At 40.3% G+C, this 130,569-nt stretch overlaps 12 protein-coding genes across 17 annotated transcripts; 7 read left to right on the top strand and 5 right to left on the bottom strand.

The window, feature by feature from the left end:
* Positions 1 to 28,662: 28,662 nt before the first annotated feature.
* On the top strand, positions 28,663 to 30,479 carry LOC116266640 (probable WRKY transcription factor 65). Its single transcript, XM_031647941.2, has 3 exons — positions 28,663 to 29,041; positions 29,144 to 29,290; positions 29,702 to 30,479. The coding sequence occupies exons 1-3, from the start codon at positions 28,911 to 28,913 to the stop codon at positions 30,234 to 30,236; spliced, it is 813 nt and encodes a 270-aa protein (XP_031503801.1). The 5' UTR covers positions 28,663 to 28,910; the 3' UTR covers positions 30,237 to 30,479.
* A 6,043-nt stretch (positions 30,480 to 36,522) lies between these two features.
* Positions 36,523 to 41,683, bottom strand: LOC116266890 (ras-related protein RABA1d). Its single transcript, XM_031648347.2, has 2 exons — positions 41,289 to 41,683; positions 36,523 to 37,110 (listed from the first exon to the last, which is right to left on the bottom strand). Exons 1-2 carry the CDS (start codon positions 41,507 to 41,509, stop codon positions 36,669 to 36,671), a joined length of 663 nt encoding a protein of 220 aa, XP_031504207.1. The 5' UTR covers positions 41,510 to 41,683; the 3' UTR covers positions 36,523 to 36,668.
* Positions 41,684 to 48,931: 7,248 nt separating this feature from the next.
* On the bottom strand, positions 48,932 to 51,798 carry LOC116266529 (putative pentatricopeptide repeat-containing protein At1g53330). The gene has a single exon (XM_031647761.2). It carries the CDS (start codon positions 51,636 to 51,638, stop codon positions 50,202 to 50,204), a length of 1,437 nt encoding a protein of 478 aa, XP_031503621.1. The 5' UTR covers positions 51,639 to 51,798; the 3' UTR covers positions 48,932 to 50,201.
* A 577-nt stretch (positions 51,799 to 52,375) lies between these two features.
* On the top strand, positions 52,376 to 62,209 carry LOC116267313 (protein HIGH CHLOROPHYLL FLUORESCENCE PHENOTYPE 173, chloroplastic). Of its 2 annotated transcripts, none has more exons than XM_031648993.2 (16): positions 52,376 to 52,534; positions 53,591 to 53,827; positions 53,920 to 54,081; positions 54,184 to 54,234; positions 58,620 to 58,754; positions 58,944 to 58,967; positions 59,111 to 59,222; positions 59,516 to 59,641; positions 59,767 to 59,816; positions 60,088 to 60,246; positions 60,322 to 60,417; positions 60,507 to 60,622; positions 60,742 to 60,865; positions 61,151 to 61,264; positions 61,489 to 61,569; positions 61,829 to 62,209. In XM_031648993.2, exons 1-16 carry the CDS (start codon positions 52,508 to 52,510, stop codon positions 61,970 to 61,972), a joined length of 1,758 nt encoding a protein of 585 aa, XP_031504853.1. In that variant the 5' UTR covers positions 52,376 to 52,507; the 3' UTR covers positions 61,973 to 62,209. The 2 variants fall into 2 exon arrangements, with proteins under 2 accessions (XP_031504853.1, XP_031504854.1); XM_031648994.2 differs by lacking the exon at positions 52,376 to 52,534 and adding an exon at positions 53,419 to 53,487.
* Positions 62,210 to 63,637: 1,428 nt separating this feature from the next.
* LOC116266745 (probable sugar phosphate/phosphate translocator At1g06470) lies at positions 63,638 to 77,678 on the bottom strand. Of its 3 annotated transcripts, none has more exons than XR_007575148.1 (13): positions 76,392 to 77,678; positions 76,128 to 76,297; positions 74,686 to 74,771; positions 74,538 to 74,587; positions 73,548 to 73,615; positions 72,653 to 72,753; positions 68,211 to 68,223; positions 67,901 to 68,085; positions 67,617 to 67,703; positions 67,060 to 67,154; positions 66,609 to 66,746; positions 66,153 to 66,224; positions 63,638 to 64,181 (listed from the first exon to the last, which is right to left on the bottom strand). XR_007575148.1 is itself a non-coding variant. In XM_031648062.2 (12 exons), the coding sequence occupies exons 1-11, from the start codon at positions 77,006 to 77,008 to the stop codon at positions 66,635 to 66,637; spliced, it is 1,584 nt and encodes a 527-aa protein (XP_031503922.1). In that variant the 5' UTR covers positions 77,009 to 77,677; the 3' UTR covers positions 63,638 to 64,181; positions 66,609 to 66,634. The 3 variants fall into 3 exon arrangements, 1 of the variants encoding a protein (XP_031503922.1); XR_004175416.2 differs by lacking the exon at positions 66,153 to 66,224 and adding an exon at positions 64,426 to 64,800; XM_031648062.2 differs by lacking the exon at positions 66,153 to 66,224 and having other exon boundaries at positions 76,392 to 77,677.
* A 3,995-nt stretch (positions 77,679 to 81,673) lies between these two features.
* Positions 81,674 to 82,914, top strand: LOC116267061 (agamous-like MADS-box protein AGL61). Its single transcript, XM_031648614.1, has 2 exons — positions 81,674 to 81,925; positions 82,675 to 82,914. Exons 1-2 carry the CDS (start codon positions 81,674 to 81,676, stop codon positions 82,912 to 82,914), a joined length of 492 nt encoding a protein of 163 aa, XP_031504474.1.
* Positions 82,915 to 87,120: 4,206 nt separating this feature from the next.
* LOC116267056 (agamous-like MADS-box protein AGL29) lies at positions 87,121 to 87,444 on the top strand. The gene has a single exon (XM_031648605.1). It carries the CDS (start codon positions 87,121 to 87,123, stop codon positions 87,442 to 87,444), a length of 324 nt encoding a protein of 107 aa, XP_031504465.1.
* Positions 87,445 to 90,151: 2,707 nt separating this feature from the next.
* Positions 90,152 to 90,565, top strand: LOC116267055 (agamous-like MADS-box protein AGL29). Its single transcript, XM_031648604.1, has one exon. It carries the CDS (start codon positions 90,152 to 90,154, stop codon positions 90,563 to 90,565), a length of 414 nt encoding a protein of 137 aa, XP_031504464.1.
* Positions 90,566 to 95,251: 4,686 nt separating this feature from the next.
* On the bottom strand, positions 95,252 to 96,894 carry LOC116267053 (MADS-box protein SOC1-like). Its single transcript, XM_031648602.1, has 2 exons — positions 96,643 to 96,894; positions 95,252 to 95,488 (listed from the first exon to the last, which is right to left on the bottom strand). Exons 1-2 carry the CDS (start codon positions 96,892 to 96,894, stop codon positions 95,252 to 95,254), a joined length of 489 nt encoding a protein of 162 aa, XP_031504462.1.
* A 7,480-nt stretch (positions 96,895 to 104,374) lies between these two features.
* Positions 104,375 to 111,347, top strand: LOC116266637 (uncharacterized). The gene is made up of 9 exons (XM_031647937.2): positions 104,375 to 104,538; positions 105,345 to 105,400; positions 105,495 to 105,619; positions 106,914 to 107,070; positions 107,263 to 107,657; positions 108,334 to 108,801; positions 109,008 to 109,128; positions 109,798 to 109,961; positions 110,120 to 111,347. Exons 1-8 carry the CDS (start codon positions 104,470 to 104,472, stop codon positions 109,943 to 109,945), a joined length of 1,539 nt encoding a protein of 512 aa, XP_031503797.1. The 5' UTR covers positions 104,375 to 104,469; the 3' UTR covers positions 109,946 to 109,961; positions 110,120 to 111,347.
* Positions 111,348 to 112,204: 857 nt separating this feature from the next.
* LOC116267221 (protein sym-1) lies at positions 112,205 to 116,896 on the top strand. Of its 3 annotated transcripts, XM_050081286.1 has the most exons (6): positions 112,205 to 112,603; positions 113,200 to 113,355; positions 113,605 to 113,737; positions 113,814 to 113,853; positions 114,963 to 115,030; positions 116,338 to 116,896. In XM_050081286.1, the coding sequence occupies exons 1-6, from the start codon at positions 112,337 to 112,339 to the stop codon at positions 116,361 to 116,363; spliced, it is 690 nt and encodes a 229-aa protein (XP_049937243.1). In that variant the 5' UTR covers positions 112,205 to 112,336; the 3' UTR covers positions 116,364 to 116,896. The 3 variants fall into 3 exon arrangements, with proteins under 3 accessions (XP_049937243.1, XP_049937244.1, XP_031504693.1); XM_050081287.1 differs by lacking the exons at positions 114,963 to 115,030; positions 116,338 to 116,896 and adding an exon at positions 114,829 to 114,923 and having other exon boundaries at positions 112,208 to 112,603; XM_031648833.2 differs by lacking the exon at positions 114,963 to 115,030 and having other exon boundaries at positions 112,211 to 112,603.
* A 1,308-nt stretch (positions 116,897 to 118,204) lies between these two features.
* Positions 118,205 to 120,744, bottom strand: LOC116267114 (U-box domain-containing protein 17-like). Its single transcript, XM_031648688.2, has one exon. It carries the CDS (start codon positions 120,407 to 120,409, stop codon positions 118,436 to 118,438), a length of 1,974 nt encoding a protein of 657 aa, XP_031504548.1. The 5' UTR covers positions 120,410 to 120,744; the 3' UTR covers positions 118,205 to 118,435.
* Between the last annotated feature and the right edge of the window lie 9,825 nt (positions 120,745 to 130,569).

Below are 130,569 nucleotides of genomic sequence, written 5' to 3'. Positions count from 1 at the left end.
AACAAGACGTTCTTGAGAACTTAGTCTGAAACGCGATTCCCTTTCTGTGCGCAAGAATCACCGGGCAATTCTCCTTTGGCAGTCGGCCCTCCGGTCAAGCATGACTCATGTCAATTGTCTGAAACTGCTCATCAGTCATGGACAATGAGGGTTGTGACTGCCAAGAAAGAATTGCCCTGCAATTCTTGTCAAGCACAACCCATCACTTCATTTCTTTCGCCATGTCTGCACCTTCTCCCTCACAAACAGTCGGTAAGTCTCTGCAACTCTTTATACAGGCAGCTAGGGTTGCAGGTTCACTTTGTTGTTTGGCGGCGGCCCCAATGGGATAGAAGGCATATTCTGCAGTACAATTCCTGACTGCTGTCTTACACCATTAATTTGTTTTTTGCTCGCTTTTGCCTTTATTCCTCAGTCTCATAACCTCCTTTCATTTTTACCTTCTTTGTGTTCCTTCTGTCACAACCAAACCCCTTTTTGACCAGCTACTTTATCTAATATCATCAAAGATATGCATTTTTATGAGAGATTTCGTGGGAGTTTGGAGATTGGTGAACTTTTATTTTGCCTAACTTGTATAGACTTGGAAATTGCGTAACGTTTTCTTGTTTGCTCTTAATTTATTAAAATCACAGTGCCATATTCTACACGCCAAATTCGTTTATCAGCTGCATTAGTCATCATCAAAATAATATTGTAAAGCTTGTTCTGTTCAGGCCTTTGACTGCCAGCTTTCGGTAGTGTATATTTCAATCTCGGTCGAGCGTTATGAAAAGCTTCAGTTCTTTATACACGGTTGAATGCATATATACATTCATGTAAAACTGATGAGCTCATCATAGAGTGCAACTCTCTCTCTCTCTCTCTCTCTATATATATATATATATCATGAAAGGAACACCTTTTAATATTTCGTCTTCATACGGCTCCAAGCTTAACACACATTTCTCAGCCGGCCGTCTGCTGCTCATACGGGAACCATACTAACAGGAGTAGGACTACCAACTAGGGATGCCTCTATGGGGAGCCAAGGAACTATTCTCAGGATCTTCCTTCTAGAAATTTTATCTCGTTTCTTTCATGAAATTTCTGCTTAATTCGGGGTCAGAAATATTTTGCTTAATCTCCAGGCATAAACGTGAATACAGGCATAACTAACCAGTCTGAACAATCGAGAGGCCTGAAACGAATATGGCGAGAACCTTTTCTCTCTCAGGCAAGAAGTTGGCTTACCTGAAATATATTTACAATAAGAAATTGTGTAAGGATACGCGAATTAAATCTCTTGCATAATCAGTACAGAGCCTCGCCTCCTGAAATATATCATACTTTTTTTTAGGCCACATGGCATTTCAAATATAATGTGGATCAAGAGAAATTGATCGCAACACTAGATCTTTTATTACAAGAACAGCAACAAAAATAATAGTAATAACATAAAAGTAGTTCGACGTAGAAGTTAGAACCGCCCGGGCCACTTGATGGATCTGCAGTATAAAGTGCATGTGATGTGGACGCCTGATCATAAGCCATGATAGATTCATTCAGACCTCAGAGTAAGTTGTAGACAGAAGCCAACGACCCCCACGAACCTCCCTGCCCCAAAAAAGAAGAAAGCAAGGAGTGGGGATTGTACCCTAGCATATGCTGCTGTACTCCCTCCCAAAAGCATATCCACATATTAATATATACCTCTCCCGTTATAATATATATATATATTATGCCTCCATGCAACAGTTCAACCAAATTCAGCAGAAAGGATTCAGGTGAGGGGGCATGAGAAGGGCTCTCTTAGCCTCATACGCATTTGATTGCCCGAGAAATCTTAATTATTCAAACTGGGCCTTCCATCTCTGTAATTTAATCTCTAACAGGCTTTCACGTGAGTAGTTCCTAGCAAAAGAGAAGACCATATCAGAAAATTTGAAAACATTAGTTCTGCGAACAGAGTAAAAAGTTTGGCTCTTTAGTCAAGCTTCTTCCAAAGGAGAATCCCTACAAAATGAAAGCAGAATAATGAGCAAAAGAAGTTTCACTCTCTGTGGTCAAACCTGCATGTGACTCCAGAAAAGAACAGTAAGAAGCTTTCAAGCTATTAGTGAATTAAATGTCGCCAGCAGATTAAGCTTGGTCATCAATTTCTCTATCTTGATGATGAAAAAGAAGATCATTCCAAATTGGAAATTTGAGTTCTGCCAAAAGCGGAATTAATTTTTGCAATCGGTATCGTTCATCCTCTCATTCCAAATCTCACTTGGATTAAAACAAATGGCAGCGATGCATTTAAGCTGTCAAGCACAAGTGTTGCTTTTCCACGACGTTCAGTAAGCAATCTTCCACGATAACGGCAAGATCATGCTTCTGTTCCCAGACATTGGAGGATAATATAGAAAAGTAACAAAAGACAATATCAGAAAATTCGGAGAATTCTGTCCTCTAGTGCCGTGGAATCGTGAAAGAAAAAGTGTGGATCGAATTTTCTCATTCTTTTTTCCTTCTCTTCCAAAATTATAAGAATAGGATTGTACATGATAAATATATCATTAAGTGCATGCTAAGATCTGCTTCTGTTCTTGCACACAATTTAAGTTACTCATTAGGAGGGAGAACATGTTCATGGCAGGAGGAATCATTCAGAAACCAGCCTCTCACTGAAAGCATCTATGAACATAAAAGGGGAAAACCAGAGCCTTCTGCAAGTGTATTTCATTAAGGCAAAAAAATAATTAAAAGGTTATTATTGACGAATTTCTATGACGTAAGCTGTCTAGAGCACAAACTACTGACATAAGCGAAAGAGCTTCTGAAAATCATGGCAACTACCTGACTTCATGCGCGTCCTTTTTGTATTTTATGCCTTTTATTATTAAAGCATGTAGATCTACTATACTATTTTTTGTAATTTTTGCTCTTTTAGGCACCCATATATTCTATAAGTAACTTTTTTATCATTTAAATGACAAGTAATTCTCTCTGGGGCTGTTTGGTATAAATTTAAGGCAAAAGTTGTGCAAGTATGGACAAAGTTTTGCCTAACCTTGTTTTCTAGATAAGAAAAAACTTTTGCATACAGCAAAACTTGTGCGAGTAGATTTTAAGCGTCCTACAACCTTTTTATTCTTCTTTCTAGGAAAAATCTTTTAGGGCCGTTTACGAATGGAAGCAGTTTTCTTTTTCCAAAGGTCGGGTCCGATTCATAGAATAGCATGTTACAAAGTTCCATGAATCTACCTACTTTTTGAGGTAGATTCATAAAACAGTAATAAAATGTTAGTGTTGCCAAACGTCCCCTTTGTTTCATTTAAGAACAGTACTATGGTAATTATTTTATAATAAGACTCTTGGTGGAAATCAAGAACTCAGAAAAAAGGCAAACCAGTTGAGAACAAAGCACAACTTTGGAGAGGCAAGAACTCATCCTTTGTATTGTTGTTGTAATATAATATTACATGCACACTCGACTTGAAACGGCTGCGTTACAATCTTCTTCTACGCACTTCTACAGCTCAATTACAACCGTCTTCACCTATACAGAATGACACACTTCTGACCGACTAACCCTCGCTCTGTTATTGCTCTGTTTCTGCTCATATCAGCACCTGTGCCCGTAAGATCTGTTGAATTTGTGTCTGCAAACAAACTAATTAAGTTGTCACAATGTAAACATTTTCCATCATAAACAAATAAGGCCACGTCCTCGGCTTACATCTTATCTTCAATCCAGAAGAAGGCTGGAGCAATTTTACGTAGTCTCCATGTCAACCTTCAAACTTCAAAGAAACTTTTTTTTATATATATCTTTATTGCTAGCTGCTTCTCTCTCTCTCTCTCTCTCCCTCTCTCTCCCTCTCTCTCTCTCTCTCTCTCTCTCTCTCTCATTGTGGCATGTCATTTGGGTTGAGGGTTTCCGTTCTTGAGGCTAATGTTGTTGGGTCTTAGCCCCCCTTTTCTCTCTCTCTCACTCTCTCTCTCTCCACGCAGTCGCTCTTAATTAGACTTCACCCTTTCAACGAGTACTATAATTTCTAAGAAGAAACGGATGTTCCTGCAGTGAAAAGCTACCTGCCATGCAGAGAGGCGTGCGCGCATATGACGGTCGACAGTATCTTTTCAATTCCTGTATAATGAAAGCGACAGTGAGAAAACACACACATACAAGTGCATGCAAGCACCCGCGCATTCACGTATGCGGTTATATATATATATATATATATATACACACAGAAGCAAATAGCAACGTGAAAATGCATTCATGCACGTAAATAAAAGCTTATGTGCACTGAGATCGGAAAGAGGGGCACGATACCAATCACCACCGGAGAACAGTGTAAAACAGAGAAGGCCATGGACTTCACTTCTTTGTGCACAAGGATTACTGGGCAATTCTCCTTTGGCAGTCAGCACTCACTGCAAAAGGCAGTCGGTGGTACTGCACTTCACAGTTCACATGATCAACAGTGTTGAGTTTTGCCTGCCAAAGAAGAAGAGCCCTGCAATTCTTGTCATGCACACTTAAATTAATTAGCTTCCCGCGCCTTACGGCTTCTTCAAATCCTTGATAAGCGCCACCGCATTTATATACATAAAGCTGATGATGCACTTGCAAGAGAGAGTATATCCTACAGTACAATTCCCGTCTGCTGTCTTACACACTAGAAAGTGTGTCTCTTTTGCCTTTATTCCTCAATTTCAAGGCTGCCTTCACTTCCACACTCTTTTGGCGCACCCTGATCTATCACCAACAAAATCTCTTTTGCTAGCTTTACTAAGACCATGGACGTTCCTTCTCTATGAAATATTTCGAAACTCTTGAAGATTTTATCTTTCTTGCCGAACATGTATGCTATATTCTATATTGTTTTTAATATAATAATCCAATATTTTTATGTCAAATTTTTGGGTCTAGTTACGTTAACAAATTAGAACCTGCATCTTTCTTGCCGAACATGTATGCTATATTCTTTATCCTTTTCTTGTTTTTAATATAATAATCCATTATTTTTATGTCAAATTTTTGGGCCTAGTTACGTTAACAAATTAGAACCTGTTCCTTCTGCTACATATGTTCATCAAATACAGGACGTCACATAAAAACTATAACTTCAGCTTAGTGTTCCCCCGACCGGCCACCCATACTGTAAATCAAACTTGGAGCTCGGATCCATCAAATGAATCAGAACCTTACTGACATGTAGCTATAACGATATATTGGAGAAAAGTATACGCAAATGGTTGGAGTCCATTAATATTGATTTCCTCTTACAAATCTCATGTAAAAGGTTCTAAATACACTGGTATAAGCTTCTCTGCACACATACCTGCACATAAGAATACATACCCAAATCTCTCTCTCTCTCTCTCTCTCTCTCTCTCTCTCTCTCTCCCCTTTTCTGTTGAGGCATCGTTTTAAAATATTCCATCTCCACGCGGCCCCAAGCTTAGGCATACATCTCTTTAGATCTGCTTTTTGTTCCTCTAAAGGGAGCTACAGAAAACAAAGCATGGACCTCAGTTAAGTCAATTTCCATAACGATGAACTCTTTCTCAGGAATCTCTCCTGCACACGAGCTAATCCACCATAACATCCTGCCACTTGCAATGGGAAAGATGTTTGATCTGAGTGATCAAGAAGCCGAGGAGGTTTCCGGAAAAGACTTCTAAAGAAACTGTACAGGCATGATCACCAACGTGTATGCAGGTCCACACTTTTATATCGATACTTTACCTACTGCACAATAAAGTCAAGGATTCCAGCTAAAATCAAGATTTGGTGCATCTTTGAAAAGGAGGCATTTTCTTTTACCGCAGGCCTTCACATTGCTAAAAGGGCTTCCCCAGTTAAAATTTTGAGTTTGTTAAAGGTCATAGAGGTAACATTAATGTTTTCAGATAAAATATGCTTGGAATGTTCTGCAAATTGCTACTTTTTGAATTTCTGTGGTCAGAACATTAAGTCTCAAGTTCTGTTTTCCTTTTGCCCTCTGAAAGTTATTAAGTTCCATGTGAAGGTAAATACTTAGTAGCAGTTGCTGGAAGACAGAATGATCATAGACCTAACTAAGAAGATTTTGCATTCAGGAAGGCAGCAGGGAGATCGAAGAAGACAAAATATATTGCAGAAGAATTTGAAGGCAGATGAATAAAGTCCACCCGTGAGTTTTCTCTCTGACGTTTGATGGGCAGGAAATATCCTGTAACACTAGAAATAAAATTCAAATTTTTAAAAAATTTTCCTGTCCATCAAACTTAGGATAAAAAAATTTACCATTGGGTCTGTTTTCAGAAACTTCTTTTTGGAAATTTTGTCTCACCACAAGGAGTGTAAAAAAATTTCCCAGACGAAAAAAATAACCCTTGGCTTCAAAGCCGTGCTTAATCTCTAACGATTCTGTTTTTCATCTTTCATTCCTATCAAAATGAAAAATTTATTTCCTAAAACATAAACTCAAGTCCAGCAAACAAAAGGGTTTTAAAAATCTGGATTTCATTTTCATTTCTTCAATTCCTGAAATAAGTTTACGGAAACTTCTTTTCAATTTCATATTTCCAATGTGTCAAATGGCCCTTAAAGATCAGGAAGTACTAGTAAATCCATTTTTAACAGATGTATGCTCATTAGTTATGTGCCCATAAAATTGACTGCCAAATAGTAGGCGTGTCGTAACAATCTGAGTCGGCAGTCCCAACCCAATTCCTGCCGATGCCCGGCTACTGTTGGGTTCTGTTTGGGAATAGGCCTTCGTGGGTTTGGTTAGTAGTGTATCTTTTCAAGCTCCCAAATCTCAAGCAGACAAGAGGTCGGATTCTAAAAGATCCAATACTTTCACGAGATCCATAATTTTCTACAGTGATCTCTCTCTCTCTCTCCTTCCTTCAGGTGAGCAAGACGTTAATAATCTACTGCCCAATGAAAACTTGATTAAAGGCCTCCATTGGAGTAGCGCTCAACCAGACAGGCGATGTGCCTTGCCTTCTACATACTGCGCCCTTAGAGGCCTCCCTCTCTATCTCCCTCTCATATTGTTATTTACATATAAATTATTACTAAAACATGCTTATTTGACTGTTTGACGTGACATGAGAATTTGCACCTTTCTGATTTCCTGTGATAACGAGCGAAGACTGACGAAAGAAAAACTATCATTCGTTCGCATTACATGATGACTCTCCCTCTCTCTCTTTGTGGAACCTCCAAAAGTGAAGAGGAAGACGGATTGTACCTTAGCATATGCTGGTTTCTTTCCTGCCGCATATCCACATATTCATACCTCAGTCTGCTCCACACGGGCAACCGCCCTCTTTTCCGCATGTATAAGAACACAAGGCCGTGCTTCATACACTGTCAACCAAACCCCATGAGTAAAATTCAACAGATTGGAGACACTCGCGTGCATGAGTCAATGACAGGCAATCCTCCTTTGGCAGTCGGAGAAAGGTTTGCATATGAGAGAGAGATTTCTCCGCATATTACGCACAGTCGCTTGCCATCTGCCAAAGGAGAATTGCCCTGCCATTTGCCTGCACTAATAATTATGGTTACCCAAAACTGAGCGCTCGGTAAGGTGGTGATGTTTCCTCATCTGTCTCATATTTTTTCTGTTTCGAGTTTGAGTTAAAACCTGTCTAATTTATGGTTGCTTATAATTTATGCATGCACTAGGTTGATCAAAAATCTTCTACGTACTTTTCAAACTAAACTTTCCCTCGTACGTAGCCTTTCATAAAGAATCAAATTCGTATAATTCACTGCTGATCAAATTTGCGCCTTTGCAACTGCCATCATTTTATAGAGTGATAAAATACAGAAGGCCTTTCCTCAATGTTGAAGGATACCAAAACCGACTTTTGTTTAAACAGCATGAACTTCCTGTTTCTCGTTAGCTTTTTCACATGCTTTTTGGCTGTCTTCCTTTCAAGGAGTAATTTAAAGTCAGAAATGCAGATATTCTAACAAGCTGATCATTAATGGAGAAGCAGGTCGCAGTACTATAGAAAAGGAGGAGGAGGATCGAAAATATGGGGACCATTCAGATATCAATCCCTCAGTGGCAGCATCTCCGGACTTCTTTTTCCGTTTCTTTTGCTTTCTCTTTTTCTTCTCACAGAAGGAAAAGGAGTTTAAAAGCAATATTTTGGTCAATGCGCTCTAATAATCTATGTAGCTTTAACGATCAACACCACCACCAGGCGGCCGTCATGCGCGAAGGAAAGCTGCATCAGTCAAATCATAGAAAGCAAGGAGTTCACGTTAATCAAGGAGATAAAGATGGAAACTATATTATAAATTGTTGCAATTGTAATCCCTTAAACCAGATATCGTTTTGTAACGAGAGAGAAAACTGAATGGAATCTCTTAATATGTTCACAGGTTAAGGGAGCCCACAGTGGAAGTAGACAATCCATCTGAACCACGTAAACACCGTGTCTTTTCTTCCTTCTCTTGTCCTTGCTTCTGTTTTATGTTATCAGAGCTCATGGCTTCATCCGATGCTAGCTGTGGAAACAACACCTCTTTAGGATTTGCTTTCCAATCAGGTGGAAACAACACCTCTACAGGTCTTCCATTCAACATTCAATCAGGTTTGCAGTTTTTTATTTTTTGCTTCAACAAGTTTACAATACTTTCTTTAAATCAAGTTCGCGACGGACAAATATTTGCTATGGGCGAGTCAATTTTCTCCTCTTTTGAAGAGTTACAAGTTAATGGGATTTATTGCAGCCTGAGGAATGGACTACTGATTCAAAATAATGTCAAAATCAGAAATCCACAATGTGAGGATTGGGAACAACTTCACCAACTTCTGTTGAGTTGGGTTAAGTCATCCATAACAAATGTTGTCCACAGTCAAGTTGTGGGACTGAATACATCCTATGATCTTTGGGTGACATTGAAAAAAATGTTTGCTGCCCATTCTTGCGCATGCATACAACAACTTAAAGGCCAGTTGCAAAGTATAAGAAAAGGCCTAGAATCAACTTCTCATTATTTTCATAGAGCCTTGGCTCACCAACTCGGTTTGTTTTCAAAGCCGGTTGATGACAAGAACTTCATGACCTATATTTTATCGGGGCTCCCTATGCATGAGTGTGGATGGATCTCTTCGAACTGCTCTTAATACCCATGTAGGTGACATTAGCATGAAGGATTTGTTTTGCTATGTCGCTTTCTCATGAAGCACAACTTGAAACAGCTGAAAGTGAGGGAAATGTTGCTGTTAAATATATGGCGAAAAATCAAACATTCGGCTATAGTGGTGGAGATGCTTTTAATAGAGGAAACAAAAACAAAAAATTGGGAAAAGCGGGCCGACCTCAAGGGAAGAAGAGTTATGGGCAGACCTCAAGTGAAACCTTAATTTGCCATGCATGTGGAAATCAAGGACACTATGCTTGAAATTGTAAGGTTACATACCAAGCTTATCGCAAGCAAGGACATGGAGCCTTCTGTGGAAGTAGACAATCTGTTGAACCATGTAAACATCATGTCTTCTTCTTCTTCCTCCTCTTCTCCTTGCTTCTATTTTATAGCTCAATCAAGACTTTGAATCAAATAATGATCATTGAAATCCTTCTCTTGTATGTATATTAGAGGTAGCATTGCTAGCTCCCAACATACGGATAGCGAAAATTCTTTAATCTAGAACTCTTAACTCAGTCCAGCCTATTAATACATTAGACACTCTATGCGCAATACCTAATCCAGACGGTGGTAATGACTTGGTGTAAATCCATATCGGACTCAAATCTGTAGTGTCAGATCCAGGAGCGGCCGATTTAATGTAATGTAGCTGGTCAGCCAGTAAAAATCCGGTCATTAGTTCAATTTAATTTCATGGGCTGTTCCTCAAAAATCAGAAATGCCACATCCGAACATGTTTTATGTGCTTGGCCTTGTGTAAAATTCGTTTAATCATACATGCTGAACAGAATATGTCCATAAGTTTTGAACTTATAATGTTGACGTAAGAACACGGTGACCATCGTACGTGCTTGAAGGATCTAGCAACCAAATTAATTCAGATTGAAAAATGTACATGTCTTTAGAGTGAATTCACTAAAACCATGTTAATGAATTTAGTAACATCAGCACATTGTCAAATTTTATTTTCAAAAGGGTGAAAAGCCCACATGGTTCACAATTTAAGAGCCCGATGACATATATTTCATTTAAAATTTACCCAAGACGTCACAATGACTAGTAATTTATTGAAAATTAATTTTGTGATATGTAATGGACTAGATTACGCTTTACATTCAAGCACCCAATATCCACATGGGCCCGTTCAAGTCCGAGAGAATATAATTGCCACATGGTTGGGAAAACGAAGGAGATGAAGAGTAATTAAAATCAACTTTAATTGGAACAAATTCTTCCTTTGGAATATTTTCAGAAGCTTCCATATTTGCGAAGTTAATTTCCGATTTATTGATAGAATATAACAACCCAGATTATTCACATTCACAAAAGGGTTGAGCAATAATTGACATATAAACAACGGCATCAAGCCATATGCATTCAACATGTCGAATTCCTCGTCACTTTCAGATTAAGTTAATCAAAATGGTGATTTGGAAAATAGTGGGTAAGTGTAAATGATATCGACTACTGGTCATCCCAGATATCACATTTAGCTTTAATTTGAATCGAACATACTTCTACTGCAAAAGAAAAAGTATCTGGTTTTCTTCAGTTTCACCTAGGTGGCGTGCATTCGATAGCATGAAAAGTTTTCTAAGATTATTTTCCCTACGCGCACATTTTGGAGAAGCTGATTTCGGGGAAACAGGAAGCACTTCTACCCAAGGCCCAACATTTTTCTCTCAAAATTTTTTGCCTTTATATGCATGCACACGGGTGAGATTAATTTTTCCCAAAATTTTCACCTCTGTTCGTTCTGAACATGTACGGGAGAATGAAATTTCACCTAATGTTTTATTTGAAGAAGAAACCTAGATCCGGTCCTGTCTATATATGCAAGCAGAATTTATCAGCACCTCTAAATGTTGAATCTGAAGCTCATGCTGTTTTTTTTTTCTTGAGTTATATCCAGTATAACTCAACTATACATGTAGTTTTCAGTTTATATGTTAATTATATTTACTATATATCGTCATCAACATCATCATACTTGTTGTTGTTGAGTTTAGAGATTTTCCATATATAATTGGAAATGTTTGTTTTTTATTTATAACTTGGTCGACGATTACAAAATTATCAGGTCAATGTACGCTTTTGTGGATCCTCCCAAAAGAAAAAAAAAAAAAAGAAAGAAGAAAGGTCCAGAGTCCACATAACGGAAAAACAGAACTCGAATATGGTATATCTTCTCATTTGCCGATCCCCATATCTTTCTTTTTCATCCAAGGAAATAAAAAGAAGCATGTCTGGATCGAAAGAACAGCTATAGTAACATCAAAGAGAGCAATTAAAAGTAGTTTCATGTCATACACTTTCTCATGAACTTAGTAGTAGATAGTAGCATTTGTGGGGTCTTAGGGTGGGCAATTTTAATTGTTTGGATCGTATATCCAAATCTTACAAAACACCCAAATCCATTTGAAATTCGAAAATTAGTCGATTGGATCCCAATACAAATCCAATTTTGGACCGGAAAAACTTGAGATTTCGTTATCCTGCTTTCGTTTTGGAGGGATTCTTCTTGGGAGAAGCTTGACTAAAGAGCCAAACCTTTTACTCTATTCTCAGAACTAAAGTTTTCAACTTTTTCTGATATGGACTTCTCTTTTGTTGGGAACTACTCGCGTGAAATCCTGTTAATTTTTGCAATCGGTATCGTTCTTCCTCTCATTCCAAATCTCGGTTGGATTAAAACAAATGGCAGCAATGCCTTTAAAATATCAAGCAGAGGCTTTCCTTTGCTACGGTGTTCAGTAAGCAATCTTCCAAGTTCCACCTTAAGGAGAAAGATCATGCTTCTGTCCGGAGACAATGGAGGACAATATAGAAAAGTAACAAAATTATCGGAAAATTTGGTGAAATCAGTCATTTAGTGGGATGGAATCGTGAAAGGAAAAGTGTGAGCCAAATTTTCTCATTCTTTTTCGTTCTCCTCTTCCAAAATTATAAGACTGTACATAATAAATATAATAATTAAGTGCATGCTGAGAGCTGCTCCTTCTCTTCATGCATGCATTTAAGAACGCAATTTGGGGAGAGAACATTTTCATGGCAGGAGGGACCATTTAGAAACCAACCTCTCATTGGAGGCAACTATGAACATAAAAAGGAGACCTAAATTACAGCACTAAGTTTAACGCCAGACATCTCTGTGTTCCTTTCCAACGAAAACTGGCTGCTGGCGCTGCAATGTAAGACGCCGAAGTTGTGTTTTTCACTGTCGCTTCCTTTGCACCAGAGTGCGTCTTTTTGTCAAGTGCCAGTGCTGGTCAAACATTTTGTTTCTCTTTCGTAGTTTTTAAAACATAAAAAGAACGTAGGTACATGGTCTTTCATCCAAAATTCCCCATGCATGAAGTCTAAGCACCTTGGTTCAAGACAAGAAAAATATTCATCTATGCCGACAAAATAAATTGTTTTATCAAGAAAAAAAAAATGAGAAACCTAGTGATCGCAACACCCACCAAAGAGGGATAAATATGGTGTTGCCTCCAACCAAAACTTTCACAATCTAGAACGTGCAACAAGAGCATCAGCAAGTTACTGTGGGACTATTGAGGGATGATATCTGCACGTGAAATATAAAACTACACGCTTACTAATTGGAAAAAATGGGCACTTGAGAGTAAGATGAAGCGAATACCTTCAGAATAGCTCTCCTCTGATCAAATGCAATAAATATTCAGCGACAAAAATGAAGGCCAGAATTCAAATGCAGTATTTACATGAAACATTCCTCTCTCTTCGTTTCCGCACCTCTGTGGGTGGGGCTTCTTCCTGGCCTTGTCCCCATTCTTTGGAATGTTAGTGCAGGCTTCCATTTTGGCATACAAGTGGTGTTAACCCTCAACTCAACCAACTGAGAGTTAGGGCGACGATCGCAAGAACTTCTGCACTGGCGCTAACCATGAAAAGGCGCGTTGGGTCCCATAAGTTGGACCCAGCATTGGCGCTGACGGAAAGCAGCTCTAATTTCTTGAGTGCCGTTCTTTTTGCTATCTCAAAAGACTCCCTCAAGCAACTGCGTTTTGTTTGCCTTGCGCTAGAGTTGTTGTTTTAGCCCCAGAAGTGACATCTTTTGTTGTGATCATGCGTATCCTTTTTGTAATTTTTGCTTCTTAAGCATGTTGATCCACCATACTTTTTTTGGTAATTTATGCTCTTGTAGGCACCCGTATAATCTATAAGTATCTTTTTAAGCATTGAAGTGGCAAGTAATTCACTTGGGGGCTGTTTGGTATGAATTTAGGGCAAAAAGTTGTCCATGCATAGGCAAAAGCTTTGCGTAGCCCTGTTTTTTAAGTAAGAAAAAACTTTTTGCATGCAAAACTTTTGAGAGTAGAATTTAAGAATCGTACAACTTTTTATTCTTTTTTGGACAAAAAAAAAGGCTTTTACGATGATTTGAATTTGTTCCATACAACACTACGGCACAAAGGATAGATTCATAAAAAGGTAACGGTAATAGACTGTTACAGTTGTCAAACGTTTCCTTTGTTTAATTTAATGCAAAAGCGAGTACTATGGGTAATTCTTTTTATAGTAAAACTCTTGTGTGAAAATCAAAACTCAAAAGAAGACAGAAACCGTTGAGAACAGAACACAGTTTTGCAGGTGCAAGGATTCATTCTTTGTATTGATCTGCTGTAATATAGATTACAAGCACACTCGACTTGATACAAGTGCATTACAATCTTCTTCTACACACTTCTATAGCTCAATTACAACTGTCTTCATTTATACAAATGACGCACTTCTGACCGACTAACCCTCATTCTCTTACTGCTCTGCTTCAGCTCATATCAGCACCGACCCGTTGAAGTTGCTTTTACGCAGTAAATATTTACGTTTGGATCGTCACAATGCAAACATTGTCCACGCATACTCTCCCTCTCTCTCTCTCTCTCTTACACACACACACACCCTACTTTTCAACGCGTATTATAATTTGTAAGAAGGAACTGACGTTTCTGCAGTGAAAAGCCAGCATTCTGAGAGGCATGTGCGCCTATTCCAGTAGACAATATCTTTTCAGTTCCTGTATAATAAAACCGACAATGAGAAAAAGCACACAAACAAGTGCATGCAAGCGCGCACTCACATGCACAGTTATATATATATATTAATGCTGCAAAGGGATTAAGTAATGATGCTAACATGACTAAACACAGAAGCAAAGTGCATGCATGCATGCATGACCCTGCTGCACGTACACAAAAGCTCATATGCACTGAGATCGGAAAGAAGGACACGATACCAATCACCACCGGAGATCAGTGTAAAACAGAGGCGGCCGTGGACTTCACTTCTTTGTGCACAAGAATCGCTGGGCAATTCTCCTTTGGCAGTCAGTACTCGGTGGAACTGCACTTCAGATGATCAACAGTGTTGAGTTTTGACTGCCGAAGAAGAAGAGCCCTGTAATTCTTGTCATGCACACATAAATCAATTAGCTTCCTGCGCCCTAAGGCTTCTTCCAAGCGTTGATAAGCGCTACAGAGTTTATATACATAAAGCTGATGATGCACTTGCAATAGAGAGTATATCCTAGAGTGCAATTCCCGTCGGCTGTCTTACACACTAGAACGTTTGTCACTTTTGCCTTTATTCCTCAATCTCAAGGCCGTCTTCATTTTCATACTTTTTTGGTGCACCCTGATCTATCCCCTGCAAAATCTCTTTTCCTAGCTTTATTAAGATCAAGGGCGTTCGTTTTCTATGAAATATTTTGAAGATTTTATCTTTCTGCCGAACGTGTGTGACATATTCTTTATCCTTTTCTTGTTTATAATATAACAATCCAATATTTTTCATGCCGAATTTTGGGTCCAGTTACTCTCATGACCTTAACAAATTAGAACCTGTTGCTTCTGCTACATATGTTCATCATCACCAACGAGTATATAAATACAGGACATCACATAAAAGGTATTTCTGGTTAGCCTTCTCCCGACCCATGCCACCTATACCGTTAATCAAATTTAGAGCTCTGATTAATCAAAAGAATCAGAACCTTAGGGGGCATTTGATAGCCTCCGATTTGAGATCCTCAGGGCGTATTTGTTTGAATGTGAATCAAATTTATAGGAGATCACTAGGGTCTCAGATCCGTAGATTTAAGGTCAGACCTCTCTTCCCATCTGACTTTATATGTATGGTTTTTAACATGTAATATGGTTTCAAGATCTATGTGTTTAAACTGAGGATCTTTCAAAGCGCATGTAGGATCCAACCCTAGGATCGCTAAAGCCTCCCCGCTCTGCTTTTAAATCCGACCTTTTTTCAAAGCATTGACATATTAGTAAAAGGAAATCCACAACAAAACCATGCACGTATTTCAAATCCGGAAGTAATCAAACACCCCTTTGCCGACGTGTTGCCATAACGATATATTAGAGGAAAGTAAATGCAATCATGAAATTACATTTCTTAACAAGCATGGTTCACGTCCATTAATGTGGATTTCTTCTTATGAATATCATGTAAAAGGTTCTAAACGCACTGGCCAAAGATTCTTTGCACACGTACCTGCGCATAAGAAAACAAACACAAATCTCTGTCTGTCTCTTTTCTTTTGAGGCATCGTTTTAAAATATTCCATCGACACGCGACCCCAAGCTTTGGTATTCATCTCTTTAGATCTGCTTGGACCTCGGTTAAGTCAATTTCCATAACGATGAACTCTTTCTCAGGGATCTTCTCCTACACAAGAGCTAATCCACCATGCCATGCTGCCACTTGTAATGGGAAAGAGGTCTAATCTTCGGTGATGAAGAAGCTAGGGTGGTTTCCGGAAAAGACTTGCAAAGGAACAGTACAGGTGCGATCACCAACATGAATGCAGGTCCACACTTTGTATTCATACTTTAGCTACTGAACAATAAAGCAGGGATTCCAACTAAAATCAAGATTTGGTGCATTTTGGAAAAGGAGGCATTTTCTTTTACCGCGCGGCTACACAAAGAATTGCTGAAAAGGCTTTTCCTTAAAGGTCATAGAGGTAACATTCAAATTTTCAGAGGAAATATGCTTGGAATGTTCTGCAAATTGCAACTTTGGAATTTCTGTGGTCAGAACATCAAGTCTCATGTTCTGTTTCCCTCCTGTTCTCTGCAAGTGTACGTAGTAGCAGTTTCTTGAAGACAGAATGATCATAGATCTGATTAAGAAGGTTTTGCATTCAGGAAGGCAGCGGGGCCAGTTTGAAGAACACAAAATATATTGCAGAAGAATTTGAAGGCGGATGAATAAAGAACACGCCAAAGTTTTCTCTCTGACAATCAGGAAGTAGTAAATCATTGTAACAGATATATGTTCATTAATTATATGCCCACAAACAGACTGCAAACAACTAAGCATGTCCTGTCAAATAACAATCTGACTCGGCAGTCCCAACTCAATTCCTGCCAATGCCCGCCTACTGTCAGGTTCAGTTTTGGAATAGGCCTTGGTGGGTTTGGTTAGTACTTAGTAGTGGATCTTTTCAAGCTCCAAAATCTAAAGCGGTCAAGATGTTAGATGTCAGGATTCTATATGATCAATACGTTCATCAGATCCATAATTTTCTACAATAACATATTTCTCTTTCTCTCACTGTTGTGCCGGATGTTAATAATCTGTCTCACCAAAAGAAAACCCGAAGGCCTTTCATTCATCCTGCCAGAATAGTAGCCATCATAGAAATCAGACAGGTAATGTGCCTTGTACGTGGTCACATGCTACTCCCGTTGAGGCCTCTCTCTCTATCTCCTTCTCATATTGTTATTTACATATAAATTATTACTAAAACATGGCTTCTTTGACTGTGCTTCCTTTGACGTGACACGAGAATTTGCACCTTTCTGATTTCCTTCGATTACGAACGAAAACTGACGAAAGAAAAACTATCATTCGTTCGCATGATACAGGAGACTCTCTCTCTCTCTCTCTCTCCCCTTGTGGAGCCCAAAAAAGTGAAGAGGAGACGAATTGTACCTTAGCATATGCTGGTTTCTTTCCTGCCGCATATCCTCATATTCATGCCTCGGTCTGCTGCAAACGGGCAACCGCCCTCTTTTCCGCATCTATAAGAACACAAGGCTGTGCTTCATACACCGTCAACCAAACCTCATAAGCAAAATTCAACATATTGGAGGCCCTGGCGTGCGTGAGTCAATGACAGTGCAATCCTCCTTTGGCAGTCGGAGAAAGACTTGCATATGAGAGAAAGATTTCTCCATACTACGCACAGTCGCCTGCCTTCTGCCAAAGGAGAATTGCCCTGCCATTTGCCTGCACTAATAATTATGATCACCCAAAACTGGGCGCTCTGTAAGTTGGTGATGTTTTCTCACCTGTCTCATACCTTTTTCTGTTGTGATTTTGGGTTGAAACCTGATTATTTTCTGGTTAATGCATCCGCTAGGTTGATCAAGAAGCTTTACGTACTTTTCAAACTGAACTTTCATATGCAGCTTTTCACAGAGAATCAAAATTCATTTGCTTCACTGCTGATCTCCACCACCATCGTCGCCATGGTCAATGTGATGACCAAATTTGCGCTTTTGCAACTGCCATCATTCTATAGAATGACAAACTCAACGTTGAAGAAAATCCAACTTTTGTTTAAGCAGCATGACGTTCCTGTTTCCCGTTAGCTTTTCCACTTGCTTTTTGGCTGTCTTCCTTTCAAGGAGTAGTTTAAAGTATATATTCTAACAACCTGATCATTAATGGAGAAGCAGGTCGCAGTACTGTAGAAAAAGAAGAAGAAGGAGGTCGAAAATATTGGCAGAAATGGGGTCCATGCAGATATCAATCACTCAGTGGCAGCATCTCCGCACTTCTCTTTCCGTTTCTTTTGCTTTCCTTTTCTTCTCACAGCAGGAAAAGGAATTTAAAAGCAACATTTTGGTCCATGCGCTCTAATAATCTATGTAGCTAAAAGACTTTGAATCAAATAATGATCATTGGAATCCTTCTCTTGGATGTACATTAGAGATAGCACTGCTAGCTCCAAACATATGGGCAGCAAGAATTTCTTTAATCTAGAACCGTTTACTCAGTCCAGTCTATTAATAAATTTGAAACTCTGTGCGCCAGACCTAATCCAGACAGCGGTAATGACTTAGTGTGAATCCAAATCGGGCCCAGATCTGTATTGTCAGATTTAGGAGCGGCTGATTTAATATAATGTATATACCTTTACCAATCCGAGCATTATCCTCTTCAAGGTAGTTGTTTTTCTCAAAGGACGTAACGTAGTTGGTCGGACCAGTGAAAGTTTGATCGACAATTCAATTCTCAAGAGGTGGTGCCAAAAAAATCAGAAATGTCACATCCAAACATGTTTTATGTGCTTGGCCTTGTGTAAAATTCGTCCAATCATGCATGCAGCAGGGAATATGTCCATGAATTTTGAATTTGTAATGTTAATGCAAGAATACGTGCCCCATCTTGCTTGAAGGATGTAGCAACCAAATTGATTCACATTGAAAAAATGTAAACGCCTTTAGCGTCAATTGACTATAACCAAGTTAATGAATTTAGTAATATCAGCACATTGCCAAATTTCATTTTCAAAAGTGTGAAAAGCCCACATAGTTCACAATTTAAAGCGTGATGATGTATATTTCATTCATAATTACCCAAAACATCACAATGAAGCCAAATTTAGCATTTGAAAAACAGCAACTTGATCATGTGAGGATTATCCAATATTTATTTAACGGCCCCTTTTTAATCAAAAGTTTAATTCCATGAGTTGTTGGGTTTTTGATCCACAATAAGGAGATCTCACATCCCTATGCACGATTATTTTGGAGGTGCTGATTTCAGGGAAATATGATGCGGTTCGACCCAAGTCCCAACCTTTTTCTCTCAAAATTTTTCGCCAATGCATTTTACACATGGTGAAATTTCTTCCAAAAATGTTCACCTTTGTTTGATCTTAACATAGTGGAGAGGATTGAATTTCACCTAATTTTTCAAAATTTTTGTCAATGCATTTAACACGGGTGAAATTTTTCCGAAAATTTTCTCCTCCGTTTGATCTCAACATGTAGGAGAGAATTGAGTTTCACTTTTTTTATTTCAAGTATATGCAAGCACCAGTTGCCAGCACTTTTTCAACGGTTGAATATGAAGCTCATGTTCTAGATGAGTAGCAGTATTTCATCCTTTCACACAAAAAAGGAGAGTCAATCTCCCGGCCAATCCCTCCATCCTCTTGAGTACTATTTTTTGTGCTTCGAGGTGCTGATGTTTCAACTTACACCCTTTGCAGCACAAACAGTTGATTCTTTCAAAGATTCGAAACGGGAACAAACCGCCTATCATCCACTGTCTCGACTGAATCTGAATTTCGTGTTGTTTTATTATACTCATATATATATATATATATATATATATATATATATATATATATATATATATATATATATATATATATATATATATATATATATATACATGCATGCAGTTTTCAGCTTATACGATGATTATGTTTAACATGTATCATCATCAGCATCATCATACTTGTTGTTGTTCTTGAGTATAGAGATTTCGATATATAACTGGAAATGTTTGTTTTTATATTTATAACTTGGTCGACGAGCAAAAAATATCAGGTCATGTACGCTTTTGTGGATCCACCCAAAAAAGAAAAGGAAGGTCCAGAGCCTATAAAACAGAAAAGCTGGACTCAAGTATGGTATATCTTCTCACTTGGCGGTCCCTATCTTTCTTTATCATCCAAAGGAAAGTAAAAAGAAGCGTGTCTCGATCGAAAAAACTGCTATAGTGACATCAACGAAAGCAATTAAAAGTAGTTTCCTATCACTTATTTTCTCACGAACTTAGTAACAGGTGTGGGCTATTAATATGAGCAATTTTAGATGTTTGGATTGTATATCCAAATTTTTCAAAAAACCCAAATCCAATTAATCCACTTCAAAGTCTCATGATCCGGATCCAGTTGCCTGGCATATCGATCCGTTATGGAGAAACTAAATTCAAATTGTTTACGCAGTATTTTCATGAAAGAAAAAAAAAGAGAGGGAGGAATCTATTTTGCGAATTATATAGATTTGAAAGAGGGAAAGAAAAGGGAAGAAAAAGAACCAAGATAAAGCTGATCAAGGGGACCAGTGTGTTGAGATGTGGAGAAAGGAAAAGGAGGAATAGAGGGAAAAAGAAGATTTCGAGAGAGGGATGTTCTCCGCATATGCGTTTGATATCAGCATATCCTCTTTCATGGCACTGATATATAACAGTACACTGCAGCAGGCATTACAGGGGAGCCATGCATAGATGGCCGGAGAGTTGAATCGATAGTTATGGAGATTCCGGCCGCCGGCATGCGGGACACGAATGACACGGTGATTCCCCTTTGGCAGGCGGCCTTCGCCGGAAAGACACGCCGGTGCATTCAATGCCTCGAACCGGACTCACGCCCCTGCCAAAGGAGAACTGCCCTGCCATTCTTCTACGTTAATCTCACGCAGCGTTGGCCGAGCTGGTTGAACCTTTGGTAGTCTTCTTCATGCATGTTACCTTATCTACAGGTGGTAGTCTCTTGATCCATAGAGCGTTTGGTTATTTTGGATTTAAAATCCATGGGTCTGATGTATCATGCTTTTGGCACATGGTAAAATTTGTGGTTCATCAAACTAATGATCTTAGGTCAGGCTTGTCGTCCATGCTTAAGATCCATATTTTACTTCTTTCCATTGAAAAAAATATCGGATTTAAAATAAAAAAAGAGAACGGTCTGATCTTAAATCCATGGTTCTCAAATTCTAAGGACCTCAAATCCAGACCTATCACATGCACTGGATATAGCATTGAAATCTTGTTTATGCCCAATTAGGCAAAATAGAGACTACTTCAATTTAAACCATTTACATCTTCATTGTTTATGCTTCTTTTGTAATAGAGTTCTAACTTAGTTGGCTGGTGCTGGTTGAACCTTTGTGGATCTTGTCCATGCATTTTATCTTAATGCACTGGTGTGTGTATATATATATATATACATAAAGAGGGACATCAAATTCTCATTGAGCTTGCTGGAGCTCTCATTTTGTTATCTTTACTTTCGGGTTGCCAGGAAGATATTATTTTTATGTTTTCCTTTTTAAATAGAAGACTTCAAAACATCCTTTACATAAAGCAACAGCATATTTTGACCCAAAAAGGCGGAGTCATAATGTGGTCGACCCCCCCACAGCCACCATGTCATGCCCTTTTCATTAAATAAGTAGGGATACAAGCAAAAACGACAAGAATAAAATAAATAAGAAAGCATCCCGATACTCTTGTGAAGGATGTACAGTAAGTCTATCCAAACAAAAATAATCACATACACATCAACACTAACCAATAAAAAGTCTTAAACAGCAACAGCCAGAACTAAAATCAAGAATTAACATTAACCCAGAAGCAATTAAATTTTCTTTTTTAAGGGAACAAGCACCTACAAGATGATAAAATTTTATTTTAGATGTTAAATTACAAAAAAAAACCCTTGTAAAACCCACCCCAAAAAGGTGTTGCGACTCATAGGACCTACATGATAACTCTCCCGCTTGGCCAACCTTTTTCCAACCTGGTTTATGTATTTGGGTCTGAATTTTTTTTTTTTTAATGGATGTGTTGGATGCTCGGAAAGACCAATACAGCTGTTAATGAATAAAGAGGGTATCGTCTAAAAAAAAGCCTTTTTATGAAGATAAAATGAAAATAAACCAAAAAAAAAAAAAAGTTTTCCCGAGGGGCATAGCTCAAAAGGTGGTCGTCACCGGAACCACCTTTTCTTTTATTTTATAAGTCAAGTAGGCGAACCTCCAGGCCTTTAGTAGCAGGGATGGAAGGGGGTGGCCGCCTCAATTAAGTGAAAAAAAAATTTACATTAACAAAATTGAAATTTTTTAGTTGCATAATGTATTTTTTGGATTTAAATTTAGTTTGGTCCTACCCGGATAAATTCGTTAGACCGTTTGGCCTGCTCCTAAAAAAAATCCTCGCTCTGCCCCTATTCAGTAGCATTGACAAAGGAGAACAGCCGATGATAAGGTTACTATATTATAGAGTAGAGCGCCCTTCCTTTTCAATAGACCTGAGGACACTCTTTTGGATAAGCTGCAATGTGTTACGGGGCTTGTATGTACCATGGGTTCCTACATGCAGGTTGAAGCACGTGGAGATCTCACTGTCTGGTGACAATGCAACTTTAAACCGTGTGGAATGGGGAGGCAGTGAAGGGGTTCGGCTCTTGCTTGATATGTAGGATTAATCCTCTTGCTCACCGAAAATGTTTAATTTGAAAAGAAAAAAGGTGTCATCTTCTTAGTGTTCTCATTTTATCCGCAAAAACTTATGCAACTGTTCCATGAACATGCATCTCTCCCCACTTTGTTGGCATTCTCCCAACACTCCCTTTCCAGGAGCTTTTGCTTCTGAGTTATTTGTGACACCTATTTCGTATGGTGGCACTTATGGCCTTATGCATGTGTCAGCACTATGGAAATTGATTTAATTGGGAATAATATTTTAGGCGTTTGATCTATATATTTTCCTTATTCATGCGTCTTTTTATAGGACTTTGAATATTGCATCTTTCTACGCTACACTTTTACGTTATGTGCATGTCTATTTTATGCACGTGCACATGTGCATTTTGCCAAATACATGTACGCATGCATGGATGTGCTTTTATCACTGTATACATGGATGAAAGATAGAGAAAGTAAACAACTAAGGTCGCTTGATTACTGGTCTCTTAATTCAAAGTTCAGTGCCCGGTATCAATTGATAACTTGAGGAAGATCGAAAATTTTCGATTTATTTATAGATTGTGTTCTCAATATATATATATATATGTGTGTGTGATTGGTAAATCCCAAACTGCTAGGTCAGAGATAAAAAAACCTTCAAATTTTTTGCTAAAAAAATATTTTGAAGATAACATAAACATCGTAATATGTTTCTAAAAACTAAGTTGATATAAAACATGTTTTAGTTTAAGTTGTTTTTATTAAGAATGGGAATTACTCTATGATAAAATTTTGATGTTATACGAGTCATGCAGTCTTACTTATTTTAAAAATATGAGTAAATTCAAAAAATGATTAATTTAATATACGTTTTCCACCAACTTAAATCATATCTGTAAGATTATATTGCAAAAAAGCACTTTAATCGTTGCATTTAGGTAGGTTGGTTTTATGAAAAACCGATAGTGGTGGACACTTGGATGCTAGACGGATAAAGAACAATTTTAACGTAAGATCTTTCACATATTTGTAAGTTAAAAAACAAAAACTTGTTAATTAATACTAGATAACAAAAATGTCACATCACCTTTTCTTTTTATTTTTTCTTCACCTCAATTATTTTTTCTTATTCCTAAACCCTTTCGTAAATCCAAACGATCTTTTCATAAGTGTTTGGCCCCAATTGGGTTGGGAGATCGAATTGATTATAGAAACATGAGTTTAACTAGTGAATAAGGAAATATACAAATGGCCCACAATACAAGTTAGAAGCTGACTGCATGAAAATAAAAGCTAATTGTACTCGACTCATATGGATGGATGTAAGGTGTCTGAGAAAAATTGATACATCGGTGAAATTTTATAGCTAGGGTTCTTCAAATGCACAGTGTGACTTAGTCTCATCAAATCTGACATACAGCGACATGTAGAAGAACAGTTGAGTTGTTCCCAAGGTTTTGGTTAGCTTTTCCACAGCAGACATCTAAGATGAAGATAGAATAATTTTAAAACCTCTGAGCCGCCAAGAAGCTTAATACAATCATTCTACTCCCTTGCTTGCCCCTTAGAGAGAGCGGCCATTAAAACACCATAAACCATTGCTACACTATAAACTCTTGCTAATGCTTTTGTAGCATCCTGGGGTTTCTAAAGACGGTTTTTTAAATATTTAATCATCTAACAATACCCGGTAACCGACTGATTTCATATATATGTATATGTATATAGTAATATAAGAACATGAGGAAGAAATGCTGGTCAGCCGAAGAAGAAGAAGAAGAAGAACCTTTAATATATGAATGGTCGGTTACTGAACCAACTAAGCAAATTAAGTGCTTATCTGAAACAAAATCCATCATCAACACATTTCTTTGTCATGTCACTATAATATTAATGCCCCAATAAAATCAGCCATCATATATTATAACTGCAAGGCTTCGTTTGTGATGGCCCCGTTCTCGGTGAAAACGGCTGTTTCATGTCAAATCAAAGTGGTTGTTGGCAAAATTTAGCTCTGAAATATCACTGGTCGGTGATTTTAAAAAAAACAATGGAAAGGGTCGGCCATGGTTAGGTCGTTTCTTTTTGCGTTCCCAATAGGATGGACGTCTACCAATTTACGTTCTTAAAGAGTTCCTAAATCTCAGCCACCCTTTTTAGCGATGAACGTTGGTCATTTAAAATGCATTTTCCCTTTAATTAAGGACTGTGATTGGGAAGTGTGGGCTCGTCATTCGAGCAAGGGTGGAGATGGTAGGCGGCTAGTTTTTGTTTTTACATATACTCTAAAAAAAAAGAGTGATACTTTATCAGATGGAAGTGACGAAGCTAAAAATTTTTTATAAGATGATTTGAATTAAAGTTTCTAAATTTTGATAAGGACTGAAATATCATTTTTCAAAATTATTGTTAAGTGAAAATTTTCTAAAATTTAAATGTAAACTTTTTTTAAATCTTTTTTTCACGGGGGGTCAGGACTCGTGCGGATCCCCCCTTGGCTCCGCCCTTGAGTCGAAGCCATACTATAAGTAAGATAAGAACAGCTAGTGAGATAAGAGAAAGAGTAGGGGCTTCAACTTTCAACTCGGTGGTAGAATGAAATCTTCATTTTGTCCAATATTTTTGCTTTTCAGAATTTATCTCTTCATGGGTCACAGATCTGGGGATAGGAGACGCTGACTGTTATATGGTTGTGATGGAGTTTATCGCAATTAAACATCTTCTCCGTCCAGTCCAAATCGCAAATATTGCCAAAGAAGATGAGATGGGATTGTTATTATCCTTGTTTTCTATGTGCCCACCAAAGCTGCCAAAGTATTGCTAAATAATTAAACTAAGATTTGACTGCAAAACCTAACCATTGAATAAACTATATTTCCTTAGTTTTTGGCATCATTCTAAATGAATAATCTGTCATCCTATGCTTACGAATGAATGTCGGGGTTTCTTTAAAAAAAAAATTACTAAGTAGAGGAAACAACTCCGGCTGAAGGAGCTCACCTGGAGCATAAAACCTCGAAAATCATTTTCCCACCAAGGATCCGAGCACATACACATCTGTGTTGATTTATTTGTGCAAGGAGCAAGTATCTCTTTATTTGAACCAGCGACTGACTACCTACCAACCATTGATCCGATCAACACCAGCTCCTCCAAGTTAATTTGATTAAATATATTGTTTGTGAAATATTGCATGACTAATAGTTAATTATTCATCCAGCTGTTACTCAAATAAGCTCGAATCGGCTGATTCGGACCGACTGGCAGACCGATTTGATTTGGTGGCCGATTCAAGAGGTGCCAATTGTCAAATATTTTTAAAACATTAAAGGAATTTTCATAATTTAAATTAATTTAATTTTTCTGAAATCTTGTTGTCTTAGCTTTTAGGGCTTTGCAACTGATCCGGTCGAATTATGAATTCGTCAATTTGCAAATTGGCAGGCTTAAGACTGGTTCAATCAACTTCCAACTTGATTAATTGTTCGTGGAGTTTCGATATGTAAACTTATCTTTTCAAAAAAAAAAAATTGTATGACATTTTTTTACTTGAAAAAATAATAATAAATGTGCAAGTGGCTCCTTACAAGCTATTAAAAATTGTGTTAAATGGTCTTAACATAGCTGGTCGAGTTAAGAGCCTATTAATAGCATGTTTTTAGTTCAATTATTGTAGGTGTTATGCTTCTGCTCATAAGGGGACTCGACATCCAAGTTAACGGGTTCACTGCTACCATCAGGCGACACAGTCTAAGACTCCAGAGGCAAGGGGAATGGAGGGCAGCTTTGGACTTCTTTTGGGCAGTATGGATGAACCTCCCACTCACCCAAATCTACTTATACTTTACATGTATATCACGAATTCTATAAATATTTATCCAGACTCTAGTCTACACGTTGTACATTATTGATTATACAAACTCCCGAGAAAATATCCTTTTCAAGTTGGAACGATCAAGGGTTAAAGAACGTGTGTTGTGGTTGTCATCTTGGCTATCTATTTTTACATGGTTGAAAGAAAATTAATGAGAAAAAATTGTTAAACAATATTAGATGACTAAAATATCATGTCTATTTTCTCGCTTTGATTTTAATGAGCCGTCTAACTTGAAGAAATCAACAGCGAAAGTGACTTCTTACAAGTCTAGCTCGGTATCATACGTACCAACTTCTCTTTACATTTATGTTCATTATTATTTATTTGCGTGTGTACGCAGTCAGACATGCTTCTTTCACATTATCTCGTTCCTTTTACTTTTTCACATTAAACCATAGGAGTAGTATTATAACATACTAAAAATTGTGAAAATTTTAAAACAATTAAAACCAACCATATAAACTTAATGCTTTTAAACAGTTAGATAGGTGGGGGCTTCACGGGCCGTATGGCCACGGAGACCATTCTTTGAAAGATTAATTTAATGGTTGAACTTGGGTCGATCTGGGTCCAGTTATATAGAGCAGTCCTACGAGACTTAGGTCACTGCCTGATGACCAATTCAATATTTGTTAACCATATGCTTAGTGTCTCATGAAAATATATATATATAATGTCTTTGCCCCTGTAGAATGCAATATTTGATTTTTTTCATATATAAGATTTATTTTAAGCATATTTTCATAATTTTATTATTCATATATTTTCACATATTCTGCATTCGTGTTTTTTGTTGGTTCTGGGAAGAAAACTGAAAACTTTAGGGGGCACGCTTTGGAGGTGTATGTATACAAGGACCGTCGATCACGTTTCCTACTTTTGACCTCTTGCCCCTTTATCTTCTAACTCCATATCTTCCAACTAACTAAGGATTGTTTTTAGCTAAGGCGGCTGACATGTGTGGGCAATTGCTTACACAAAACTGTTCTGTGGTAATTTTTCTCACTTATATATTGATACCTCTTTTAAAGGTTAAAACTTTATTTACTAGTGCCTTTTCACCATAAACTTCTGGCTCTACCCTTTTTCTTATGTTGATCAAGTATAGGTACTTACCTCCCAGCAGATTTACCTTGGAACATAGAGTCCAATGCACAATGTATTGAATTTCAAAAAACATGAAAATTAAATGTATAATTTGAATTGTATAAAGTCTTAACAATTATATCTTAGCTTGTAAAATTCAATCTAGACAACAACGTATTTGGATGTTTTTTTCAACTAAACCAAATCTTATGAAAAACACCATAAAACACTATACGCATTTGAAAGACGGACCATAGAACATTTTTTGGGTGAACAGGAGATTAACAATCCACAGTTTGTTGGAAATGATGCTCAAAAGCTCATTTATCCCCTCTCTCTTTAGAGTTTTCAGCTACACGGACGTTACCCATAACAGCATTATACTTTTCAACTTAGGTACCATGTCGCACCACTCACAACACGGAGGTATAAGTTGCATGAAAATCAAACTAAAGACCAGATGATCTCAATCAACTATGTTATACCGGATCATAAGCTAATTCATCGATCCAAAAACTTTTCCTAATCAAGATGAATTAGCTTATGATTTTCTTAAATATTATTTTCCGCCGTTCTTTTCAAACGTTTTTATCACGTGAAATTCCACCTTTAAAATTAATTTATTAAAAAAAAATAAACCAATCATGCTCGAGGGCCAAGGAGGAGGGGGAGCAGATCCATCCTAGGAAACGTAAAATAAATCCGAACAGGTCAAGTGGCGATCCATTTAAAGTGACTCCCTCCCTTTTAATTGGCCCCTCCTTTTATTTTAAAGGCAGAGAAAATGACGGTTCGAGACAAGTTTGTGACACCTTTTCCCATCGTGGAAGCAAGCAGCCATGTGAATCCCTTTATTTTAACCTTCAACCACATTGCCCATATTACCCTTGAATATCCCTATCCAGGACATAACAGCCGTTATCTTATCCCTACGCGGCTTTGACTTTATTAAATGTGCGAAAAAGCTCACTGGCCAGATCTCGCGCCCCGATCGAGACGAGTTGACAAAGTTTACCACAACAAAATGTTGTAAATAGATCGAATTAATGTGAGAATTTTTGGATTCTTCTGTGTCACATTCAGGTGAAAACGACAATTTGATTATAATTTTTGAGAAAAAAAAATGCACTAATGTTTTGAAAAAAAGTAAATTTTTTATGAAGATTTTGCTTAAAAACTAGAGTAGGAAGTTAACAACCGATTATTTGATGAAGATTTCTATGATTTGGGTAGAATATGGTAAGTATGTAAGGGCATAATAATAATTTCGAGTCTAAGGGAAAACTTAAATGCACAAGCATGGAGTGCACGACCTTATAAATATGAAGTAAATAATCCATGTATTTGTTTAACAAAATGAAGCACGAACGTCCCTGATCGCCCCCACGTCTCCTCGCCAATTAGTCAGTCTTGGAGTTTCCGGCATGGCTTGCCTCAATTTCCCGGCAGGATTTCTCGGATGACACACCGATTTCCGACATGTGCCTTCGATAAGAAGTATCTGCTGCGCCCCCATCAAGTTGTATTGTACCGGGATCTTTTCTCCCTCTTGTGAATTATGGACGCGTTCAACTCGGTGGAGTCGGACGATAATCCCGTGAGCGTGCAGAGGGTCCTCCAGCCGTCCACGGGCAAATCCGCAGCATTCTCCGGCAATCACAGCGTCCACGACTCGTCTCCCAAGAGAAGGTACTGATGTGATCTTCTTCTGTGTCTGGCGGTAATTTGGTCTCCGTGTCTCTCTTTTTCTCTTTGTTAATTCGAAGGGTGTTCACTGTGCGCCAAATTCAGTAAGAAAGCTGTACAGAAGAAAGTGATCACTGTTCCGATCAGTGATATCGAGGGCTCCAAGCAAAAAGGCGAGACGACTCCACCTTCCGATTCGTGGGCATGGCGGAAGTATGGGCAGAAACCAATCAAGGGATCTCCTTATCCAAGGTTGATCCATCTCCTCTTATCTCTTCTTCGTTTCCTTCTAATTCTCCGTCAATCTTCGTTCCTTTTCATTCAAATTAGAAGAGACCAATGAGGGGAAAAAAAAATTTTCTTGGACGGCAAGATGTCCAAGGGAGGGTACTTTGGTCTTTTGATTGATATGGAGAAGCTAAAGCAGCCAAAAAGGGGAGCATGGAAGATGGGGATATAGCCCACGGTTTCTGCTCTAGAAACGAATACACCCTTGAAGGTCTTAGAAATAACAAAAATACCGTCCTCGGAATCAGGAAGATTTTCTCTGGGAATTCTCATGAATGGCGAGATGGGTGCCCTCGTTTCCTTCGATTTCCAACTTTCTTTTCTTGTTTTCATGTGTTTGGTGATTCCAATTCGTGGGAAAATTCTTCCCTGCAGAGGGTACTACCGGTGCAGCAGCAGCAAAGGGTGCCCGGCGAGAAAGCAGGTGGAGAGGAGCCGGCTGGACCCCACCATGCTCTTGATCACGTACGCCTGCGAACACAACCACCCCTTGCCGGCGGCCGGCCGGACTCCCGGTCAGGCCGACGAGACCAAGCCACAGCGGGAGGAGGCCAAGAAGCCGCACCCGGAGCCTGAGTCAGGGGAAGCCGCGAACAAGTTCGAGCTCGACGATGACGTCTTTGCTGGAAACGGCGTCTGCTGGTTCTCCGACGTCGCGGATCACGCCATCCTCTCGGAGGCTATGCAGATGGACGGTGGAGACTTGGGCTGCACTCAAATGGGCAGCGATGGTAGTGGCGTTGGTGGCGGTGGGGAGGTGGACTTCGGCGAGGACGAGTCTTTTTTCGCCGATCTCGCTGAGTTGCCGGAGGGCTCGGTTGTTTTCCGGCGGGGCGGAGTCTTTGCGGAGGAGGAGTGCCTGGAGGAGGAACAGCGGCGCGCCGCCCTCAGGACGGCCCCTATTGGATAAGAATCAATCTCTCTCTCTGATATTGGAAAAAGAAAAACCGCTTTTTGTCTTCTTTCTACCATTACTACGTTCGACGATGTAACGTCTAAGAAAGAAAGGTATTTTCTTCACATTTTTGTTGCAGTGAGTTCTAAACTTTTATTTTCCTGATATCTCCACTTTGAATCTGCCTAACCATATTATTGTATTTTAAAAAGATGGGTCTTAAATGCAAGTTGAAGCATATTGAAATCTCTTCATGTATCTCTAAATCTTGTAGGACACCAGAAAGAAGGTGTTAGGGTTATTATAATAGAATTGAACATCAGGTTAAAATCTCAAAATTAACAGAATCCATCTTATTCCTAGCAACTAAGATCAAGTTTCTTGGTGCTTCATACAGTTTATGATCGATCGATATGTCCATATATATGCCTCCGGCAGCCTTACGGTAGAGAACTAAAAGGTTTTGCCGGCGTTTCATCTTAGTTAAGCTACAGAGGGTGGCGACTTAACAGGTCGATCTGCAGTACTCTTATTCTTTCAAAGGCAGGTAAGATGCGGGCAGCTTTACCTGGCAGGAAACAAGTTCATTTAATGGCCCAAGTCATCACCATGCATCATTCATCATCGTCATCAGCATCATCACGATTATAATTATAATAATAATCGTAACCATGGCAGTATAATAAGAGGTGTGGAAATTAAGGACCATGGGGCCGGGTTGCTTGTAAGGTGGGTTCTCAAAGGATGGTGACGAGAGGAGACAGTTGGTTGCACATGGTGGGTGGCGTTGATAATTAGAGATGAGTTGGTTGGTTGCTTCCTCGTTGATAATTGTGTTAGGAAGAGAATGACTTCCATGAAAATTGACTTGTGTTTCTTTGGAGCTCATTCTGAGAAAGAGATCTACAGAGAGTTTCTTCGAACTTGTTAGTCGCTTGATGTTTTTCGATAATTTTGTTGGCAAGTGCAAGTCTTGCATGGAAACTACTTTGTGTTTAGCTCAATGAGAGCCGACAAAATGGGAAATCAGTAGCAGAAATTGTGACAATTCGTCACAAAGGAACAAGAACAAAAGGAATACAAAACATAATGCAAAAATCAAACAAACAAAACAAAAAAAAAAGGCAAAATAAAACAGGAGAGGCGCGACTATGTCTCCAAGCAAGCATCGATTAGTGCAAAGAGCTAGGTGCACATCAGCCCGAACCACATACCCCATAGAATAAATGAATTTATGGCAAAGATCAAAGAATGTCACTGTTTCCATTGTCAAACAAGTCCTTAAGAAGGAATGAGAATTTCTAAAGTCATGTCCCTTGAGCAAAAATTTTTTGTTCGGGATTTGATAACAATTAAGCATGGAACATTGAAGGCTCTTGTAAATGGTAATAAAAAAAAGTGTAGACGTAAGGATGGAGGTAGAAGCGTCACGCTCAATACCTAACCGGTCATTATTTACTCGGAGAATATGCAATCTGACGAGACAGCTATGATGTGGGGATGTACATGGAAAAGAGAGACCGATTTCCAGCCCAATTTCATAACTGAATGTTAATCGGAGTTTGATTTCTGACGACGATCTCATAAAGATCCAACCAATTAAATATAAATGATGGAATCTTTTATTTATCTTTTGATTTAAGGGGCATTGGCTGTAGAATGCAAACTAAATGAAGATGAAGATATGCTTTGATAAATTCTGAAAATTAATAAAATTTCTATGCTATTGTATAGAACAATTTTTCTTTTAACTGCAATATTACATTTTAATAAAAGTTTTAAAATAATGATCAGCATATATAGCTCATGTTTATTGGTGCAACTTGGTGTGGGAATTGGGTTGGGGTGCAAGTGGTTTGCTTGTGTACTAAGGGTTTTATTTTTAATGCTACCAAATCATGGTCTTAATTCAAATCCTCATGTATTAATTAGTTAATCTGAATCCAAACCAATCGCCCTTTCTCTAGGCGGTAGGTGAATGTTCTCTTCTCCAATGAATTCCGCTGGGGTTCACCGGAATTTATTCATCATAATCAATGAAATAATCAAAGACTACAATAGCCATATTTTTATATATTTGTTGTTAAGTATCTTGAAGAATCTTCCTCTCATGAGGAGGTTACTTATTCTATATCTTGTTGCAGGATGAAAAAATTAAATGGCTGCAAGGCAGCAGCACTAAATATCCAAACTTTCTCTTCAACTGCACTCCGAGGGGCTTAGCTCAAAATGGGCAAGACTTGAGGTGCATAAAACAGTGTGTTTCAGCTTCGACTCGAGTGGGGTTATGCCCTTGTACTATAAGGAGGGTGAGTTCTATGTGCAAGTTGAAACACATCGATATCTCATCGCCAGGCACCGATAAAGCTCTAGGCCTTAGAAGCGAGAGGAGGAAGGGGCTTTGGCTCTCACCCTTGTGATGGGATTAATCATCCCACTCACTCCAAAGGGTGGTAGTGTACTGGGCGGTAAGGTGGTCCGACTCCTCTAAAGACTTGTGTTCGAATCTTGGAGTGGTCACTATCACGTCCCAGTATGTTCTACCTCTGAACCGTAAAAGGTTCTGAAGCATGCTCTGTGAACCCAGGGGGACGGGCAATGAGGGGCACCAGTGGCCTTAACCACTCGCCCTTAAAAAAAAGCAAACAAACAAACATTACATGCATATATCTTATGGGTTATAGATTAGAGGAAGACACTTAACCCTTCCTACAATATAAACATCATAAACATCAATCTTATCACTAACAGGACACCCTGCTATCACTGTCTTTTAGTGCAAATAACAAAAATTTCAACATCAAGTCCACACAGGACTTGCACATACCAATGACTTGTTCTCAGCCATATCACAATCACTTCCCTCTCTTCTTTAGACCGGTCAAATTTAAGACGATTTTTAAATAACTGAGCCCCACATGCAAAATGCTTCTTGAAGATAAAGAATTCACCTCGGTGGACATCAGCATTCTCAATCCACAGCTTCCAAATCATAATATCAAGTATTTGCCTCTTAACAACAAAAAAGTCGACTTGTTTTCAAATTATTCTGGAACCATCAATTGGAAAATACAAGAAAAGGTTGGGGTACATGACTCTTAGGGAGTATTTGATAGCCTTGGATTTAAGATCATTGAGAATCTTAAATCCGCAGATTTAAGAAACATCTTTTAACCAAGAAAATTTTTTCGATTTCTGAAGCCTATCAAGAGTTAAGAGTACTTTTCCTTCTACTACTAGATTAACGTAAACCCCGCCTTGGTCGAGGAACAGTTGAATGAAACCAGCCCCCCAAGATTTTGAAATTTAAATTTTTACCTTTAAAGTTTTTGGAATTTCTAATTTGGCCCTTATAAGAATTTTCAATATTCGTGTCATATTTTACGTTCAGCCTGATTAAGAAGAAAATCCTAGCTCCGTCACTACCATGCATCCATGCCAGCAACTTTCAAGCCTCCATAGATGTAAGAGTAAATTTTCCACCCCTTTTTCAGGCTCACAAAAGTGATCTCATCCAAGTACTTGAAGAAGTTCAATTATTATGATTCTATTCATCTATCCATGAAACCAGCAACAAGCTTTTCAATACATTTAATTTGTGAATTAGCGAGTCAAGATACAAGAGTAAGAAGAATTGACTTCAACAAGCAATGCCTAGCTACTCTTGAGGAAGAGTGAAGCTTAAATTTTAGGAGGGTAGTCTATAAGCAACTTTTGATACGTTTCTTACTTCATACATCTTAATACCACTATCAGAAAGTCACCGCAACCAGCTTTCTCGGGTGAGTGAAGTTTGATCCACTGCCCTAATAAGGCTGAAACTTCCATCCAACCCCTCGTTCCCTAAGATATAGGGTCTGCTTTGGTGCTTCGAGATACTGCTTCCACCGCACTCCAACTTACGTGTCGGTAGCCCTCATTTATAACACAAAGAGTTGGCACCCCAGGATTTCGAAGTGGAGACGGGTTGCCTACTAGCCCCTACCCAATTCCGTTGTGCCAACCCCCTTGAAGATTAGCTTTAAATATGTTGACCGCATGAAACATAAATATAAAGGGATTTGTCTTCAATAACTCAAAAACCAACTGAATCGTGAGCACTTTTGTTGAGACCAACTGAATTTTGGAAAGACGGAAAGACAAGCATGTCATTTTTTGCTCTTAAAAAAAAGGAGCACACCATCTAGATAAATCAGATATATGTTCAAATGTATCAGCTTTTTGGATATTCACATATTTGGATTCCAAATACAAACATAGAAAAGACATATCCGAAGATTTGACAATCTGAATCTAATGCAAATCTGACTTTTACATTCATGTCTGAATCCAAATCTGAATTTTGAACTGAATCCAACCTGATTTTCAAGATGTAAGAGCATTGAATATAGGATATTTATTTAAAACTAAATTTAAGCTGAATTTAAATCTGATTGGGTAATAATGTATATTTAGTTCCAAACTGATCTGATGTCTGATGTCATTTTTTAAATCCAAATCTGATCCAATTTCTTAAAAAAAAAAATCATATCCCACTGTTTTGGAACGTTTCGGTCAAATATCCGAACCAAATCGGATATATTAACATCCCTACATCTGCATATAAAAGAAAATAGAATATAATCTTTCTATCATAGTACTGAAACTTAATACGTTGTCTTAATGTTCCTATTTGCAGTTTCCTAGAGACAATCTTCATTATATCTATAAAAAGATACAGCGAGGCACATCCCCTTTCAACTGCTAAAGTGATCTCCCATTGCTCCCACTTGAAATATTGAAAAGGATGTCATTGAGAACAAACACAGTCTAATCAGTCTATCTTTCGTGAAACCCAATTAGATCAAACTCTCACCGTAAGAACCTCAATTGATATGTCGGTCAAATGTCTTAACCAAATCAATCTTGATAGTGAATTAGTAAACCAATTCCGGCCAAGAGTCCACGACATCGTCCACAGTGAGAATAAATTGACGATGTATTTGTATGCGCACAAAAGCTCCTTGGTTTCTTATTATAATCATATCAAGAAGTTGTCCCATATGCTGCACCATTATGACAACCTGAGTAGGCCTGAACCACGAGCCAAGCTCGATCTCGAGCCGACTCTTTTGCTAAGCAAGCTAAGCTCGAGTTGATGTTTTGACTCGTTCACTTAATCGAGTCGAGTTCGAGTTCATATTTGAGCTTGACTCGTTTAAGCTTGACTCAGCACAGGTTTCATGAGTGGATCCAAGGTCAAGTCGACTCAGCTCTTGTTCAGGCCTACACATGAGAGGAGATTCATAAACAAAAAAGTCTTACAGGCCTACGAGTCCTCGACAACTCCATGAACTGGTTATCATCTTGTAAACGATTATCCATTTATTCTTCTCCCTTCATTTTGCATTAATAAATATGCAGAGAACTTTGTTAAAAATGCCTCCTCCGTGAAGCCAATCAACTCTGAACCTTTGCCTCCAGTTGTTTTTCTTTGACGATTAACAATTTCCAAAGCTCCTTAGATTATTTGCTTGGTTTTTTCAAATATTTGCTTAATTTGTTCAGGATGCAGGAAGCTTGCTCATCTTGTTCATTATTTCCCTGATGATTCCTTAGTTGAGAAGAATTTCTATTTAGTCTAATCTCAACAGACACATGGCAAACAAACACCTTACTGGTGGCGGATTCCCCAACAGCTTGGCACTATTTCTAATCTAGTGTGAGAAACATTCTATTCATGTATTGCTTCTCGCGACTTTCTTGCAGTTTCAGTGGCAGCTCTCAACATGTAGCAAAATATGACTAGGTTTCAAATTTCATTGTCGACGGTATCAAGGGTATGCATTATCAAATGAAGATGTGTTTGCTTCCTGCTGTCTAAACCATAGTTGGCTGACTCGCCAAGTTGGCCTGGGAATCGCCTGAGTCAATTCAGATCGCTAGAAAACCTAGCTACAAGTCAAGAACCAGAACCAAAGAACGTGATTAATTTTATCCATGCGAGGTTCAAACATGACGTCTTGCAGGAGAAATTAACCGCTGGATGACTATTAAACCATCATCTTTTTCTGAAATATGCGTTGTATGAAACTATTCAAATACGAAGAAACAGTGTCTCATCTTTAGACATCACACTGTGACATTTCGTCAGCATGGATGTGGAATTGACACCAGAAACTAAAGGGCTCCTAATTCAATCCTCCTCAAGAAGGAAAACCCATCTCAACTGTCATATGGTACAAGCAAGGATTTTGATGATTTGTGAATATTGGCTCATCATCTGTTATCTTCTAATCCTATCATTTGACAGAAGAAAAGGAAACACAACTCTTTCCTGCTGGATGTCAAGCAAAACGGTCTAGATTTGAAGCTGAAGTTTTTTAGAGCCCGCATACAAGAAACAATGGCAAGCAGAACTGCTATGTGTAAACCGACAACTTTTCCGCAGTACCAATTATCAAGGCTCTAGTTTGAGCAGCACCCAATTCTCTTTAGTGCAGAAACATCATCTTTGTTTCCAATATTTATCTTCTCCCCCTTGCTCGGCAATGTTGCTGCAGCTCCATCTTCGCCTGGCTCAACAGCTTTCTTGCTCACTATGTGATAAATCTGTGTCAAGACCTCTGCGAATGCATCCTCGACATTTGTGGATTCCAATGCAGATGTCTCCATGAAATAGAGAGACTCACGCTCTGCAAGATCTTTCCCATCCTGAGTAGAAACTGCAACAAGATGACGAAGGTCGGATTTGTTGCCAATGAGCATCACGACTATGTTGGGGTCAGTATGGTCTCTTAACTCCTTCAGCCATCTCTCACAATTCTCAAATGTCGCATGCCGGGTGACATCATACACGAGCAGTGCACCAACTGCCCCCCTGTAGTATGCACTGGTAATAGCACGGTACCTGTGTCATGTGAAAAATATTCATATTTGTCTGATATCGATGTATGTGACTCTTCCAACCAAATCATGAATATTTATGTGAACTGATTTACGGCACATTATAAAGCAAACATGAGTTATACGTTGGAAATTAAAATTAAATTTGTGTTACATATGTAATAAGATATTATAAACATATTCAACAACATTTTCCACTTGGCTGATACAGGAAATTGGCAATACATGCCTCTTAATGTTTGGCCACAGACAGGAATGTGAACCGTTTGGGATTCAAATTAACCAAGTCTGGGGAAGCAAATTTCTATCAGATTCAGAACAGCCATAAAACCAAAACACCAAATCCATGTTTGCACCATTTACCTCCATCGCCATAACCATTGCTTTAGTTAGTTTTAAATTCCCGTATCTTAGATCAATTCTGAAAATTAATTTTCAGCTGTTGCATTAAAGAAGCATAATGTTAAGCAAAACTGGTAAACTTTAGAAGAGCCCAATAACCACGGACAGAAAGAATCCCCAAAGCCAAGAATTTGAATTAATAGAAGGAAACAACTAGGTTCTTCCTTTCTTCTTTCAGAAGTAAATATGATCTGAACTGCTAGTACTTTCACTATCAAAAAGACTCAGAGAGGGGAGGGATGGTGGATAGAGGAGAGAGAGAGTCTGCCGGTTATAAGCTAAATACAACCAACTGTATCTTACATAGTATCATATGACTTCTAACATAATGTGAAATGATAAAACAAACCTGTAAGAATGGTACTTTTGATTTTATGTTTAAAACACAAAAGACAACTGCCATAGCCAAAAAAAAAAAATTAACAGAGCACTTCACAAAAAAATGCCTTTTTTTTCTGGTGCTATGGTCATTTCACTCGGTTGAATGCAGATAATTCCTAATATTAGTCTTGAAAAGATTCAGCAGAAACTGTCTATCTACCACCAAGCAGAAGCAGGTAAATGGCATGGCACCTAACCTTCAAGTTCATTTGAACGACTAGATACCTAACCTTCTCATCAGACCACAAACACCACCACCCCAAAGAAAAGGGGAAAAAAGAGGAACCCCCAACGAAAAAAGGGACAAAACCCTCACGACACAAATCCTACTTGTTGAGTTGGTCTCTTACTGACTTCCAGGGACCACTTGGGTGGAAAATGACGATGATGGCACCATAAACCAGGAAGCAGCCAGCGTTTTGCCAGTAGAGAAGCCATATCGACTAACCATAATTCAACAATACCCATGCTAGAGGGATCATTCAAAATTTCAAAATACTGTGCTGGTAGAAGGGGAGTCATTCTTCAGGGTGGCTCCTATGGCTTGATTTGTCCTTTCACCATGTATATATGAATAATAGAACATTAACTGCCTTTAACAAAGGGTAGTTTATAATCAATGCCTTTAAGCACATGTTAGTAAGTGTAGGTACATCATAAACTGAAGCAGTTAGAAAGTTGCATGGAATATTTCTTAGCAAATACCACTTATAAATAAGTCTTATAGAAAAACTGTGCTACTTCAGGACAATAACAACTACTTTTTTCAGTTGTCAGTTTAAAAGATATCACTATCAAACCAGGAAAAAAATCCAACACATTTTTCTAATTATCAATGTTGTTACTTTTACATGCTTTACAAAGTTTTTGTATTTTATATACATTGCTATTTTCCTATTATTGCCTAAGAAAATAAGCAGTTGGATAAAAGAATCACAAATGTCACTTATCATCAATTAGTAGCATGGGCGCAAATACCATTCTCGGGTTTCTATCAGCAAGGCTTCCTTGAGAATTATTCAAGAAGTTTTCTTTTCTCATGAAGATATGGAGTTCAAAAAAATAAAAAATGTAAAAAAAAAATAATAAAAAAGATTATATAAAACCTTATTTTTACAAAGACACCGATATAATTTCAAGCATTTATTAAAACTGTTAAAATAGACCTAAAATTACAATATATTAAACAAGATTTTTTCTGAAACCAACACAATTTAAAATGACAGAAACACAATACTTTCATTTTGGAATTTTTTTCAAAATAGCCTGCTTTTTTACCTTTGTTTTTTACTTTTGCCATGTTGTTTTGAATAAAACACTGATATTTGTGTCAAGTGACAGATACTTCAAAACATGGAACAAAATCAACAAGCTGCATCTGAAATAGAGCATTGATGACATTGTTGAAACATTTTAACATTATAACATATTTCCACATATAAGAAATTTGAGCCTCCACCAGCTAAAGTCCAATAGTTTACGAAGCTAGAACAAACCCTAACCTTAATTAAATGGGTCATAGTCATACACATCCTGCGTATTTGTGTGCGTGTGTGAGAGAGAGAGAGTAGCTAACTCAGAACAACGATCTTCTAACAATCAAATATCAAACTAATGGAAGAGTGTGGTTATGTAGGTGACATAGACAACTCAATGGACATGCTACCATGTATTAACTTTTTGCTACTGCAGGAGCTCGAACTGATTCTTAACAAGAACAATATAAGAAACATGAGAGAACATATACAACATGAACCAACTAGGTCAGCATATTTACAGGTAACCCACTATCTTTGCAATGAGAAATCTTCTGGCATGTGCCTTACAATTATGCAAGGAAACAACAATTCAACCATGTTATTGCACAAATTTTTTACCATACAATCAGGTCTCTTAGAAGGCCAAGCAAAGCCGATGAAACTGATGGCATCAGATTAACACATAAACATCACGAGGAGTAAATCCCATGATATGTAGCAAACTTTGAGTATCCCACAATCGAAGTTGAAGAAAGAAATCTCAGGATGATAAAACTTACAAGAATAGATAAAGACTTCAACAAGAAATTGGTGGGTAAAAGGGAGCACAACAAAATTGAAGCAGGTTCACAAAATCATGTTTTCTAATTCTTCACAATCTGATATAGCAAAAGCAGATATATCACTGCATGTCCACAAAATGTATCTGCCTTTCTCTAATATAAATAAAATTATGAGAGAACAAACTTTGATACAGATGCAATCAGCAGAGGTAGCAGTTTCCCTTAATTTCGCATGAACCACGACTTTGAACATGTATGCAAACTCATCCAGGATCTTCAAGATTCAAGCTCACAGTTGGCTTGGTCATCTCTCTTATTTTCAATTTTCATATACAACAGTAGCACCTCCAGAAGAATATGCTAAAACATAATAGCAAATCGAAATATAAATAGAACCAGCTTTAATTGCATTAACATGTGTCACCATTGTGTGCATGCCCATATGGAGATCCAAAGTCAAGAATAACAAGCCATTTTATAATCAGCTTCCACTACCCTCAAGCACAAATATCATCATTCTACTTAACTGACCGCCAAAAGACAAGATCCTAAAGCTCACTCAAACAACCATTGTCAGTGCCATCCGAAAGCCAAAAATACAAAAAAAAAAATTGTCCAACAAGTGACTAATTTAAAATAGTTGCACAAAAGAGCAACAGATTGAATATATACACCTTCTCTAGTCAAAACTTGAACTCTCCGTGTAGGTTACAGGAAAAAGTAAGATATACAAGAGAGATGATGTTCCCAAAGCTGAACCCATAAAAGAACCATGGTCTCCACAATGATATATTAGGTGCATTAACAACATGATCTCATAAGATCCGGGGATCAAGTCGTTCCTAAAGTTGCACAAGGCCCTAATTCTCAAGCTCCAATTTCCTACAAACAACCCCCCATAAAAGTCTGTAAGGAAGAACAATGTGAAACGAGCAAAATGCAGTTATAGCCCCAACTAGATTGTCTGATTCATTTACATCGGAAACAAATATAACCCAAGCAAAATCACAAATTTCATTTATCCAAAAAATTCATCATCTCCTACAAACTGCATCAGATCTAAACGAACATAAGAAAAGAAGCACAAATTCAAGAAGAAGCACATTGACGTAGAAAGCTACCAAAACTCAACCAGTGCAGAAAACAAAAGAAACCAGCATCTCCGACTAATACATTCACATGACTTACTGAAATCCATTACCCTATAAACCCAAAGCAACAAAACCCAGAGAGAAAACGAAAGACCATATGCCAACATGTTCATCACAAGTAGATATTCAGAAAACACCAAAATGAAGCCGCCAGCATAACCAGTGACAGCAAAAAATGAACACACACAGAGTGTATCATGCATGTACCTCTCTTGACCAGCAGTGTCCCAAATCTGAGCTTTGATGACCTTCCCGTCCACATTCAGACTTCTGGTTGCGAACTCCACACCAATTGTAGACTTCGACTCCAAGCTAAACTCGTTCCTGGTGAACCTCGACAACAAGTTGGACTTTCCCACGCCCGAGTCCCCAATCAACACCACCTTGAAGAGATAGTCATAGTCGTCCTCTGCTCTATAACCAGCCATCTCTCTCCCTCTCTGTGTATGTGCGTTGTATGTGTGCTCCTGTGAGACTATAAAGGAACAAAAAGAAAGATACCCACAAAAAGCGGAAATGAGAGAGAGAGAGAGAGCACGACAGAGAGACAGAAAGCGAGGCCGACCAACACGCCTTCTGTCAATCGCTGGTGCAAATATTATTATATCTTGTTATTATGTGTTCCGAAAGGCTTTCCTTTCCCCCCTTTTCATCCCCTTCCTTCCTGTTCGCTTGTTCGGTATTTTCAACTTGAGGGAAGGAGGGAATACTGAAAGTTCGTGGACTGAATCTTTCTCATTAAGAAATCTCTAATTTCGTGGCTTCAATCGGTGGAAACGCGTAGTTGTTTAATTTTGTTTCAAATATTTTTAACAAAAATAAAAAACAAAAAAGGTTGCCTCCTCCTCTAGGAGAAATTACGCAGAGAAAGCAAAACCTTAAATAAAAAACAAAGTGCATATAATATATTGATAAAGGCTATTATTTCGCATTGTTCTTCGAAAAGCCTACTATATATATATATATATATACAAAAGAAATTAAACGGTGATTTAGCTTTTTAAAGTCTTCAATTATTTAATCAGACCGACCAATATAACATGATGAATGGTTAAACAAAAAAACAAGAAGAAAAAATGATAAAACATTTTCATCGTCCAAGTATTAGTTTTCACATTTTTGTTTCATATTTTTTCACAATCATTCTATCTGCATCAAATGGACAGCACTAATTAAATATTTGGGTAATTCTGGCAGAGTCATCATTCACTATATGTTGATAAATGCTAGACAATCTAGATAATACACAAAAACTAGACCTTTTAAAATTAAATATTAAAGTGTTTTTTCATCTTACAATCTAACCTTATAGATGTGACTATAAGAGTAATTTGATGAGAAACATATTTTAAGTTACTTTTTTGGTTTAATAATAATATTTTTTTAATAATCCAAAACTGAACAGTTCAGATAACATCAAAATTTCGATTTAATCAAACTTTCTACAAAAATAACTTGAACAAGAACATGATTTATGTTAAATTAGTATTTTTAAACACATCAAGATTATAGATGTATATATAGGATGATATTTTTTTATTTCCCATCGTTAAAAACTATCGCAATCGATATATTTACTAGGGCGCTGTTTAACTACAAGTCTTTAGCAATAGGATACCCTTTTTATGATAATTTCTAACGACAAAAAATTAAAAATATTTTCCTACCTTAATATATATATAAATTAAAGAAGGTTGGTCTGATCATACGAGAGTCGAGTCGAAGTGATCTTACATTCTCTCACCCTTCAGCACATGAGACGAGAAAGTAAATAGAATACCCAGAAAACAAAGAATTGTTGAAGATACTGGATCTCTTGGAAAAGGTGTTTTTATTTTTTCAGTTTATAATTGTCCCAAGTGATTTCTTACTTTGTTTGACTCAAACGCGTGTTCCAAGACTGCGGCCCCCAAAAAATTGGCACCAAAACAAATTATTCGGATTAAAGCAACTTGACGGGATGTGGAGGTGTTTGATTCCACATCTAGTGCAGCGTTTGATCCTCAAAAACGAAAAGACTTAGAGTGATTCATGCAGTAGAAAATTTTTTATCCCTTGTTGCGTTGTATCGGTTTAATCACCGATTCGGCGTATTATCCGTATCGATCTTTATTTTTAAATTAATTTAAAATTAAAAAAAATTACAAATTCGTGTCACATTCACATATCGTGGATACGCGGTGTTATGGGATTCGGGTTTCTCTCATCACGTGACATGATGGCAGCACGTGAAGGCGAAGCCCACAGGCTTGTTGCCAATGTGTCAATATGACACCAATGGGACCAACGTATGACTATTTATTTTTTATTTTTTATCAATTTAAAATGTCCTAAAAAAAAAGCAAGACCCATATGAGCCAACACTTGAAACTCTTCTCAACAACTTTCTTCGTGTTCGTGTATATATATGTATATATATATAAGTTTTTATATTTCAACGTAGGCCAAATATCAATTTTCAAATTTTTATATATGGTAAGTGAAATGTGTAAAAATTTTACATGTAAATTTTTAACCCTTTTTTTTTGTTTAGGTAGGGTCATAGCCCTTGTGGGTCCTACCTTGGCTCCGCTATTAGTCATGCTTATGTTATTCATAATCTGGATCTCCTCTTATTTCTTTTACAACACAGAGAGCTGACCCTACAAAAGCCCGAACCAATACTGCTGCCCCCTCTCTCTATATACTAGCAATATATGCTCTAAAACTTGATAATATAATGTTATACTGTCCTTATAAGTCGCATTGTATCCGGGGCGGACGTAGAGCTCGAGTCATATTTTGAACCATTCACATAAACAGATCGGTAATAGTATTAGATTTGTGCCAGTTCAGTATTAATATAAAAATGCTCAGTGTGTAAGCACAATCATATACATGGTATCTACATTCTAGAATAAATCAATATATAAACATATATGGCAGATTGACCGCATCCCTGCAGCCATATCAACTAGAGCTTTGTTTTTTTCCACAGGAACGTGTGCCGTTTACGGTCAGTTTCGTTTTATTTACATAAATTTAATATTTTTTTGAAGCGGCTCCTTGAGACTTACCTGCAAAGGTTGGGAATGTCTTTGATGTGGTTAAAAAGTTAAAAACTTTTTCTACCATATAATAAAAGAATATGATCAACTCCTAAGACCAAGCGCAATTAATTTGTTAGAGAAGGCGACAGATCCAAACTCAATGAAGGATCTGACACTCGAATGGGTTGTTCAGGATGAAGCGGACGTTGGATCGATACAGATATTCCGTCTCCTGGCTCTAAGCTTCTTCATGCTTAATATTTTAATCTTGATGCTATTCTGGAAGAGGGTCAGGATTTGGTACTGGGAAGTATGAAGCCGCCGGGAAATCCGTTTCTGATCGATCGGAATCCTGTACAGCCGAAAAGAAGAAAAATCTCCAGGTTCAATCCATTATTTGCCAAACCTACTTGGACCAACAGGCACATATGAGGTGTCTAGTTCAGGAACCTGATTTTGTTGTTTAAATTAAACTTTAAAATTTGAAGAGAAAAAAAAAGTAAAGTTCAGAGTTATCGATGGATTCAAATATGTGGCTTTAACTTCAAAAAGACTACAAATCAAGACAACCATTTATATAATAACTTTCTTTATAAACCCTTGAACATTTTTCTTTATACATTTCTCACAATCTTTAATACGAGACTAAATTTTTGAGATGTTATAGTGACTGTCATGTTTCGATGCTACTTTTCAAAGTTTTACAAACATGGCATTTGAGTTAAAAGAAACATGGCATTTGAGTTAAAAGATATACCTCAAAACCTTAAAGAAATGAAAGAATGACCTTGGAGGCTTTACTCTGAATGTGGTTTCCTAAGTAAACATTAAAAAAAAAAAAAAAAAAAAAGTAAAAGTGTTTTAGAACCTGAGTCGTCGGATTCGTTTTCCCTTGTAAAAGTTTTCTTGCAATTAAAATCATGCCATCAAACGCCTCCTAAAACTGGCATTTTACCATTGCAATCCAGGCCAAAAAACGACCCCCTACCGACTTGGGCCGGTAAACTATTTTTAAGTCAATGACACAATGCTGAAGTTGCATCTTTTTTTGCCCTGTGATCTAATACAAATCTGTCTAACCTTAGCATAACTATGGAGAAAAATGTTTTATAAACTGGTTTTCTGACTATTCCGCCCCGACACAAAGTGTTGACTTTATTTTTTATTTATGACGAGTAATGTTGGTCTAATTTAAGATAATCAACTGCAAGTTCTTATATATATATATATATATATATATATATATATATATATATATATATATATATAAAAGCAGAGTTAGTAAGGCCAAAGTCAATAATTCCTCCAATTTTTTCATGGGGATTCTAAAACTTTCCATTCCCCACCCACACGGAAACCAAGTGGGGAAGAAAATGCATTTTTTTTTATTGGTAGCCCACTTTCGGGCCATAATATGCTAAACTGGCTTCATGTTTATGAATTTCTTATTAATACACGGTGCACTGCCACTTACCATCGTTGAGTAGGGGCTTATCCTTTCAATCGCCCTTTTAACTCTAAGTTGAAAACTCAACCAAATCAAACAATACGAAGTTTACTTTTTTATCAAAGTAAATAAATGTCTTTAGGCATTTGACTGATGATATCATCAATTTGATTCACGTAGATGCTAGGTCTTTTTGCCAATAAGATATAATGTATTAGTTGATATACATTGGTTTTCTTTCAGCTCTAAACCATGCAGCTCTAGATTTAGGAGAAAATGAAATCTATGATCGAGCTAATGATCTCCTTCATGCTTTTTCCCTCCCTCTCGACATTAGTGAGTGCATTAGTATTAGGCAATGAAATCCCCACATGTAAAGCTGTTTTAGAAACTATGACCAAAGGGTAGGCCCTAAAATAACAGGCTTTTATTGAAAATCCAAATCACGCCTTGGATCTAACGAAGAAGATCCAATCACAATCAAATTCAAATAGCTGAATCAATTCCAAAGCAGCTCCAATCCAACTGAATCTAAACGGATCTTTCATGGCTGCTTCTTTTACCAATGTCCCTTCCACATTCAAACGGTTGACATCCTACCATAACCATCTTCCTATACAAATGAACAACCATTGACTCATATTATATACCAAACATACATACATATTTTATATATACATATATATACCAAACATCTCTCTCTCTCTCTCTCTCTCTCTCTGTCTATATATATATATATATATATATATATATATATATATATATATATATATATGAGAGAGAGAGATTGTGCTATCCACGTTTCTAAGAAATGCATTAAACCCCACACCTCCCCCTTTAATAAATGGAGTTAAATAAAGCAGTTTCTCCATGCCTCCCCCTCTTATTTTAGGCCTAAATCTGGGTGTTGCTTATGCCCGAAACTGACAGCCATGTCTCTGCCCTCTACTTCATCATCCGCTTCTTCTTCTTCCTCTCATGGGGAGAATTCAACACCTCTGGTGCAAGTGGTGCCTAGACATCTCTCAGACAAGCTGCTCGGAAAATTTTCCGACTTGTCAGAGTTCGGGTTCGACTACGAGCGCAGTGGGTTGTGGTCTCCGCCGGTCCGGCGACGCGCGTTCCTCATGTCCTCGGACAGAATATGCACGGAAGAGGAGATGTTTGCCAGATTGAAAGCGGCCATGGAAGCTCAGTCCTGCAAACAGAGGAGGATGAACCGTTGGCATCGCGCTTGGATTCGGTCCGTTCCTTGTACTGCCAGATACGCAGAAAGGTGACTCCTGGTTTTCCTTCCTTTTGGTCTGTTGGTATTCTTTTTTCTCGTCGATCGAGTCTGTACTTCATGGTGTGGGAGATCGTCTTCAATTATGGAAAACTGTGAATACTGTGAGCTGTTGGTCTTCTGTAAGATGTTCTTCTACTTTTTCCTTCATTCGTTTCACCAAGAAGAAAATTGTTAAACGGCAAATTATTCACATAAAGCATATGCTTCTCGATATTATTTTATGTTTATGTGTGTGCCAACTATCAAGTATATTGACATCCCTGCACTTCCTCTTCGAAAAATGATTGGGATGATGCAGTCTTTCGCAATTGAAAGCTTTAGATTATAAGCTCACTGTATTTATCATGTGGATAGGAAGTATGTGTATGGCCAAGTATGCACGTCGACTCCTTGTCATGTATTGTCACATCCTTTTTTACCTAATTGTTCTGCTGAACACGAAGCTCTTTGTCCTATTGCGATGAACCGCTTTCGGCGAAGGTGGAAAATCAAAACTCAAAAGAGATGGCGGACCAGGCCGCCTACGTTAGGAGGCTGTTCCTTCTTCCTTTCAAAAGTTCAACAAGAAAATTGTCAGTCTCGAACTTGCTGGCAGCAGCTGTAGAATATCTTATTCTTACCAGTCGGTCCTTCTCAACCTCAAAGGCTGCATCAAATTTGAGGCACCCATTGCACTGCCGACAAAGAAGACAAACTCAATGGGTACAGCAATAGACCAGCATGGCTGGGTCTCCAACCCAAAAGTTGTTTCTTTGCTGAAAAAGTGACGGTTGAGTTCTGACTTTACAGAAGCCCTTCTCAGAGTCGAGTAACCTCTCAGTCAAAAGTTTTTTTTTTTTTTAGTGCCCTTCTTTTCTTTCTATTTTCCAGGATTCTAAGCCTGCTTTTCCTTGGCAAGACTGACGTAAAAATAACCCAAAACCTGGTTTCTGCACTGGTTAATCAGGCGGCAATTTCGAGGTAGGTTTCAAGTGTTTTTCAGCCAGAAGAGGTTCTGTGCGTCGGTGATGGAGGGTGCCCTCCTTGTACCTGTCCTCCTTTCTCTAAACCTGGTTTAATCAGGTAATATGTCATGCTCCTTGATCAACTTGATGTAGATGCAACTCAAAATCTAATGTTGTTCCGTGGTTGGGCTTGGCGTACTTTAGGTTCACTCAAAATAACCATGACCTCCCAACAACCGGTCCGACTAATTATTTTAACGTACCTGTCTGGGTCCAGGGCGTGACCGTTATTATAAATCCAGTTCATCTGATTAAACCGGACCCATCCACAGCCCTAAAGTCTGCACAGAGTTAACTTTATGTGCGAGAGAAAGATCAATCCGAAAAGTTGACGACAAATTTAATAGAAGAAAGTGGCAGCATCAAGTGAGACGATTTGGTGTCAAGGAGGCACATCAAAACTTTATACTTTTATCAGCAAACTAAGATTAGGCAGACCTACCAATTTATGCAAAGGGGGGACTTGGACATTAGAGAAAGGGACTGCTTATAATAAAAATTAAGAGCTTAGGCCTTGGAGACAGGGACAACACTTTCTAGTTGGAACAGTTGATGGTGCTCACGTAACAAGGACACAAGGGGGATCGCTGGATTCAATCTCAAAAAACCAAGGGGAGAAGGCACTTATTTAACTTGTCGATCATTTGACTGGTTTTTAACATTTTAATTATGAGATTTTGATTAAAAAACAAAGGTCCCACTGTCGTCCAAAAGCGATGGATCGCTCTTGGCGTTCTCAGCTGCTTTTTCTCCTTTCCTGCATTTGTTTTCTGTGAAATCATACATCCTCTCAACTAAATTCAATGCGGACCCACGGTCTTTTCCTTGCAGTCTTGCACACCTAAAAGTGGCATGATGAGACCCATGTATTGTGACCTATAATAATGAAACCCACATGGTTAAAAATAAACGCTCAAGATCGTAGATAATTGCAGAAAACCACATTAAACCACTTGGTCAAGGAAAAGGAAGTCTTTGATTGCATATGTGAGCTATCTCATTCTCATATTATCTTAGAAAGCTATATTTTGTATTACCGTAGTTGAAGAAATCATTCTTCCCAGGGCAAAGAAAACATGAAATTTTCACCATTGAAGGGTAAGAACCTTTGATTAGTGAGGAAAAACTCTTACCAAGTACAATGGAACGAAATGATGTTGTTCTGTTCGCTATAACATCCGAGAAGTCCGTTAAACCTTTTGTGAACACCAATATGGTGGACGAAACTAACCCGCCTCCTGAGAGCGGACAAACAGTTGCGCAAGAAGGTGGTTTTGAACACGCAGTGAATGTAAGGATGCGTGACCATGGACATCCTCTGGCTACGTCCCATTTATGTAATCAACTCACTTTAGCAAAAATGATACTCAGCTATATAATATACCAAGAGCATTTAAATGGACACCACCCACATAATACTTCAGTTAATCACATGGGCCGAGCCACTGCTTTATGCAATAGTACAAGTACTCTGCCTCCCAATGTGGATGGTGTAATAGCAAAAGTACTCAAGCTGCCAGCTCCTTCCCATCTCTTGCTTAATAAAGAGATAACAAGTTTGTGCCTCCGAATCTGCAAGTAGAAGCACTTCTTTGAAAGGAATTACCAGAGGAAGATTTCCGACGTTTATATTAAGCCGAAAGGAATAAGCTTGCCATGAGTAAACCGATGAGCCTGTTTGATATAATGGTAAAATACTCGGGCTACTAACAACAGATTATGGGTTCAATCTTCCATGCCCACTTCTAAGGATGCAAATGGCGTCGCTCTAGCATGGCTCTAACGTAAAGTTCCTAGCCCAACCCGACTTCCAATGCGGGCAGCTGTACTTTGTCTAAACCATATGCATCCCTAAGCCGCTTCCTGCAGCGAGTAAAAATTAAAAAAATTGTCATAATGGGCACTCCGCGCTGACATACTGGTTGTGGAGAGGGATTCCCTTGTTCTTTAACTTAATACCATCCATTCCAATACTTATAAATTCCTCCCCCTTGTTGTGACATGGCTGAATTCCAAAAGCAGAGCATCCCAACGACAGCCTGAACAGTGAAAGTGGTGGAACTAATTCTCTGTTCCTGTCCAAACATGAGATCTGTCTGACTCTAATTTAGTTTTTGGCACGCCTCTTCACTTTGCCAGCTCCGAGGCACATTCTTCTGCAATTTAGCTTCTTCCACAGCTCATGTCCTCTCCCTCACTAAGACCGTTTCTTGCAGAGTAATAAAGTCAAGTTGTTCAGATTTTTAATCAATTTACAATCCCGATCAACTCAGTACTTCCTCGTCATGAGTTGTGGGGACTGCTCTGTACTTAATAAACTAGTTGTATATGATCCCACACCGACCAACGTCTTCATACTTCTGCAATACTATCGAGAAGCCTGCACAGCTCGTCCCTGTCACAGTTCCCACAAACCCTCTGAATCGCCACCTCCCACATTGGCAAATCAGCTGCAGAACTCTTAGAGACGCTAGTTAGAATAGATTCCAGCAGCTTCAAATTGCAGGTTTTACAGATTGAGTCAATGAACTTCTTCAAGTTCACACCATGAGGAGTAAAACTTTTGAACAGCATCTCGTCCAGAAGAAAAGCAGCATCCTCAAGCTCCCCTGCATCGCACAATCCATCGAAAACCATCCTGTAAGTGACGACGTCAGGCAGGCATTCCCACCTCGGCATATCCTCAAACACGTCCATGGCGTCCCTCACCCTCCCCGCAGCGCAGAGGCTACCGACCAAAGTGTTGAACGTGAACACATCGGGTTTAAGCTTTTTGCTCACCATTTGATCAAATGTGGAGAAGGCCGCGTCGAATTCCCCATTCTTGCAGAACCCATTGATCATAGAGTTGTAGAAAACCGTATCCGCTTCGCATCCGTTTGCCTTCATCTCTTTCATCACCGCATCTACTTTCTCGCGACGCCCGGACCTAAAGAGTCCGGTCATCAGCGTCGCGTAAACCGCTGCATCCGACACGATCCCGCTTGCCTCCATCTCCTCCTTGAGCCTGAACGCCGCGGGAAGGTCGTTCGCCACGCACAGGCCCTTAATCAAAGACGTGTAGACGACGAGCGTCGGCTCAATATGGTGAATTCTCCACATCTCTTCCTTCAATCTGAAGGCCGCGTCCAGATCCGACCTCCTACAGAAGTAAGAGATAAGAGTTCCGAAAGTGACGCCGTTCGGCCGGATCCTCCTCTCGATCATTTCCGTCAATAAGTCTCTCGCTTCGCCGATCGAGTCGTTAGAACAGCAGGCTTTGATCAAAATATTGTAGGTGCAAGCATCGGGGACGCAGAGGGAATTGAGATCGTCTTGAAGATCGCGGATCTTCTCGAATTGCCTGCAATTGAAGAGGGCATTGAGGAGGGAGTTAACCGATCGCGCCGTCCGTTTACAGCCGAAGGACGGCATCGAGTCGAACGTGCGGATCGCCGGCCTCGGGAGCCGGGATCGGCCATAAGAGCGGATGACGTTGCAGAACAGCGGCTCCTTGGGGACGAACCGGGGCCATTCCGACTTCATCATGGAGATGACGCGTTCCATCTCCGGGAACATACGAGCACGGCCGAGCCGCTCCACGACGAGGTCATAGGAGAGGTAGCTCCGGCGGAAGGGTTTCTTTGGGTCAGCGTCAGGGTTAGGGTTTTCGAAGAGTTTCAGGGCGACAACGGGATCCTTCTGTTGGCGGATGAGGCGGGAGACACTATAGGGGTTTAGGGTTTTCCCGCCGGTGCGGCGGCCGGCGGCGGCCGGTGTACCCATCGTTCTCGTGGAGGAACAAGCCATAACGTCCCATTTTCTGTTCGCGCCTCGCAGTGAGGGCTTCGATTTTTGGGACGCCAAAATGGTAAGGTTACACCAAAGAGAATGCAAACGTCAAGCCGGCTCCAATCACAAGACTCATCAGTTGGGTTTGATAATGCATATGCAGAAAACCGGCGACTAGCAACCGACTGATAATATATCCCCAGATGACAAATATACGCATATAAAATAAGCGTTTACTATTAAAGTGGTGTATATTAAACTTAATTAATGTAATGTATATTCTTTCTAAGCATGCCGGGGCACCATATATTGCAAATATCACGTACCCCATATTCTCTATGAATCGATTCAATTCATGAAATTTTTGTTCTTTTATATGGGTAACTGTATCACATCAAACCCATTTAATTTGTTATCATAAAAATAGTATTAATCGTTAGCCCTTAAGTCGATTCGAATCATCTTACTTTTGCAATGCAAATAACCAAATTCAAAACTAAAACTTCCGACTTCAATTGAACAGAAGTTCCTTTGAGAAGACCCTGAGAAGAAAACAAAGAAATCCTCCCCACATGGTTGTTTTTCCATTTGTTTATTTTCAGTTCGGTTTGGATCCTTTTCGGATCAAATTCTTATCATGAATCTGATCCGTGTATTTGGATCGTGGACCCGTTTTGGATGATCGAGCTGCGCTCGCACTTGTCATAACAAAGAAAATAATAAAAATATCTCCCCACATTGGGTCCATCGCTCGTTGATCGTGTGGCCTGTAACTGTCCGAAAGATTTCCTTCGATTATTCTCTCTCTCGATCGAACTCTCCCGAGAGAGAGCCACGTTGTCGTTAAATTATCGCTCTCATACCCGCTACTCGGTTGCACACCGATTATGGATTCTTGCGTTCTTAATGTGCAGGTAATTTTATTGCTTTGCTACTGAAATGCGCACTTCTCTGTCTCTCTCTCTCTCTCTCTTGTTGAGCGCAGTGAGCGTGCAACAGAGAAGTCGGCGAAGGCAGGCATATGGATGAAAATAGAATTGCATTGGTTTAATGGAACAAATTGGTTTGATGGGAAACCATCAATTATTGCTTTTTTCTTTGTTTAGACATTCTACTGTAGCTACTGGGTAGATGGTATTCATATGTTGGTTCTTGGAGGCTTCCTGTTAATCAGAAGTTCTGGAAGATTTGATGTCCTTCTTGCGGGCTCCAAGTGCTCTTTTTTGTTGAAAATTCGAGACTCTGGCATTTGTGCATTGGTCTCTTTTGTCAACTGTGGGATCATGGGAACTTCTGTTTTACCGTATGTATTGAGCTTTAATCTACTGAAGTTCATTTTTGTCAAGTTTCAGTAGTTAAGATGTTTGTGAAATGAAAAGACGGGTGCCATCCTGCCCAAATTGTAAAAAAGTGGAGATGAGAAAATAATAGTTGTACTGTAACGGTTTTGTAAATGATTCTGTCTCTACGGTCATTCTCATGGAGATTTTCTAAATCAACGACTGATTGATGAGGCTTCAAAAACAGTGTGATTCTGGTGGGGCTCATGTTAATGGCGAGTCTGTTCTCCCGATTCAACAGAGTGGCGACACTTTCAGATATTGTTGGCTTCGTCGATTCAGATGCTGCAGATCCTGCATTATTTAAAATTTTATAATCAAACGTACGGGCTGCATCTTTTTTTTATGAATCATATGGTAGATGAATAATACTGTACGCTATGAGAGGATGATTCTGCTTCCATGCTTCAGAAACCTTTAGATAAGATTTTAGTGTTCTGTTCGTTGCCAAATTGCAGAATCATCCCTGTTAATTTTCATCCTAAAACCGTCCGATGGTGTAATGGGATTGCTGATCCTGTCGTCAGGTTATATAACTGCATGAACTCAGTTTACTGTGCAATTTCAGAATATCTTTTATAGTGTTTGCTGCAGAACATTTTTTCATCTAATGTTCCTCTGGGAATGCAGGGTTGTTCTACATATTCTGTTGGTAGAAAATACAATGAGAAGAGGCTGCTCACCTCTAGCTTTAAACAGTTCATTCATCTGAACGACAGACAGCACCAATTTCAGAAATCGTTGTTGCCATCCATTCCAAAACACTCGTCTGTCACCGTCTTTGCTAAAGCTGATAGGCAGGGTTGGGATTTTGGTAGATTTTTAAAGACACTGTACTTTTTTAACGGGCCACCCTCTCCTGCTAAGGTATCTTTGTATTCCTAAACTTTTGTTATTGACAATTTTTAGACAATGTTAATTATCTTACTGTCCCTTGTTTTACTTGTGTGCATCTATAGTTTTTTGAGTTCATTCTGGAGAAGCTTTCAAGTTCAACAACAAGTGAGCCAATTAAGAAAATGAAAAATAACGAAGTGATCCTCGTAGCTGGAGCCACTGGTGGTGTAGGAAAAAGAGTAGTTGACATTCTACGCAAGAAGGGTCTGCCGGTTCGCATCCTGGTAAATTGGGACTTTAAACGTTCTATAATGTGCTTTTATTGTGCAAGTACATTTTGCATGGCCTAGGTTCTTATTTTCTTTCTGAACTCTCATACTGGTCAGGTCAGGAATGCCGAAAAAGCCAGGGCTATGTTTGGATCAGATGTTGACGTGGTAAGTAATGCATGTTTTTTTCTAATATATGTATATAGAACCTTGAACTGGTCGTGAAAGAAACACATTTGTGAATCCTTTCTTATTGGAAGTTTATAGCCAATATTTATTCAAGCTTAGGACGGGTGCTCTTTCTCAAAATGTTCCCAGAGCTGCAGTAAAGCTCAGAGGTTTTATCAGCTGAATTCTGCACCATGGCCAGCTGCATTCCCAAAGAAATCTGAATTCCTTGTCCAACACCTCCTTCACCTCCCAAAGAAAACTGAATTGAGTAGTAGAAGAAAATGTTACTTTAATGAAATTGCGACAATAATTGGCATTGATCTGACAACTACCAAGTAACTAACTTTTCTTTGAGTTCTACAGAATGAACTCAGTGTCACAGGAAATCACAAGCCAATAGCATAGGTTGCTCAGGAATTGATCCTTGGAGATGGTTAACTAAATGTGCTAGGTGGTGTGTTATTCTGCTAAGCCCATCAATAGTATAACCAAATTTCAGTGCCCATTTCTTATTATTGTTGACAATGGTGCCAAATTTTACCACAATACAATCATGTGTATGCACATACCACATATGTGGTTTTGTAACTGATAAGATTAGAAAGAATAATCTTTGATTAACATCGAAATCTGCCCTAACTCCTCTTTATATAGACTAGAGGAGAGAGAGAAGTTACAAGAGAAACATCTAAAGGAAAAGTTATTACAAAAGTACCCTCTTAAACCTAAAACTGAATATAAACACATCTTAACACTCCCCCTCAAGTTGGAGCGTATATGTCAAATAGGCTCAACTTGGAACAGCAGCTTTGGAATGGTCCCCTTGCAAGAGCCTTAGTAAAGATATCAGCCGTTTGCCCTGTAGTTGAAATGTGTGAGGTACTTACAAACCCCTTTTGAATCATGTCTCTAGTATAGTGACAATCTACTTCAACATGTTTGGTTCTTTCATGAAAAGCCGGATTATTAGCAATAAACAGTGCAGCTTTGTTATCACATAACAGTTGCATAGGAAGAGGCACTTCGACAGTAAGATCCAACATCAGGGATCTAACCCACATAACTTCAGCAGTACCCTGAGCCATAGCTCTATACTCAGATTCTGCGCAACCACAGTTTGCTTCTTACTCTTCCATGTAACCAAGTTGGATCCAATAAACACACAAAATCCAGTAGTGGATTTTCTGTCTGAGGGGCATCCTGCATAGTCGACATCAACATACACAGATATAGTGAGTGAGGTACCATTCTGAAAGAAGAGTCCCGTTCCTGGTGAATTCTTTAGATACCTAAGAATCATCATAGCAGCATCCCAATGAACTTTCTTGGGCTTATCCATAAATTGACTCACTCTGCTAACAGCATAGGCAATGTCAGGTCGAGTAACAGTGATGTATAGGAGCTTCCCAACAATCCCTCTATACTGTCTCGCATCAACATCTTCAGTATCATCATCATACAAGCGGGTATTGATATCCATAGGCGTGGATGCAGGCCGACACCCCAGCATCTCTGTCTCTTGCAAAACATCAGTAACGTATTTCCTCTGGCACATGATAAGGCCCTTTTGATTTCTGGCAAACTCAATACCAAGGAAATAACGTAGTTCACCAAGGTCCTTGGTGACAAAGTGTTGTCCAAGGACATCCTTGATGTTGGAAATCCCCTGATCATCATCCCCTGTAACAATGATATCATCAACATAAACAAGAACTATCACCGTACCTGTAGAAGTCTTCTTGACAAAGAGGGAATGGTCGGCCGAAGAACGTCTGAAGCCCTCATTCTCAATATTCTCTGACAATTTCTGAAACCAAGCTCGAGGACTCTGTTTCAGACCATAAATCGCCTTTCGCAATCTGCACACTTTCTGACACTCCCCCTCAGCAACAAACCCTGGTGGTTGCTGCATATACACTTCTTCATGTAAGTCACCATAGAGAAAGGCATTTTTGACATCAAGCTGTGAGAGGGACCAATTCTTGCTGACAGCCACAGCAAGGAGAATCCGTAAGGAAGCATGTCGTGCCACAGGAGAGAAGGTATCATAATAATCAACCCCATAAGTTTGGGTATAGCCTTTTGCAACCAGACGAGCCTTATATCTGTCAATACTGCCATCTGCTCGGTATTTGATAGTAAAGACCCATCTGCAACCAACAATGGCTGCATCAGCTGAAGGAGTAACAAGTGTCCAGGTGCCTCTAGACTGAAGAGCATCCATCTCTTCTTGCATAGCTGCTGCCCATTTGGGATCAGAGAGAGCATCCATGGGATTCTGTGGAAGAGCAATAGCAGACAGCCCCTTGACAAACTGTCGGTACATAGGGGTGAGTCTATCCATGGATAAATGACCAGAGATAGGATGCAAAGTGCAACTGCGTTTGCCTTTCCTTTGAGCAATGGGCACATCAAGTTCATTAGGAGCAGGAACATGCTCGTGACAGACTCCTATGTCATCATTACATAAAACATTGTCAGTTGAGTTTGTGTCAGGAATTACCTTGGGCGTGCTGGGTGAAGGCACAGGTGCACATTGAACAGGCGCAGCAGGCTTAGTACGACGTTGGTAGACAGCCCCAAAACGTGGATCAACTGGGTTTGGACAACTCATGAGAGGTAGAGGAAATTGGACTTCATCATTTAATTCAGGCGCCCTTAATTGAGTTCCATTTGGGGAGAAGAAAGAGGTTGATTCAAAAAATGTAACATCAGCACTCACATAATACCGACGAGTAGAAGGATCATAACAGCGATATCCCTTTTGAGTGCGGGAATAACCAACAAAGATCGTTTTGATGGCCCGAGGAGACAACTTATCTCGCCCAGGACCAAGCAACTGAACAAAGGCAACACATCCAAAAACACGAGGTGGAACAGAAAACAAGTCTCTGTCAGGAAAGAGGACAGAGATAGGAATAAGGTCTCCCAACACAGATGACGGCATACGATTAATAAGATAGCATGCTGTGAGAACAGCATCGCCCCAGTAAGAATGGGGAACATGGCTGCAAGGGAATCCCACATATCCTTTGCACTTTCCTTATGCAGGACTTCATTGGCAATGTCTTGAGTAAGAGTACCAACAATCCATACCATAACCAACGAATTATCTTTAAACCAAGTAGTATATTTTCCTACCTTCTGTACGGGCTCGGGCTCCAATATAAGATGTTCCTTCTCATGAGCGATCAAGGTTCTTTTTACTTGCATGGCCCACATCTCGTAATTACCCCCATCCATTTTGGTGATAAAGCTGGAAAATGGGGAACTCTTCATCTCTCCCGACGACACAAAGGAAGAGGTATTAGCGCCGCTGCTAATTTCAGACATCGCTCAACACAATGGAGGAAACCGAGCCACGGAATAGGAAGTGCAGGCAAAAAGAAGACAATCACATATCGAAAGACAACATGCTGATCATGAAGCAGTTAACACGGGCAGCAATCCATAAGTCTGATCGGCTGGAAGAGGCAACAACAGAACTGAACGAAGACGGATTACCAGAGGCGACAGCGAAGACGCTGAGAGGAAAATCAGCGTGTAGAGCAGCGGCGGAGTAGAGGAGGCGATGCAGCGAAGACGCTGAGAAGAAAATCAGCGTGCAGGGCAGCGGCGGAGCAGAGGAGAGTGGTGGAGACAGCAGAGGCGATGCAGCGTGCAGCGGCGATTCAGCGGCAGCGGAGAAGCAACAGTGACAGACGGCGGCGGCGGGCGGAGGTGACAGCCACGGCGGGCAGCGGCGAAGATGACTGCAACAGCGGACGGAGGCGTCGGGCGGAGAAGACAGCAACGGGCGGAGGCGTCGGGTGGAGAGGTCAGCGACGGGCGGAGGCGTCGGGTGGAGAGGTCAGGACAGCGACTGGCAGAGGCGTCGGGTGGAGAGGTCAGCGACGGGCGGAGATGGGTGGACACGAGCGGGTGGAGGAAGCGCAGCGATGGGCGCGGTCAGGCGGCGGGCGGCGCCGCTCAATCGGCGCGCCAAGGAGGAGGAGACGGCTGCTGCTCTGATACCATGATAAGATTAGAAAGAATAATCTTTGATTAACATCGAAATCTGCCCTAACTCCTCTTTATATAGACTAGAGGAGAGAGAGAAGTTACAAGAGAAACATCTAAAGGAAAAGTTATTACAAAAGTACCCTCTTAAACCTAAAACTGAATATAAACACATCTTAATAGTAACGATATAATTCGGGCTGCATTTCTGAGTCTGCATGTGTGTGTGTTGCGTATGTATGTGTTGTCTGACAGTAAACTCTGAAATTGGTTCTGATATATGGACTCACTTTGTACAGTGGTGGATAGAATGTTCATATGTTTCATTTTTTATTCATATTATTTTTCCTTTCTTATGTGTATTTTTCAAATTCTAACCATAGATAGTTGGAGACATTACGAAGGCAGAGACACTTTCTCCAGAATATTTCAAGAGCGTGAAAAAAGTCATAAATGCAGTCTCTGTCATTGTTGGCCCAAAGGAAGGGGACACTCCTGACCGGGCAAAATACAACCAAGTACGTTCTTGATCTTGTACTCCATCAAAAAACTAATTTTTCCTTGACTTATTTAAAAAAAGGAAAAGAAACCTCCATCCACCTTTTCCTCTGCTTTATATATGTTCTGTAAAATAAAGATTCTATGCACATGATCTTGGCCTAAAGGGCATGACATTTTCTAAATTAATTTTGCCTTATTATTTGCAGGGGATCAGGTTCTTTGAGCCAGAGGTAGTAAAATCCTGCCTATTTGATGCGTCAACAATGAGTGTTTATAGTTGGCTTCAAACTTTTATCTATTTGCTTCCATATAATCTTATTTGTCTCAACTTACATTCATTGCATCATCAACACATTTCTTTCTACCATAATAGATAAAAGGTGATTCTCCTGAAAAGGTGGAGTACGATGGAATGAGAAACTTGATCAATGCAGTGAAGCATGGTGTCGGATATCGAAACGGGAAACTTATATTTGGATTTAAAGGTAACAGCAACCCCCTTTGTTAAGCTGAAAATTACGTGATCTTCCAATTATGCATGTTATATGATGGACTATCAGGTTTTTATTGTCAACTATAGTGAAAGAAAGCTACCAAAAGTTGTATGTTCTTTGATGCTTCAACAAAGTCATGCTCTATCACATCATAAAATTGCAACACAGAAAGAAAGAAGTAGTGCATATCTGTTGACCATCCATCGTTGCCCTGTTTTGCTTATGTTTTCCATAAATGTGGCATAGAACAATACTTAATGTGATTTGGTTATTTCTCTTTTCAGATGGCATGTCTGGAGGGCTTGCATGGGGTGCTCTAGATGATGTTGTTATGGGAGGTGTAAGTGAAAGTACATTTCAGATCAATCCAAATGGTGGTGAACTGGATGGTGCAACAGGGATTTTTAAAGGCCTGTAATCTCTGTCCTTTTGTTATCAATATTACCAAGACTTATAAAACCTTCTTCCAGTTCCTATCCTACATGACGCCTTTTATGCTTCCTATCAGTAACATGATTCTGTTGCCATTAACCAGGACGTGTTTCCACTGCCAACAATGGTGGATTTACAAGTATCAGGACAAAGGTAAACATTTTACTTCTATTGTAATGAGGATGGTTCTTCTGTGTTCCAATATGTGGTCTTTGTGGGTCTGCCTGTGAGTCATGCACTTCTTATTTAAAAAATGCCACTGCAGTCACTTTAAAAGTCCTTATGATCACTCTCTGTTTGACTAATTCTTACTCTTAAATCATTGTCCTTTTGTTATCGTATAAAAGCTGTCGAAACAACTTTCACATGTTCACTATTTCCATATCCATGTGATTTTCCTCGGTGTTAATTGTGCTCCTTTCAGAACTTCCCTGTACCTCTAGATCTTTCTGCCTATGATGGTTTGGAACTCCGACTCAAAGGTGATGGTTGCCGTTATAAACTTATTTTGCGCACCAGCTCTGAATGGGACACAGTGGGATATACTGCAAGCTTCGACACTGTAAATGGAGAATGGCAAAATGTAAGTATGGCAAGCTAGCAAGGTCAACTTTTTGTAGTTACTATTTTCCGCTAATCCCGTCATCCAATAAATCAGGTCCAGGTGCAGTTTGCTTCTTTGAGACCTATATTTCGTGCACGGACTGTAAAAGATGCTCCACCATTTGATCCAAGTAGAGTTATATCATTGCAGGTCCTCTAATCTTTACATTCAAAATCATGTATTGCTTTTATGTTCCCGAATTCTTTTTGCTCATTAAAAATCTATTGAACTTTTTGCAGCTTATGTATAGTAAGTTTGAATATGATGGAAAACTGAATCCCACATTTAAGGAAGGTGAATTTCAGCTCCCTCTTACAAGTATAAGAGCATATATTCAGGATCCTGTCAAGCCAAGGTAGTGAAGTAGCTTCTTTTCTCTACTTATCTTCTCTATATGTGTGTGTCCGTTTACAAATATATGAAAGTCATTGCATGTTCAATTTTTTATTCAATTTCACTTTTAACTTCTCGTAGGTTTGTTCATGTGAGCTCTGCTGGTGTTACTCGGCCTGAAAGGCCTGGACTTGATTTAACGAAGCAGCCTCCTGCTGTACGCTTGAATAAGGAGTTGGGTTATATTCTTACATTTAAATTGAAGGTATATTCCTATTTTTTTACACACATAATCAAAGAAAATAACTATATAAAATGTACCTAGAGGAAGCAATACTACACGCTTGATTTTACACCAGTATCTCAGTTTAGGGAACTAAACAGTGACTGCCTCATTTTATATGTCTTTGTGGTCCTGATTTGGTTTAGCTCAAGCAATCCATATATGATCAAATGTCTGAAACATGTAAATCGTCTAATTTTGTGGTAGTATACATGAATTGAAGCAACAAATGGTAGATGATTGTGTTTTTCCTTTGTTTCAACTTAGGGAGAAGATTTGATACGAGAGAGTGGTTTTCCATACACAATCATAAGGCCTTGTGCACTGACTGAAGAGCCTGCCGGCGCTGATCTCATTTTTGACCAGGGCGACAACATAACAGTGCTCATTCTTCTCTCTTTTTCTTTTTTCCCTATTTTGCCATTGTATTAGATTTTGCCTAGATATAATACTACCACATATGTTATGCCTTGAGTTTCTGCTATCATTAAAGTTTGCAGGAAACCTATTTTAAAGAGGATAGAAAACTTAATGTTCGTATCACCACTCTGAACAAACCAAGCCAGTAACATATGATTCTGACAGACAGTTTGTACATGACGCAGGGAAAGATATCGAGAGAAGAGATTGCTCGCATGTGTGTTGCTGCTCTTGAATGTCCAGCTGCACTCAACAAGACATTCGAGGTTTTACTTCCTGAAAGTCCAGTGTAGACTGTAGCGCTTAATTTGCATTTTGGAACTATAATATGTTTAAAAGGCTGTAGTTGTCACTGAGCAACCTTCTTTCTTTATAGCTAAAGTTTTCTCCCTGCCCATACATAGTGCACTTCTTTTCCTTAAAATTATTTGCTGCAACATTGTGCAAAACTAATCCATGTGGGTTTTGGACTCTGCAAAATTTATTCTGTCGGACAATAACTGTTCACTTGCTTTGGCCTTGTAGGTCAAAAGTGTTGTTCCATTTAGTGAACCTTTCACCGTGGACCCAAACAACCCTCCTGCCGAGAAGGATTATGACGTCTACTTCAAGAATTTGAAGGAAGGTATTACAGGGAAAGAAGACTTGGAGGCCCCTGTAACAGCATGACTCCCATATAATTTTACTCCATCATCTGAAAATACATGTGAACTATCTTGAGCACAGTTGCCTCTATGAGGCATGCATGGTGTAACCATTGCGTCCCTGGCATGCATGTGATATATCATGTATAGTGCTTTGTATTTTAGTACAGATAAAACTCAATTCAGGAGAGCCTTTTTGTATATGCTGTAAAGATACTAAAGCTTTCTAATGCTTACTGCATGATGTTTTTGGGTGATTTAATCTTTCTCTTCAACAATTCGCCAAACAAATGCACAGATACTCTTTCCATAGTTTAGAATTATTGAATATGGATATACTGTTCTGATCTCTATCAACTGTAAAGCCCAGATGGATGCAAGTCACTGGCTGGTTTGTCTGAAGTCAGTCCGAGGTTCTCAGTTGTTTGGATCTGATGAAATTGATCATACATGCACTGGTCTTATTTAGGTGGCTTGAGTTAATGAAATGTGATTATCTGTTACACTTCTATCCTGACTTACTTTTCAAATTCTACCATGTGATAACGATGCCGTGCGACCTTCAAGGACTTCATATGCCCAAGTGTTAGACTGTTGTGTGGGTAAAGGCAGCATGCTGCATGGGCCCCCCTGACATCATTTTTCTATATCAAGTTTGAGAAAAAGATCCAAGAGTGCAACTCAAGCATTAGAATGCTCCCATTTGGCGGCCTCAAACTTGGAACTTGCATTATATGCAATTTGGGACTCAAAACAATTAATCAGCATTTAGAAATAAAAGATACTCAATCCAGCTGATTAGAAAATGATCGCAGAATGCCTGCATGTTTGATCAGTTCAGGGTTGGAAATATCCAAGTATGCACTTTCATAACTCCAATATATCCCATCCTTTGGGCATTCCGAAATCCTTCCTCTTGAGCAGAAGGATGTGTTCAGGTTAAAAGCCATTAAGAAGCAAACTCTGGATGTTTACATGTGATGACTGGCAACTGGCCCGAATCGAGACCAAATTAAACAATGATTCAAGTGCTATGCTGCTACGGATACAAAATCCTGCCAACATCTGGCCATGCGGTCAAAAGCCAGCTTGCAGTTTATTTCCAAAATAAAGGAAAATTAGATGTAATTTCCTACTAATGATATCTTATTCAGGTTACTACATTTTAATAGCTCACTTGGGGGGCTTAATGCCACCCCAAAAGAAGAAAAAAAAAGTGTACTGAATAGGTGAAGTGTCGGTCTCGGGGAAAAAGCTGGAAGCTCCGACCTTTTCTTTTGATATGTTTAGCATGTTACAAGGTACATCCTATAAAATAAGTTTAACGTACACCAAAACATTAGAAGCTTTTTAGAAATGAATGATTAAACAGACAACTCTCTGTCAAACACTTTCTTCTATAAGGTTAAAGGATGATAGTTTCCACTGTGTTCATAAATGAATACTGACTGTTGCTAAATATCTCTGGCAACTTGCAGTTCTCCTATTGCATTACGAAAGAAACCATTTTTCCTGTCAGTTGTTTTCGTCTTGCGATGTCTTCTTGCACATTTCTACGGTCAAACAACTTATTTTCGTAAGGTAACAAATACAAAGAAACCTGGTTCACTCAACGACATTGTAAAGAATATTTGATCATTATGCACTCGTAGTAACGCCCAAAGGCTTACTCAAAGGATTGTCTCCAATATTGACATTTAACATGGATCATAGTAAGTACAATCTTTAAAATGCAAGTATCAATTCTTACAACTTGGCGTGTCGTGTTGCTGTACATCTAGCAGATATTTCAACAAAGAAAAAAAAATTAAAATTAAAAATACAATCTTAAGCAAATGCATGAGACGGCTCAATCAGCTTGATCTTTCACCGAGTTGTCAAAAAAAAAATTACATTTTTGACAAAAATGAGATTCAGCAACTTCTCCAGTGGTAGAGAGTGCAACAAAGTCGTAAACTATCCAAGCAACCTTTTTGCATGGTACAATCTAATCTTGCAGCAAACCAACTCTCCAAGTTTTGCAATGTCCCCCAAGTATCTAATATCAGACGGCATACAGATTTGCTGAAGACAAGGGATCACCAGTAGACACGTGCACAGCTGCACTGCCAGAGAATGTATTGCAACGGAGATGGATAGACGGTACCAGTGAGAACAAAGAACTTCTAATTCAATACGTGGCATGCTACTAACTGCTACCACCGCCATTGTGTTGAATATGAAAGAGGACAAAACTGCAGTAAGGCAGACGTCTATGAATGAAAAGTAATTCATTGTACTAATAAATCTCCACAAGGAAGAACGGAAAACCAGAATCAAGCATTGATTGCAAGGATAAGAAAAACAAAATAGTATAGCACTAACAAAAAGATACAGAGACCACAGAGCCCAAAACAATGGAAAGATAGCAGGAGAAGCAAGTTTGCCCTATCCTAGAGATGATGAACAAGCCTCCAGAACACACCATCTCTTGTTTACCTCTAAATACACCAGCTTTTTGCTCATAGCCACTGACATGATGAAGCCTCATAATGCCTGCTTTAGTGGCATCCTCAGCTCGACTCCACTGACCGACTGGGGCTCGTACATCAGTGTAATGTTTAAATTTTAAAATGACGGACAGTAACCAGCTTCTTATCCATTAGAGCAACAAAATCTCTTCAACCATCTGAATCATTCTACAGCTACAATTATATGAAACTTGTAACACAGTTTCCAAATTTGTTTCTGCATCTGGTCCTTGCACCTGGTTGGTAACCAAATGACAAAGAAGCCATTTGTTTCTCAAACTTCTGTTTTTTTTTGGGTGCCTTGAAATGAGGATTCCCTTGCTCATCGATGAAACCATCAATCCTGAATACCCAAAAATGTTCAACCCTGGGTTACGGCCTTTTCAAGCATAGGCAGGAGCAATCATTTTTATATCAATCCTAACAAACAAAGGTGGAAGATGCCTTTTTTTACCTGCTTCTTGGTCAACTTGGTTTAAGTTTCTCATCAAGACAGGTGACACAGGGCTTCCTTGCAGAAAACAAATGTGTGTACTATTCTGCCTCTATTTCATGAAATTCCTACTAAGCAACATAGGAAAGTGTCCCCCTCATAGATGTTGTAAAAGCAACTCATGCACCAGGACTCTCATATCAACCTTCCCCAATGTTACTTGTGCAAAGAAAGATGAATATTGAACCCGTGGTAGACCATTTCCGATTTCATGCAAGAGTTTCTTGTCTTCTTCTCCTCATGAATTTTTTTTTTTTTTAAATGAAGAAACCTACTTCATTTCTGTCATTACATTAACCTACTTCACTTCTGAGACCCTAAAAGAGACTTGTTGGTCCAAGTTGATTGCCTAAAAATAAATAAATGTACGTATGGACAAAAATAAATACAGAAATATAGTATCTATAGAAAGACTACACACACACACACACACATAGGCCGGTTGCCAACCACCTCATCCAACTAGTTAAGACTTTGTTAACAAAAATATTCACCAGCAAACCTTATCTTCTTTTCATATTCAGGTTTCCGGATCAACACAGATCCCAAAGAAATATAAAGACTTAAAATACAAGGCATATGTTTCAAGTATTTTTCACATTTGTTTCTTTTACATTTCCTCCTAAGCCAGATGTCCGAGTGTTCACACGAAGCTTGCCCATAAAACTTAGACTTTTTCTTAGTTAACCTGTGCCAACATTCACCATGTACCTTTTCTACCTTGTTTAAGGCTTTAAGCTAAAGTGGCATGCCCCACCTTGAATCACTTAACATCCACTGGCAGGTTCTGAATTTCAATTTCTGAAGCAGCATTCTTGTGTTTGAACTTTAAAGAGGCTCATGTATGGAATGTTTTGAGATAATACCTGGAGAGCGAGACTCAATTACCGATACTCGGAAGCTAAAATTTCACCCCTCCCATCAATAGGTTTACCTAGGGCATTTACAACATGACTCAAATAAGCCTTGGTCACCGGTATTTGAGCAATTCGTCCATTTGTGTTCCCAGAACTACCCTCTTGTATCATCAAACCATCACCCATGAATACAATGCCAAAATCATTTAATTCCAAATTCAAAGGGCAGCTTTATTTCCATCCTCCAGATTGTTTAAAACAGAAAATTTCTTATTAGATCCTTGTGAAGGAAATGTTATAGCTTTAACAGTGAGGTTCAAATCAGGAAAGGTTTATGGTGAATACCTAGGCAACCAGAGACGAGGAAGGGCGTAGCAAGCAGCGAAATGCTTCAGGGAGTTGAAAATAAGCATAGATCTGGAGATCGCAAATAGGTTAACCTTTTAAATTAATGCTGAACATTGGCTCTCTATGATTATCACTCAAGGTAAGTTTTATCTTAATGAGCCATTTCTAAAAAAAACAATATAAATATTTGCTAAATCTGCAAAAAACGCAAGCCAGGATTTTCCTTTCTAGACATGAATATGGTCCTCGACATCTATCATGAGCTTCCACTGGCAGGAACCCAAGCATACATACACAAATAAACAAAGCATGCACGTGCAAGCACACATATAGAATTAATTTAACCATAAAAACATTGTTCCAGTCATAGAATTGTCATTGAGGTCCTGATACCAAGACAACTCAAATTTCATGAAAGAGGTTCAAATTAAAGCACTTAAAATGAGAGGTTACCTCAATGTTTTACTTGTATTTCTTTTTCAAGCTTCCTCATCCATATTATCAAGAATGACATACTTTACCGAGCCATTGGTATGTGGGGACTCAAAAGATTCTCCATGTCCAAGCTGGCCTTTTTGCAGCTTCTGGTACCTGAAGGAAAAGGATAGAGTAAAGAAGCTGGTGCATATGTTTGTATGAATCCACTAGGTTTAGCTAGGCCAAGTCATTCCACACAAAATTTTCATACTAAGTGTCAGAACTTAGAACTTTTAAAACTTATTCTGTTAGTGCAGTTTCAGAAGGCAAGAAACCAAAATAAGTCAATTTTGAAATGTGTCTGTGGTTATTATAAGCAGCTCATTTTTATTTTATTAGAACACTGGTTTGATAACAAAATTACTTGTATCTCATTACTAAGATAACATCACAAATGAACTGCATTTCATAAAACTGCTCCACTTACTTGTACCAGTTGAACAAGCTGACACCAACCATTATTGTCAAAAGACCAAATCCTTTCAATAGTGTAAACTCATCATGGAAGTAAAATACTGCAACCTGCACAAGCAGACAACTTCATGTAAAAAAAACACAATCGACAACCAACAGGCAACGTACATAACCATTGTCTCATGGTCAGACACATAGACCCTGCTACATAAGCTGAAGAGGAATTTTTTTATACCAGAGAGAACAATGAAGAATAGGTTACACACTAACTGATAACTTTAAATTTTTGCAACTACAAAATGTATGTAAAACAGAATACACAAATATGCATGCCCAGGAACTGGTGTTTCAAATACGAAGGCATAAGAAATCTTAAGTTCTCATTGATGAGAATGAACAACTCGTTTGGAAAGAAAATTAGTAGTAACGTAAATATTTCACAGATGTAGCAGTGTCATAAACACAGGCAGGGACGTTAGCAGAGAATATTTTCTTCGTGGAAAAGGCTTGAGTAAATAACAATGCCAGCAAGAATAGGAAATTCTCCATAGGAGAAAGATGCAATGATACCACTATGGTGACAGCCTCCTTGACAACACCTGCAATTGTGACTGTCACTGCACTAGTTGCTGAAACAAGAATATACTCCGTTAGAACCTGCATAGAAAACAATATCGACTGAGCACCAGCAAAAGCTTCACACCAAAGAGGTGAAACAAGAAAGCGCATGAGGGGTGGGGTCTACGTTCTAAAAAATGCCTGCTATCATAATATGTTACCTCATATCCATGCAGGGCTTGCCCAACACTCTCTAAAATCAAACTCAGTTAGTGAAATCAAAAGCTACTTCTTACCATAAAAAAAGCTAAACCCCCTCCCAGAAGCATCAGCAAGCAACTTCGAACAATATGCCATGAACCATTAAAGTAGTAGTTCTGCTTAAAGTTAATCCAAGGATCAAACATTAAGGAAAGCAGAGCAGTAACGAGTGCCATAACTGGAGTGACATAGCTCATCAAAGTGATGGGATTCTTCAACCCTGGAAAACAATTTAAAATACAAGAGAGTTTGTTACTGTCAGCCACACTCATGCAGACACAAACATATGCAGGCTGAAAGAGCATCTAAACTTGGAAAATCAAAGGGATAAGAAAGATTACGCACCATAAGCTTCCCTCTTCAAATTTTGGAATTCGTCGTTTCGAAGCACAAGCAGAACATTTTGAATGTTAGAGGCCAATCATGAAAGTACACAAATAAATATCTAAATGGATACTTAATATTAGCAAGAACCAGAGCTAAAATTTAGACTGTAAGAACTAAGTAGATACTTTTTTGTTGCTCAAAATTAGTTTTCCAAAGTACCAAACACCTATAATTCATGCTATTGGCTAACATGATTCATGAAAAATCTCTGAAAGCATATTTTGATGGTCAGTCTGGTTTTCCAAAACGAGTTTTACTTATATGGCTCTTCACATTCACTTCTTCCCTTGTTGACCCATTGGCCTCAGACCTTAATCGTGATGCTCAACATGGTGAGGTACCCTCCAGAAGATCAGCACCTTTACTAGCTAAACCATGGGTGGAAAGTGAGGCAGATAGAGGTTAAATTTTTAACCAGCTAATGACCATAAATTGTGGGCCACATGTGCTAGTAAAGGAAGGAAATGGTGATTTCAACGACCGAGAGACACAGTTACTTCAAGTGTGTTAGTTTCCTCCTTTTAACTAACACAGTCAGCACTTTTTTCTGCACAATAAGCACAAAAAAACAAGCAAAAGGAGGGAGAGAGAGAGAGGGGGAGGTACCCCCACGAAATCCCTTGATAAAAGTGATCTCCAATCTCCATGTGCATATACTCCTATGCTAGTGTATATCATACTTCATTGTACATAAACTTCTTGTTGCATTTCCCTTTTTCTCTTTTTTGTTTTTCCCCAGTGCCTTGCGTATTTACTTTTTTCCGCTTTTATTCCTTGTCAGCAATAGCCTTTCACCAGACTTGCCCAATTGTTGAGCAGTCACAATGGCTAGATTTCTAGCTGTTGGGTTGGCCCAACACAACAGCTAGTTCAGTCCCTCTATACTGTATATATAGGAGGAATTTCTCCCTCTCAAGGCCAATGCTTGTCTAAACATTTTGTCAACATTAATAAGTTCTTTTTTACAATTTTTAGTGCCTTTATGCACTTACCTGTGCCTTTGTGCTGTCTGGATTCTTGTTCCATTGAAACTTTTGATGCCTTCTGTTGTGGCATGATCTAGTAACCATCAGGAGATTTTTACATGGTATCAGAGCTCGGTTACTAACAGTTTAATCAAGGCTTGTAGAAGGCAGTATTGTGGCCTCATAGAGTGCACCAGTCAAGAGACTTTGAAGATTCTTTCATAAGGAGTTTTTTTTGCCATTTATTTTCTCAGTTGGAGCTAGCATGGCTGAAAAATACTGTCACTTCTCTCTTGGGTTTAGGCTCAATTGTTCCAACTATTTAGTTGGGGAAGAAATTTGGAAGCTCGCATCAAAAGCAAAGGGCATTGGAGTTATGTTAAAGGTACCATTCCCAACCCTGAATCCAATCTCACCAAAGTTGAGAATGGAGAATTGGAAAATTTTGAAGGTAAGAAAAGGAAGAACACACTTAATGACTACAAGAAACATGATAAATGGGAGATGAAGCGTGTTTACTGTTAAGATTCTCTCATGGATCCAACGTTGTTAAGTGCGACGAGGGAAAGCGAAGCACTAAGCCTGTGAAGCGAGGAATAGCCAAGCGACACACAGTGAAGCATATGTTTCAAAACAGAAATTGCCTAGTATATAATATCCGCAAAGATAATATAAAAAATAAGAAACAAGCAAAAAGTATTTTTTCCTCACGCCAAAATCAGAAATGAAACAATGACACTATTCTGCCATTTGTTGTGTAGACATAACAGTTAATTAGTCTTTATCTACAATTTTACATCAAACATTGTGAAACATTTAATACTTTATAAGTATTTGCAGATGGAAAAAAAAACATTACTTTATTTTATTTAAACAACATACTTTTGAGAGCAGAGCACCTATTTCATCCAATGTTTACAAGTTCAGTAAATTCACTAAATTCTATGCTTTTATCTAACATTTACTAAATTCCATGATTTCATCCAACATACAACTTTCATTAAATCCAACGTTCACCGATTTAATCCAACATTAGCTAAAGACTACCATGCTGCTCAGAAAAAAGTAAACAAAAGCAAAAATATGTCAAACAAAAAAATGACTATATGAAATAAAATATATAAAAAGGTAGATGTGTTGATCGCAAATCATGGAGAGAGAGGCAAGGCTGCCGGCTGCCATGGCAGGGTCGAAGGTCCTAATTTAGAGAGAGAGAGAGAGACCTGAGCAATAGAGATGGAGAGATTCCCTAGGATTGACAGGCCCCTGGAAGGGGGTTTCGTTAGGCTCTGCAGATGAAAGGGGGAGAGTTTGGAAGATAGAGGAGATGACTGACTGATTATTGAATTACGAGAGATGTTGACTGAGTAAGGAGAGGAAAAGAGAGGAGGACCACCCAGTCACTTTCTCTCTCTTTTTTCTAGTTGCAGAGAAGAGAAACAAGGAGAGGAGAAGAAGGGAGGAACTGTTCTTTTGGATAGTTTTATGCATAAGAATGGCTCAGGAGAAACTGAGCAGTCCTAGTGAATTGGCCAAACTTGATCTCCAATAGTAGGTTTTGCTTTCTTCTCTTCCTTTTCGTCTTTTCTTGTTTCTCTAATTTTCTTTTAAATTTTTCCTGATCTTTGATGATCCAGTTAAGCAGGCACATGCCTCGCGTATCTGTCAAAGGTGTAGGCATCACTAGGATGAGGCGCTCACCTCAAGGAAGCCACACATCACCCAAACACATGTGATGAGCAATGAGGCGCATGCCTCATGCCTTGAGGTGTGCACCTCTAATAACACTGCATGGATCTTTGCACCACAAAGCCAAGGATGAATGTAAATATATTGAAGTTCAATAAGGTAAACCAAACCAAGGAATATTTCAAGAGGATGTATGCCTCAGGAGATAAGTCTCACAAATTCTACTTTCAAAATAGAGCTCAAAATTTTCAACAAGGAAAGACGACCATAAGGAAAAATTTCACCAAATTGTCATTCATTTGGGATGTATTAGCTCTTTCTGAACCGAAATGGCAAGGATAAGCCATTGAAATGCACCAAGATAACTTGAAGAAGAACACTTCTTCAACTTTCTCAATAGGCTTCTAACTGAATTTGAGCAATCTACTTCATTATCCTCTCTTACCCCTCCACTTGAAGATATTCTTAAGAAACCAAGTGGAGAGGAGACAATAATTGAACTAAAGAAAGAAATGTCCTAGAAGTACCATCACGCTTAAAGGAAATCAATCATTAAAAAGATGGAATATTTGCAGCTTCACAACCAAGAAACAATAATAAAGCTTATGAATCACTTCCCTTCAACAAATTACAAGGTCTAAGCAAATAGCAACATAAAATCATGGAAGATGGTCGGCTTGTCTACTACTTTTCAACCCAACAAGGTGGAAGGACCATCTAATTGCTGGAGCTTCGTCAATGGCTCAACTGCTTAGGCCCTTCAACCCCTCATTAAAGATCCAACCTAGAAGCCACAACATCCATACTCCAAGTATGTGCTCTTGGCTTCTCGATTCGGGTATCTCGTTTCATATTACTTGAAATAAATCTTTACCACATGCAATACCAATTCACATATAATTTTGTTTCACTTGTGTCGAGCATTGAGTTGGAGACCTTATATACAAGAAACCCCCTTTCCCTTCAAAGGAAACCCTAATGGAGTCGGCCCTTACCCCAAATCCAAACGTTGAAATCTAAGCTAAACCCACATTATTCATGCCCTATGCCAACGGCTGTTAGAAATGAGACCTACGAAAGTGATTGAAGCTAGTGAAGATAATCCATTGTGCTGATCATGATGATGGTACTGGGACATGGTTGTGATCTGGTCGTAAAGCTGGAAATAGTGGTGAAACTATGATCGGTGACAGTCATGAACGTTAATGATGAAGAAAGTGGTCACAAGAACTGTTGATCATGTGATCATTGCATCATGACAAGCATGATAATTGTGCTGGCAGGTAAGAAATTTTAGCAATGATGAAAAGCACATAATATAAGAGAAGTATAAACAATATATATAAAGTATGAAACAGTCTGGCTTGAAATAGTAGGGAGAAAAAAGAAATGCAAATCATTAGAATCAAGGAGCTAGGGCCAAAGGAGGATTCCTCATTCCCCCTCACACTTTAAATCGTTCATAAAACTTTCTTTTTTCACATCTCTTGTCTGATATGGTAAGAGAAACTGAACTTCTTTCCTATTACCTTGGATCAAGATTTCACCTTGGAAAATTATTCAAGATACAAGTTCCACTATTATCCTATGACACAGCCATTGTCTTGATACAAAGATACTCCTACAATTACATTAAACTATGAAAATCTCATTAACAAACATTCAGACCAACCCATCAGCCGATGATTAAGTGTGATCCAAAGCCAACGGATATGGAAGTACAAGCACACATCCAGAAACAGTTACCTGTAAAAGAATCTGAGTCATTGACCAACGGAATCCTGACATGACAGCAGCAAGCATGACAAAAAGAAATCCCCAAAACTCAAACTCTGTTTCTTTTGCCACTGCAAAGCTCCAGAAAAATTGCCACGTGTGACAAAAGAGAAAAAAGCAGACTCATTCAGGCAACTTGACAAAAAGAAAAAAAAATAGGTTTCTTGACACCAAAATAGGTAGGAACCTAAGAATGCAAAACAATGATTTATTATCAGACAGACAAATTGGTAGGAATCTAGCAATGCAAAACAAAATGTTAGTAAGTATCAAGCTAACCTAAGACAACAATTTTATATGGATCCAATTAGACAATGATCAGACTAACAATTTTTTTTGTTTATTATCAGACACACAATTTTTACATGGCCGGAACATGTACTTGCAAAAATTAGCAACAGACTTTATCTGATGACAACGAGTAAAAATTTTATGAGAAGCTCAGAACAAGCTGTCAAACCTTTAAATATTAATAGACATGCTAATTCTCTAACAAATTCTATCGAGATCCTGTCCAGTTATAAACGTAAACCTCATAATAATGATTTTTTTTTGGACGAATTTAAGCAACATTTTCTTGGGAAATACCAAGGGTCATTAGGTCCTTCTAAGAATAAATAAAATAGTTATTAAAGTAAAATAAAAGTCTAAATGCTCAAAAAATAAATAACAAAACAATTTTCTTAGGTGCAATTTCGGCTGAGATTTGATGAGTAGGGAATCACCTAATACATAGCACCACCATAGCATTCAAGTGAAGTAAACAGATGATGCTTAAAGGACAAATGGAGACTAAATTACATTTTAATAAGTCAAAGTATTAGGAAACAAGTAGAATCCAGTGTCATCAGCATAAGCTACCAACCTGTTAAGAGAACGCCGGTGGAGATTATGAATATTATTCCAAAAAGCTTTATACTTGGAGATTCCAACCTTCAAAAATTAATGGAAAAATTTAGATGACCCAGATCAATGACAAAATAGTTTCTATAGGAGGGAAAGTCGCAGACAATAATAATGTTCACATATAACATGACAATAAATGCACCAGATCAATCCTCTAGAAAAAATTATAAATTGAGTAATACAAAGCTGACAGAGGTAGAGAGGAATTAATCATGAAACATAAAAAACATGTCATGCTTAGCCACTCTGGAGACACCAGAAGAATTTTTGCTCTGGAATGATCTATTCTTCCTTTAGCTTATTGATCAAGCATGGATACAATGTACTGACAGAAAGAAAGAAGAATCTGCAAACTCAAGATTAGTTGCTCCATCAATAACATTAACAATTGAGGCCATGGGCCCAAATACCCGACAAACTTTTTCCCAATCCATATAAATGGACCCATATTCTTGTTGCTGCTACAGCTAAACAGAATGAAATCAAGTATAAATAGAGGAGTACATGTAGGCACACTTGGTGAAATTTATGGCCACCAGCCAACCAAGCCAATGAGGTTATCTCCATTCTCAAATGTATAAGGGCAATTTTCAAAAAAGCGAATAGGTAAGACCAACCTTTTACAGGCACATTTTCTTGAATTTCAGATGCAGATATGTGAAATCACTTTCCCTGAAACACTTGACATCTAAAATAGCAGAGCATAGTAGCCCGGCGACAATCCCATCATCCCCAAATCCACAGAAAAAAAAACATTCGAAACTACCTTTCCTTTTATCCTCTGCATAAATAATGGGGGGGAATAAACATTCCTTTAAATGGCACATCACATAATGCTTTCTGGATCTATCGAAAGCAAGAAGAATAAAAGCTGCTGGACCAAATGTTGCATAATATCCAATTTGTGGAAACTAAAAAAGGAATCATTCTCCCAAAGAAACTCACTTACTTGAATGCAAAAGCGAACAACAGAAGAAAAACTGGAGCAGCAGATTTACACTGCACAAGAAAGTAAAACGAGTCTTCAGTACACAGGAAATGTTAATTAGACATCATTATATGTCTTTATATGTAGAAAGAAAGAAATAGAGAGTCACCATAGTAGCAAACGTCACAGATATGAAAACAAGGGATGCATTGCTTAAATTTATGTCCAGTGCAGTCCCAAGAGCAGTTGGCACAACTACAAAGAGAACACAATCAAGTGAATAACAATGATGATTTGCAATCAGAGAAGTCAATGTGACAATTAGGAACCAATGCCAAGTAATGTGAATCAACTGATTGCACATTTTACTTTCAGACCAATCCACAACACACACAGACATGTACATGCATGCAAGAAAAAGTGGACTGATGGCTTAAATGTAGAAAAGGTAATAACTAATAACCACTCAAATAGTAGTAGTTTATAACTTTATTTCTTTTCAGTAACAAACGAAGAAATCTCATCAAAGATGTCAGTTGATACCAGACAGGTTCATAATTGCTAGGCATGTCACATGTGACATTAACTCCTAGGTTCTTAATCACTAAGCATAATGGCCTTATTGGCTGGAACCACTTAGAAGTAATAAAATTAGTACTTTTAAACTCAATAAGGGAAAAATAAATGAAGTCAAAGGCCAAACATCCTTATGTAAGTGTGACGGATTGTCAAATAAATTTAAGAAGCTGAGCAAAACAGTTAAGATGATTCAGCTTCAACATGTACAGGTCTGTAAAAATGTTGAAATAAAAAATTATATGCAAGCATGTTTAGGCAGCTCCTTTCCCACTATGGAGTCCAAATTATCAATTCGGGACATTATGAACTAGAAGCCTAGTTATTGTTTTGCTTACATGTTTTAATCAAACCCATGCAGGGTTGGCAACTCTACCCTTGATTCATGGAGACAATGTAGTTGATAAATGTCTAGAGGGATGAAAACAGACTGAGGTGGAACAGAGGAAAAGACTTCCATGTTTAACCCACCATAGCATTCCTATCGGTCAATTTTGCAATGGTAAGCAAGGTCACAAGCATTACTAAGCAGACACCGTTCTCAACATATCCTGAAATTCCAATAAGCGTCATGATGTCCATAATAATCCTCTATGGTGTATGTCGCAATACAAACCAGATCAAAGACTATCTTCACAGTACCAAAGGGGTAGAGATGTTAAGCTGCCCAGTACTGGCCTCTAACAATGTAAGGCCATAACTAAGTTTTCACATGGCACGGCCAGAAGCCCTTTCTTCTAGAAGTGAAAAACAATCTAGGCTTTCCACCATATTACACCATGATTTAGCAAAACAAATAACACCATAGTAAAACTCCTGAGTGAATAAGTATGCAGAATGTTTCATGTTAGACAGGCATGTCATTGTGAACATACCTTTTCTAAATAAACAAAGGATTACTTACTGTCCTTATTGGACTAATTCAACAAGATGATATAAAGAAGGCAAGTATACAACTTTAGTAAGCATGAAATTCCCAGGCAAAGGAATAGAGATGGAATCCGTGAGAAAGGAAATACACGCAAGCTTTCTTACCCCTTATGAAGTAGTCCCTCCAAGACATGATTCCATTATTTTCGAATCTCTCAGACCAGAACCATAGAATAGCCTTTGACAAAACAGCTTGCATTGTAAAGTGGACCGTGTTCATGAGGAATGGAGCAGGGAATTTGCCCAAGTGATCTCCCAAGAGAGTTTTGTTGTACCTATCAGAGAACATCCACGTTCAGTTAACACAACTAATAAAGGAGCTCTATGACAAATCATCAGATGTGGAACCTAGTAGACCTCTTCACTTACAGTGTCAAACATGTGCTGAAAGTATACCACACAAGTATAAGGAGCAACGTTCTAATAACCGTTGCTGCGGAAATGCTCGTTTCACTTGTACCTTTTGAATCATCGTTCTCAACCTTGAAATCAGAAAAAATCCTATCTCTAGGGGGTGTAACCCATAGCCGTGGACTCCCTGACCTACTACTGCTCTCATTTTCAACATAAAACGAAGAAAATTTCTTCCCGTTTCCAGCAATATCATCGTTATTACGTGGTGAACCCGAGTTTCCTGCACTCATTGAGTCCTCTCCCATCAGGCCACCGTTCAAATGGATGCTTCTCTGCCGGAAACTGTTAGATCTTTTATCCAAGTGATCGATCTCAACCGAGTTTCTTCTGTCACTATCTGAAACCCCACTTTCATTCCCATCTACCAGAGGCAATGGCAGCTCAAAATCACCATCCTCTAGGCCGTTCTTCGACCGATCGCTCGACTCTGCGGAACCATCCGCCCCAACTTCACCGCACCACCTCGAGAAGGATGGCTCCTTTCGGAGAACCGGCACAGCGGTTTCCGACCTTGCTCCTCTATCTTCACACTCTTCATTCTTCTCCGCATCCACGTGACTGCCTTCTCCCATTGGCCTCTCTCTCGCTGTCGCGGACGTCCCAGGCAACCACTCACCAGTCGCCACTCAAAAATGAACAATCATAATATAGTCGAACTAATCGAGACAGAGCATCCTATCCGAATGGTTGCCATAATTACAATAATTCCGTCGAGCATAATCGATTACTGAATCCATGTCCTGGAAACGCCCAACTCCACATCAAGCAACGTTAAGAGGAACCAATCAGAGGTGCCCATCTTCACTAACACCAAATTCAGGCCTACCAGCTACCGAAAACCAAATCCCACCTTTTCGTCGGTCACCAACCAGGCCAAGAAATCTCCCATAAACAAAAAAGGAAAGGATAACCAACCATCCGAACCGACAAGATCAATTGTCAGTATCAATCAACGGGGACCTCTGAATCACCCTCCTTGTTCTGCAATCCAATGATGACTACCAAAGCACGAACAGAGAACGTCGGAGGACGAAATAAAAGAACAGGTTGACCCGAGATATAGTTGGCACGCAGCGGTTGGTTCGATCAGATCTGGGGGGTGGTCAGACTCCGCAGATCGCCCGAGGAGAGATAGAGAGGCGTTCGTGGGAAGATCTTTATGCTTCCGAACGTCGCGTAGACCCGCCGTTTTGATGCAACCATGGGTGTGAACATACAGTACCGACAAGGTGAGAGGCATTGATTTGCACCCCTTTAATATTAGTTTATTATTTTACTTGAAGTTCTTTTGACTCGATAAAAGAGGAACTTTCGTTATCCGACTAATGCCTGCTTGGTTCAAGATCCGTTGTTTCAAAAACGACAATGGCGGATGGTTGCCATCGACGCTGATGTCTTCCACTGCTTCTTTGAAGTCCACTCGTTGACGGTGATGGCAACAAAATAGTTCCAGTTGTAAGCTCCTTTCATTTGGACTGAATTCCTAAGATTCGACAAAAATATATGTAATATATATTAGAAAACTAGCCTTATGAGTACTCTTAATTTCTTCCTTTTTTTGCTACTTGTAAATGCATATAGATGTTTGTGAAACCAGTGCTTTCGGGAGTCGTTTTTCCGCGTGGAATCCGGTAGCTGTCTGTTTGCGCAAAGTCAGCCTGGATCAGAATCAGATGCTAATTGTTAAAAATGATTGTATAAACATCAAGGCAGAAGAAACTGTAAAAAAAAAAAGTAACAACGATAAACGAAACAAGTCCCAAGTAATTAAGCTGTTTTTTTTTTCTTTTTGTTGTTTTTTTTTTTCACCGGCGGTTAACAACTTACCTTGGAGAAAGATGCCGGAAAAGAGTAATGCTCACAAAAATCAAACTAGCTGAAGTTTCATTTTAGTTCATTGTATCTTTCTTTGCTTTATATAATAAAGAAACAGAACATAGTGTCAAAAATTTTTGCCAACTACTTTGAAATATGTGGGATTTGTGGTAAGGGTACTTATTGTTGAATCTTATTTATTAAAGAATCACTGTTTTTTCAATTCTTAGAATATTTGCGAACGGTTCATCAAATAAATTTTTGCTTGCAAGAGAAATGAATGTTCAATCATAGCAAATCTCATACCATGAAGATTTTATACATGATAAAAGAGTTTACCTTACTATTTTACCTCTAATCACATAATAATACGTTCTTAATTGGTAAAAGACACATTTTAGCAAGGATGGCACGAGCTTTGTAATAACTTATAAGTGATAGGCTTTATCGCTTCAGACTTTCAATTTTTTTTTTTTTTGTAGCATAGAAACCCATACATTGATAACGATATTTAGCCACATTTTCAACAACTATAATCTTAATAATTAATATCTCCAATTCGAAATAGTTAAGCATGTTTTGGCTTATGGTGAGAGCAACCGATGGTTTTTTAACTCAGGTTTCTTTTATGTCACAAACTTAAAGCTTCATTAATGCTCTAAACTTGGTCAGGCAACCATTATATTAGTTTTACTACATGCAAGTGGAAAACTTGCAGGCTTCTATAGGTGTATTAACCTTATGTTATTAGTCAATAAAAATCTAAAGTTAAAGAGTATGCATAATATAAAAGTTTGGTGCATTATTCAAACATGTGCAATTAATATGTGTTTGTGAGTAATTGAGTTTAAAATATATTAACAAAACAATGGCTAAGACAAATAACAACTCGTGTATTTGTACTTGATGTTTACTTATGTGAAACCTTATAAAACCTTTAAGATCATACCTTTATACCGTTCTAGCTTTCCTGAAATGGGATCTTATGTATTTATTATCTTAGTTAGAAACACCATATAAGACAAATCCAGCCATAGTTTAAAAATGTGTATTAAAAGGCGTTTGACTTGTTGAGCACATGATTGTCGGAATTGATTGAGAGTAAAAGTTCTCTTATCTTGGTATTTGGAGGTCAAATTTTAAACATTAAAGTCAAAACCTTAATACCTAAGCTTCATTTCCGTCACGTTATAACTTAATAAAAACAATGTGAACCGCAATAACATATATTTTTATGTCTATAACAACCAACTATTAAAACATCTAATTAATGAGACCGTAAAACATCAATACATTCATATTGTCTAAAAGAATTCAGATTTTAAAATGGTTAATGTAATGCTTAATCATACAAAAGACTTGGTTCTTAAATATTACATTTTGACAAAGTCATGAAACATCAACAACACGTGCTGCTGTTCATGAATTGCGAAACTTCTAAGATTGTGTGTTGTTATTGAATTCATATGCTACAAAACATAACTTATGAAAACATATATATGTAGATATATATAATATTTATTTATTTATATATTCCCTAAATCTCGACTCTAAGTTATCTATACATTTTTCAGAACATCAAACCAGAGCCGTCGATCCCTTCTCCTTCCCATACTCTCCCTCTCTCTCTCGGGGAGGCCTCCGTTGATTGTGTACGAACAAAAAACGAGTAGCCGGGTGGCTGCCGTCGCCAGTGGATCTGCAGGACAGCATCGAGGCGACTTCGGGCATCGGCCTTCCGGTGACGGCAATGAAGCCGCTCGGCGGCTCCCCCTTCGATGCTGACGCCTCTGTCAGGCGGCATTCACGTCACCGGCGGCGACAGGGGGAGCCGCCTGCCTCTTCCCATTGTGGGTAGAGGTTTGGGGGATTTCGTTCTCCCCCATGCCGCCCGCTGAATGGCAGGCATGGGGGGATGAAATTCTCCCACTTGGGCAGCACCGGCGACAGCGTGCCGGCCACTGCAGCGGTGGGGGGGAAGACTTCCTCCTCCTCCCTTCATCTTCTTCCTCCATCGTGCAATGATGGCAAAAGAGTGACAAAAAAAAACAGCCGTCCATCAAGAATGATGGACGATCAAATTTTGATGTCCCCATGTTATAGCAGAACCAGAGTCAGGGTTCACTTTTCATATATATATATATATATATATAGGCCAATTGCCATCCCCTCCCTTTTCTTTTATGCAAGTGTTGATCCTTATCACTATAGTACTAAAACCAAATTGTGGAAGAATACATTAGCTTTTTACATGTTAGTTGAACACTTTTATTAGTTACCACAAAAAAAAAATGTACACAAAAGTTTGATGTACAATTCAAATATTTACCATGACTGCATGTTTGCAAACAATCGCATTTTGGTTACGTAACGTGAAAACCAATGACCACAATAATGGTGTCTCGTATATTTAACTTTTTTACTGCTACAAACACCAAATGCTTCGAGAGAGAGACAACCTACCAAACAAAGTTAACTAAAAATGTGGGGACAAACGGGACTTTTGCGATATCGAGAACACAACTACCACTGCTATTGAATGAAAAGAAGAGTCATATCGCTTCCATCGAGGATTAGATTAAAAACGTTGAACTTATAAAGAAAGTTAGGATCTCAATGTTTAGAGTCCAACTCCTCAAATGTTATAAACTTTATAGAATATTATATTATTTTTATAGTCATAATTTCTTTTAGGGGCGGACCAATCAGTCTAACTTCGGATTTGGGTGAGACTAAACTGAACTCAAATCTAAATAATACATTGCACGATTAAATTTTTTTAATTTTTTCAATGTTTTTTTTTAACTAGTTGATCTTGTGAGTACTAATTGTTGTTATTTTTGGACTTCTCTACCTCCATTGCCATGGACCGATGCTTCGTTTTTGCCATCGTCATCATCCTCAATTCCATTGCCATCGACCGATGCCTTGTTTTCGCCATCGTCATCATCCTCAATTCCATTGCCATGGACCGATGCTTTGTTTTCGCCATCGTCATCATCCTCAATTCCATTGCCATCGACCGATGCCTTGTTTCGTCATCGTCATCATCTTCAATTCCATTGCCATCGACCGATGGATGAAATGAAAGGGGAGGAAGGGAAAGGGAAAGTGTCTCTTTTGCTTATCTTCAATCCTTTCCATGTTAATCCTCTTTTTTCCCATCTACAAGCAAGTCCAAGGCCGGCCGACTGAACTGGGAGGAAGGGAAAAGGAATGGAAGAATGGAAAGAAGACGAAAGAGGTGAGGTGAAGCTTGTTCAATCCCTCCCTTTTCAATCCCACCCTTCTCCCCAACTATTTAAAAGAACTACGCAGCCACTCTCTGCTTCTCTCCCTCCCTGTTCAATCGACAGCCACTTCCTTCCAGTTCTATCGGCCAGCCTTGGACTTGCTTGAAGATGAGAAAAAAGAGGATTAGCATGGAAAGGATTGAAGATAAGCAAAAGAGGCACGTCACCTTCTCCAAGAGGAGGAATGATCTCTTCAAAAAGGCGGAAGAGATCTGCTCTCTTACACGTGCCGCCATTGCCATCATCTACTTCGGTGAAGCAGGAAACCCATTCACTTTCTGCCATCCTACTTCTACGGATAGCCACCAGCAATTCTTGCGGCAGTACTATGGGAGTTCCAGTGGCTGCACCATCACTGCTGCTCCTTCCCAATCAGCACCCGTGGGTGAAGCCAAATCGATTGGAGAAATTGTGTCCGTCTCAAGTTGGGAGGAGGAAATCAACAAGAAATGAAGTTGCAACCTCAGTTGCAGAGCATGCAGGAGAAGGAGGTGGCTCTCCTGGAGCCGGCCCGTGCCCAATCAATGGAGGAAGGCCTGGTTGACTCAAGCATTAATCTTGTTATTCTTGGACTTCTCTAACTCCATTGCCATGGACCGATGCATTGTTTTCGCCATCGTCATCATCCTCAATTCCATTGCCATCGACCGATGCCTTGTTTTCGCTATCGTCATCATCCTCAATTCCATTGCCATCGACCGATGGATGAAATGAAAGGGGAGGAAGGGAAAGGGGAAGTGCCTATTTTGCTTATCTTCAATCCTTCCATGCTATCCCATCTTCGAAGTCCAAGGCTGGCCGACTGAACTGGGAGGAAGGGAAAGGGAATGGAAGAATGGAAAGAAGACGAAAGAGGTGAGGTGAAGCTTGTTCAATCCCTCCCTTTTCAATCCCACCTTTCCCCCCAACAATTTAAAAGAACTACGCAGCCACTCTCTCCCCCTCTCCCTCCCTCTTCAATCGGCAGCCACTTCCTCCCACTTTAATCGGCCAGCCTTGGACTTGCTTGAAGATGAGAAAAAAGAGGATTAGGATGGAAAGGATTGAAGAAAAGCAAAAAAGGCACGTCACCATCTCCAAGAGGAGGAATGATCTCTTCAAAAAGGCATAGGAGATCTGCTCTCTTACAGGTGCCACCATTGCCATCATCTGCTTCAGTGAAGCACGAAACCCCTTCACTTTCTGCCATCCTCCTTCAGCAGATAGCCACCAACAATTCCTGCAGCAGTACTATGGGAGTTCCAGTGGCTGCACTATCACTGCTGCTCCTTCCCAATCAGCACCCGTGGGTGAAGCCAAATCGATTGGAGAAATTGTGCCCGTCTCAAGTTGGGAGGATGAAATCAGCAAGAAATGAGGTTGCAACCTGAGTTGCAGAGCATGCAGGAGAAGAAGGCGGCTCTCCGAGAGCCGGCCCATGCCCAACCAATGGAGGAAAGCCTCGTTGACTCAAGCATTAATCTTATTATTCTTGGACTTCTCTACCTCCATTCCCATCTTTGTTTTCGTCATCGTCATCATCCTCAATTCCATTGCCATCGACCGATGCCTTGTTTTCGCCATCATCATCATCCTCAATTTCATTGCCATCGACCGATGGATGAAATGAAAGGGGAGGAAGGAAAAGGGGAAGTGCCTATTTTGCTTATCTTCAATCCTTTTCATGCTAATCCTCTTTTTTCCCATCTTCAAGTAAGTCCAAGGCTGGCCGACTGAACTGGGAGGAAGGGAAAGGGAATGGAAGAATGGAAAGAAGACGAAAGAGGTGAGGTGAAGCTTGTTCAATCCCTCCCTTTTCAATCTCTCCCTTCCCCCAACCATTTAAAAGAACTACGCAGCCACTCTCTCCCCCTCTCCCTCCCTGTTCAATCGGCAGCCACTTCCTCCCAGTTCAATCGGCCAGCCTTGGACTTGCTTGAAGATGAGAAAAAAGAGGATTAGGATGGAAATGATTGAAGAAAAGCAAAAGATGCACGTCACCTTCTCCAAGAGGAGGAATGATCTCTTCAAAAAGGCAGAGGAGATCTGCTCTCTTACAGGTGCCGCCATTGCCATCATCTGATTCAGTGAAGCAGGAAACCCCTTCACTTTCTGCCATCCTCCTTCAGCAGATAGCCACCAACAATTCCTGCAGCAGTACTATGGGAGTTTCAGTGGCTGCACTATCACTGCTGCTCCTTCCCAATCAGCACCCGTGGGTGAAGCCAAATCGATTGGAGAAATTGTGCCCGTCTCAAGTTGGGAGGAGGAAATCAGCAAAAAATGAGGTTGCAACCTCAGTTGCAGAGCATGCAGGAGAAGAAGGCGGCTCTCCGATAGCCGGCCCATGCCCAACCAATGGAGGAAGGCCTGGTTGACTCAAGCATTAATCTTATTATTCTTGGACTTCTCTACCTCCATTGCCATCTTTGTTTTCGCCATCGTCATCATCCTCAATTCCATTGCCATCGACCGATGCCTTGTTTTCGCCATCGTCATCATCCTCAATTCCATTGCTATCGACCGATGGATGAAATTAAAGAGGAGGAAGGGAAAGGGGAAGTGTCTCTTTTGCTTATCTTCAATCCTTTTCATGTTAATCCTCTTTTTTTCCATCTTCAAGCAAGTCCAAGGCTGGGCGACTGAACTGGGAGGAAGGGAAAGGGAATGGAAGAATGGAAAGAAGACGAAAGAGGTGAGGTGAAGCTTGTTCAATCCCTCCCTTTTCAATCCCACTCTTCCACCCAACCATTTAAAAGAACTACGCAGCCACTCTCTCCCCCTCTCCCTCCCTGTTCAATCGGCAGCCACTTCCTCCCAGTTCAATCGGCCAGCCTTGGACTTGCTTGAAGATGAGAAAAAAGAGGATTAAGATGGAAAGGATTGAAGAAAAGCAAAAAAGGCACGTCACCATCTCCAAGAGGAGGAATGATCTCTTCAAAAAGGCAGAGGAGATCTGCTCTCTTACAGGTGCCACCATTGCCATCATCTGCTTCAGTGAAGCAGGAAACCCCTTCACTTTCTGCCATCCTCCTTCAGCAGATAGCCACCAACAATTCCTGCAGCAGTACTATGGGAGTTCCAGTGGCAGCACTATCACTGCTGCTCCTTCCCAATCAGCACCCGTGGGTGAAGCCAAATCGATTGGAGAAATTGTGCCCGTCTCAAGTTGGGAGGAGGAAATCAGCAAAAAATGAGGTTGCAACCTCAGTTGCAGAGCATGCAGGAGAAGAAGGCGGCTCTCCGATAGCCGGCCCATGCCCAACCAATGGAGGAAGGCCTGGTTGACTCAAGCATTAATCTTATTATTCTTGGACTTCTCTACCTCCATTGCCATCTTTGTTTTCGCCATCGTCATCATCCTCAATTCCATTGCCATCGACCGATGCCTTGTTTTCGCCATCGTCATCATCCTCAATTCCATTGCCATCAACCGATGGATGAAATGAAAGGGGAGGAAGGGAAAGGGGAAGTGCCACTTTTGCTTATCTTCAATCTTTTCAATGTTAATCCTCTTTTTTCCCATCTTCAAGCAAGTCCAAGGCTGACCGACTGAACTGGGAGGAAGGGAAAGGAAATGGAAGAATGGAAAGAAGACAAAAGAGGTGAGGTAAAGCTTGTTCAATCCCTCCCTTTACAATCTCACCCTTCCCCCAACCATTTAAAAGAACTACGCAGCCACTCTCTCCCCCTCTCCCTCCCTGTTCAATCGGCAGCCACTTCCTCCCAGTTCAATCGGCCAGCCTTGGACTTGCTCGAAGATGAGAAAAAAGAGGATTAGGATGGAAAGGATTGAAGAAAAGCAAAAGAGGCACGTCACCTTCTCCAAGAGGAGGAATGATCTCTTCAAAAAGGCAGAGGAGATCTGCTCTCTTACAGGTGCCACCATTGCCATCATCTGATTCAGTGAAGCAGGAAACCCCTTCACTTTCTGCCATCCTCCTTCAGCGGATAGCCACCAACAATTCCTGCAGCAGTACTATGGGAGTTTCAGTGGCTGCACTATCACTGCTGCTCCTTCCCAATCAGCACCCGTGGGTGAAGCCAAATCCATTGGAGAAATTGTGCCCGTCTCAAGTTGGGAGGAGGAAATCAGCAAGAAATGAGGTTGCAACCTCAGTTGCAGAGCATGCAGGAGAAGAAGGCGGCTCTCCGGGAGCCGGCCCGTGCCCAACCAATGGAGGAAGGCCTGGTTGACTCAAGTATTAATCTTATTATTATTGGACTTCTATACCTCCATTGCCATCTTTGTTTTCGCCATCGTCATCATCCTCAATTCCATTGCCATCGACCGATGCCGTGTTTTCGTCATCGTCATCATCCTCAATTCCATTGCCATCGACCGATGGATGAAATGAAAGGGGAGGAAGGGAAAGGGGAAGTGCCACTTTTGCTTGTCTTCAATCCTTTCCATGCTAATCCTTTTTTTTCCCATCTTCAAGCAAGTCCAAGGCTGGCCGACTGAACTGGGAGGAAGGGAAAGGGAATGGAAGAATGGAAAGAAGACGAAAGAGGTGAGGTGAAGCTTGTTCAATCCCTCCCTTTTCAATCTCTCCCTTCCCCAACCATTTAAAAGAACTACGCAGCCACTCTCTCCCCCTCTCCCTCCCTGTTCAATCGGCAGCCACTTCCTCCCAGTTCAATCGGCCAGCCTTGGACTTGCTTGAAGATGAGAAAAAAGAGGATTAGGATGGAAATGATTGAAGAAAAGCAAAAGAGGCACGTCACCTTCTCCAAGAGGAGGAATGATCTCTTCAAAAAGGCAGAGGAGATCTGCTCTCTTACAGGTGCCGCCATTGCCATCATCTGATTCAGTGAAGCAGGAAACCCCTTCACTTTCTGCCATCCTCCTTCAGCAGATAGCCACCAACAATTCCTGCAGCAGTACTATGGGAGTTTCAGTGGCTGCACTATCACTGCTGCTCCTTCCCAATCAGCACCCGTGGGTGAAGCCAAATCGATTGGAGAAATTGTGTCCGTCTCAAGTTGGAAGGAAATCAGCAAGAAATGAGGTTGCAACCTCAGTTGCAGAGCATGCAGGAGAAGAAGGCGACTCTCCGATAGCCGACCCATGCCCAACCAATGGAGGAAGGCCTGGTTGACTCAAGCATTAATCTTATTATTCTTGGACTTCTCTACCTCCATTGCCATCTTTGTTTTCGCCATCGTCATCATCCTCAATTCCATTGCCATCGACCGATGCCTTGTTTTCGCCATCGTCATCATCCTCAATTCCATTGCTATCGACCGATGGATGAAATTAAAGAGGAGGAAGGGAAAGGGGAAGTGCCTCTTTTGCTTATCTTCAATCCTTTCCATGCTAATCCTCTTTTTTCCCATCTTCAAGCAAGTCCAAGGCTGGCCGACTGAACTGGGAGGAAGGGAAAAGGAATGGAAGAATGGAAAGAAGACGAAAGAGGTGAGGTGAAGCTTGTTCAATCCCTCCCTTTTCAATCCCACTCTTCCACCCAACCATTTAAAAGAACTACGCAGCCACTCTCTCCCCCTCTCCCTCCCTGTTCAATCGGCAGCCACTTCCTCCCAGTTCAATCGGCCAGCCTTGGACTTGCTTGAAGATGATAAAAAAGAGGATTAGCATGGAAAGGATTGAAGATAAGCAAAAGAGGCACGTCACCTTCTCCAAGAGGAAGAATGATCTCTTCAAAAAGGCGGAGGAGATCTGCTCTCTTACACGTGCCACCATTGCCATCATCTACTTCGATGAAGCAGGAAACCCCTTCACTTTCTGCCATCCTACTTCTGCGGATAGCCACCAGCAATTCCTGCGGCAGTACTATGGGAGTTCCAGTGACTGCACCATCACTGCTGCTCCTTCCCAATCAGCACCCGTGGGTGAAGCTAAATCGATTGGAGAAATTGTGCCCGTCTCAAGTTGGGAGGAGGAAATCAGCAAGAAATGAGGTTGCAACCTCAGTTGCAGAGCATGCAGGAGAAGGAGATGGCTCTCCTGGCGCCGGCCCGTGTGGTTGACTCAAGCATTAATCTTGTTATTCTTGGACTTCTCTACCTCCATTGCCATGGACCGATGCTTTGTTTTCGTCATCGTCATCATCCTCAATTCCATTGCCATCGACCGATGCCTTGTTTTCGCCATCGTCATCATCCTCAATTCCATTGCCATCGACCGATGGATGAAATGAAAGGGGAGGAAGGGAAAGGGGAAGTGCCTATTTTGCTTATCTTTAATCCTTTTCATGGTAATCCTCTTTTTCCCCATCTTCAAGTAAGTCCAAGGCTGGCCGACTGAACTCCGAGGAAGGGAAAGGGAATGGAAGAATGGAAAGAAGACGAAAGAGGTGAGGTGAAAAGCTTGTTCAATCCCTCCCTTTTCAATCCCACTCTTCCACCCAACCATTTAAAAGAACTACGCAGCCACTCTCTCCCCCTCTCCCTCCTTGTTCAATCGGCAGCCACTTCCTCCCAATTCAATCGGTCAGCCTTGGACTTGCTTGAAGATGAGAAAAAAGAGGATTAGCATGGAAATGATTGAAGATAAGCAAAAGAGTCATGTCACCTCTTTCAAAATGGAGGAATGATCTGTTCAAAAAGGCGAAGGAGATCTGTACTCTTACAGGTGCCACCATTGCCATCATCTGCTTCAGTGAAGCTGGAAACCCCTTCACATTCTGTCATCCTCCTTCTGCGGATAGCCACCAACAATTTATGCGACAGTACTATGGGAGTTCCAGTGGCTCCACCATCATTGCTGCTCCTTCCCAATCAGCACCCTTGGGTGAAGCCAAATCGATTGGAGAAATTGTGCCCGTCTCAAGTTGGAAGGAGGAAATCAGCAAGAAATGAGGTTGCAACCTCAGTTCCAGAGCATGCAGGAGAAGGAGGCGGCTCTCCGAGAGCCGGCCCGTGCCCAACCAATTGAGGAAGGCCTGGTTGACTCAAGCATTAATCTTATTATTCTTGGACTTCTATACCTCCATTGCCATCTTTGTTTTCGCCATCGTCAGCAACCAACAATTCCTGCGGCAGTACTATGCGAGTTCTAGTGGCTGCACCATCACTGCTCCTTCCCAATCAGCACCCGTGGGTGAAGCCAAATCGATTGGAGAAATTGTGTCTGTCTGAAGTTGGGAGGAGGAAATCAACAAGAAATGACGTTGCAACCTCAGTTGCAGAGCAATGCAGGAGAAGGAGGTGGCTCTCCTGGAGCCAGCCCGTGCCCAATCAATGGAGGAAGGCATGGTTGACTCAAGCATTAATCTTGTTATTCTTGGACTTTTCTACCTCCATTGCCATCTTTGTTTTCGCCATCGTTATCATCCTCAATTCCATTGCCATCGACCGATGCCTTGTTTTCGCCATCGTCATCATCCTCAATTCCATTACCGTCGACCGAAGGATGAAATGAAAGGGGAGGAAGGAAAAGGGGAAGTGCCTCTTTTGCTTATCTTCAATTCTTTCCATGCTAATCCTCTTTTTTCCCATCTTCAAGCAAGTCCAAGACTGGCCGACTGAACTGGGAGGAAGGGAAAGGGAATAGAAGAATGGAAAGAAGACGAAAGAGGTGAGGTGAAGCTTGTTCAATCCCTCCCTTTTCAATCCCACTCTTCCCCCCAACCATACAAAAGAACTACGCAGCCACTCTCTCCCCCTCTCCCTCCCTGTTCAATCGGCAGCCACTTTCTCCCAGTTCAATCGGCCAGCCGTGGACTTGCTTGAAGATGAGAAAAAAGAGGATTAGCATGGAAAGGATTGAAGATAAGGAAAAGGGTCACGTCACCTTTTTCAAAATGGAGGAATGATCTCTTCAAAAAGGCAGAGGAGATCTGATCTCTTACAGGTGCCACCATTGCCAGCATCTGCTTCAGTGAAGCAGGAAATCCCTTCACTTTCTGCCATCCTCCTTCTGCGGATAGTCACCAACAATTCCTGCAGCAGTGCTATGGGAGCTCTAGCTGCACCATCACTGCTGCTCCTTCCCAATCAGCACCCGTTGGTGTACCCACATCGATTAGAGAAATTGTGTCTGTCTCAAGTTGGGAGGAGGAAATCATCAAGAAATGAGGCTGTAACCTCAGTTGCAGAGCATGCAAGAGAAGGAGGCGGCTCTCCTGGAGCCAGCCCGTGCCCAACCAATGGAGGAAGGTCTGGTTGACTCAAGCATTAATCTTGTTATTCTTGGACTTTTCTACCTCCATTGCCATGGACCGATGCTTTGTTTTCGCCATCGTCATCATCCTCAATTTCATTGCCATCGACCGATGCCTTGTTTTCGCCATCGTCATCATCTTCAATTTCATTGCCGTCGACCGATGGATGAAATGAAAGGGGAGGAAGGGAAAGGGGAAGTGCCACTTTTGCTTATCTTCAATCTTTTCAATGTTAATCCTCTTTTTTCCCATCTTCAAGCAAGTCCAAGGCTGGCCGACTGAACTGGGAGGAAGGGAAATGGAATGGAAGAATGGAAAGAAGACGAAAGAGGTGAGGTGAAGCTTGTTCAATCCCTCCCTTTTCAATCCCACCCTTCCCCCCAACTATTTAAAAGAACTACGCAGCCACTCTCTGCCCCTCTCCCTCCCCGATCAGCCACTTCCTACCAGTTCAATCGGCCAGCCTTGGACTTGCTTGAAGATTAGAAAGAAGAGGATTAGCATGGAAAGGATTGAAGATAAGCAAAAGAGGCATGTCACCTTCTCCAAGAGGAGGAATGATCTCTTCAAAAAGGTGGAGGAGATCTGCTCTCTTACACGTGCCACTATTGTCATCATCTGCTTCAGTGAAGCAGGAAACCCCTTCACTTTCTGCCATCCTTCTTCTGCGGATAATCACCAACAATTCCTGCGGCAGTACTATGGGAGTTCCAGTGGCTGCACCATCACTGCTGCTTCTTTCCAATCAGCACCGTGGGTGAAGCCAAATCGATTGGAGAAATTGTGCCCGTCTCAAGTTGGGAGGAGGAAATCAGCAAGAAATGAGGTTGCAACCTCAGTTGCAAAGCATGCACGAGAAGTTGATGGCTCTCCTGGAGCCGGCCCGTGCCCAATCAATGGAGGAAGGCCTGGTTGACTCAAGCATTAATCTTGTTATTCTTGGACTTCTCTACCTCCATTGCCATGGACCGATGCCTTGTTTTCGCCATTGTCATCATCGTCAATTCCATTGCCATCGACCGATGGATGAAATGAAAGGGGAGGATGGGAAAGGGGAAGTGCCTATTTTGCTTATCTTCAATCCTTTCCTTGCTAATCCTCTTTTTTTCCATCTTCAAGTAAGTCCAAGGCTGGCCGACTGAACTGGGAGGAAGGGAAAGGAAATGGAAGAATGGAAAGAAGACGAAAGAGGTGAGGTGAAGCTTGTTCAATCCCTCCCTTTTCAATCTCTCCCTTCCCCCAACCATTTAAAAGAACTACGCAGCCACTCTCTCCCCCTCTCCCTCCCTGTTCAATCGGCAGCCACTTCCTCCCAGTTCAATCGGCCAGCCTTGGACTTGCTTGAAGATGAGAAAAAAGAGGATTAGGATGGAAATGATTGAAGAAAAGCAAAAGAGGCACGTCACCTTCTCCAAGAGGAGGAATGATCTCTTCAAAAAGGCAGAGGAGATCTGCTCTCTTACAGGTGCCGCCATTGCCATCATCTGATTCAGTGAAGCAGGAAACCCCTTCACTTTCTGCCATCCTCCTTCAGCAGATAGCCACCAACAATTCCTGCAGCAGTACTATGGGAGTTTCAGTGGCTGCACTATCACTGCTGCTCCTTCCCAATCAGCACCCGTGGGTGAAGCCAAATCGATTGGAGAAATTGTGCCCGTCTCAAGTTGGGAGGAAATCAGCAAGAAATGAGGTTGCAACCTCAGTTGCAGAGCATACAGGAGAATCCCTCCCTTTTCAATCTCTCCCTTCCCCCAACCATTTAGAAGAAGTCCAAGGCTGGCCGACTGAACTGGGAGGAATGGAAAGGAAATGGAAGAATAGAAAGAAGACGAAAGAGGTGAGGTAAAGCTTGTTCAATCCCTCCCTTTACAATCTCACCCTTCCCCCCAACCATTTAAAAGAACTACGCATCCAATCTCTCCCCCTCTCCCTCCCTGTTCAATCGGCAGCCACTTCCTCCGAGTTCAATCGGCCAGCCTTGGACTTGCTTGAAGATGAGAAAAAAGAGGATTAGGATTGAAAGGATTGAAGAAAAGCAAAAGAGGCACGTCACCTTCTCCAAGAGGAGGATTGATCTCTTCAAAAAGGCAGAGGAGATCTACTCTTTTACAGGTGCCACCATTGCCATCATCTGCTTCAGTGAAGCAGGAAACCCCTTCACTTTCTGCCATCCTCCTTCAGCGGATAGCCACCAACAATTCCTGCAGCAGTACTATGGGAGTTCTAGTGGCTGCACCATCACTGCTGCTCCTTCCCAATCAGCACCCGTGGGAGAACCCAAATCGATAGGATAAATTGTGCCTGTCTCAAGTTGAGAGGAGGAAATCAGCAAGAAATGATGTTGCAACTTCAGTTGCAGAGCATGCAGGAGAAGGAGGCGGCTCTCCTGGAGCCGGCCCGTGCCCAACCAATGGAGGAAGGCCTGGTTGACTTAAGCATTAATCTTATTATTCTTGGACTTCTCTATCTCCGTTGCCATCTTTGTTTTCGCCATCGTCATCATCCTCAATTCCATTGCCATCGACCGATGCCCTGTTTTCGCCATCGTCATCATCCTCAATTCCATTGCCATTGACCGATGGATGAAATGAAAGGGGAGGAAGGGAAAGGGGAGGTGCCTCTTTTGCTTATCTTCAATCCTTTCCATGCTAATCCTCTTTTTTCCCATCTTCAAGCAAGTCCAAGGCTGGCCAACTGAACTGAGAGGAAGGAAAAGGGAATGGAAGAATGGAAAGAAGTCGAAAGAGGTGAGGTGAAGATTGTTCAATGTCTCCCTTTTCAATCTCACCCTTCCCCCCTACTATTTAAAAGAACTACACAGCCACTCTCTGCCCCTCTCCCTCCCTGTTCAATCGGCAGCTACTTCCTCCCAGTTCAATCGGCCAGCCTTGGACTTGCTTGAATATGAGAAAAAAGATGATTAGCATGGAAAGGATTGAAGATAAGCAAAAGAGCCACGTCACCTTTTTCAAAATGGAGTAATGATGTCTTCAAAAAGGCGAATGAGATCTGCTCTCTTACAGGTGCCATCATCTGCTTCAATGAAGCAGGAAACCACCTCACTTTCTGTCATCCTTCTTCTGCGGATAGCCACCAACAATTCCTGCAGCAGTACTATGGGAGTTCCAGTGGCTGCACCATCACTGCTGCTCCTTCCCAATCAGCACCCGTGGGTGAACCCAAATCGATTGGAGAAATTGTGTCTGTCTCAAGTTGGGAGGAGGAAATCAACAAGAAATGAGGTTGCAACCTCAGTTGCAGAGCATCCAGGAGAATGAGGCAGCTCTCCGGGAGCCGGCCCGTACCCAACCAATGGAGGAAGGCCTGGTTGACTCAAGCATTAATCTTATTATTATTGGACTTCTATAGCTCCATTGCCATCTTTGTTTTCGCCATCGTCATCATCCTCAGTTCCATTGCCATCGACCGATGCCTTGTTTTCGCTATCGTCATCATCCTCAATTCCATTGCCATCGACCGATGGATGAAATGAAAGGGGAGGAAGGGAAAGGGGAAGTGCCTCTTTTGCTTGTCTTCAATCATTTCCATGCTAATCCTCTTTTTTCTCATCTTCAAGCAAGTCCAAGGCTGGCCGACTGAACTGGGAGGAAGGGAAAGTGAATGGAAGAATGGAAAGAAGACGAAAGAGGTGAGGTGAAGCTTGTTCAATCCCTCCCTTTTCAATCCCACTCTTCCCCCCAACCATTTAAAATGACTACACAGCCACCCTCTCCCCTTCTCCCTCCCTGTTCAATCGGCAGCCACTTCCTCCCAGTTCAATCGGCCAGCCTTGGACTTGCTTGAAGATGAGAAAAAAGAGGATTAGCATGGAAAGGATTGATGATAAGCAAAAGAGGCACGTCACCTTCTCCAAGAGAAGGAATGATCTCCTCAAAAAGGCGGAGGAGATCTGCTCTCTTACACGTGCCACCATTGCCATCATCTGCTTCAGTGAAGCAGGAAACCCCTTCACTTTCTGCCATCCTCCTTCTGCGGATAGCCACCAACAATTCCTGCGGCAGTACTATGGGAGTTCCAGTGGCTGCACCATCACTGCTGCTCCTTCCCAATCAGCACCCGTGGGTGAAGCTAAATCGATTGGAGAAATTGTGCCCGTCTCAAGTTGGGAGGAGAAAATCAGCAAGAAATGAGGATGCAACCTCAGTTGCAAAGCATGCAGGAGAAGGAGGTGGCTCTCCTGGAGCCGGCCCGTGCCCAATCAATGGAGGAAGGCCTGGTTGACTAAAGCATTAATCTTATTATTCTTGGACTTCTCTACCTCAATTGACATCTTTGTTTTCGCCATCGTCATCATCCTCAATTCCATTGCCATCGACCGATGCCTTGTTTTCGCCATCGTCATCATCCTCAATTCCATTGCCATCGACCGATGGATGAAATGAAAGGGGAGGAAGGGAAAGGGGAAGTGCCTCTTTTGCTTATCTTCAATCATTTCCATGCTAATCCTCTTTTTTCCCATCTTCAAGCAAGTCGAAGGCTGGCCGATTGAACTGGGAGGAAGTGAAAGGGAATGGAAGAATGGAAAGAAGACGAAAGAGGTGATGTGAAGCTTGTTCAATCCCTCCCTTTTCAATCCCACTCTTCCCCCCAACCATTTAAAAGAACTATGCAACCACTCTCTCCCCCTCTCCCTCCCTGTTCAATCGGCAGCCACTTCCTCCCAATTCAATCGGCCAGCCTTGGACTTGCTTGAAGATGAGAAAAAAGAGGATTAGCATGGAAATGATTGAAGATAAGCAAAAGAGGCACGTCACCTTTTTCAAAATGGAGGAATGATCTCTTCAAAAAGGTGGAGGAGATCTGCTCTCTTACAGGTGCCACCATTGCCATCATCTGCTTCAGTGAAGCAGGAAACCCCTTCACTTTCTGTCATCATCCTTCTGCGAATAGCCACCAACAATTCCTGCAGCAGTACTAAGGGAGTTCTGGCTGCACCATCACTGCTGCTCTTTCCCAATCAGCACCCGTGGGTGAACCTAAATCGATTGGAGAAATTGTGTTTGTCTCAAGTTGGAGAAGGAAATCAGCAAGAAATGAGGCTGCAACCTCAGTTGCAGAGCAAATTGGAGAAGGAGGCGGCTCTCCTGGAGCCGGCCCGTGCCAAACCAATGGAGGAAAGCCTGGTCGACTCAAGCATTAATCTTGTTATTCTTGGACTTCTCTACCTCCATTGCCATGGACCGATGCATTGTTTTCGCCATCGTCATCATCCTCAATTCCATTACCATCGACCGATGCATTGTTTTCGCCATCGTCATCATCCTCAATTCCATTGCCATCGATCGATTGATGAAATGAAAGGGGAGGAAGGGAAAGGGGAAGTGCCTCTTTTGCTTATCTTCAATCCTTTCCAGGCTAATCCTCTTTTTTCCCATCTTCAAGCAAGTCCAAGGCCGGTCGACTGAACTGTGAGGAAGGGAAAGGAAATGGAAGAATGGAAAGAAGACAAAAAAGGTGAGGTGAAGCTTGTTCAATCCCTCCTTTTTCAATCACACCCTTCCCCCCAACCATTTAAAAGAACTACGCAGCCACTCTCTCCCCCTCTCCCTCCCTGTTCAATCGGCAGCCACTTCCTCCCAGTTCAATTGGCCAGCCTTGGACTTGCTTGAAGATGAGAAAAAAGAGGATTAACATGGAAAGGATTGAAGATAAGCAATAGAGGCACGTCACCTTCTCCAAGAGGAGGAATGATCTCTTCAAAAAGGCGGAGGAGATCTGCACTCTTACAGGTGCCACCATTGCCATCATCTGCTTCAGTGAAGCAGGAAACCCCTTCACTTTCTGTCATCCTCCTTCTGCGGATGGCCACCAACAATTCCTGCAGCAGTACTATGGGAGTTCCAGTGGCTGCACCATCACTCCTGCTCCTTCCCAATCAGCACTCGTGGGTAAAACCAAATCGATTGGAGAAATTGTGCCCGTCTCAAGTTAGGAGGAGGAAATCAACAAGAAATGATGCTGCAACCTCAGTTGCAGAGCATGCAGGAGAAGGAGGCAGCTCTCCTGGAGCCGGCCCGTGCCCAACCAATGGAAGAAGGCCTGGTTGACTCAAGCATTAATCTTGTGAGTACTAATTGTTGTTATTCTTGGACTTCTCTACCTCCATTGTCATGGACCGATGCTTTGTTTTCGCTATCGTCATCATCTTCAATTCCATTGCCATCGACCGATGCCTTGTTTTCGCCATCGTCATCATCCTCAATTCCATTGCCATCGACCGATAGATGAAATAAAAGGAGAGGAAGGGAAAGGGGAAGTGCCTCTTTTGCTTATCTTCAATCCTTTTCATGCTAATCCTCTTTTTTCCCATCTTCAAGCAAGTTCAAAGCTGGTCGATTGAACTGGGAGGAAGTGGCTGCCGATTGAACAGAGAGGGAGAGGGGGAGAGAGTGGCTGCGTAGTTCTTTTAAATGGTTGGGGGGAAGGGTGAGATTGAAAAGGGAGGGATTGAACAAGCTTCACCTCACCTCTTTCGTCTTCTTTTCATTCTTCCATTCTCTTTCCCTTCCTCCCAGTTCAATCGGCCAACCTTGGACTTGCTTGAAGATGGGAAAAAAGAGGATTAACATGGAAATGATGGAAGATAAGCAAAAGAGGCACTTCCCCTTTCCCTTCCTCCCCTTTCATTTCATCCATCGGTCGATGGCAATGGAATTGAGGATAATGACGATGGCGAAAACAAGGCATCGGTCGATGGCAATGGAATTGAGGATGATGACGATGGCGAAAACAAAGCATCGGTCCATGGCAATGGAGGTAGAGAAGTCCAAGAATAACAACAATTAATACTCACAAGATTAATGCTTGAGTCAACCAGGCCTTCCTCCACTGGTTGGGCATGGGCCGGCTCCAGGAGAGTCGCCTCCTTCTCCTGCATGCTCTGCAACTGAGGTTGCAGTCTCATTTCTTGCTGATTTCCTCCTCCCAACTTGAGACGGACACAATTTCTCCAATCGATTTGGGTTCACCCACAGGTGCTGATTGGGAAGGAGCAGCAGTGATGGTGCAGCCACTGGAACTCCCATAGTACTGCTGCAGGAATTGTTGGTGGCCATCCGCAGGAGGAGGATGACAGAAAGTGAAGGGGTTTCCTGCTTCACTGAAGTAGATGATGGCAATGGTGGCACCTGTAAGAGAGCAGATCTCCTCCACCTTTTTGAAGAGATCATTCCTCCTCTTGGAGAATGTGACGTGCCTCTTTTGCTTATCTTCAATCCTTTCCATGCTAATCCTCTTTTTTCCCATCTTCAAGCAAGTTCAAAGCTGGTCGATTGAACTGGGAGGAAGTGGCTGCCGATTGAACAGAGAGGGAGAGGGGGAGAGAGTGGCTGCGTAGTTCTTTTAAATGGTTGGGGGGAAGGGTGAGATTGAAAAGGGAGGGATTGAACAAGCTTCACCTCACCTCTTTCGTCTTCTTTCCATTCTTCCATTCCCTTTCACTTCCTCCCAGTTCAATCTGCCAGCCTTCGACTTGCTTGAAGATGGGAAAAAAGAGGATTAGCATGGAAATGATTGAAGATAAGCAAAAGAGACGCTTCCCCTTTTCCTTCCTCCCCTTTCATTTCATCGATCGGTCAATGACAATGGAATTGAGGATGATGACGATGGCGAAAACAAGGCATCGGTCGATGGCAATGGAATTGAGGATGATGACGATGGCGAAAACAAAACATCGGTCCATGGCAATGGAGGTAGAGAAGTCCAAGAATAACAACAATTAATACTCACAAGATTAATGCTTGAGTCAACCAGGCCTTCCTCCACTGGTTGGGCACGGGCCGGCTCCAGGAGAGTCGCCTCCTTCTCCTGCATGCTCTGCAACTGAGGTTGCAGCCTCATTTCTTGCTGATTTCCTCCTCCTAACTTGAGACGGACACAATTTCTCCAATCGATTTGGGTTCACCCACGGGTGCTGATTGGGAAGGAGCAGCAGTGATGGTGCAGCCACTGGAACTCCCATAGTACTGCTGCAGGAATTGTTGGTGGCCATCCGCAGGAGGAGGATGGCAGAAAGTGAAGGGGTTTCCTACTTCTTCACTAAAGCAGATGATGGCAATGGTGGTACTTGTAACAGAGCAGAGCTCCTCCGCCTTTTTGAAGAGATCATTCCTCCTCTTAGAGGAGGTGACGTGCCTCTTTTGCTTATCTTCAATCATTTCCATGTTAATCCTCTTTTTTCTCATCTTCAAGCAAGTCCAAAGTTGGCCGATTGAACTGGGAGGAAGTGGCTGCCGATTGAACAGGGAGGAAGAGGGGGAGAGAGTGGCTGCCGATTGAACTGGGAGGGAGAGATTGAACAGGAAGGGAGAGGGGGAAAGAGTGGCTGCGTAGTTCTTTTAAATGGTTGGAGGGAATGGTAGGATTGAAAAGGGAGGGATTGAACAAGCTTCACCTCACCTCTTTCGTCTTCTTTCCATTATTCCATTCCCTTTCCCTTTCTCCCAGTTCAATCGGCCAGCCTGAGCCATTGGAGACTCACCTCATTTTTTGGAGTGAGCTGGTGCGTTATCAATCTTCACCCTCTTCATTTTTTTGGAGTGAGCTCGTGCGTTATCAATCTTCACCCTCTTCATTCTTCTCAGCATCCACGTGACTGCCTTCTCCCATTGACCTCTCTCTCTCTCTCTCTGCAGCGGACGTCCCAGGCAATCACTCACCAGTCGCCACTAAAAAATGAACAATCATAATATAGTCGAACTAATCAAGACAGAGCATCCTATCCGAATGGTTGCCAGAATTACAATAATTCCGTCGAGCATAATCGATTACCGAATCCATGTCCTGGAAACGTCAACTCCACCACAAGCAACGTTAAGAGGAACCAATCAGAGGTGCCCATCTTCACTAACACCAAATTCAGGCGAACCAGCTCCCGATACAAGAAAACCAAATCCCACCTTCTCGTCTGTCACCAACCAAGCCAATAAATCTCCCATAAACAAAAAAAGAAAGAATAACCAACCATCCGAACCAACAAGATCAATTGTCAGTATCAATCAACGGGGACCTGTGAATCACTCTCCTTGTTCTTCAATCCAATGATGACTACCAAATCACGAAAAGAGAACGTCGGAGGACGAAATAAGCCAACAGGTTGACCTGAGATATAGTTGGCACGCAGCGGTTGGTTCGATCAGATCTGGGAGGTGGTCAGACTCCGCGGATCGCCCGAGGAGAGATAAAGAGGCGTTCGTGGGGAGATCTTTATGTTTCCGAACGTCGCGTAGACCCGCCGTTTTGATGCAACCATAGGTGTGAACATACAGTACCGACAAGGTGAGAGGCATTGATTTGCATCCCTTTAAGATTAGTTTATTATTTTAACTGAAGTCCCTCGAGAAAAGAGGAACTTTCGTTGTCCGACTAATGCCTGCTTGCTTCAAGATCCGCTGTTTAAAAAACGACAATGGCGGATGGTTGCCATCGACGCTGATGTCCTCCACTGCTTCTTTGAAGTCCAATCGTTGACGGTGATGGCTACAAATTAGTTGCAGTTTGAAGCTCTTTTCATTTGGACTGAGTTCGTAAGATTCGACAAAAATCTATGTAATATATATTAGAAAACTGGCCTCATGAGTACTCTTAGTTTTTTTTTGCTACTTGTAAATGCATATAGATATTTGTGAAACCAGTGTTTTCGGGAGTCGTTTTTCCGCGTGGAATCCGGTAGCTGTCTGTTTGTGCAAAGTCAGCTTGTATCAGAATCATATGCTTATTGTTAAAAATGTTAGTATAAACATCAAGGCAGAAGAAACTGTAAAAAAGAAAATAACAACCATAAATGAAACAAATCCCAGTTACTTCATGAAGGTGATGTTCTTTCTTTGTTTCGGGTGAGCGAGATGTATTAATCCCACCATCCAAAAAAGGGCCGAAGGCCCCCCATTCCCCCTGCCTTTGGGATCCTGAGCTTGTCTTTTCTTTTTCACTGGCCGTTAACAACTTAGATGCCTGAAAGCTTTCCTTGCCGTCCAGGTCTTAGACTATATAATATTAATGATGTAATGGTGCATCCTTCAACTTAGTTCTTAATCTACCATAATGCTCACAAAATTCAAACTAGATACCTACTTAAGTTCTTAATCTACCATAATGCTCACAAAATTCAAACTAGATACCTACTTTTTTATAACGTAAAATTCAAACTAGATACCTACTTTTTTATAACGTAAAATTCAAACTAGATACCTACTTTTTTATACGTTATGTACAACAAATGAAATTGCACTTTAGTTTAATGTATCTTTCTTTGCTTTATATAATAAAGAAACAAAACATAGGGCTTGTATGTTATAAATATTTGCCAACTACTTTGAAATACTTGGCATTTGTGCCTTTCTATTAAGGGTACTTAGTTATGCATCTTATTTATTAAAGAATCGCTGTTTTTTCAACTCTTAGATATTTACGGACGATTCATCAAGTCATGCAAATACTCATTCATTGATAGGTAAAAATAAACATTATTCTTTTCCGTTGTAAGGCACCTTTAAATAAACTTTTGCTTGCAAGAGAAATTAATCTTCAATCATATCAAAATTTATACCATGAAGATTTTATATATGATGAAAGGTTTACCTTACTATTTTACCTCTAATCACATAATAATACGTTCTTAACTGGTAAAAGTCACATTTTAGGATACATTAATACTCTATGTATACTTTATCGTTTCAGACTTTCAAATCTTTGTTTTGAGCATAGAAACCCATACATTGATAACGATATTTAGTCACATTCCCAACAACTATAATCTTAATAATTAATATATCCAAATCGAAATAATTACGCATGTTTTGGCTTACGGTGAGAGCAACTGATGGTTTTTGAAGTCAGGTTTCTTTTGTGTCACAAACTTAAAGCTTCATTAATACTCTAAACTTGGTCAGACAAATTGATAGCCATTATATTACTACATGCCAGTGGAAAACTTGCAGGCTTCTACAGGTGTATTAATCCCATGTTATTAGTCAATAAATATCTAAAGTTAAAGAGTATGCATAATACAAAAGTTTGGTGCATTATTCAAATATGTGCAATTAATATGTGTTTGTGGGTAATTATAATTGAGTTGAAAATATATGAACAAAAACAATGGCTAAGACAAATAACAACTCGTGTATTTGTATTTGATGTTTATTGATGTAAAGCCGCATAAAACCTTTAAGATCATACCCAAGGTTCTAGTTTTCCTGAAATGGGATCTTATGTATTATCTTAGTTAGAAACACGCCATCGTTTAAAAATGTATATTAAAAGGCGTTTGACTTGTTGAACACATGATTCTCGGAATTGATTGAAATTTGAAAGTAAGAGTTGTGTTATCTTGGTATTTGGAAGTCAAATTTTAGACATTAAAGTTGGATAAAGTCAAAACCTTAATACCCAAGCTTCATTTCCGTCACGTCATAACTTAATAAAAACAATGTGAACCGCAATGACATATATTTTATGTCTATAACAACCATCCATTAAAACATCTAATTTATGAGACCGTAAAATATCAATACATTCATATTGTCTAAAAGAATCAATATTTTAATATAGTTAATGTAACGCTTAATCATAAAAAATAACTTGGTTCTAAAATATTACATTTTGATAAAGTCATGAAACATCAACAACACCTGCTGTTAATGAATTGCGAAACTTCTAAGATTGTGTGTTGTTATTGAATTCACATGGTACAAAATATAACTTATGAAAACATACATATATATATATATATATATATTATTTATTTATATATTTCCTGAATCCTGACTCTAAGTTATCCACACATCACAGGACATCGAGCCACCAACCTAAAGATCGACGGCTCAGATTTCACTCTCTTCTCCTTCCTTCACTCTCCCTCTCTCTCTCCCCGATTCTCCTCCTCCCTTTCATTGTCACCCCATCTCTTTTTGCAACAAGAGCCGCAGGGTGGCTGCCGTCGCCGGTGGATCTGCCGGACAGCATCGGCCTGCCGGTGAGGACAAGGAAGCCGCTCGGCGGCTCCCTCCGATACTGGCGCCTCTCTCAGGTGGCGTCCAGTATTTACGGATGATTCATCCACTATTGCAAACATTTCCTTGACAATGATTTAAACATATAAAAACAAATACTTGCATCGAATACGAAAGAATACTTTCGAGTAAAATCTTGATTGAAGCATGAAAGAATATTCAGTACCTAACAATCACTCTTAACTGTGATAATTTTTGTAGATTATAGAAAAGCACGTTCGCCTTTACGACTAACCACATAAAAACTTAGTTTCAACTGATAAAACTCTCATTACGACAAAGAGCCACAATTTCTAAGTTTACTATAGGTGACAGTCCACAATTTCATGCACAAGGAAGTTGCATTTGGATGGTTGAATAAAGTTTCAATAGCTAAAATCACAAATTTAATATTCTCATTCCAATTATTTATGAATGTTTTGGCCTGTGATTTTAAAAGTGGTTTTGATATATGTTATTTGTCACATCATTTCACCTACAACGTTGTAATAACATTACGTTGAAAGAGCTCTCAAAATGATTTTAGTATGTTCCAATCTACTTTTTCTTATATCACCCTGTCACTATAGTACTAAAGCCAAATTGTGGAAGAAAACATTAGCTTTTTACATGTGAATTGAACACTTTTATTAGTTACCACAAAAAAAGAAAATGTACACAAATCCCAGTCATCAAATTTATAAAATATATTGTTATTATTATTATCATCATCATTATGTATGTAAATAAATAAATATAATCTATATATATATATATATAGTCCTTCGATGCTAACTTTACATTATTAGACAACAAATCCCAGTCATCAAATATATAATATGACGGCTGAGATTTTTCATATCTCTCTCCCTCCCCAATCTATATTTTTAGTATAAGGCTGGGTCGGGCCGGCCCAACACTCAAACAGGGTTCGGCTGGCCCGTAGCCTTTGCTGGCAGCCCAACTCTAGTCTCTAGCCCACTTAGTTATCTGGTTGGGCTCCACCGTCAAGTTTATACTTGTCACTATCCAGTTCGATGTAATACCCATATTTGAAAATCTTTAATATTTTATATTTCAATATTTCGTAAACCCTTAACGATATGTTGAGAGCTTCTAAGAGTACCATCAGCAACATATGAAGAGTTTTCAAGGGTGCCATTGGTGACACTTATATATTATATAAAAAAGTTATCCAATATTGTTTAAGCAAGCCAATTGTTAGTGTCATATGCCAAGGTCTATATATATATATATATATATATATATATATATATATATATATATATATATATATGTTAGGTCAGAAGTCTGATGGTATTGTCGGATGCCCAATACCTGAATCGGGCCAGCTCAGCTCAGCTCAGTAAATTTTTTTAATTGGGTCAGTTCAAAAGTAAACAAAAACCAGTCCAAGCCCGACCGGTGTACCCAACTACCCATTGGGTACGAGGCTTGTTGCCCACCATCTCTCCCTGCTTTCTTCCTTTTTTTTTTTCCCAAACATTTCGTACGAACAAGGTTTTACAATATCAATTGTCCACACTGTTTATAAAATTTAACACTCTACAAGAAACATAGTTTAAGTGTTGACAATGTTAAGATCAACAAATGTTTTTAATCAAAACGTAAACATGCCAAATTGAGTTAGACTTAAGAAAACCACACTAAAAAATATATATATATATATTATTTCGTAAGGCCTGTGACGCCAACATATAATCCATTTGGAGAATTTGGACTTTGAGTCAAACTCAAAGGAACAGCCCAAGGCGTAGCCTCTCGTAATTTGAAGCTATTGAAGTTGGAATGTTAAAGCAACTAGCAACTACTAGTCTTCTATTCATTTTTTTAAGCAAAAATTTTTTATGATGCAAAAAGGGACACCGATATATAAATTAAAACATAGCATGAATGTTATCTTGAAGTATAAAAAACGAGCACCTTGTGAAATATTGTCATACTCAATAAAATAAGCAGCAACAATGTCTTTCATTACAATACAAGTGGTTTCTTAGAAAAAGAAACAATAAAATCCATTATTTAATTTTTTTTTTGTACCAACTCTCTTTTTACGTGCATACCACTTCCCCCCACATCTTTTATTTTATGCCAAGAAATGTAATAGTTTTGAACTTGATATGTGTTCATCTAGTAGCGGTTTAGGTCCTTGTATCATTTATTTAGAAATCTAAAAACCCGTTTTCTGTCGAGGGCAAAGTTTTGACCTCATGAAGCAAAAAAGAAAGAAAGAAAGATTGATAATTGAGGAAAAAAAATAAGAAATATAAAGCAGGGTTCAACTAAATTATACGAAATGAATTTAGTGCCTAAACAATATACTAGAAAGGTACAGTTAATATTGGTTTTAGAACTAAATAAGTGGCCACACGATCTGCCTGAGATTCGCAAATCTCACACTCGAATGCCACAAAAGAGGACTCATGAAATTACAACTTTTTTTTTCCTAAAAGAATCTCTTCGGAACGAAAATCATATTGTTTATTGCCTTATATTAGAATTGGCTAACTTCTTATTTCGTTCCACTGAACAAAAAAACCAAAAGATAAGAAAATTATTTCGAACTAATTAAACACGCAAAAGGAAATATGTGTATCGGTCACTTAAAAGAATCAGTCTCAGGTGAAAGCTCGTCCGTAGGAGCGTGACATGAAGGAGCACTGAAAGATCAAGCCAGCCGAGGTAAGGACGCAAGGCAAAGGCGGGAAAACTGCAACCCAAGACTCATTCTGGCGCGATAAATGTGAAGGGTTTCCGCCAAAGGCGCCAGAGAGAGAAGGACAGAGTGAAGATGGGGGCAATTGATTCCGCTAGTATCCTCGACGAGATTCAATCTATTGTTCACGATAAACTTCAAGTGGTAATTTTCTTTGCCCATAGCCGTCCCTGCGTGTTAAACAAGTTGATTTTATGTTACGAGGGACGTTTGTCGCGATCTTCATCTTGTTTCTTATTGTGGGCATCGTCGACTTTGGATCATAGATGGTTTGCGAGGGAAATTAGGTTCAAGTTGTTGTTCTTTGTTGGTGGAGCTATGGTTCCCTCCGTCTTTGTTTCGTTGATTGTGCTGTTGAAAGGATGGGGTGGGGGGACGACCATGTTTCCATTCTCCTCACTTGTTTGTGAAACTCGTTATTTAGTCATTAAATAAGTGGAACTAAAGATTAGATGAAGACTCTGCTGTAATTCTCAACAAGGATTTGTGTCAATTTTATCATGCAAAATTTACCACGTTGATCTCTCTTTTGCTATATTACATCTAGACAGTTTTTCCTTGCGTTTGCGGGGCGAATAGGGAAAAATAGAACTCCGTGAACCAGATTGCTTTAGGTTAAGTTTTCTATCTAGAACAAAGAGGCAAAGTCTCTAGCAACTTAGTACATGCATATAGAACTTCCTGAACCAGATTGTCTTAGGTTATTTTATGTTGCTTATGACGTACTGGTGCTTGTTTCCTACCATTGTTGTTAGTCATTCAATGGATGAATTTTCTGAATGAATGTCTTTTCCCCTTCATCCTTCGCTTGGTCCCACATTAGCTGTGCAATTTCCTTCTCATTGACATTCTTGAATTAGCTTTTTCCATGTTTTCTTGTGAAGCTTTTAGGTTAATATTTGTAATTTCTGCTAAAGGATGTTGTGGTTATGATATGAAATCTTTATCAGGTGTCATACAAATGGCTCAGCCGCTATTTCTCTTTATCGTCCAATGAAGCCAAGAGGTAGACCATGTTCTGTTCCTCTATTTAGTTAGTTGAACGTATAATTGTTTGCTTTTCTTGCAGTCTGAACCACAAACTTATCATTATATAATAGGGTGCTTAAGGAGTTTGTTGAGCTTCGTGGTGGTGAGCTGGAAGTTCTATACGCACTTTCTGGGTGGTTGAAGGACAAACCACAGAGCTATTCTGTGGTACTTTCTCGGAAAGATAAACTCTCTGGTAAGTTTAGCTGGTGGATAAATTACCATACTTCCAAGTGGATGTGGAATGAGTTATCATCTTATACTGGTGTTTTACTGTATGAAGAGGCTTCTGTTTTAACTTTTAAGAAGCTTCCAATATATAGGTTTATTTCTCCATTAGCGTAGGGTCAATTTTGCATCTCTGCAGAACCCTTTCTCTTCTTCTTCTTTTGCTTAATTATATATTCGCCTAGACAACCTAGGCACACCATGTGCACCTGATTGCCTAGGCCCATGGGGTTTATAGGTGACCAATATATAATATCTCAATGTGCACAAACCTAAGGCTATGCATATAACATACTTTCATCTCTTGAGAAGATCCTTCTCAAAGACCAAAAAGGGAGGGAAAATAATTTAGATAATTGACACAATGTCGCTATCCTTATATTGGAGCACGATAACATTGGGGGTACTTTTAAAATCCCATTTGGAATCATGCCTGAATATTATCTTTGATAGCTGCAATTTGATTTTGGCTATCAGCCAATGGTGTTGGATGAAAAAATGTCAATGGGATGCTGTAGAAGGTAAGAGACAGGTTTGAGGAACTACATGAAACAAAATACTAAGGAAATTGAGAGTGGTTAAGCAGTAAGCAGGAAATTAATAATGGTTAAGTAGGTTCCATGGCAGGTGCTCTTTTGCTCTTTGACTTAGCAATGGGATGGATGTAGGGAATAGGGGCCCTTGTTGGAGGAGTGAGAGTCGTGAGACCTATCAGTGAATAGATAATTAATGTCATAATGTGTGTAGAAATAATAGACGCACAAGAACGGAAGATCGAACACAGATGTAACGTGGAAAACCCTCAACTAGAGGGAAAAAACCACGGGTGAGGAGGTCTGGTGCCCACTAGCCGCCAGACTCTCTCTCTCTTTGAAACTTCATTAACTCTAAAGATTAGTGTTTACAATGGTATAAGTATGCCCAAACCAGGACATACCAAACCAGGACATACTGGATCGGGTCCAGACCCGGACCCATACATCAAGATCCGTCAACAATGTGTATAACCCAAAGGGGTTTCTGTATACTTGTTTCTGACTTTCTTTTGAATAAAGGAAGTTCCCAACAGCCGTTTCTTGTACTGACTTTCTTTTGAATAAAGGAAGTTCCCAACAGCCGTTTCTTGTACAGGAGGCTACCTTTTGCCTAACATGATCAATGTTCACAAATAAATGCCCAAGTGTTGTTCTTTGTGTATATATTTGTGTCGAATTGGTTAATTTCAGGTGGTCACGTAGTTTTGTTCCCTCAAAATGATGCAGGCATACAAGAGGAATTTAAAGATGGTTCGGTTCAGGTGTATAGCGTGCAAGCTTCCATCCCAAAAGATCCTGCAGCACTTGTAAGTGCCGAATATGTACAAGCAGAAGAGCTTTTTGGTCAATCTTTGACAAATGAGAATTGTTTGTGGGACAACAGGTATGGCAGAATGGTTCCAGTTTATTCATGATAAGTTTTGGTAGGTTTCAACAAAGAAACCCTTTCATGGTTGAATGCTCTTCACTTCTTTGCCCACGTTGTTTGTTTTTGCATGCATGCCGTTAGCATTGTTAAATTGCATGGTTCAAAATTTATCAAACGAAGTGATTTGATATAGGGTTCATTTTGCAGGTATGGTGCAGTTTCAAATTCTTTTGTTAAGCGTAGTGCTGATGTGAAGCCTCTTAACATTTGTTCAGTGGAGCCAAAGACTGCAGTTGTGAGTAATAGCATACTAAAGAAGCCAACCGAATCAAAAACATTTTCACCAATAGTACCTCAGTCTTCTGTTGAGGTATCAAAGGAACCAGTGAAACTGCATAATGGGAATGGTGTTCAGTGCACTAAACCCATTGTTGATTCTGAGAAGGCCTCAGTTGCTTCTGCTGTTAGAAAGAAAGATCAGAATGGTAAGAAATCATCAGGAACTGGAGGATCACTAGCAAAGTTGTGGGGTCGTGCCTCTTCGAAACCAAAAGTCAGCTTTTCTGCCACTGATGCTGCCAAGGATAGCTCAGGACCCATCTGTAAGTGGAAAATTCCTTCATGAAATCAAATTGTTCATGATTAACATGATGGATTAAGAAATTTGGTTGCAAGACGAGACTAGTTTGGGTTGCAAAACTTGCAATTTTGACCAATGTAAACCCCAATGTGGGATTTATTGAAACTCTGGAGTTGCCTTGCCTACTAAAAAAGGCAGATTCAGAGGCTTAAAAGCCTTCTTGGAAAACAGTCTCCGTGTCCATGTGGTCCAATAGCCTGAAACATCCTATTACACACTCCTCAATGCATAGATGATCATATCTTGCCCTGTTTTGGAGTTGCAGTGAAGGATATAAACCAAAGGAATATTCTATTGCTTCCTAGGAGTGCATTTGTTTTTGTGTTTGTAAAAAACACACTCCTGATGGGTTAAAATCCTGGTTTAACTTTTAACGCATAGGAAGCCAGGTCTGTAGTTTTGAGAGTCACAACTCAGAAGAAGTTAATTTTACCAACTCGACCAGTGGTCAAGTGGGTTACATTTACATGATGTTTGACCTTTACTACTGGAGATCCCGACTATGGTTCCTGATGCATAGCTGAATGGTGAATTCCTTTTTATGTTTGTTCGGTTGCTCCATTGTATTTTGTTTGGTAAAGAATCTGAATAACGATTTCTTCTAAATGTTGGATTTCTTTCCTTGTTGCGATTCTTAGCAAACTCGGAAGCTCAGATACATGCACAGGAAGAGGCTGAAGCCCTAAGCAGTGACGATGATGTGAAGGACCATAGGAGAAGAGATTCAAATGGCAGTGGTGGTAGAAAGAGGAGGGTGGTTTTTGATTATTCAGATGAAGAGGATGATGAAGCTGTAATCAGTCTTGCATCACCGGAGCCTCCTAAGACCCACACGGTTCTTAGTTCCAAATGCAGTAATAATGATTTGACTGTAGAGAAAAAACAAATGGATCTTGATGAGCCCAATAGTGACGGTGGTCTAAGCTTGAATGATAGTCCAAAAGGACACTGTGGAAGCAAGTCTAGGATATCTTCCTCGGAATGTCTCCAAGGCATATCTGCAGAAGCATCAAATAACGATCACATTGATAAAGTAAGCGCTTCTGCTGCAGTTCTACCCAGGAGAAAAATTCTGAAGACAAGAATTGATGATCGTGGAAGAGAAGGTACATGGCTGTCTGTCTTTTTGTTTTATTATTTGCCAGTTTAATCACATTCAGTGGATAAGTATCAATTGCATGCTTTATGAAACTGACTATCATGTTGCCCATTTATGAGTATCCTACTTTTAGTTTACCTTGAGGTGCATGGGTTACTTGCAAGTGTTATATTTTGAGAGGCTCTCTACTGATTATGTGGGCATGTTTTTCAGTTACCGAGGTTGTATGGGAAGGAGAAACTGAGGAAGATAATAAGGGCGCTACTGATGCTGCTATAATTGCTAAGGATATCAAAGATGAAAATAATGGTGTTGAAAAGAGTACTGGAAACAGGTCTGCTATATTTGTTTTTTGAGCATTATCATGTATATGTTCAAGTTCCTTAGTCTCTGTCAATCTGCTTCTGCCCGAGTCTGTGGAAAGTGGAGCTGGCTTTAATTTCTTTTAGCTATCTACATGTCATCAGTCTGTTTGAAGCTGGTGCGTTTTCTATATATATATATATATATATATATATATATATATTAGTTGGAAATTTTCTTAACTTCCTGGTTTGAATTATTGGTGCTCCATGTAACGGCATGATGTCATAATCTGATCAATTTTCCTAGTGTAGATGATCTAAATATGGATGTCAAATTGTCCATTATGAGATGAAGTGAAGATAAACTAAGCATCCACATGGTTGCTTAAATATGAGTTCTTTTGGTTTATCAAAAGGCCCGTTTAGTTGGCTTGAGTCTTGGGAAGACCTATATCTTCTATTGGGCTTTTAAACCATGGTTATCGACTTATAGTTTGTTTAATTCATAGAAGTCAATATGCTGGCCTCAGACTTGAGTCTATGTTTTTCTCTGGATACAAATACTTGTGAGTTGCTGGTAGATATCTCTTTCAGTCGGGAGATTGTGTAAGCTGGAGGACACTTCTTTGTCCATTCTTGTGTGTATTCTTTCAGCTCTGTAGTTTGGTATTATAAATATGTTTCTCTTGTGCATGCAGGGCTCCTGCCGTTGTAAAAATGCCCGCAGCTTCAACAAATGCTGCGCCTCCTCACTTGCCAGTTAAGGCTGGAAGCAAGAAAACACCGAAGAACAATGTGAAAGATGTAAAACAAGGTAGCATCACAGCATTCTTCAAAAAGATCTGAGGACAACATAGAAACAGTAAGATCATCAACTGTGCTGTTTGTATTTTCATTCTAATTCCAAAAACTTGGTTGCCACAATCAATGATCTCAAAAACATGCTTACTGCATTTTGTACGGCACAATTACTAGATCCTGAAATCCAAGTATCATGCGCTACTTGCTTGTGCTTGGCAGGTTGCATCTTAGCACGGCGTTCTTTTTTTCTAGTCAGCCTCTTGAAATCCTGATCTTTCATGAAAAGAAGTGGAGTGGTCTATGGATTCGAAGATGTGAAGACACGTGATGGTGGAGTGCATCGGTATGTAGTTGGTTGGTGTGCGCGTTGAATCTTTAGGCTGGGAGAATACATTGCATATTTCTTGGTCGGTAATAACTTGTTCTGGAATATGTTGCGTGTTTTCATAGAAAGTTGAGGTTTCAGATATTATTGGTAGTGAGACAGCAAGCACTGTGGGCCATGAAGCACCCAAAGAAATGTGGGAAGAGATTCATTCTGTTCTCAAGGAGAGAGAGAGAGAGAGAGATGTAATATCACTAAGAAGCCCAAGAAAAATAGCCACACACGACCCCGGCTCGACTCGACGTTTATTTTATTCAGCTCGAGCTCTGTTCGATTTCCAGTCGGGCTTTACAATATTGGCTTGAATTGGACTTGATCGATCATGTTGGAGTTAGATATCGAATCATTTAGATCGATATGCTTTTGCTGTAGAGGAAAGAGGCACTTCCTATCAGGTATGCGTGTTGCTGCGAAGGAGGAGAATGATAACTCCATGAAAGAATCTTGCAGAATTCTTGACTTGAAAAAGGGGTTTCGAAAACTTATTGAAAAGATGAAAAGCAAAGTTTAAAGCTTGGGCCGACATCGTACTGCTAGTGATCTCAGTGGTTATCTGAGGCCGCCGATGATGGCTTCTGCATTTTCAGGCAAGACCAAAACCCTTACGCCCCAAAACAAGTGAAAATATAATGGGAAAAAAGAACTTCCCATGCAGTGCGGGAGGCTGATCTCACTTATGGCCGACGATGGCCTGATTCGGCCATAAGATTCATGGTTGGAGGTGAAAGCTTGAGATAAATTCAGAGAAGAGAGAAAGAACATGTGAACAGGAAGGGTCAGGCGTCAAAACAACTTTTTATTATTTTTACATATTATAATTTGGGAATCTTTTCAATGGAAATTAATTACGCTTGTAAGACTCGAACTCCAGTTAGCTCACTGAAAGAGTTGACCTGGGCAACTCAAGCGTAACTCGTCTAGCAAATGGCTTAGCACGAGCTTGAACTCGGGCCAAGCTTTAACAAGGCAAGCTCAAGTTACTTGGCTTGTTTGTTTAACGCCATTGTTGTCTCTAGTTTTGTGTAGAAGCTTGATAGCAATAGAGGGAAACAATGTTCAAGATGAGGAGAGGGGAGAATACAACCTGTTGTTTGAAAAAAAAACTTGAAGGCTTCTCCCTTCATTCTTTTTAACTCTCGGGTTTGTGTTGGTATCAACAATGGCAGTGGTGCATCTTTTAACTTACATACCACACTTTACCACTTAAAAATATAAAAAAATAACACTTACAAGAAACTTGTCCCTACCTTGGACTAGCAATGCTCATCCCTTGAGTCGAAATGCCTCACTAAGGTGGTGTAACCACCTAGGCCCTCCATATGAAACGCCGTTTCTTTCTTCTACGCACCTCCTTGGGCCCAAGTACAGTGCCATCGTAAGATAGATGCTCATCTTATGCGTAGACTTGCAGAGAAACAACGATGCTTCATTAATGGCTGAAATGAATGAGCAAACTGAGAACAAGTGAGTTACACTCTCCTCTTGCATGCATCAAATCTAAAACAATGACCGCATGTAAAAGAAGTTTGACAAGGGCTTAGGAGTGATTTTTTATAATTTTTTTTCTCTTAAAATACACTTCTGTGTCTAATTTCTTCGGGCTGCAAATGGTGCAAATAATAGTAAGTGTGACATAAGATGAAAAATGTACTAGACTCTCAAAAACAAGTCAAAACCTGGAAAGTATAAGGTATAACCTTCATAAGAAAGTTTATGCCCAAGGCAATTTAAACACTAAAGAAAACACACGCACACACATTTCCTGTAAAATAAACATCGCAAAAACACACATACACATCCTTATGATTAATTTTTAAAAAGAACTATAAATACGCTTTTGTTTTGTCCTTCAGTAAACAGAAACCGTTGGTTTGTCTCGTGAAAATCTTCTGTTGCCGATAAAATCCCGATAACCATCGAAGACACCGGCGGCGGCGACCCTGAATGAGGTCGCATGAATTTGTCTCCAAGCTAATAACGAATTGGGATCCTGCTTTTAAGAGTCAGGAAGCAAGGTGACAGCCAAATCCTGGGAACGGTTGGTGGGGAAGATGGATATTTTAGGGCTGGGATTCGGATGGAACGGCCCCTTCCCTCCAAGGAGATTCCGCTGCCCAAGAGCGAAGGGTAGTAGCTCCTTGGATTCCGATGCCCCCACCTCCAAGAATGGCGGGACGGGATGGAGCTTGCGCTTTCCTCTGGGCCCTTCCGCCACCTCCTCCTCCCTCGCCCTCACCGGCGACACCATTGCCCAGTTCATCGAACGCTCGAAGATCAAGAGGCGCGAGCCGCTAACGCATGAGAGGAATCCGAACAAGGTCTTGCTTTCTTCTTCTTCTTTCCCTTCTTTTTGGTCTCGTGAAGTTTTGGATGCGGTCACTTGCTAATTGGTTTGGGAGCCTGGGAGGTCGTGTCGTGTCGTGGAAGTCTAATGTTTCCTGAATATCCTGTTATTTCTGAATAGTGGGTTTGAGTCTCGCGGTTAATTCCTGTTGTTGGTATGATGAATTTTTACTCCGAAGTTTATGGAGATCCATAACGAAGAGAAAAGAGGTGCAATGACATTGAACTAATCTCCTTTTGTCGATATGGTCTTAAGTATCCAACTGAACGGGATAAGTTGAGATGTTGTGTTCTGGAATCTAGTACTGACATTGCTGTGGAAGATCGAGCCCTTTATTTAAATAGGCGCACTCATCAAGTTGGAAATCGCAAGCCACCCATTTCTCCAAATAAATAAGATTAGTCGGGAAACAGTGTTTTCTGCCATGTTGTTGAAGCTCATTAAGTGGTTGATGGGAATGATTAAAAAACCTGCAATCCTGTGATTTTTGTTTTTCTGAAATTTTCTGCTTCTAGTGAGAGGATACCATGTTTTGCGGGATCCGACATTTGATTGAACACATTGATTTAGGATTTCAAGTTGGACTTGCTCTGCGATCATGATTGGCTTCGGGCACTTCGGATGGCCTCGTATGGTTTCCTTCTATATGGTCCTGGATCGTATGCTTGGTATCAGCTTCTTGATCGTTACATGCCTAAGCAGACGTTGGTGACCTTGTCCGCAAAGGTGATGCTCACTGATTTCAGATTGTGGTGTTTGGTTACTTTAAGCTGCGCTGCTAGTTGGGAAAGGTTTACCCACTTTTAAGTGGGATAAGTTGGGGATTGCATTCTGCACTATATGTAGATTCACGTCCTATTCCATTCTTTTGGTGAAGTTCTAAATCTTCCTTATTCCTTGCAAAATAGCTAGAAATATTCTTTGAGCTGAGAAGGGTGAAATTTGGATAGTTTTATAGCTTAGATCATGTTGCAGGTTGTTTTGAATCAAATAATTCTTGGTCCAAGTGTCATTGCTGTTGTTTTTGCATGGAATAGTCTGTGGCTGGGGAAGCTTTCAGAACTCCCCATAAAGTATCAGAAAGATGCCCTTCCTACACTGCTCAATGGTGCGTCCCCTTCATTTTTCTCAGCAGGATCTTTTGTGGCATAATTACTTGACATTATTTTCATGGCCATGAACAGGTTTTAAGTTCTGGATTCCAGCCAGCATACTGAATTTCGGGTATCTATTCTTTTGTCCAGTGCCATCATGTTCTCTTTGCTCTCTTTTGACATATTAAAATGACTTTGAAATTGAAGTAACTTCCCTGTTCACAAACAGTAGGAAAATTTTGAAATATTTCTTTGATTTAGCTTCTTTTGGGTTGCGATCAGGATTGCATATTTAGCAGGACTAGGAAATGAAAGATGCCCCATGCATTAGCCTTTTCATGGGGAAGCTGGAATTTCACCTGTGGTCACAGGGCTAAATATATGAGGGGGCTGATCAAATAGTAGTGGACATGCTGAGGCATCAAATTTAGTGGAAGGAATGGTGTTCTTGGGAGATGCCATTCAGGGTTGTCAAGGAGATTTCAGTTGACAGATTTTATTAGGGAATTGAAAAATATTAGACTGATGGAGGGGATGACAACTGAAAAAAAAGGAATCAATTGCAAATTGGTCAAGTGGATGAGGAATGACATTCTGGAATAGCTTTGAATGTGTTTGACTTCTCATATTGCTAATTGGTCAAGTGGATGGGGAATGACATTCTGGAATAGCTTTGCATGTGTTTGTATTGCTAATTGGTCAAGTGGATGGGGAATGACTTTCTGGAATGGCTTTGAATGTGTTTTGACTTCTCATACGCGTCATCGCTTTCACAAACCGAACTGTAGGTTTTTATCCTTGCTTGAGGGCATACAGAAGGGATCTTAGTGCTGCTTTCAGAAGAACTGAGGTCTAGGTTTTCCTCTGAACTTGTTCTTAGAAGAATTTGTTCTGTTCAACTCTTGCACTAGTTGAACCGAAGGGCAACCTTGAAAGAAGAAAGAGTTATAAACTAATTAAAAACTTAAAAGCGTGAAAACACTGAATGTATGGAAAAGCAGATTTGTTGGTTATGGTAAATTTTTTTGTTGGTAATTCATAATTGATATTTGCTAATTTAAAAGTAACTATTTTACTTCCCCTGCGATGTCCTTTTCTACTGTAGGTGCTAATGGAAACTGGAGGTTTTCATTTCAGTTTTGATGTTTTAATGTCCTAGACATTCATTATTATTACTTTCTTCAATACTCCCGAGAGACTTCTTGTTGGACGTCTGATTGCCTGCTCCTGGGATGCCAGGAAAAGGCCGTCCTCTTCCTGGGATCTCAGGAGCTGCCTGGAGGAACGTGTGTGCACGCATTCCATGGGTATGTTGTTCGCTCTCTGCAGACAGTAGATCAGACTTGTTCTTAAGGATTAGGTACTTCGAGAACATTGTGTATATTACTTGATTCCAACAGTTCAAGCTAATTCATATTGAATGTACCTTCTGTTACAGTTTTTGCAAGATGGTGCTTTCGAAAACTCCCTACCTTATTTGGTTTTGTGTAAAAATCTAACAATTTCTGGTATGGCTGCACGCTCATCCTTCCTTCAAGTTTCTTGCCAATCAGGATTAGACGTTGACTACGCCTAGCTGATTATGGAAATCTACAATTATATTCCTTCTACTACTTTCTTGGCTTTCTTTTCATTTTCCATGAGGTCGGGAATTTTTTTTCCTGCACTTTTGGAATAGCTGGATTCAGTTGTGGAACCAGGCTGTAGCTTAGCTTCCTTGGCTGTCTGCTTATTTATTTATTTAATTATTTATTCATTTGTTTTATGAAAATATATTTACAAGTTGGGAAAATTGTTTAAAAAAGGGGAAAGTGAAATTTTCATAAGCACACCTAAAAATTTGGTAATAATAAAAGAGAAATCTAACTTTTCCATTACAACGGACCAATATCAGATAACTCCCAACTCTTTGAAGACATCAAGAGGGCCCCAGACTCATGAACAATCGCTTTCCCAAGTAAAACGTTAATATATATATATGAATGACAAGAATGCCCTCCATTTATACATTATTTTGAAAACTTTAAAAAAATCCTTCCTTGAGGGGCAAGGGTCAGGATTCTTTCTGTCCCACCCGCGTTGTTCCATGTGAGGGCCGTCACTGTCCTGCCGGACGGTGACAATGGTGACCCTCGCCGTCTGGTAGAGGTTTTTTTTTTTTCAATATAATCTTTAGAATGAGAGTGTTATAGTCATTTTATATGTTTATTTTAACATTTTGTTTGGAGAAGCGGCTGTTCGTGAGTTTGTATGAAGGGTCAGGAGCCTCTTTGATGTCTTCAAAAGGTTGGACACCCATCTGATAATGGCCATTTGTTGGGCGTGTTTTTTGTAATTTTTTCTTTTCAAACTATTTATACAATTGTTCCCTTCTTAGAGGGCAAACCAATAATCTTTAACTAATTTGACAGTTGACCTGGCAGAAATGAACTTATGGATGTTCTTAAGTGATCATGGAGAAAGCTTAGATGTGCATATAGAACAGCTTAGTGTAGTGTGTATTTATTGCTATTTTTTAGGTGTGTGGTTTCAAAGAAAAGCTGTGCCATTTTCTTTCATTTGCACTCAGACGTGGCAGCTTATCAGAATTGATTTTCTTGAAACATTTCCACAGAGTTGTGCCTCTCCAGGCCCGGGTAGCCTTTATGTCCGCCTGCTCCATATTCTGGAATTTCTATCTTTCAACCACCATGAGTAAGCAGACATAAGCAAGTTGGTGAAGCAGTTGGATTGGAGACCGCAGCAATATCTAATAAGGAAAGAAAATGGTCTTTACTTAGACTTGGGCAGCGTCTCACCTACCCTTTATTTCAGAATCAAATTCATCAACCACCGTGGTTAACACATCAACCTCCTCATCCCGGCGTCGATGATGCTGAAAGAGTAATCACAACGGCAGAAAAGTAAAGCAGAATCGCAGGTTGGGACCATCTCTGAACTCCTGATACCTCTGCACTTTCGCATGCGTCAGTGGGTACTCCGGAGGATTTGCTCTTATGCACATGCATGTTGAAGAAACAGGCAGCAAGAAGATAGAAATCTCCAATTGTCTCATAAACAATACGGCTAGGAAGTGGCGTATGGATTTATGATGATACTTTTTTTATTAAATAAGTTCCATCCATCAATGAGCTCCCCTCCTCCAGGTAAGGGGAAATAGCTCAGTTCCTTCATCTGCTTCCTGGAGCAACGTTGCCTCTGCTTGTGAATGTTCTTCATTTTTGGAATGACTGACTATGGTGCTGGCGTAAGTTCGGGGAGTCTCTTATCGAAATGAATGGATGATTTTTTTTAAAAAAAACTTTTTTGAAAGGCAAAAGTGATAATTAATGGGCGCAAATGTTAAGTTACCCGCATCTGATTTAGTAGAAGATGAAATATGAACTGTAGGCAATCGTAAAAAGCTTGACAGGTTCATGTAAGGATAAGGTCTGTCGTTGCGCCCTCATCATCTCATTGAAAAGTCCCTCTCGGGGGCCGACAGCCCACAGCTTATTTATTTCTCCCCTTGTTTTCTCTTTTTCAATAGGGCCGTTAAGTTGGGTTTTGCGTCTCAGGTGGGGGCACGGCAGCCACAACTCTTGTGAATTACGACTTGCATGGGAGAGAGTCTGTTGCCAAATAATTCTGCGAAACCTCCATTAAAGGATATGCATTAGCACTAAGGACCGGAGACACGCAAAGGAGGAAGATGCATGGAATGGAACCCATTTGTCACAGACAGACAATTAGTGGGATGGACGATACATGCGTTTGTGGGGGCCGCTAATGTGAGATGCTTTCATCATGCCATGCCAAGATGATCCTGTGAAGCGTGTAGCGGTGGTGTTAGAATAATGGCTACGGGTTCGAGCGTGGCAACAACATGATTAACGTGCATCCACTTTCTCCTCTAGTGCTTGACGTCGTGTTCCCATCAATCCACCGATGGGACCCCTCAGAGTTCAAGTAAAAAACAGAGGAGGAGAAAAGAAAAAGCAAAGTTGGGCCTTTCGTTTTAGAAAAACAACGCCAACAACATGACAGGCTTGTTGACCGGGCGTCATGAAGGTTGCAAACGGCCATCACGGACGCTAAAAGAAGCGCTCTCGAAGACTACACACAGTTCCTCAGATGTAATGAGAAGTTGTGAGACAAAAAAAAGGAACAACTGGATATGATAAACTTGAGACGCTCCGCTCTCGCTTGAGAAGCGCGCTTCCGCGTCTGCAACACGTAAAGCGAAAGATGAGACGATTGGATTTGGGTTTTGATTACGATCACGCGTTGTTCTCGTGACGTGACGCAAACACAACCGGGGGAGGATTTGAGAGCCCACTTCCGCAAATATTTCGAGCAAGTATGAGAACCAACCAACAAGGATATTATGTACATCATATTTAATTTCACACCCACAAGCAACCAACCAAGCTCCCTATCAAATTTAGATACACACAACACCACACAACCGATCCCGATAGCAAGGACAAAGACTGCGAAAATGATCACAAGCTCGCCTTTTGCTTCCACATTTATTAAACGAAACGCCAAAATGCCAGGGAGCAACAACCATTTGTACACGGAAGAAAAAGAGAGAAAAAGGAACTTTTTATCACGTCCCTCCTCTTTCCCCAAAGAATGAAATAATCTAACCACCAATTAGTTAACAGTAATTTTATGGGTGAAAAAAGGGATCCCAGAGGTGCCGGACGACGGGAACTGATGCGATCCGCTTACCGGAACGGAACCGAAACGGCCAACGAGACCGGCATGGAGTGCGTCGTAGCGGAAAGCCCACAGCAGCCGCCGCAGATGCGCACCAGCGACGCGGCCTTCCGCTTCGCTCGACTCGTACCGGAGTAAAGTAGGGAGTGCAGGGAGCGGACCAGAAGCGGCGCCCTGGCGACCCTCTCCAGCGCATCCTGGCCGCCGTGCCGGCAAAGCTCGAGCAGCGCCGCGACGGCATGCTCCTTCGCCTTGGGCGATCCGGTTCGGAGGACCCAGACGAGGGCCGAGATACCGCCCGGGGCGGCGACCACCGCCACGATGCCGTCGGCCTGCCTCGCCAGCATCGCCACCACGGCGGCTGCCTCCTCCGCCAATCCACCGTCCGTCTCCCGGAGCAGCTCCACCACGGCATCCGTGCCGCCGGCCATGACGACCCTCGGGACGTTGTCCTTCTTCGTGGCGATGTTGAACAGAGCGGAGACGGCGTCCCGCCTTGCACGGATGGAACCTGAACGGACCAGCTCGACGAGGCCGTCCACTGCGCCGGGCTCGCTGGCGATCCGCTCCTTCAGGGCGGCGGCGGAGGACAGGCTGAAAAGGGCCGCTGCCGCGTTCTCTCTCATCGTCTCGGTCGAACCAAAACGGAGCACGCGAATGATTCCCTCCAGGCAGCCCTCTGCCGACACGATCGGCTCCTTGTTGCCGTCATGGATTGACAGATTGAGGATCGCCGTGACGGAATTCTCCTCGGCGACGGGATCGCCACAATCAAGCAACGGCACAAGCAGCGGAATAGCGCCGGCGTTGACTATCGCTGCCCGGATGAGGGGCGATCCGGACCTAGCAATCACGCGGAGCTCGCAGGCAGCATGCGTCCTGGCAGACGGCAAGTCGCTCCTAAGTTGATCGACGAGGAAGAGCGCGGTCAGCCTGGTGGCTTCGATCGCCGGCTTCGAGTTGATCACAGCAAGCGTGCCCGCACCTCCGGCTCCGGCGGCCTCCGACGACTCGTCAAACGGAATCGAGTGCTCGGTGCACCAGCGAGAAATGAGGCTGCGGAGGGCGAGGTTGGGGACGAGTTCGGTGTTCTTGAGGAGCTGCCCGCTCTTCGGGCAGGTAACGTGGCCGGTCTCCAGCCAATGAGTGATCGAGGAGCGGTCGTAGGTCTGCCCGGTGGAAACCGTAACGGGATCGCGCATGAGCTCGAGGGAGATAGGGCACCGATAATCCTCCGGTATCTCTGGCTCTTCCTTTTCCGACTCCCAATCCGCCGATTCTACCGAAGACGCACCGGAGCATTCGATGCCGAAGAGGAGCTGCTTCGCGTACCGGACGACGCAGAACAGATCGACGAGCGACAAGGACGGCTCAGGCTCCTGCTCTTCCGTCTTCATCATCACCTCCCTGAGGCGCTCCATCTCGTCGTCGCATTCATCTCTGTTCTGCAACCCTAGTTCGAAAAAGATCCGCCGAAGATCTTCCGGGTCCGGCGGGCGCTCATGGCGGAGTTCATCAAGAACGGCTATAATCTCGTGCCGGAGGCGATCGCCCTTGGGGTCGCAGGGAGGCTCTGATCGACGCCGCAGGAGGAGAGCGTTCTCCCGGAGGTCCAGGTCCAGAAGAAAGCCCGGCGGGAGCACGTCGAAGACGGTAGAGATATCTAGGCCGATGTCGTGGAAGTGAATGGAGAGCTGCGGCAGAAGCAGGAGGAGGTGGACTCTGCTGGAACGGTGGCAGAACTGCACGAGATTGAGGGCTTTGGTGAGCACGGCATGGAGCTCCCTCAGGCAGAGGGCCGAAGAGGCCGAAGGCGAAGAGGCGGTGACGGAGCGGAGGACGAGGGACAGAAGCTGCACCTTCCGGAGGAGCGAAAGCGAGTGGCGGCGGAGGAAGAAGACGGGGATGGGCAAGAGGGGGGCGATCTGGTCGCAGAGGGACGCGAGGGAGCGAGGCGGAACAACAGGGTACTCCCTCCCCATGGTGAACTTCCGCTTTTCCGTCTTCCCTCTCCCAACTCCAAAACCGCTGAAATCAGGATCTTCCGCAAATCAGATCCTTGCAAAGAAATCAAAGAACAGGATACCTACTTCACTGTCTTGGGTTGTTGAGAATTTGGGTGTAGAGAAGGTAAGGGATCTCCAAATATCCAGAAATTGGTAATCGTGCTTTCCAGAGATATCTCGATACGGTAGGAACAAATTGGGGGCTTGGGGGAAAGAGTCATGATTCAGAGCTTTATGAGAAGAAGAGGGGAAGCACCATGTGCCGATTCCGCGTTTCTCGAACGTCTCCTATCCATCGGAAACTTCGCCCTTCCTCCCTCTCTTTTTCTTCTTTAAAAAATCAAAAATCGAGGAGTTTTGACGCTCGCCCGCTTTTGCCTTTGAAAAAGGAAAAAAAAAAAAAAAAAAAAACAGAAGATTAAATAAAATAAAGAAAGAAGGCGATGGAGGCAGAGAGATTAATGACGATAGTAGACACCGATTTTTCTCAAAAGCTTGTGAGATCGTGTCCGTCGTTTCCGCTATTCTGTACGGGTGAAACCGTCTTTTCCTTTCTGCAACTTCGTCTGCTGCGTGGAACTGAGTGGGAGAGCAAATCAAACACGTGATGGAGCCGCCATTAAGAAAATTACGAAACAGCCCCAGTCGAAACGAGAGGAGCTCCTTCCAAATGCCCTTACTTCTTGGCTAGGAAAATAAACCGGTACGTGAGTTTTTGGTTCTTGGACATGTGTTTGGTTCGACCCGTACTGCGGCATTCCAACATCACATGGAGTGGACTTTTCGGGTCCAAATCGAGGTTTTCTTTTAAACCGACTCCGATAACTTCAGACAAAATTATAAAAGGGCGTGACGAATAAAACGGTCGTATCTGAACTCTTCTGGGTAACTTCGTAATTGCAGCAATCAAAAGAATCCAATGGGGATTTACTGATCAAAAAAAAAAAAAAAGCCGAGGCCCTCGCCATTTAACAGGTTAATGACCATAGTGCCCTCAGAGACCATTAACTTCGTTAACGGCGACGTCGGCGTGATTTTCTAAACAACGGCGATAAAAAAGTCAACGCACCGTTTCGTCATTAATTTTACATAGCGGGTCTCTCGGTGGAATTGTCCTCCGAAGTCCAAAGACGACCTTGGATCGACCCGGTCTGCCGCCCGCTCCGTGTGAATCGGATCGTTCTAGGGTCCGACCCGAAAATTGACCCAGACTGGGCCATGGTTGAGAAAATATCAGGCACAAATAATTCGCAGATCATTTTGAAATACGAGCAATATTTTCTGAAAACTCATCGGTTTTGGCAACATCTCGAAAAAAGAAAATCATAAATTAACAGGCTCACAGTTTGATGAGCTTTCAGGAGTGACCCTCATAAAATTTCTGGATATTAAAAAATCCCATAAATGGTTTCCCTTTTACCTACAAAAAATCAAAAGCAGGAAGAAGAAATGGTATACTTTTAGTTTTGACACTTATGAGTTTTCTTTTATTTTATAATCAAGAGCTTATTTCGTGAAGACCGAGTGACGGAAATTTATAAGGTAGTATTTTATACTTCATGTTTTATATTGGTCAGGATCAGCCTAACTTTATATCTATTTTAAAAATAAATGAAAAAAAAGAGGGTTGTTGTACCTTACAGCTAAGAAGAGAGCAAGAATTTTGTTTTGAGGGACACTACTTCATCAAATTCCAACTTTTAAGAGACAAATAATTTGTAAAAAATTAAACTGTCATAAAATATTCATACAAGAACAGACAAAATTAGTGTGGTCTGACATGAGCAATTACCTACCAAGCCCACATGTGTCATAAAACTCCTAAATATGCATTTGCATTACTGAATTGAAGATTTATTTCCAGTCCACACATTACAGTAGCTTGGGTTTGATTATTTCACATTTAAAATCTATGGAATTAAAGTAGATATGATATGGCATGATGATGATGTGGTAGAAGATCCATCGATGGTTTATCAAATTAAGCATCATCTTAAGATTAACAATTGGAATCATTTTTTGACCTTTTAAAAGGGATGATGAAGGGTTAATCTTAAATCTAAGGTTCTCAAATTCTGAACAATCAAACGCCCTTGAAAAGTTGAGCCTACCACGTCGAAGCTATAAGTTTTAGTGACACCCACATTACAATAAAAAAAAGATGAAAGGGCATAAAAGTAATATATATATATATATATATATATATATATATATATTTGGTGGGGGAGGGGGGAGGGATAGGGGGCAGGGGCAACTAAGCACGTCATATGGACTTGGTAAGCTACTAAGCTCCAGGGCTCAACGTCCCCACCAGTGCTCGGTCTCGGTAGACTGAGCCGTCCTAAGCTAACAACCGAACCCAATCAGGCATAGTCAAATAACCTAATAATAATAATGTATTAATTTATCTGAACTGGAACTCAGTCAGGTGAAGCTGAGAAATCAAGATACCGTTAATGAGCTGGGATCGAGTCAATGCTTATTTGCAGGACTGGCTCAAGCTCAGGTTAAGTGACCCCGTCTTACCAAAGCCGGTCGAGGTTGCCTGGTTCGGACCCAGCCAGTGTGCGGCCCCATTTATCGGACAATGCCAGGCCCAGCCCAGCCGATGCGCAACAGATGCAGCTATATTTTACAACAACAAAGCATCCGCTATTGCTCATTCGAGAGTTTTTCCATTGTTTTTACCTTAAAAAGGATGGAAGGAAAGGTGGAGGCTTCGGCCTTCTGAAAAAAACATTAATTTATTTTCAAACCTTTACATGGCGGCACGTTTTGGTCTCAAGTCTCCAAATCTTTGATTGCGTCAATGCCTTTAATTCATAGTTTGCTTAAACCCTAAGATTAGGGCTGGGGTTTTGGTCCGAACGCCGGTCACGGTGTAAGGGCATTTTTTACTTTTGGCAAAAGCAAATGGTCTACCCTTCTACTTAGCTCTTTGCTAGGGCGGTTTGTTTCATGAAGGTCATTATAGTAATTTCAAATTTTATTAAGTCGACAGTTGACAAAGTTGGCCGTGTATTGATTGCAACGGAATATCGGCTCTTTACTTCCCTTACACAATAAAAAACGGCGGATATGCAATCCTAGTGAGAGCAGTCTTGGACCAAGTTTAGATGTAAGAAGAAAAATTAAAAAAATCTTGTAATAGATGTCGTGAGAGAATATGTTCATGGAAAATAATAATTTATTAGTCAACTTTGTCTTTTCCCATCCCATTTGCAGATGAAAATTTTTCCCATCTCTCCGTTGGCTTCCAAACCATAGAACAGTTTTTCATGCCAGTGTTGCTTTTTACTATAGCTTCAACATGGAGAAGTTATGGAGAGATCACCGGAAAATTTTCATCACCCCAGGTGGTTGTAGCACACTAGGCAGTAAGATGGTCCGCCTGAAAAGGGTCTAGGTTCAAATTTCGTGGTTTGCACCAAAGGACATTCCATCTAGAGTTACGAATCATTTTTTTATCTCACGAATCAAACATGGTGCAAATTTTCCTAGTTTTAATTTAATTCACTTAGTTAGCTTTAACTGCAACCTGGAGTTCCCACCCACCAATAGAAAGTTGTTATGGTGGTCCGCGTTTGAACCTTATACCGGTTCATGTTTGGCAACTGGGTGTGGGTCAGGTATCCAAGCCAGTCAAGCCTACATAATGGTCTCGTTTGGTAGGAAGTAGGAACCCTTCTACATCAAAACTAAATGGATATCGGTAGCCGTGGCCGGAACACGGTTACTAATCCAGATTTAGAACCCAAACAAGAGAGACATAAGTTAGACCTCATTAATCAGATAGTTTGGTTTGTAAATTTTGGATTCAGGACAATCTAGAGTCGAGTTTTATGAGTCGAGATTGAGTTTAATTGTCTCGGTAGACTGAGTCCGATCTCGAGCTTAACTCGTTTAGGCTGATGACATTGAATTCATACATTTTTTTTCTTTAAATGAAAAAGAAGACGACAAAAACGTCTTAAAATTCATCAAAATACCGACATGTCCCTAAAGATTAACAAACAGGAAAGGCATGAGCTGAGTTGAGTTTAAACGAGTTCGAGCTCATGTAACTCAAACTTGACTCATTTATAACGAAGTTTTAAGTTCGAGTCGAGCTTACATGAGCGAGTTCAAGTCATTGTACATCCTTACATGCTGCATGGGTTTTTGGCTGTCTCGGATTTGTTTAAACACTAGGCTTCATTCCCCTTGGATCTAATGAAGCCAAAGCAAGGAAGCAACTATGTTTAAAACATATTACATTAACCTAAGTTAGAAAACTTTGGTGGTTTCTCTTGTTACCCAAGATTCTCTCGGCTCAATTGCTCTACAGGGGCAGAGGGAGGGGAGGGCCCGCCTAGGCCGTGGCCCCACCCTAGCTAACTTTAAAAAAAAACATTAAAAAATTTGAAAGTTTTTAGTTGTCTAATGTAATTTTTGTATTCTGATTTAGTTTAGTCCTACCCGGATAAATTTGATGGACCGTTTGCCCAGCCGAACGACCATTTGACTCGTCCTTAAAAAAAATTCTGGCTCCGCCCTTAAAAAAAATCCTGGCTCCGCCCCTATCGCTCTGCTATGTGTAACTTGCACTTGCAGAATTCTCTCGTTTGTATGTCTGTTTTTACAACTGGAGCATCCAGTTTCTCATTTTCATTTGTCCGCTTCATTTGTTTTCTACGCGGGTGGAATATTGTACGTGATTTTTTTTTCTCCTGATCTAATCTATGCTGCTCATCGGGAAGATTGTTCAATCTAGAAACTAACCACTCCAATATTTACAAATCGTCACCATAACTGGGGCACAAATCTTTTATGACCTTTTATATATATATATATATATGACCTTTTATATATACGCCAAATGTTGTTGGCGACTTGATGACATATGAAAACCGCTTCCTTTTTCTAGCCTTTAGGGTAAGGGGATGCTTCTGAACCTAAATGGGAGGTAAGACTCTCGTCAATTGGAGTAAAAGCTGCACATCTACCATTTTCGAGCTTTCATCAACGTGCCAGCCTGATCAGCTCTACGCCCATTGGATCCATATGTCAAATATTGTCGGACGGTTAAAAATTAAGAACTTGTAACTCAAAACACTAAAAATCATTGACAAAAACACCATGAACTGCTATTACACCATAAATTGTCACTAATGCTCCAGTAGCAATTGTTAAATTTTAGCTACAAATTGTTAATTAACATTGAAATGAAATGTAGACCACTGGCAAGTTGGGACTTAATTTGTGTTGGCCATTATAAAGTAGCTGGTTTCTTATCATTGTCACTTTTAACTCAGATAAAAGACGAACCAGGTCGAATTATATGGGAGCGCTTTGGTCTTTTCAAAAAGCCTTATTTTTTCTTTTACTTTTACTCTTACACCTACACCTACAAGCCTTATTCTTTCTTTTACTTTTACTCTTACACCATGTTTGGAAGGAGGGAAATGAATGGATGAAAATGAAAAATAAAGGAATGAATGGATGAAAGGGAAAGAAATGAAAAGAAAGAAAATGGATTACTAAAAAAGAGTATTTTATATGTAGTTTATTTTATTTTATTTTATTTATTTTTGCATGTTTTTGTTTAATTTTTAAAAATGATTTTTTAAAAATTTATCATCATAACTTTCTAGAACATCTATAAGTAATAAAATATGGCCATTACATAAAATATCTTATCAGATAAATGTTTACTTTTAAATATTCAATTGAGAGGGTTACAAAGGAACATTGAATTGAGAGAGTTACAAAGGAACATCTGAGTGTAAATCAGTCCATGGATTTTAATCCAAATCCTTGGTGGGATGATGCCTTTAATCCATGGACCCGTTAAAAAATGATCCGAATTAAGTAAACCCTAAGAATAGGCAACCTCAGGTGTAATGACATTTTTGTCATTACAAATTAGGGTTTCGGCCCGAACACCCACTGCCCTTAGCGGTGTAATGACATTTTTGTCTTTTTACAAAAGACAAATTCTCTGCCCTTCCATTTTTGTTTTATTCTTCTAATGAAGGTCGTTTTAGTAATTTTAAATCTCGAACAGACGACAGGTTCGCCGTGTATTGATTGCAAAGGAATCTCCGACCTTTACTTCTCTTACACAACAAAAAGCGGCGGTATCCACGCAGCCAAGTTTTGTCTTTTCCCATTTTCATATGAAAATTTTTCCCACGCCTCCATTGGTTTCCAAACGATAGAACAGTTTTTCGTGTTGGTGTTGTTTTACTGTAGCTTCAAGATGGAAAGATTACGCGAAAATTTTCATACTTCATGAAGTTCTAATGGATACTTTTAACATTAGCTCTTCCATTTTTCCAATCGAACGCCGAACTATGGTGAGCGACAAAGTCTCTCGACTCAGGAGGTGCCGTTATGTTGTCTGTTTTTCTCTTGACAAGACTTACCATTTAAAACTTGACTTGTGAATCAACATTTCCGGATTTTGAGATTCAGGACAAATATTTTCCATGGTATAAAAGAGGGGTGTTTGTCACTATGTGAAATTTGTGCTCTCTCTCTGTAGAACTCGGCACTGTTTGTGCACAAGTGTCCACATTCCAAATCAAACAAGGAAGTCATTTTCCTAAGGGAAAGAGCCCCACGTTCCATGCATGGATTGCATCCTTTTCTAAGGAAGGACCCACACCGGGTTCGGGCTTGTTCTTTTGTCATGACGAGTACCCTAGGGCATAGGCCCTTCCACATCCGCCTCACACCGTCCATCCCCGAGTTTCAATTTTATTGGATGTCTCCAAAAAGAGTTAAGTGGGAGTTTGAAATGTCATTGATAAAATTATTGACTGTCTCGAAGGACATTCAATCTCTAGTGTTATGAATCATTTTTTATCTCATGAAATCAAACATGGTGAACATTTTTCTCATTTTGATTTAATTCAGTTAGCAGCATGAACTGCACAACTTGAGTTCACACCCATCTCCTTCACCAACAGAAAATTATTATGGTGGTCCAGGTTTGAACCTTGTACATGTTCATGTTTGGCAGCTTCTGCTATTGGTCTTGTTTGGTAGGAAGTAGGAACACTTCTACATCAAAATTAAATGAACATCCGCGGCCACGGCCAGAACATGGTTACGAATCCGGATTTACAACTCAAACAAGGGAGGCATACATCAAACCTCATTCACCAGATAGTTTTGCCTGTGAATTTTGGATTCAGGAGAATGTGGATATTGGAATTTTAACTCCATGGAAACCCTCTCAAACACGAAAGGAAATCCATGTCCAAACCGAGCTTTTGGGATCCTAGCATGTTTGATTTTACAAGTGGCGTAGCCACATGTGCAGCCTCACAAAATTAGTTTATATGTTAATGGTTTGATATATTTGATTGTTATACATATAAGTACCCCAATAAATTAAAAGTTTTGAATAAGTGCCCCCACCAGAAAAAATTTCTAGCTAATTTTACCATACATCTTGTCCTTTTTTTTTGGACCTTGAAAATGCTCAATCTTGTTTAACATGTAGATTTCATGCAGTTAGGAACGTACAGCAAGCTCGGGGAGCGTGAGTGACATATTGCTCTGCTTGAGCTTGACTCGAATTCAAGTCGAGCTTTATAAGGTGAGCTCGAGCTTGACTCAGTAAACCATGTTCGAGCTTGAGTTTGACTCATTTAAACTCATGACACTTGATTCATTTTTTTTTTTAAATAAAAAAGAAAAAACAAAAGGGAGTTAAAATTCTTCATAAATGCCAACATATCTCTAAAGGTTAAGAAACATGAATAACGTGGGCCGAGTTGAGTTAAAACTAGTCTAGCTCATGTAACTTAAACTTGACTCATTTATAACTCGAGTTTTAACTCAAGCTCTAGCTCGGCTCATTTATTAAGCGAGTCGAGCTCTAGTCAAGCTTACATGGGCGATTTCGAGTCATTGTGCATCCCTGATAATGCTGCATGTATTTTGGCTCTCTGGGATTTGTTTAAACAGTAGGAGGCATCATTTCCCTTGGATCTAATGAAGCCAAAGCAACTATGTTTGATCTTTTGTCCTCTTCTTTTGTTTTCTATGCAGATGATTGGAGAGGTGGTGGAATATTGCATCACACGTGATTGTATTTTTCCTGATCTCTGTTGCTTGTTGAGTTGATTGTTCAATCTGGTGCATCTACTCTCCTGTTCCTCTAACCACTCCAATGTTTACAAATGGTGACCATGACGGGCGCACAAAACTATTATGAGCTTCAATTATAAATTAAGTGTGATATATATATATATATATATATATATATATATATATATATATATATATATATATATATATATATATATATTTGGAGACAAAAAAAACCAGACTAATTAAAATTAATTATTAAAATACTCTTTTTTGCAATCTATACTTATATATATATACATATATATAATCTTCAGAGTCAGATGATAAGAAATATACAATAGGTTAGCTGCGCTCTTACTTAAATAATGTTTTTTTAATAGTAAAAAATGAACTGATCCTATAACATCAAAATTTGGATGGTATGAAGATCAATTATTTTTATAAAAATGGCTTTGAACTGAAACTTCATTGATATTAAATTAGGGTTTGTAAACACATTAGAAGCTTGACATTTTGTTTAGAACATTTTTTTACTTGAATTTAAGATGTCTGATTTTTATTCCTAACCCAAGTGGTATCTTACCAATCACTTATATATATATATATATATATATATATATATATATATATATATATATATATACACACTGAATTAAATGTCAAATGTTATTAGTTGGCTAAAATTAAAAAAACACATCGCTCAAAGCACTACATATCATTGTTAAAGACAGCTTGAACTGCTATTACGCCATAAATCGTCGTTAATGCTCCCCATAAATTGTCGTTAATAATATCATGTACTTTTAAACTTGATATGACCATGTAGAAAGCGTGACCCAACCTTTTGTTGTGATACTCCTATTTGCCACCTAAACTAAAAAATCAATCAAAAATACTCAGCAGGTTATATGTTAAACTTCATTCATTTTTACCACTCTTTTTGTTTTCTCTTAACCAGTTATCAATTTGGGAGTTATCAGTAAAAAATGTCACACGAAAAGTTCCGAAATGGAAGTCCGAGGCGGTGAAATGAAAAAAGTAGAAACTTGAGCATGTTTTTGTCATTATAGGACAAGTTGAGCGCCTGTAACGTGTACAACATCCCCTGGGGGGATTATCCCGGTTTATCCCATTGACGAGACAGAGAATATCGTCTGCCACGCTTGGACGGCAACGAAGGAAAGTTTCTGTGGTCGTATATGAGAGGCCGGAGAGCTCAGATTCCATGCTGATGCTGCTTCACACATGTTCAAAAGTCAGCCAGTCAACAATCAATCCATACAGGAAGCATCTGAACTTCCTGCCTTCACACTGAACCTGTTTCAGTGAGAAATTCAGACGACCGGCAGATCTAACCGCAAGCCCACAGTCTCTGTCTCTGCCGGTTTCCACGATTCTGCTGGCTTATTTTCAGATTGGCAAGAATTTGATGGAACAACTTCGATAGTTCTTCAAAATAGGAATTTGGTATTAAAAGCGTCCGGTTCAAGGACGTGGGCCAATTGAATGCTGTGGTGTCTCTTTATAACAAATTCAATGGCTATGCACTTACGTTTCCATTGACATGGAACCAAGCATGAGAATTAAATTTGGCCGCCCACTTGGGCGGCAGAGTCAATGGCCGGCTTTTTGTCGATCGCATCCGTTCAACTTCTGATTTTGATGATACCGCCGGTCCTGCTTGTGATGAACATGGATCCACATGGTTGGCCCAAAGAGCTCCGGAAAGTTGAACCTTGACTACATTTAGAAATCTACATGCACTATGCTGAAACACTGATGGGATGGCTGGTTGCCCACAACCAGCCTCACGAAGTTGGTTTAATTTTATGTCAATGCTTTGATATATTAGATTGTTTATATATATAATGCTCCTAAAGAATTTAAAGAAATTAAATTACAACCCCTTTCAGGTAAAATTTCTGGCTCCACCGGTGGCGCCGTGACATTGGAGGAGAGCAGGTGTGGATGCCGATGCCGGCAGTCGTCGACCAAGGCATGAAGATTTCCTTGAGCACCATTAATGTTGCGCAGGATTTCTGCCGACGGGA

Source organism: Nymphaea colorata, chromosome 13, assembly GCF_008831285.2.
Source record: "Nymphaea colorata isolate Beijing-Zhang1983 chromosome 13, ASM883128v2, whole genome shotgun sequence".
Classification (NCBI taxonomy): Eukaryota; Viridiplantae; Streptophyta; class Magnoliopsida; order Nymphaeales; family Nymphaeaceae; genus Nymphaea; species Nymphaea colorata.
Note: the sequence above shows the minus strand (reverse complement) of the source record. Positions and strands in the feature narration are given on the sequence as shown.

Coding starts and splice junctions, on each gene's coding strand:
- LOC116267053 (XM_031648602.1), bottom strand. CDS start 96,894: ATGGAAAGGATTGAAGATAAGCAAAAGAGGCACGTCACATTCTCCAAG. Junction 95,489..96,642: donor CTCCTTCCCAATCAGCACCT/GTGGGTGAACCC, acceptor GTACTGCTGCAG/GAATTGTTGGTGGCCATCCG.
- LOC116266529 (XM_031647761.2), bottom strand. CDS start 51,638: ATGGCTTGTTCCTCCACGAGAACGATGGGTACACCGGCCGCCGCCGGC.
- LOC116266640 (XM_031647941.2), top strand. CDS start 28,911: ATGGACGCGTTCAACTCGGTGGAGTCGGACGATAATCCCGTGAGCGTG. Junction 29,042..29,143: donor GACTCGTCTCCCAAGAGAAG/GTACTGATGTGA, acceptor CGCCAAATTCAG/TAAGAAAGCTGTACAGAAGA. Junction 29,291..29,701: donor AAGGGATCTCCTTATCCAAG/GTTGATCCATCT, acceptor TCTTCCCTGCAG/AGGGTACTACCGGTGCAGCA.
- LOC116266745 (XM_031648062.2), bottom strand. CDS start 77,008: ATGGGAGAAGGCAGTCACGTGGATGCGGAGAAGAATGAAGAGTGTGAA. Junction 73,616..74,537: donor TTGTTCGCTTTTGCATTCAA/GTAAGTGAGTTT, acceptor TAATTTTTGAAG/GTTGGAATCTCCAAGTATAA. Junction 66,747..67,059: donor AGCTTGTTCAACTGGTACAA/GTAAGTGGAGCA, acceptor CTTTTCCTTCAG/GTACCAGAAGCTGCAAAAAG.
- LOC116267114 (XM_031648688.2), bottom strand. CDS start 120,409: ATGGGGAGGGAGTACCCTGTTGTTCCGCCTCGCTCCCTCGCGTCCCTC.
- LOC116267056 (XM_031648605.1), top strand. CDS start 87,121: ATGGAAAGGATTGAAGATAAGCAAAAGAGGCACGTCACCTTCTCCAAG.
- LOC116267055 (XM_031648604.1), top strand. CDS start 90,152: ATGGAAAGGATTGAAGATAAGCAAAAGAGGCATGTCACCTTCTCCAAG.
- LOC116267221 (XM_050081286.1), top strand. CDS start 112,337: ATGGATATTTTAGGGCTGGGATTCGGATGGAACGGCCCCTTCCCTCCA. Junction 113,854..114,962: donor GCCAGCATACTGAATTTCGG/GTATCTATTCTT, acceptor CTGGGATGCCAG/GAAAAGGCCGTCCTCTTCCT. Junction 115,031..116,337: donor TGTGTGCACGCATTCCATGG/GTATGTTGTTCG, acceptor ACATTTCCACAG/AGTTGTGCCTCTCCAGGCCC.
- LOC116267061 (XM_031648614.1), top strand. CDS start 81,674: ATGGAAAGGATTGAAGATAAGCAAAAGAGGCACGTCACCTTCTCCAAG. Junction 81,926..82,674: donor CTCCTTCCCAATCAGCACCC/GTGGGTGAAGCC, acceptor GCTCTCTTACAG/GTGCCACCATTGCCATCATC.
- LOC116266637 (XM_031647937.2), top strand. CDS start 104,470: ATGGGGGCAATTGATTCCGCTAGTATCCTCGACGAGATTCAATCTATT. Junction 105,620..106,913: donor TCGGAAAGATAAACTCTCTG/GTAAGTTTAGCT, acceptor AAAATGATGCAG/GCATACAAGAGGAATTTAAA. Junction 109,129..109,797: donor GAAAAGAGTACTGGAAACAG/GTCTGCTATATT, acceptor TTGTGCATGCAG/GGCTCCTGCCGTTGTAAAAA.
- LOC116266890 (XM_031648347.2), bottom strand. CDS start 41,509: ATGGCTGGTTATAGAGCAGAGGACGACTATGACTATCTCTTCAAGGTG. Junction 37,111..41,288: donor GACACTGCTGGTCAAGAGAG/GTACATGCATGA, acceptor CACATGACACAG/GTACCGTGCTATTACCAGTG.
- LOC116267313 (XM_031648993.2), top strand. CDS start 52,508: ATGGATTCTTGCGTTCTTAATGTGCAG. Junction 60,623..60,741: donor CAGGATCCTGTCAAGCCAAG/GTAGTGAAGTAG, acceptor AACTTCTCGTAG/GTTTGTTCATGTGAGCTCTG. Junction 61,265..61,488: donor ACCAGGGCGACAACATAACA/GTGCTCATTCTT, acceptor TACATGACGCAG/GGAAAGATATCGAGAGAAGA.